This window comes from Phaseolus vulgaris, chromosome 7 (genome assembly GCF_000499845.2).
Source record: "Phaseolus vulgaris cultivar G19833 chromosome 7, P. vulgaris v2.0, whole genome shotgun sequence".
Classification (NCBI taxonomy): domain Eukaryota; kingdom Viridiplantae; phylum Streptophyta; class Magnoliopsida; order Fabales; family Fabaceae; genus Phaseolus; species Phaseolus vulgaris.
Window position 1 is genome coordinate 19,154,866 of NC_023753.2, and position 143,809 is coordinate 19,298,674.

The 143,809-nt window shown below is 42.5% G+C and overlaps 6 protein-coding genes and 1 non-coding gene across 7 annotated transcripts; 6 read left to right on the forward strand and 1 right to left on the reverse strand.

The window, feature by feature from the left end:
* Positions 1 to 25,471: 25,471 nt before the first annotated feature.
* Positions 25,472 to 25,573, reverse strand: LOC137830784 (small nucleolar RNA R71). The gene has a single exon (XR_011084265.1). It is a non-coding gene; the product is annotated as a small nucleolar RNA R71 (small nucleolar RNA).
* A 400-nt stretch (positions 25,574 to 25,973) lies between these two features.
* On the forward strand, positions 25,974 to 27,910 carry LOC137829202 (uncharacterized). The gene is made up of 2 exons (XM_068635998.1): positions 25,974 to 26,199; positions 27,669 to 27,910. The coding sequence occupies exons 1-2, from the start codon at positions 25,974 to 25,976 to the stop codon at positions 27,908 to 27,910; spliced, it is 468 nt and encodes a 155-aa protein (XP_068492099.1).
* Positions 27,911 to 31,066: 3,156 nt separating this feature from the next.
* On the forward strand, positions 31,067 to 31,771 carry LOC137829203 (uncharacterized). Its single transcript, XM_068635999.1, has one exon. It carries the CDS (start codon positions 31,067 to 31,069, stop codon positions 31,769 to 31,771), a length of 705 nt encoding a protein of 234 aa, XP_068492100.1.
* Positions 31,772 to 53,968: 22,197 nt separating this feature from the next.
* LOC137828098 (putative F-box protein PP2-B12) lies at positions 53,969 to 56,758 on the forward strand. The gene is made up of 3 exons (XM_068634521.1): positions 53,969 to 54,322; positions 54,408 to 54,526; positions 56,123 to 56,758. Exons 1-3 carry the CDS (start codon positions 54,068 to 54,070, stop codon positions 56,541 to 56,543), a joined length of 795 nt encoding a protein of 264 aa, XP_068490622.1. The 5' UTR covers positions 53,969 to 54,067; the 3' UTR covers positions 56,544 to 56,758.
* A 3,690-nt stretch (positions 56,759 to 60,448) lies between these two features.
* On the forward strand, positions 60,449 to 65,342 carry LOC137829204 (uncharacterized). The gene is made up of 4 exons (XM_068636000.1): positions 60,449 to 60,929; positions 61,355 to 64,443; positions 64,882 to 65,079; positions 65,277 to 65,342. Exons 1-4 carry the CDS (start codon positions 60,449 to 60,451, stop codon positions 65,340 to 65,342), a joined length of 3,834 nt encoding a protein of 1,277 aa, XP_068492101.1.
* Positions 65,343 to 74,054: 8,712 nt separating this feature from the next.
* On the forward strand, positions 74,055 to 111,186 carry LOC137829205 (uncharacterized). Its single transcript, XM_068636001.1, has 8 exons — positions 74,055 to 74,838; positions 83,887 to 84,405; positions 102,431 to 102,612; positions 102,737 to 103,036; positions 103,139 to 103,258; positions 103,454 to 103,578; positions 109,533 to 109,973; positions 110,529 to 111,186. Exons 1-8 carry the CDS (start codon positions 74,055 to 74,057, stop codon positions 111,184 to 111,186), a joined length of 3,129 nt encoding a protein of 1,042 aa, XP_068492102.1.
* Positions 111,187 to 132,015: 20,829 nt separating this feature from the next.
* Positions 132,016 to 133,071, forward strand: LOC137829206 (uncharacterized). The gene has a single exon (XM_068636002.1). It carries the CDS (start codon positions 132,016 to 132,018, stop codon positions 133,069 to 133,071), a length of 1,056 nt encoding a protein of 351 aa, XP_068492103.1.
* The last annotated feature ends 10,738 nt before the right edge of the window (positions 133,072 to 143,809 follow it).

A 143,809-nucleotide genomic window follows, 5' to 3' on the forward strand; every position in this document is an offset into this window, starting at 1 on the left:
CAAGCTAGTAATTGAACATTTATCACTTGCTTTAGAAGTTGAAGTTCACTGATTTTGTTTTTCATAGTTTCCTATCTAAAAACAATGTGGGTGTAGCTTGAGAATTAATCTGCTTAACATCAAGAATTTCTTTAGTGATATAAATGATTTGTATACATAAATAGTGTAAAAATAAATATGTTTATTGCTAAATAAATCGATTTATTTTCTATGTACTGTGATAAAATCTGAATCTGCGAGAAAGTTTTAAAAGCTCAATTCACACCCCCCCCCCCCTCTTGAACTTTGTCATTATTGAACCCAACAATTGGTATCAAGAGCTAGGACTTGTATTTTAATCAAGTTTGTTTACAATAATGTCTGAGTTTAAAGTGCTTTTTACTGAGGGATCGTCTATCAATAAACCCCTTATGTTATGTTTAACATGATGGGACCCCAAAGGTGGAACCCCTGAGAAACATAGCAGGACAAGAAGGAGTCTCCATAGGCTCACGAGTAAGGGTGGCCGAGGAGGGGGCGGCACCAAGGCAGGGCGTGGAGTCCTCGGGCCTCGGCACCTCAACAGTAAAGATAGACAAAGAAATGTGGTTTTTCAAGCCACACCCCCAGTAGGGAGAGGCCCATATCACAAGGGATCCATGCATGGGGTGTAGGGACGCGATAGTACGCACCACTAAAGAGCCACTAGGACATAGACGACCCAGGAGGGTCACGTCCCAAAGGGTGATCTGCATACATGACACGTGAGTAAGGCACGGAACTCCCAGGGCGGATGACTGAGAAATTGAGTGCATGAGTTGGCATCCAATCAGTCATCCAGTGCCAGTTGCACTTTGGCAGGGCAGTCTTACACACCAGATGGCCCTAAGTCTGGGTGTTGGTGTCGCTAAGACGCGCCTACATGATGTTTAAGTCACAACTAAACAGAAGGGCAATGACACTAAAACTATATAAGGTTGACAATAGACATAACCAAGGTACGTTTTGACATTTCCACATAACACTCTACGCTTTCATTAGTGCAAGTTACGCATTTCTGAGAGAGAAATAGAGTGAGAGAGAAAACACAGTGATCCTAGAGTTTGAGTTTGGTGTTCATTGCCCATAGATTGACTTGACCGTCGGAGTGCAAACGACCGCGAGGGCGCCTTTTGTTTCTTTTTTTTCAGGTGATTCAATCGGAGGAAGGGAACGTGGGAGCGAAGGGTTCTTGGAAGCGAAGCCAATAGAAACGCATGAAGACATTAGGTCAACCGGCGGGAACAACTATTAAATATGAAATTATATATTTCTTCCAATAGATGATCAATAATTATTCTTTTTGAAAAATGATTCTTACACAACTTAGAATTAATTCTTTAAAATATAAATTTGTTATTAATAAAATAAAACTCAAAACTTCATTTAATAAAAGTTTTTGAGTGCCTAAGAGGCCTAATGCAAAAAATATAGTGCATGTGACGCTCTCTGCAGCAAATGTAGATTATAGCTATTGATAATGAAATGGTTTCGTATACTCTGCAACTTCATCCAGCTCTCTCTAGTCAAATCCTACTTCTAGATAATCTTTAATGTTGGTTCAATATTTTAAAAAACCTCTATTAAAAATCAATAAAATAAGAAGTTAGCTAAAATGCTTTTTTTATCCTATCATAGATTTTCATATAGTATAACAATTATTTTGATAAGTATTACGAAGTGGACTTTAAGCCTAACTCAACCCCATAAAACCGGCTCATGAGGTTGAGGTTTGCACCCACTTATATACAAGTAAATGTCCTCACACCCCCCTCACGCCAAGAGTGACAGCTTGTGCGTGGGATAACATATTATGGGTGGTCCGATAATGACCCGATAGCGGGTGGCCCGTTAGGCCCAACAAACACTCGCTAGGATAGGATTGAAATGGCTCTGATACCATATTACGAAGTGGACTTTAAGCCTAACTCAACCCCATAAAACCGGTTCATGAGATTGAGGTTTGCACCCACTTATATACAAGTAAATGTCCTAATCTCTAGTCGATGTGTGATCTCCAACAATAAGTTATATCTAAAATCATTTATAATTGATTGATCTTTGGTTAATAATATATTATCTTAAACTCTTCGGAAAAGGAAGCAAGAAATTCAGCTCCGGAAATAAGGAAAAAATAAAAACAAGAGAAATGCTCTCCTTGCACTCTCTTTAAACCATGTCACTTTATTTGATTAAAATTTATTCAAAGAATTTCTATCTGTTTGTTAAATTTTAATCAATAAGCATATTCTCATCCCACTGATATGTCTGATTCAACACACCAAGAACATGGATATAGGACTTGCAAACATAACATAACTACCTATATGCATCCTTCTAGAAGAAAGAAAATAAAACATTTTGGTATATGAAGAAAGAAATATGCTAAATTCAATATGAAAATGAATGCAAATAAAAAATCAGTACATGAGAAAATTACCATGAAGAACTGGAGCTTGTTTCCCTTGCTTTGGTATTCATTAGCAAAGAGGTTTCATCCCATGCGACAAACCCGTGTGCAAGCATATTTGGTGAAGAAGCATAACCAATGGAAGCTGGTAGAGGCATCAAAACCAAAAGGAAAGTAACATGTTAGGAGGATGCATTAAATGTTGTGCCTTTAAAAGTAGAGAATACCACTCTCAAATGGAAACAAACCATTTTTTTGATGCTTTTTGTGGGTTATGAGCAACTTTGCACTTAGGACGGGGAGAGGCAAGTGTGCCACAATCCCATTCTTTTGAATTCTCAAGTATTTCTAAGCATGACTTCGAATCTAAAAACAGTCATTAGTTAGTCCCGAATAATACTCCAGTAGAATATAGACACGAAAAAAAAAATATAAACGTAGAGTTGAAAAACAGTCTTCAAACCTGAATAATTATTTTTTAACCTACAAAATCTTCCATTTTTTATCATTCTTTGTCAAATCTTAATAATCCACAACAAGTCAATGGCTGCATTGCAGAGCACTTCACTTGTTTTAAAGTAATGGTAAAGTTGAGAAGATTGGAAATAGAGCACAAGCACACTTAATGCAATTTCAGTCAAAATTACAGCTTACACTGAAGATGAGTACATTTTATTTCTACCCTCTCCTAATTCTTCTATACCTTAGTCCAAGCATCAAATTAATCTTCAAGTTTTCAACTTTGAAACTTCCCATCTACTACTCTTAACTGTGCAGTTTTAATGACTGGCCATGCTGTATCCATTCATTCCTTTCTTCTATAGAATTTTTTCAACCTACAGGTCTTAACATACATTTGTTCTGGATCACTCCCATAAAAATTTAGATTAACTCTAGAAAATTAATCCAACTCACAGGCTCAATAACCAACATCCAATAACTATCGTATAAATTGATTTAGTAAACGTAAAAAATTTAAAATATTGATAGGTGTGGTTATTGTTCCTGCCGGTTGATCAGATTGTTCTTCGTGTGTAGCTACGAGCTGCGTATCAAGGACTCCTTCATCTTCGTTCCAATCTTCACCATTCGCCACCGTGAATACCTGAAACAGAGAGAACAAAGGGCACCCTCGCGGCCGTTTGTACTCCAACGCTCAAGTCAGTACTGGCAGAAAACACCGTGCACCTCCGTATCAAAACACCGCAGACACCGTGTTCAGAAGGTGCGTAACTGAATTCTAATTGTATTCTCTCTCATTCTCAAGTCACTCGTGCGTACAGTGTGTAAGCGGAAAATGACTCAAAAACCTGTAAAACGTCCAAATGACTGAAACGTGTAAAAAGTACCTTAACCTACTGACAACAAGAGCTTTTATACCTTTTCAGTACTTCTGCCACGTGTCTCCTTTTGACTTAAGCGTAACTCTGTGTGGGAGGCCTTACGACGTTGTAACCCAACTTAGGGAAATCCCAGCGTATAAGTCTCCCTTCTCGAAGTGCATCTGGCATGGGGGGTGACTACCTGGGTGCTAACTCATGCGCCCCAGCTCCTAGTCACTCGCCCTGGGAGTATTTCTGCCCTCCTCTCGTACCATGCATGCAGAGTACCCCCTGGGACGTGGCCCTCTCACGGGTCGTATCTGTCCCAGTGGTTCTCTAATGGTGGCGCATATTGTCGCGTTCCCACGCCTCATGCACAGATACTCCGCGAGTTGGGTCTCTCCCTGCTGGTACTGGGGGTGTGGCTTGGAAACCACCTTTCTCTTCTATTATTACTCTTTTGGGGTACCGAGGCCCGACGCCTCCACGCCCCTACCGTGCCACCTCCTACTGTGTCGCCCCCTTCACGGCCACTCCCACCCATGGGTATCGGGGGTGGCACCACCTAGCGGTAAGCACTTCTTGGTCTGAACCCAATCAACGCCCGAGGCCGGTCAACACCGGGGCCTGGTCAACGACCGAGGCCGGGTCGACCCCCCTTCTCACCTCATTGCGCCCCTGATGGGTCCTACAAAGTGTTGACCTTGGTCAACGCCCAAGAACGGATCGGTATAGTTATTTATGCAGATAGAAGTGATATCTGGAACTCTTTTGTTTATCATAAATGATTTCAAAGTGGTGGATAGAAAGACATGGTTGCAGGTAGCTCCATTTCTTGTTTCTTCCTAAATTTTATATATCAATTAATGCTTCACACAAGTAAACAAGGAAAACAAGTATAGAATTATATAAAAATTATAAAATGTCTTATAAAAATGACCAATAATTTTTTTAATATATATCATAATAAGAAGTGAGGGAATAAAAATTAAGAAAGATTATATAAAAAAGAATTAGGTGAAGTGCAATTATTGAAGAGCTTGCAGCAGTGTGAACCACCCAATGATACTAATTGAATAGCTCGCTTCCAATTGAATATGATTTCATTAGAATGATATCACTAAAAAAAAATATTTTTAACGGGATTATATTTGGTGTTATCGACGGTTTTAACTCCCGTTAAATGTGTTACCCACGATTTGTTTTTTCTTTGAAAGATCCAATGTCGTTATTTTTAACGGTTCTAAAATCCCCGCTATTTTCGACGGTTTTGAAACTCCCGTTATTCCTGTAGGTTTTAAAACTCCCGCTATTTCAGACGGTTTGGAAATCTCCGCTATTCCCGACGGTTTGAAAACTCTCATTACTTCTATAAGGTGCATATATAAAAAAAGTAAGTAATAAATAATAAAAATGTTAAACCAAAATAGTGTTTTTCAGACCGTGTTCTTCTTTTACCACCTAACACTAATACATTAATGTCTTTCAACTTTTTTTTATTTTTACTTTTCAGGGTTTAGTAATACTATATAAATATAATTTTTTTCATAATAAAAATATAGATAATGAATTATTATTAATGTAGAAAATGTGTTTAGTATGTGTAACACGCTTTTGTATTAATACTAAATAATTAAATAAAAAATACATATTAATTACTTATTCATTAAAATCCACTTAGGGGACTAATGTTAGAAGTGTTAAACTTTTTACTCAAGTCACCACCATATTACTATTTAAGAATTTTTAGAAAAAAATCTCTATTTATTCATTTAAAAAAGCTATAATTAATTGACAAAGTTAATGATGTTATTAATTGGTCCTATTTTTTAAATAGAATGTGAAAAAACATATGTACTCAATCATCTGCATGCAAAAAAAATAGTTTAGATGTTAAAATTCACTGTAGAGCAACACTAATTAGTTATGAAAATGCAACAATCATTATATCAACTCATTAATTATCGTGAATAACGATAACAAACAATATAAATAATAAATAGATATGCTACCTATAAAACCTTGACTTTATTCTTCAACTCCACATAAAATTTATTGTTGAGTTTGTTCAAAACAGTGATACAAGGCTTTACACATGCAGGGTCATCCATATTCAAGCCCCCGAACTGAAATTTCCAGAGAATGAAGTCAGTAAATTCAAAATAACAATACATAAAAGTATCTCATCCGCAATACTTTTAGTAAAACATCTTGTAGATCATTTATGTGAGAGGGAGATGACATAACACAACTCAAAATTCAAAGTGGAACAAGTTCACACCTAATCTCAGAATAAATGTTCCATCAACTAAAACTGAACACAAAACACATACCTCCGCCAAAAGGCATGTTATCTGAATTTCAAAGAGATCCTCATCAACTCCACAACACCTCACCCGCACAAGACAACGTATGGTTGACCAAGGCAATAAACACCACCAAGACATCTTTAATACTTTTGAAAATACAGGAGATAGAATTACACACCTAGTTTAATAAATTCTTCATCCACAACCTATTTGTATTAAAAGAACAGGCATCAGAGTCAAATGGTAATTCTTTAAGTTAAATAAAAAAAATCATCTGAATTTACCTTATTAAAATGTTTGTATTGTCTGTTACCTAGGCCAAAAACTCCATGTGCAAGTTTTTGAAGCCAAGTTCCCCTCTCTCCGCTTTCCCCTAATATTAATATCCAATGAAACTTAGATTCACTTTTAAGTAAGCCATATGAATAAGGAAAATGCAAGGGTAGAGCAAGGTCTAAGATGTAGGATTTATTTAAAAGTGATGTAACTATATACCTCTGTAAACCATTTGTAGAATCTTGCAGCATTGTCGGTTGGTTTTCCATCTCCATATACGTCATGTCAAGTCAAAATGCATCATACTCACCACACATTGCCAAGATGGCTTAGCTTCCTCCTATTGTATTTTTCTATTATTTTTTCTCACTGCTGCATCAAAAGGCCTAATGTAGCTGAGGCTATAGTATTCTTAGATAGAAATTGGGAACAGAGGAGTGCAGAGATATAAATAGGTCCCGAAATCCAAATAAGTAAAAAAAATAAAATTGCAAGGATGGGTAGGTGAAATTGGAGTACCTTGTTCATTGCGAGCGATGAAGATGATGGTGTCGGTGTCATAGGCTTAATGTTATGGGGAGAAAAACGTGGTTTGTTCTCTACAAGAGGAAAACAACAAGAATAACTAGCTAAAGGAACTCTCCAACTACTTACTGTGTCGAAAAATAGGGTTGAGAAGCTAAACCTGCAAAGATAAATGATTAAGATTTAGCAACAATGTGCAAGTGATCATACGATGAACGAATCAAAGTCGTTAACTAGACCATATTTTAAAACTGTCATGCAACCTAGTTACCAGATAATAGTGACAAATTGTCTTCTAGTGGGGCCTCTTCATCATTTATACCACGTTCTAAAGTCCACACAACAACTTCCACCACCAAGAAGAACATTCTTGTGACAAACCACATCATTGGAGTGAAAGGTCTGAGAAAAGCTCAAGCACTGGATTTCAACTTCTTGTTTATGTGTAAAACGCCTGTGTAGAAAGAATGAAACAAACATTTATCAAATTACAAAGATTAAAAAAGTTAAACTCGGACTAAAAAAGTATTTACTTTCTTAAACTTTGGAGACTAAAAATATCTAAACCTTGATCTTTTTACCTTGTTGGGAACTACGGTTAATGTGATACACCTATATTGATAAGAATTGTAAATCATTTAATAGTTTGGAGTTTATATTAGTAAAGCAATGCTAATTCGGCCTAGTAATTAAGTTGAAGGCAAAACATGTTGGGTCTGGCTATTTCCCTGTTTTTGAATTTTCTTTTATATCAGTAATAATAATAATAATAATAATAATAATAATAATAATAATAATAATAATAATAATAATAATAATAATAATAATAATAATAATAATAATAATAATAATAATAATAATAATTTGGTAAATGATCAATTTCTAATAATAACAAGTTCTCTACCAACCAGTCATCGGACATCATTGACTGCTACTAACGGTGGGCCACGTAAGCTGGGTCCCACAAGCGGCATGAGCCAGTGTCTCACAAGCGGCACGAGTCAGGGTGCTGACTAGTGGTGGGATGTCGATCACCAGAGTGAGGCCGATGTGTCCTCGGCAACAGAGTGAGACTGATGTGTCCTCGACAACAGAGTGAGGCCAATGTGTCCTCGACGCCTCAAACAGCCGAATTGGATCACGAAAGGTGGGTCCCAAAAAAAACATCAGTTATCAGTAATGCCATCTAGAGTTAAGGGGAAGTCCTAGGTCACAGAGAGCCCATGCGTGTGATGTGAATAGTGCATTCAGGCGCGACACAAGTAAAGAACCATTGGAGGCGCTAAGCCCCATTAGGAATGCGTTTTCCAGGGGCAGGCTGCATGCATGGCATGTGAACAACTAGGGCACCCCCAGGACTGATGGCCCTAGAGATTAGGTGCACAAGTTGGTACCCAGGTAGTCATTTCGTTAGAGGTTGCACTCTAGTAAGGGAGCCTTACGTGCTAGATTGCCCTAAGATTGGGTAATAGCGGCGCTAAGGCATACCCTCAAAAACCCTAAATACGGGTAACGGAAACAGCGGAAACCCTAAACTATATAAAGGGAAATAAGAAAACCTACAAGGTACGCAATTCTTGAGACTAGAACTATTACACACTTTATTGTTTCTTTGCCCCAGTATTGACTTAAGCGTCGGAGTGCAAACGACCTATAGGACGCCCCTTTGTCTTTGCAGGTACAGAGTGTTTTGATCAAAGGAAAGCACGAACCAAGGCATAGAGATTCGGGTGTGTGATCATCATTGGAGGCACAAGGGCAATCGAGTCAATCGGCAAGAACATTTGGCGCCCACCGTGGGGCACGATTAAAATTTTGTCCCCTTCATCCTTGCCTCCGCCACAACACCCACCCTTGGCCTCTTGAAGACAAGGCCCTCGTCGGTGTCCTCGTCCTCGGAGTCAATCGTCACCACCCCTTTATTCTTATCACCAAGGGTTGGACTGGGTGAGTCCTGGGCAGAGACAGCAACAGTTAGAGGACCAGTGGGGGTTGAACCACCTGCACCAGTAAGTGCCGCCAGGCGCCGAGCAATGAGCTCAACCAGTCTGTTCCTCTTCTCTTCATTGAGCACCATACCTGCACCAAGACAAGGAAACATGAGGAGATAATCCTACACAATATACAACCAGCAAAAAGAAGCATAAGTAAAGTCAGGCAAGGGATAGGGATCAATACCAATGTAGTCCTTGAGGGCTGAGGCGATGTACTCATGCTTGATCAGTTGAGCAGTGTTAAACACCGCTCCCAAGCTTGCAAGAAGCTGACACTGTTCACGATCAGGGGGAGTCAGCTTCTTGAGACCCCTGGGCTTATTGAACTTCAGCTTTCCCACCTAATAAAGTGGGAACCCATCTAGCAATGTGGGGTCATGAGCGCTGCAGCACACCTTAAAGAACTTCCCTTTGAAGCCCTTGTAAGATTGTTGGAAGAGAGTTAGGAGAACTCTCCCCGCCAACCCGTTGAAGCTTACCCAAAGCTTCTTCCCTGGACTCTTTGCCTCGAAGAAGTGGAGGAAGACGTCCACTAAGGGGGTGTGCTCTGGATGGTTGCACAGAATCGCGAACGCCCTCACGAAGGCCCAACTGTTGGGGTGCAACTGGGCTGGGGCCACATTAATTTCGTTTAAGAGCACCTGCTCGAACCCCGTGAGCGGCAAGCGGAGTTTGGTCCGCTTGAAGATGGTGGCGTACAAGGAAAAGAAGGGTTCCCTAGCCTTGGTGTGATCGTCAACACATACAGGTTCGCCCTTCGCACAAGGTCGAACCAAAACATATGCGTCGCTTTCCCTCCCAAACACACGACCCTTGGGGTCAGTCTCTTCCTCTCGATGCTTCCTCACGTCCTCGCTGGAAGTAAGTTGGGAGGTCTCGGTGAGGAGGCCAGCAGAAGCCCAAGGGTAAAGGGCTTTGTAATCAACGTTGGGAGAAGGGTTGGAGGTGGTTTTGGTTCTGGCCATCATGAAGAAAGCTAAAAAGGGAGAAGAGAAAGGAAGAAAAACGAGGGTTCAAAAGAAGCTACGACGTGGCTCAATGAACTAGAGAAATAGAAACGCAACAGTTGAAGAACACAAACAATGTAAACTGCAGAAAAACCTAAAGTGCGGAAATCTTAAACAGACCCAGAGCAGTTATAGCATGTTATGAGCAGCGGAATCATGAAACAAGAGCAAGTCATGAAATAAAAATCATACCTTTAAGCAGTTAAGGGTTGAAGGTTGAAGATGGATGAAGGAGAAAATAGAGCGTTCGAGAGAAAAGCTAATGATCGAAGAAAGTTTCAGCGAAGTGATGGAACAGTGAACAAGCGTGGGGTTTTGAAAGAGTTTAACGTAAACAAGGGAGCGCAAACGACAATAAGTCCTAGTCATTGATCCAGCCACATGTGTGTAGATTAAAACAAGTACGGAGAGACGTCACTTCGGTGCACTGTTCACGTCCTTTCACCTAGCGCCACGTAGGTCGTCAAGGGCGATGACTTAGTCAAGTTAACAGCTCGAGACTAAAGGGCTTGTGTACCGACCAGTCCTCGGATCACGTAAGTTGGGTCCCACAAGCGGCATGAGTCAGTGTCCCACAAGCGGCATGAGCCAATGTGCCGATTAGTTGTCGGATGTCGATCACCAGGATATGCCGACGTGTCCTCGGCAACAGAATAAGGCTGATGTGACGTCGGACATCGGTGGTTCAGACAGCTAAATTGGGCCATGAAAGGTGGGTCCCAGGAAACACACCAGTTATCAGTAAAACGCCCAGAGGTAGGGGGGAAGCCTAAGTCACAGGGTGTCCATGTGTGAGGTGTAGATAGCGTAATTGGGCGCGACACGAGTAAAGAGTCTTAGAAGCCATGAAGGCCCATTAGGGTTAGGGTTTCCAGGGGAAGCCACATGCATGGCACGTGAATAGTTAGGGCACCCCCAGAATGGATTGTCCTAGAGATTTGGTGCACAAGTTGGTACCAGGGGGCATTCTGTTAGAGCTTGAACTCTAGCATGGGGAGCCTTACGCGCTAGATTACACTAAGATTGGGTAATAGCAGCGCAAGAGCATTCCTCCAGAAACCCTAAATGCGGGTAACAGAAATGGAAGAAACCCTATACTATATAAAGGGTAGTAAGAAAAATCACAAGGTACGCAGTTTCTGAGATTTGAACTATTACACTCACATATTGTTTCTTAACACCAGTATTGACTTGAGCGTCAAAGTGCAAACGGCCTCTAGGGCGTCCCTTTTTCTTTGCAGGTACAAAGTGTTTCGATCCAGTGAAGCGCAAACCTAGGAAGAGATAAGAGGGCGTGAAATCGTCGTTGGAGTCAACCGGCGAACGAGTCAACCGACAAGAACAATAATACTGACAAAAAATGTTCTGCATAATAATTCCAGATTTAAGAACTCACTAATTTTAACAAAAAAATTAATAGACCTCTCGTTCAAACAATCTACCGCACCCTCTGTGTGCACGAGCTTATCTGCATCGGCAATGTCGCACAAATTTCAGTGACAACCTCGCGTGATGGAGTATGCCTTTATCCGATTTGCGTTTCCTTTGGAGGAATGGCGAAGCATCAATGAAGAAAGATGAACAAGGAACTCACTTAGAGTTTTGGTTTCCTTGGAGGTGCATGCTAGGTGTGGAGAGTGAGTGGTGACTCCATCTCACTTGAAATAGGTGAAAAATGAAGACTAAGTGTCTATCCTGGGAGGTAGGAGACAATGAGTGAAATTGGCACAATTTTGGTAGCAATTCACTCTTCATTAATCTTGAGAAATTCATGAACCAAGCACCTCCTTTTATAGCAATGGAGGGCTGGAATTTGAAAAGCCAAATACAAGAAAAATGAAAGCTAAATGCAAATGGAATTTGCATTTTGAATTTGGCACCTATTTTGTACGTAGCACATGGAGCATGTGTTGGAAAGCTTTTAGCACATGTAAAACATGTGGAACATGTGCACTCTTCTCCATGGCTTAGTCATAACCGGCATTGGATAAATTAGGTGTTTAAGGAACCCTAATTTAACCTAGGTTGGTTTTTTTTAGGTGCCAAATTTCATCTAAGGAAAAATAACCAATAAAATTTCCTATTGTACTTTGACAAAAATTAAATTCTAATCTACACTAGAGTTATGGCATTTTAAACATGTACAAGAAGGTTTCCCTGCCATCAGTAGCAGTATTCCAATCTTCTTGAATCTTCTTGGCCATGGCTCTAGTGGTAGGCCCGGATCTTCTCTTTGACGGGCTTGCATTTGGGCTCGTCCTTGGGCCTTTTCCATCACTCCCTCCCTCTTGAAAAGGATTTGTCATCAAATCCAATGTTCTACTTCTTCTTCTTCATTACTTCCTGCAAAAGGCATTAGGTCTACAAAATTAAAAGTATTATGAACTCCATATTCTTCAGGTAAATCAAGAATGTATGCATTGTTGTTGATTCTTTTGAGAATTTGGAAGGGTCCATCACCCTGGGGACTAAGTTTGGACTTTCTCTTAGTTGGAAATCTATCTTTCCTAAGATGAAGCCAAACTAAATCTCCTTCTTCAAAGATTATCTCTCTCTTCCCCTTATTGCTATGTTTTACATATTTCTCTGTTTGTTGTTGTATTTGTTCTTTAATCCTCTCATGCATTTTCTTAACAAATTCAAATTTTGTTACTCCTTCCTTATGCACAAATTCTTGTGGATTAGGAAGTCGCAACAAATTTAAAGGAGTAAGAGGATTGAACCTATAAACAGCCTCAAATGGAGAAATATTAGTAGTTTAATGGACTACTCTATTGTATGCAAACTCAATATGGGGAAGATACTCATCCCAAGATCTATGGTTGCCTTTCATGATTGCCCTAAGCATAGTACCAAGAGATCGATTTACAACTTCCGTTTGACCATCTGTTTGAGGATGACAAGAAGTTGAAAAGTTCAATTTGGTTCCAAGCCTTTCCCAAATGACTTATAAATTTTGGATCTCTATCAGAAATTATGCTTCTAGGTAGCCCATGAAGTCTTACCACGTCTCTAAAGAAGAGTTTAGAGATATTATTAACATCGTCCATCTTGTGGCATGGAATAAAATGTGCCGTCTTACTAAATCGATCCACAACCACAAAAATGGAATCAAAACCTCTTACTGTCCTAGGAAGTCCTAGAATAAAATCCATGCTAATGTCTTCCCACGGAGCACTTGCAAAAGGTAAAGGAGTATATAGTCCATGAGGCATTGTTTTAGATTTAGCTTTTAAACATGATATGCATCTAAAACAATGTCTATGAACGTCTCTTCTCATATGTGGCCAAAAGAATTTTCCTTTTAAAAGCTCTAGAGTTTTGTCAACCCCAAAATGGCACATGAGATCTCCTTCATGAGATTCTTTTACAAGAAGTTTTCTATGTGTTCCTTGGGGTATGCAGATTTTTCCTTCTTTAAAAAGATACCCCTCACACACATAAAACCCTCCTTGTGCTCTATGTTCACATTTAGCAAAGATGGATGCAAAATCATGATCTTCTTTGTAAAGTTCAATTATGTTTTCAAATCCAAGAATTTGAGCTCCAAGTTTTGAAAATAGGGCATGTCTCCTTGAGAGAGCATCAACCACAATGTTTGTATCGCCCTTCTTCTATTTGATAACATAAGGGTATTGTTCAAGAAATTCCATCCATTTTGCATGACGTTTGTTCAACTTATGTTGACCTTTCAAATATTTTAAAGACTCGTGATCACTATGAATGAAAAATTCTTTAGAAACTAGATAGTGCTCCTAAGTCTTTAAGGCCCTCACAGATGCATAGAGTTCCTTATCATCGGTTGGGTAGTTGAGGGTGGCACCATGAAGTTTTTCACTGAAATAAGCAATTGGGTGTCCACCTTGCAACAACACTGCTCTTATGCCTACTCCCGATGCATCACACTCTAGCTCAAAAGTTTTTGCAAAATTTGGTAAAGCTAGAATGGGTGCAATAGTGAGTTGAGCTTTTAGCCTCTTGAAGGCTTTATCTACTTCTTGGTCCAACAATATGGAGCGTTTTTCTTCACTAACTCATTGAGTGGTGAAGCTAGACTTGAAAAGTTAGGCACAAATCTTCTATAAAAGCTTGCTAATAATCCATGAAAACTCCTAACCTCTCCTACATTTTGTGGATTGGCCATTCTTGGATGGCTTTGACTTTTTTGGGATTAACATGTACCCCATTTTTGTTAACTATAAATCCTAAAAAGACTACACTATCAACACAAAAAGTACATTTATCTCTATTAGCAAACAAACTATTGTTCCTCCGCACTAGGAGAACTTCCCTAAGGTGACTTAGGTGAGATTCTAGGCTTTGGCTATACACTAATATATCATCAAAATAAACTACTACATATTTACCTATACAATCCCTTAAGACATGATTCAATAACCTCAAAAAGGTGTTAGGTGCATTAGTGAGCCCAAAAGGCATCACTAACCACTCATATAGTCCAAATTTGGTTTTAAAAGCGGTTTTCCACTCATCACCTTCTTTAATTCTAATTTGATGATATCCACTTTTAAGATCAATTTTAGAAAATATGGTGGACCCATGCAATTCATCAAGCATGTCATCTAGTCTTGGAATTGGATGCCTATGCTTGATGGTGATGTTATTGATGGCTCTACAATCACAACACACTTTTTTTATCTTCTTTTTATACTTGTTGTTAGTTTTTGTATAAGGGTTGGGATACCCTTGAAGTATCCCCTTAATTTACTTAATTCTTTGCTGAAAAAAAAAAAATTCTCCACTTGCCATCTTTTCTGGGCACCAACAAGACAGGGTATGTAAGTGTTCCTTTACAAAGCAGGAAGCCTAAAGGTTGTTCAGGCGATCAGAATGGTACTTGAATCCATTTATGATCCCGAGTTTCCAGACACATCGCACTTCCGCTCGGGTCGAGGCCGCTACTCGGCCCTAAGACGGATCAAAGAAGAGTGGGGAACCTCTCGCTGGTTTTTGGAATTCGACATCAGGAAGTGTTTTCACACCATAGACCGACATCGACTCATCCCAATCTTTAAGGAGCTTTCGAACTGTGCTATTGCTTTCGACTTACTTTCCCTAGCTTCTTGGCCTTTTCCAACTGCCACTGAAAGCAGGCTTGACAGGCCCAAGTCTTCATTTGTAGGACTTTCTTTGTATTCCTACCATGGGAATCTCTTTATTGTGTCATATCTATAGTTTCGGATATCAAACCGAACGGTATCGTATATGAAGAAAGAGATTGTTGACGTTAGTAGTGCGTCTGGCTGCCGAAGCACCCCCCAGTCCCAGTCATTGGTTTGAAGCCAGTAATCGTGAATGGTTTTCCCCAGTTCCGCTTAATCCAAAGGACGGACTTAATTTTGTTTTTAAATTTTTCTTCTTTCTGAATGACCTTGTAGAAATGAACACTCTTCTCCCACGCCTCTTTTTCCCTAAGGGCTTTTTTTTGGTTTTTTAATTTTTTTTTTCTCTTCCTCTCTTTTTTTTCTCATTTGCACTTGGTCCTTTACCACTTGTTAAGATGATAAGGGATAAAGTAAAAACTTCTTTTCTTTGTGAGTGAAAGTAATCTCATTGGTAAGACCATTGTGCATAGTTTTCTTATCAAATTGCCAAGGTCTACCCAACAAAATATGACAAGCTTCCATGGGAACTACATCACATAAAACTTTATCTTTATAGTTTCCCACAGAAAACTCGACTTTCACTTGTGGATCTATAGTTAATTCCTCATCTTCATTGATCCACTGAAGTTTATGAGGTTTAGGGTGAGGTATTAATTGTTGATTCAACTTCAACCATCCTACCGCTACAACAGTTGCAACAAGAACCATTGTGCACAATGAGAGGCACACATTTTCGAAAATTTTACACCTTGTGTGGAAAATGTTCTCCCTTTGTGTCTCTTGGTTTATACTAGGTTGAATATTGAGGATTCTACAGATCATCATTAACTCACCCTCACATGGATATACCCCTTCACTATTTTCTTTTTCTTCTCCCCCACTAGCTTCATCACTTTGGCTGCTATTTCATCCTTCCCTCTTAAGAGTTTGGTTCTCCTATTTGGGCATTGGGCAGCTATATGACCTCTTCCAAAGCATTTAAAACATTTGGTATCTCGGCTACAGGGTTGTGGGGGTATCACATCTTTATCTATATTTTTGGGAGTTTCTTTAGGTTTTTTCTTTGTGGTTTCCTCCCTTTTATACTCTCTTTTCGGATAAGAGTTAGAATATGAACGTTCCCTATGACTTGAACTGTTCCTTAAATTTTGTTGTTCAACTTTGATACAAAGTTGAATTAAATCATTCAAGTCTCTATAGGGAAGAAGTTCAACTCTATCTCTAATCTCAAGATTGAATCCACTCAAAAACCTTGCTTTGGTGGTGGGCTCAAACTCCCTAATTGAGGCTTTCATCATATATAATTCCATTTTCTGCTTATATTCCTCTACGCTCATAGTCTTTGGAGCTTTTCCATTAACTCCCTATTATAATAGAAGGGAATATGGCGGCGTCTTAAAGCTCCCCTAAGATCATTCTAATACTCTATGGGAGGATCCTTATGAAGACACATATCTTCCTCTAGGGAAGTCCACCAATACATAACATTTCCTTGAAAGCTTAGGGTGGCTAAGGGTACCTTTCTTTCCTCACTTACTCTGTGGCAAGCAAATAATTGTTCTACCTTCATTTCCCAATCTAGATAAACTTCTACATTTTCTTTCCCATGGAAATAAGGTATATCTACCCTAACCTCCTTAGTACTTTCTTTTCTAACTCTCCTAGGGGGTGGTGGATAATATCCATTAAGTCTAAGACCTTGTTCCCCAAAAGATTCATCTCCCCTAGAGCTAGATGCATGCGAATTTTTTTTGTATTTGGTGTATTCATCCCTTTCTTTAACCATTTTCAACTCTTCTTCCATCAAAGCAAAATGAGCATCCATTTCATTGAGTTGGGTCTCATATTGTCTATATGAAAGTGATTGAAAGTCTTGTGCTAGTTGTTTCAAAAGAGATTTAATAAACTCTCTATCATTTTCACTAGAGTGAAGAGAATGAGAAGACATGGCTAAAGTTATGTGTTAAAAGCAATTTACCAAAAGAAAGATAAGTGGAGTAATGTAGGTATATTCCCAAGAAAGGGAGGTGAATCACTTGGATCACTTAAGTACCAAGCCTTTCCTAGCCAGATTCTATCCTTCAAGACTTTCACAAACCTTTCTCTAAGTAATTTCACTTAGAGCACAATCAAGAATGAAAACACAATTTTTATGCAAACAAACAATACAAAGCAATTAAACACTTTAATAAAAAAATGCTATCTTAGAAAAACTTGTAAACTAGGCATTTCCTAAGGTGAGGCTTCTTGGCACTTTGAACCTTAAAGACACACTCACCATCTAATACGCAATTAATCCACTAATTGTTCAAGGTTTTGCAAAGTACAATTCAAAGAAAATTACAAAGAAAAAATTGGATTGACAAATTTTAGAAATTCCTATTCTATGCAATCCTTCTTTTCTTTTTGGCACTCCTTCTTTGTGTAAGTGTTTAAGCTCACTTGTTGTTGTCCTCTTGCTCAACCTCTCAAGGATATTCAACTTTCAGAATTCAAATCAGAACTTACTAAATGATAAAGCTCTCACCAAAGATGTTAACTCCAAACTTAACAATGCACCTTCGAATTACTTATCTGCCAAGAAATGAGGTCAACAAAAGTTAAAGCAACAAAAATCAATTTGAAATTGGAATACAGCAAAGGGAGTTGATATATGACAACTTGAAAGAGTAATTGAACAAAAATTGACAAGCAAACAAAATAAGGTACTCAACAAAAGATAGCACACAAATTGAACCTAATGAATGGCATTAGAATTGGATTAATAAAACCAAAACAATACTACTGGAATTTTGAGGTATCAAATACGTGACTTAAAAATTTTATTCTGAGCTAGATATTTCAAATTTGAATTTAAATTTTAAACCACAAACAGCTCAAGATCTTAACTAACTTTTGGCGCTGGAATCATCCTAAAAGAGTGCATCAATTAATTATGATAAATTTTTCAAATTTGATGCCACTTCACCGTTTATTTCGCGCCAGAATTGCACACTGTTTGAATTTGATTTATCATTTTTTTCCTATTTCGAATTCTGCTTCACTTTTTTTTAACACTTCAATCTGTTTAGATCCAGAATTTAACATTTTTTCTCCAACGAATTTTAATTTCATAAACAAAAACAGCCAGCACAGAATATAGAATCCTAATCTAGAACTAAAAACAGTTTTAAGAAACTTCAAAAACACAATATAATTGATGTATAGGAACTTGTGTTGATCTAGCACACAAATATGAACTCAAATCTAAAAATTAAAATGCACCAAAGGCTAAACAAAACAGATTAGAAACTGCACTCAAAACTAAAATCAATGAACCAAAATTATCAAGAAAAGTACTACATAGAAGTGATGACAATTTAGGAGAAACATGAGTTGACAAAACATCTATGGATTCAAAAATCAAAATGACTTAATCACAATCAAATGAACCGATTAAAATTGCAAAAAATACTCAAATCTAGCAAAATTAAAACAACAACACGAAAACTCAAAGGAATCATACACAAAATTGAAATTAGAAGCTCAAGAACAATTTGAACACATTGCACCTATTGGATTTATCCAAACAGCATCTAAATCAAAATTAAAATGCAAAACAGCAATACATTCAAGGATCTTATGATGAAGAACACAGAAATATGAAAAACAACACAAAATTAAAATAAAAAGAAAAAGGCACACTTAGCTCTTGAAGAACCTAGGCTCATGATACCACTTGATGGAGTATGCCTTCATCCGATTTGCGTTTTCTTTGGAGGAATGGCGGAAGCATCAATGAAGGAAGATGAACAAGGAACTCACATAGAGTTTTGGTTTCCTTGGAGGTGCATGCTAGGTGTGGAGAGTGAGCGGTGAGGCCATCTCACAATAAGTGAAATTGCCACAATTTTGGTAGCAATTCACTCTTCATTAATCTTGAGAAATTCATGAACCAAGCACCTCCTTTTATAGCAATGGAGGGCCGGAATTTGAAAAGCCAAATACAAGTGAAATGAAAGCTAAATGCAAATGGAATTTGCATTTTGAATTTGGCGCCTATTTTGGACATAGCACATGGCGCATGTGTTGGATAGCTTTTAGCACATGTAAAACATGTGGAACATGTGCACTCTTCTCCATGGCTTAGTCATAACCGGCCTTGTTTAAATTAGGTGTTTAAGGAACCTTAATTTAACCTAGGTTGTTTTTTTTAGGTGCCAAATTTCATCTAAGGAAAAATAACAAATAAAATTTTGTATTCTACTTTGACAAAAATTAAATCCTAATCTACACTAGAGTTATGGCATTTTAAACATGTACAAGAAGGTTTCCCTGCCATCAGTAGCAGTATTCCAATCTTCTTAAATCTTCTTGGTCATGGCTCTAATGGTAGGCCCGAATCTTCTCTTTGTTGGGCTTGCATTTGGGCTCGTCTTTGGGCCTCTTCCATCATCGTGTTCTCTGGAACCTCTGTCATCTAGAACACTGCCTTCTCCTTTGAGTCCAGACCTCACCGCTTTATCGTCGTCACAAACTTTGACACGAAATCCTCTACCACAACGACGCTCGAGGCGATGCAAGCCATCGCACTAGAGATCATGTTTCGCTTCTCCTCGCGATTGATCTTCTCTCTCTTTGTGAAAAATTGCACAACAATGTTAATCGAGATATAGCATAAAGCAAAATGTGTGTTAGGAATGAATTTTCACCACAGATAAATATTAGGGTTGAACGGACAAAACGTTAATTGTTAGAGAAAATGAGAAAGAGAAAGGGAAATGCAAATGAAGGACATTATAGGTTAAAATTGGAAAACAGATAATGCTCGTTGCCACGGAAATGCGAGACAATACTCGGGCCACTGAAAATGCAAGACAATACTTGTTGCCAATGGAAAAGAAGGGGAAACAACGGTAATGAGAAAGAACCCTAAAATGAAAAGAAAAATGAGAAGAGTTATTATGATAGTTCTAAGTACAATTGACATTAGAAAAAATTTCTATACCATTTAGAATAACAAGAATCATAGTAAATTTTTATTATGTCAGTTCTACTAATAACCAATATAATAAAGTTTAATTTGTTTACAATATTATCATCGCTACACTTATTATGATGGGTGGATTAGATCTGTCATAATAAGCTGTCTTGGATTCTCAATTTTATATTAGTGAAATAAACCAATAGATACTTCGTGTAGAAAATGCATAAAATAATATACGCTTAGGTTAGTATAAGGATATATATTGTATTTAATTCATTACATCTTATTTTGTTTTGAATTTCTGAAACAAATTATAAATCTGGAAAATCATAAGCTTTCATTTTGAGGTTTTAAACGCTTAAACATTAGTATTTAACCTTGAAACAATATGTATGAAATATTTACATTGAGAAAATAAAATAGCTAGTGATATTCTTAATAAGTTCAAGAAGCCTTTCCAAAACCAAATTTGGATATATCTTATAAAGAAGGAGCGAATTTTAACTTCTAAATTGAAATAGGAAAGGGTTTAATGAGGTTGCTCATAGAATCGTCTAATATGTTCTTGAAACGTCTAATGAAGTAAAATCACACATATATATACACACACATGTATATATATAAAGGGATGTTTCACAACTTATATATGTTCATGTGGTGCTCCCAGTTTATTCATTTTTCTCCCATGAGAGACCAATTTCAGCTTACCACGGTTGTATAATTTCCAATGAATATCATTTGAGAATTCAAGTGTAATAAATAACAGATTAAATTCAGGTTTGATATTTCGACATTATTACCTACGACACCATTCCATAATTGTCTAGCCACATGGTCCTTATAACTGACCAACAAAGACTTATCCACTATCCCTCCACAATAGACTTCATCCTCAACTACATACGCTTCCTTAGCTACCACATATTATTCACCTTCATTGCTTTCCATAATGTTATTAGGATGGGTGTCCAGTTCTTCCATAAGTGTAATATATGGCTCATATTACACCGGTTAAATCATGTAATTGGTGTAATATATGACTCGTATTAAAAAAAAATTTGAAATTTTTTTCATGAAGAGTGGGTGCTCATAAACGTCACATAAGTAACCACTTACAGACACACGGGTAACCAGTCTTGCGTGTGCCAGTAAATGTGAAGGAACCTGTGGATGGGTAACCAATTATGATAGGGTGGGTATCCAGTTATGCCCTGGGTGTAATATATGACCCATATTACACCTGTTAAGCCATCCAACCGGTGTAATATTGGCCCAATGACGATGAACACTTAAACAACAAGCAAAGAAGCAGTGACGACCGCATGAGAAAGACGTTTATGGTTTGTGTTTCGCTTGTTCTATTGTTTGGTCTGTGTTGTAGAACATGGGAGCTTTGATGTTTCAACTCCATGATGAAGGTTGAAACTGTGCTGCTTTTGGTTTGGGCTTAGTCTAATGTGTTTAGAATCCTTGTAAAGATCTTTCCTAGTCCCTTGCGCAAGCTTGCTCAATCTGTTTTACAAGAGAAAAGTGTTTTTCTAAGCAAAGAGAAAAACAACCGGTTGAAACCTCGAAATAATCAGTTGTTTGACACTTAGCTTGGTTGAAGGTTTTAAAATTGTTTTGACTTGGTTAAATAATTGTCTAACCAATTCAGCCGGTTAAAATGACTTTTCAACCGTTTTATTGTGAGATTTCATAACAGCTTTTTAAAAACCTGTTAATGTGTTTTGGAAGTGAATCAAAACTGTTTTGGCTCATAAATGTTGCCTAGAACAGCTAGTTTTGAGTGCTATAAATATGGCTTTTCTTTTAAAACAAAATACAGAAGTTTGATATCAAATACAATGAGATTGAGATTGATTTTGAAAGAAGTTTTTCAAAAGTTTGCAAGATTGCTGAATAATTGTGCACTGGTTCAAGTTCTTATCATAGGAGCTTTCTGATTCCTGTAAACTCAAATGTAATTTGTTCCTTTCTTGATTCTTTTAATTGTTCTTTCATAAACTTGTAAAGTGTGTGGAAATCATGTAAAGTCAGAGGGTGTTCTGACTAAAGGTGTGTGTAGCAAAGAGGGTGACTGATTCTTGTGGTTTCAAGATCACCTCTTTAAAGTTGTGTAAATTGTAATTTGTGATTGGTTACTAGTGGAACCCAGTGGTTGTTCTGGGAACGAGATGTAGATCAAGGATTGAGTGAACCAGTATAAAATTGGCTGAGTAAATATTTCTCTCTCTCTCACTCCTTATAAACTGTTTGTTTAAATTATGCTTTTGTTGCTACTATAAACAACCGGTTAAAACAAAGTTTCCACCGATTGAAATTCTACAAACGGTTTCTTTTACATTATTTGATTGCTTTCCTTGATTGCTTAATATGTGATTTGTGTTAAACCTTCATTCTTATTCAATCTTTGCAAAAATCTTTTGACAAACAATTCACCCCCCTCCCCCCATTATTTTTAAGCCATTAATTCTAACAATTGGCATCAAGAGCTAGGTTCTTGAAAAATATTCAAGTTTTGTTTTTCTGAAAAAAATGTTTTAATGGCTGACAAATTGCCTTTTGGGGAATGTGCTTCCATAAACAGACCACCATTGTTTTGTGGTGTAAATTACCAGTTTTGGAAGGTAAGGATGAAGATCTTTATGCATTCCACAGATAAGAGTATTTGGGAAACAATTGAAAATGGTCCATTTATTCCTCATGTTAAAAGAGATGAGGTTTTAATTAATAAACCTTCATCTGAATGGACTGAGACTAAAAGCAAGAAAGCAAAATTTGATTGGATTGCTAAAAACATAATAACCTCTGCTTTGAGTTGTGATGAATTTTTCAGGGTATCACAATGTAATTCAACAAAGGAGATGTGGGACATCCTTGACGTCACACATGAAATAACAAATGATGTCAAGAAGGAAATAAAGCATGATCTCATCCAATAGTACGAGCTTTTCATAATGCAAAAAGGAGAGACCACATGTGATGTGCAAAAACGGTTCTCTCATATAGTAAATCATTTGATGAGCCTTGGGAAGTCTTTTGATAAAGAGAAGCTAAACATCAAGATCTTGAAGTGTCTTAATAGGACATGGCAGCCAAAGGTCACTACCATTTCAGATTCAAAGGACTTAACATCAATGACACTTGCTTCTTTGTTTGATAAGCTAAGGGAGCATGAGCTTGAGATGAATAGGCTGGTTGTTGATAAGTGTCTAATTTCAATAATATTTCATATTAAAATATAGGCACTTATGAAGATTTATTGCTAATTTACATATAAAATAATTCCTAATTTATGAATTATACCTTTTTATATTTTTTATGATCTTTATTTGAATAAGAGTATTTTATTCCCAAATTTGGTGTTAATTGTAGATTTCTAGGGAAGATTGGAGATTTGGATTAAAGAGGAATGATTTGAGCTAAAAAGAGAAAGATGGAAGGTCCCATAATGGAAAAGGATGTAGAGAAAGATTAAGCCTTTTTTATGTTTTCTTACAGCCGATTAGCGTGAAACAGGAAGTAACCTAACCCTAGAAAATTAGGTTAAATAGGGGGCTAGAAGCTCAACCCTAGTGTGTCATATTGAGAGGAAAACGCCATAGAGTGAATTGTAACCCAATTGGGAGAATGGAAGCTGCTAGAAATATGTGTGGCTAATTCTACCATTTGGGATTGGGAGTAATCTGCTCTAACTCTTACGTATTGAGGTGATATTTTATATATTAATATTCAATTCTTGATTGATTATTGGTATTGTTGTTTTACTTTTAACTTTCGTGACAAATTGAGAATCTTAAATCTAACCGAGAGGTATTTTTAGGGTTCAGACCTAAACATCAATACTTAGCATATTTGAGTGCTAGAGATAGACTTGAAATATTAATTGTCAGTAACATCTGATTGTGATTTCTAAGTTGTTTTTATAAGTATGGGAGAGATCGATATTTAGGAAACATTCTTAAGAATTTTATATGCGAGAGATCGATATAAATGAATTTTCTACGGGCATTAATTTCAATCAAAGAACCTAATATTAACATGCTAATCAAAATATATGAGAGTGAGAGAAATGAAACTTAATCCCTATTTTTCCAATTGAAGCAACTAATTATTTGTTTGTTTTCTTATTGATCAGTGCCAACATCATCACTTCAAACTCTCTTTATTGTTTTGTTGTTATATTTAGCGAATATTGTACTCGATAATTCACTGTTCCTTGTGGGATCGATATTCGTCCTTAGGGACAATTATTACTTCTAACAAATGCGGTGTACTTGCCTAAAAAGTCATCAAGTTTTTGACACCATTGTCGGGGAACAGGTTTGATTTGTGGATTATAATTTCCTAAATATTCTAAATATTTTAATTATTTTGATTTGTTTTGATTTTGTTTATTTTATTTTATTACAGATGTGATTTTATTTTAATTTATTGATTTGCTGATTTAGAAAAGAAAGTTGTTGTTTTATTTTTTTTATTTTTTTTCTTTACGTTATTTATTTTAATTTGTTTTTATTTTTATTTTATTTTTATTTTAATTTTGTTTAGTTTTATTATATTTATTTCAGGTTTTGTTTTGTTTTTAAGTTTAGTTAAGTAGTTTGAGTTTGCCGTAGGTTTTATTTATGTATATTAATTAGTTATTTATTATTACTAGTTTCTGTTTTATTTTTGCGTAAGTTTGCATTATCTTTAAATGATTTTAGTTAGTTATTGCAATTATAATTTTCTGTTTTTTGGTTTCTTTTTATTTTATTTTATTTTGTTTTTATTTTACTTATAGTATTTATTTGTTAGTTTAACTTAGTTATTTTCTTTTATTTTTAAGTTTTTTTTATATATATTTATTCATATTCTTTTGTTTTCTTTTATCTTGTTTTTAGTTTTTATTTTACGTAAGTTATTATTTTATTTATATTTTTGTTTTTGAATATTTTTGTTATTTTTTTCCTAACGTCATTTTAGTGTTTTATTTATTTTTTTTCAATTCTTTTTAATGTTTTATTTTATCTTCAAAGTTATTTTGAATTTATTTTTTATTTTTTATTTTTTTTAAAAAAAAGAAAAAAAATACACTACTTTTTTTCTCCGTTAATATGTTTTAGGAAGAAAGTAACATGGCAGTAGAACAAACACCACGTCCTAGGAAGACACTTGAAGATTATGTCATGTACCAAGGGCCAAGACATTTTTCTAGTATTGCAATACCAGCTACCGCCAAGGCCTTGGAAATAAAACTCGCTTTTCTCACTCTCATCATTACCCATCAATTCAAAGCAATGGATCATGAGGATCCATGTTCGCATTTGTCTACATTCTATGAATTGGTGGGAACAATGGGATTTCAATCCGGTGATCTTGAAAATGTTTATATGCGCTTGTTTTATTTTTCATTGGCAGGAAAGGTTAAGGATTGGCTCATATCACTTCCAAATCAGAGTCTCACTAGTTGGAAGGATGTAGAGGAAAAAATTTTGCAAAGATTTTTTCCAATTTCTTGCTACATCAAAGCAAAGTCAGAAATTTCTGAGTTCAGACAAGGAGCAGATAAATCATTCTGTGAGACATGGGAAAGATTTAAAATGATACTTAGAAAATGCCCAAATCATGGGTTAGAAGATATTGTCCAACTGAGCATATTACTCACTGGTCTCAGATTTGACACAAAGATTCTCCTAGATGCTACAACTGGCGGTACAATGATGGCTCTTGATGTAGAACAAGCGACAAGGATTATTGATGCATTAGCATCAACTGATTATCAAGCCCAACATGATAGAAAAAATACTCAAAAGGAAAGGTTGTTAGAAGATGCACTTTTGGCTCAAAATAAAATTCTAACACATTAGATTGAGCAACTAACCGCACAAATGGCTAAATTTCCCCAACAATTATATGTTGTTCATTCATCTCAAAGCCAGAGTCCATCAATCAAGTGTGATTTTTGTGGAGGTGATCATCCTATTGGTCACTGTTCTTATTAGAACAATTCATTTGAAGCTGAGGATCCATCCATGCCTGAAAGAATGCGTAAAGTTGAAGACGTTCTGACAAAGCTTGTGATAATGGAAGAAAATAGCATGGCAACGATCAGGAATATAGAGATCCAGATGGAAAAAGTGGCCAAACAATTTGAAGAAATACAAAGTGGTCAGTTTTCAGTTGACAGCCAAACCAACCCAAAAGAGCATTGCAATAATGTAGTAACTGTTAGAATGGATGGCTTTAAACTAGAGGGGGGTGAATTGTTTAAAGAGGGTTTTCGTAAACTTTTAAAATAAGAATGAAATTATCTCAAGAAACAATTGATAAGAAATTCAGTTTTCCAAAACAACAATCAAAAACAGCAGTACCAGAAAAACAATCGATTGTTTCACAGAAACAATCGGTTATTTATACCAGCAAACAACAAACAAAACTGAATTTAAAGAGTTAGGGATAGAGAGATTGCACACAGATGTTTATACTGGTTCACTCCAAATCCATAGCTACATCCAGTCTTCTAAAAAACCCTGAGGAAATCCACTAAGCAATCACACCTTGATCACTTACACCACAACCAAGAAAGTGACCTTGATCACCTCAAGACACACACTTTTCTTGGCCAACACACCAACACTAAGATTGTTGATCTTGATCCCCTCAAGAACACACAGCCAATCTCAGCAAACACAGAAACGAAACTTGTTTCACATAGTACAAGGATTACACTTGTTACAGAAGATAATCTGAAATCAATACAAGCAGAATCCTATTCCACACACTTTGATCAATCACAAACTCTAAGCAATCTCAGCTCTTTGAAAAACTCAAAAACTCTTTTCAAAATCTTGTAAAAGATTGTTACTCAAATCTGAATTTATTCAAAGATGTTGTTTGTTATCAAATCTTAACAAACTCTTAAATTGCATTAAAAGATTGGTCAAAGCATTTAATGACTGGAGCGTAAGCAGTTAAATCATTTAAAGCTCAGTCAAAGATAAAACAGTTTTTCTGTTATGGTCCCAAAACAAACAATCGGTTGTTTCCTCGAATCAATCGGTTGTTTTGGTTCTAACAGTTCAACCATTTTGAAAAATAGTTTTCAATCTTTTCTCAAAGCATCTAAGTATAAACAATCGGTTGTTTCGACAAAACAATCGGTTGTTTTAACTTAGTTTGAAAATATTTTACTTTCAAAAAGATTGAGAATGCCTATGCTTTAGATTTAATCAAAAGGTGGATTACTACACTCAAACTACCCCAGAACTAAACTAAAACAGCACAGCAACAACAAGCACAGTAAAGGCTTCAACATCCTTCAAAGGATTTGGATTCTTCAAAGCTTGAACACCACAAGGTTCAACAGTAACTGAAAAAGAAGATGAGACTGAGGAGATAGAGAGAGAAAAGAAAAGAAGTGAGGAAGAAAAAAGTGAAAATAAGGAGAGAGGTGTTCTTGAAAAAGATTTATCATATCCTCATCCTCCTTCAAAAAAAAGAGAAGGAAAGAAAATTCTTTGATAAATTGCTTTCTAAAAATTATTTTGCAGGAAATTTGAAGCAAGATTCAACATTTGAAAGATTTTGAAAGAATAAGAGCTATATTGAAGAAAGAAATATAGAGTTGGAGGATAAATACAATGTCATTATTAAAAAAGGCTTGCCTAAAAAATTCAAGGACCCAGGGAGTTTTAACCTTCACATGTCTATAGGTGCTTTATTTGTAGGCAATGCTTTATTGGATTTGGGAGCAAGCGTAAATATAATTCCTTTGGCAATGCTGAAGAAAATAGGTGATTTGGAGATTAAACCCACCAAGATGACTTTAAAGTTAGTTGATCAAGTAACAAAGTATCCATATGGTGTGGTTGAAGACGTTCTCGCCAAGGTGGATAAATTCACATTCCTTGTGGATTTTGTTGTGATGGACATGAAAGAAGATGAGGAGGTTCCCTTGATACTTGGATGATATGATTCTAATAACATGATAGAGATATTTCAATGACATGTTATGGATTCAACTTGAGTTGGAATATGATTAGGAACTTTTCTAGAATTGGATCAATGTTCTTTCATTCAAGAACTCACCAAATAATAAGCAACCAAGCCAAAACTCATATGGAAACCCATTTTATGTCAAATGAACCGATTATAACTACCTAGAAATCAAATGAACCGAACAAAAACATGATAGGAAGCTAATGAACTAATTGAAACAGTCTAGAAATCAAATGAACCAAACAAAAGTAAGAAAGGATGCAAACAAATCGATTACAATGACTAGAAAAGCCTAAGACATGTTTTAGAGTTTATTTGGGAATGGAAATGGATGAATTAGATGGAAAGGAGAAAGAGAACTTATGTGGTTGGAATCCCTGGAGAGGAACACGCCACTTGAAGGATGAAAAGCTTCAAGATGAGTGTAGATGCCGCTACTTGAGGTTCCAAGAGTGCTCTCAAGATAAGACTAGAATAAGAGAAGGCACAAGTCTCTCAATCACTCACTGATCCTGCCGGTTGACTCAGCGCAAGAGCGTTGCCTCGTCACGATCTTCCTCACCAGCTTGACACCACGTGCCCTTCAAGTCCGCTCCACAGATAGCTCTTTGAGAACCTGAAAAACACACAGTGGCGCCTCTGCGGCCGGTGGCGCTCCGACGCTCAAGTCAGATCACAGAATCACTAGAAAAAACAATGTGTGTAAAAACAGCGTGTAAAAAACCTCCCTCTGAATCTCACTCTGATTCTCTTTTATGCCTCCCTCTGTCCCTTCGCCTAACAGAATTCTGTTATGCCTCTCTGGCATGTGTCAGAACCCTGTTGTGCTTTTCTGTGGCAACGTACCTCCAGAATCAGTAGAACGTGAGTGTCTGTGCGTGTCTGCGATTGTCTGTACCTTCGGCGGCACGGAGTGCACCTTTGTCTGGACCGCGTCCCTCTCAGATGATGACACGTGGAGGCATGCAACTCACCACACACGTGTCATTACTTGAAGGCTCTAGCGCTTCTCACTGAGTGTCTAAGTTATCCCCTGGCGGAGTAACTTAGCGCATTCCCTTCACCTGGGTAAATCGCATACTCTCAGGAGAACGCCAGGTGTGGCTGGTCTAAGCACACTCACCAGGCATTGCTCTCTGTGCGAACGATTCCCCTTTCGCGATGTCATGCACGTAATGGGTTGAGGGAGTCACCAATCACTGACCGATTTAATAGTCCCCCTTAGGCCACTCTCATGCACGATTCTCTGAGACATGTTCATGCGAGGTCCGTGCGTAACGCTCTTGTTGGGAACCTCAGCCCCAGCTTAACTGCGTGTAACACGAGCCCCCGATGACCATGCATCTGATGATTGATCGGTGCTCTATTGCTTCTCGCGTTCTGCCCCCAGGTGTTCATCTGGGAACTGATCTGTCGATGACCGCTTGGTTACTGACCACCGATCACTCCTCTGGATGATCTGCTCCCTGATCTCTCTGTCACCCGGTCCACGTGTCACCCTACGAGTGGTCCACGTGATTGTCTTCTGCTGACGTCATCAACCACCGATGACCGACCGGATCACAAGCCCCTCAGTCTCGAGCTGTGAACTCGTTCTCAGCGAAGAGACTAAGTGGTCGCGACCTTGGTCCACGTGGCAAGTGGGCCCACGTCACGTGCTACCTCACGTGCTGCCATTTAACGTTATGACTACCTCCCTTAATCTCGCGACACGTGGGCGCATCAACGGTCAGCGTGGAGTGTCGCTAGCGCTTCCCTTCTTTTCAAATAGGCGCGCGCCTTTACTGTTTCTTCATATTCTTCAATCAACCCCCAGACTCTCTGCGAATCCCCTCTTGCGCTTCCATCTTTCTTCCAGCTTTCTATCTTCAGAACCTCCGCGATCATTCAAAGGTATGGTTTTTCTTCTTTCTTGGTCCATTTAGGTTCTTTTCATCGATTGCATTCGTTCCTTTCATCATCATGCATCCATCTTCTCTGTTTTTCCTCTTCTCGACCCAGGCTAGGGTTTTAGCACTTTTCACTCTGCTCTCTGCTTCTCCCTCTTCCTCTTTCCACCTGGACCTTTCTCTCATTTCCTTCCTCTGTTTTTCACCAGACTATTCATCATTCCCTCTCCTTCCATTCATTCTAACTTTTCGCTTTTCCCCCACTGCAGTTATCTATCAATGGCTCGCTTGAAACAGACCGCTTGAATCATCGCCTCGTCTTCTGGTGCACAGCCTTCCGCAAGTGCTCCAGCTCCACCACCACCCGTTGCAACCTCCTACCACGACAACGCTAGGGTCTATGACTGGGCTCCCCTAGCGTTGCTCGCTGAAACCTCTACCTTGCTGCCGCAAGGGCACCTAAAATCCCTCCTGAGCAGTGACCCAGATGAGCCCTCTTGCGCCATCGATCGGGAGAACGACTTCAACATCCGCGTCTGCATTCCTCCTCGAGGGATGCCCATCTGCGCGGACGATAGGGCCACCAATGGGGTGCCCTTCGTCTTCGTCTACTCTGCCATTTTCAAAAGGTTGAAGCTGCGCCTGCCCTTCACCTTTTTCGAGAAGGAGTTGATGATGGAGCTGAACGTCGCACCCTACAAACTCCATCCAAATGTCTGGGCTTTCATCTGGGCATTTGAAATTCTCTGCAACTACTTCGGGCATAACGCCTCCGTGGACGTGTTCCTCTACTTCTTCGAGGCGAAGAACCCTGGGGACAGGTCCTGGGTTAGTCTGAACGGGGTTGCTGGACGGGTGCTCTTGGGCCTGTATCAGCAATCCTTCAAAGATTGGAAAGGCAGGTTCTACATGATATCTGCCACCCCACAAAGTCCAACATTGCTCGAGGGGTACCCCCTCTACTGGGTTCCTGTGGTTGAGTTCAAGAAACCCCGGGATCTCGAGGCCATGGCCCCCTACGAGCGCGAGCTATGTGGGCTGTTCCTAGGGGCCAAGTACAACTATGCACTCCTCATCAAACATGAGTTTGATGTGTTGGCTCTGAAAAAATACATAGGTAGCTCTTCTTCTTCCACCTCTTGGGATACTTGCACATTCTCATGCATGCTTGCATACATTTTGACTTACTTGCATAACTAGGCCTTCTAAATCTTCTTTTTCCCTTCGATGTAGAGACGATGTCAGGGAAGGATAGGAGGAAAGCTTTGTTGGAGCTTGCCAAACTCCGGGGGGCCAAAGGGACTGACTCCTCTTCTTCCACCACCGATCCTATTGCAGCCTCTCCTCTCTCGGTCGCGCCAGCTGAAGGCCCCGAGCCAGGAAGGAAAAGAAGGAAGCTGGTGAAGGCCTTTCCTTCATCTGCTGCTGCTGCTGCTCCTGCTCCCTCAACCGAAGAGGAGAGCTCTGGCTCTCCTCTCATACACCGCAAGAGGACACTTCCAGCGGTTGGGGGGGCTTCATCTCTTCAGCCTGGGGAGATTGAGGTAGTGGAGATAGAGGAAGGTTCACCCTCGCCCCTCTCTATTCAACCTGCCCCAGTGCCATCATGCTCTCTCTCCCCCAAACAACTGCCATCCCCAACTCCTCGATCGCCATCTCCTCCCCCAGCAGGCCAACCACTTGGTCAATCCACTCCACCTGCTAGGGGTGATTCTGCTCGCTCGGGGGATCTCCCGGGACCTCTCGTGTCGCCACCATCACTGCCAACCTCCGCTGCTACCGCTGAAGGTGGTGGGACCAGCTCTCGACCAAGCGGCTCTGGAACAAGTAATGAGAACTTCAACCGAGTCATTGCACCTGGCGAAGCAGATTGTGCTTTCCTTGGAATTTTCCACCCAGCACCGCAAGCAAATAGCCCTGGAGAAGAGGGTAAAGGAGCTTGAGCATGACAAGGAGTCACTGCAAAGTGACTTCGAAGCTGCCCAAGGGTCCGTAGATCTGATGAGGGGCATGGTGGAAAAAGCCAGGGGAGAGTACCTAGCGCAGGTCCAGGAGACCATCAAGACTGAGATCTTGATGGGGCAAGCCGTCAATTCTCTGGACTGCGAGGTGGTGCAACTGCAGGCCGAGACCTCCTCCCTTCGCCAACTGAATTCACAACTAGTGGGGGAGCTCGAGTCCACCAGGGAAGCGGCCGCTACTGGGGAGAAGAAACTTGAGGAGGTGGTGGGCAAACTGTCTGAAGCAAAGGGCCAATTGGAAAAAGCTGCCTCTTCCCTTGCTGCCTCTTCCCTTGCTGCCCTTACCACCGAGAAAAATGCTGCGGAGGCCTCAAAGAAAAAATTAGAGGCTGAAAACGCCGATCTTATGAATGTGGGTGCTGACGCCCTTACTGACGGATTCGAGCTGGCGCTCGAGCAGATCCGATGCGTTCTCCCAGATTTGGACCTCTCGCAGTTCAGCATTTATCACGAAGTGGTAGATGGAAAACTCACCCCTCCTCCTTGAGCTCTTTCTCTCTTTTTTCTTTGTAATTTCACACTTCTGCATAATTTGTTGTACTTGAACTTGTATAAACTTTGTCGCTTAATATATGCTAGTTTCAGTCGCATATCTCTTTCTCTGCATTTTCTTAAGCTTTGTCTTTCCCTTTGCACACGACTAAATGTTAACCAGCTTAGGCCTAGCGCGATCTGCCTCCTTTCATCTTGGCCTCTACTTTGATCGCGACTAACAACTCCCTTAGCTTCGTCCTTAACAGCCCTTGTGCACTGCTTTGTACTGGATGACTGACAAGGCGTAGCCTGTCTGCTAGCTTGTTGCGTAGGAATTTGTTTGGAAAAGTTTCCTCCGACAAGGCAAGACTGATCAGTCATCGTTCTTCAAGCAACGTACCCACCCAACAACTCATCAGTCATCGTTCTTTTTACTTCACTTTGCTTGCCTGTTGCTCTAGCACTAAGTGCATAGAGGGCATCGATCATCAGAGGTGATACCTTGTTTGGCGAAACTTGCTCAACTGCGTGAACTCAGCAATACTTGAACTTGACCCTCCATGCACTGCTTTTAACTCGAGCAAGTTGTTTAACCTTAAAAAACTTGGCAAACTGTTAACTCAAAGTAAACTTGAGCAACCACCAATTCTTCGGCGATGACGTTCAACAAAACTTGTGAACTTAAGGCAACAACCCTAACATAAAATCATTTACTAGGCAGCAGGTTTTTACTCAAACTAGTATTAAAATACAGTTTACCTTATCTGCCAAGTGAAATCCTCTCTACTTCTGTCATCGCCTGGAACTCTTCTGATCTGGTACTCGCCGCACAACCCTTTTACTGTCTCATTTTTCACGCCATAGGGCTCTAGCAATGTTACCTTTCTTCTTTCCCTTGACCTGATCATCGTTCCCTCATCTGGGGATAGAGGCGCCTTTCGAATCCTTCTCTACCTCCCTGAGTTTCAGAACAATGATCTGGTCTTACTGGGTCAATCGTTACTGTTTCACTTACAGGGGGAAAGGCATTTTCCTTCCCTTCCCACCATTTAAGGTCACAAACAGCCCTGACCTTTCAGCTCATTTTGCCTGAACTCGCTCAACGGCGAGAAGGACTTTATCTGGTGCCTCTACTTTGCCCAGGGTTTACATCTCCTCTTCCCTGGATGCACTGAGGACTTTTAATCTTGCCTCTGTCTGCTGGTGCAGAGAGGTCTTTTCATCTGATCTCGCCTGCACTCGCTCAAAGTCGAGGAGGACTTTATCTGGTGCCTCTACTTTTCCCAGGGGTTACATCTCCTCTTCCCTGGACGTACTGAGGACTTTTAATCTTGCCTCTATCTGCTGGTGCAGAGAGGTCTTTTAATCATTGTTGGTGCCTCCGATCGCTGAGAGACGATGAGGACTTTAAAACCTTAATTGTGCCGCCGATCGCCGAAAAGCGATGGGGACTTTAAAACTTTAAACTGGAAGCATGCAATACAATTTTACTGTTGCCCTAGATCACATACGAGTAATAAGGCCTTTTTCCTAAAACTTTCGAAGCCATAAGCATGCAAACATAGAAGCTTTAAACTTTGGAAAAATCTTCTTTATTGGGTGGCCTCATTAAAAACCCTCCTCAGGGAAAAAAGAGTGCCCCCTTGATATTGTTTTAACAAAAACTATTCGAATCTCATCCTATTCATCTTTACTTACAAGGTTTTAACTGTAATACGACTTGAGATGTGTTGCGTTCCAGGTGCGGGGAATCACCCATCCTTCTAATGTCTCCAAGCGGTAGGCGCCGTTCCCGAGCGCCTCGGTTATTCTGAACGGTCCCGTCCACTTGGGCGATAACTTGTTCTGCATCTCATACTGATGGGCCTTCCTCATCACCAGATCGCCGCTTCTAAACTGCCTTGACGTCACCTTAGAGTTGTACCTTCGCTCAACTCTTCTCTTTACCGCTTCGGCTTTCACTCTCGCCTCCTCCCTGACCTCATCCAGCAAATCCAGATTCATTCTTCTTTCTTCGTTCGAGTCTTCCACCACGAAGTTCTGGAATCTCAGCGAGCTTTCCTGGATTTCGACTGGAATCATCGCATCACATCCATAAACCAAACTAAAGGGGGTCTCGTGGGTTCTTGACTGCTCAGTTGTATGGTATGCCCAAACTATGCGGGGTACCTCTTCAGCCCACGATCCCTTAGCTTTCTCCAATCTTCTCTTTAAACCTCTCAACAGCACCCGATTGGCAGACTCCACTTGGCCATTCGTCTGTGGGTATTCGACAGATGCAAACACCTGTTGTATCCCCACCTCTTCGCACAGCTTTTTTGAGAGGTGACTTGCAAACTGCGTCCCGTTGTCTGACACCAAGCGTTTAGGCACATCAAACCGGCACACTATGTTCTTCCATACAAAGCTCTCGATCTTGTGTGCGGTGATCTGGGCCACTGGCTCCGCTTCGATCCACTTGGTGAAGTATTCGATCGCCACCACCAAGTACTTCATCTGCTTGATCGCCAGTGGGAAGGGTCCCAGAATGTCAATTCCCCAAGTATGGAACGGCCAGGGGCTGTAAATCGACTTCAGCTCTTCTTGGGGTGCCTTGTGCCAATCAGCGTGCTGTTGGCATTGCTTGCAACGCTGGGCGTATCTCTTGCAATCTTCTCTCATCGTGGGCCAGTAATAGCCTGCACGGATAGTCCTTGTCGCTAGCGATCGACCTCCAATGTGGCTCCCGCAAATTCCCTCGTGGAGCTCAGCCATAATCCTCGTGCACTTCTCTCCATGTATGCATACAAGAAGGGGGTGTGTGAATCCAAACCTGTACAACTCGCCGTCAACAAGGGTAAACTTGCTGGAGCTCTTCTTTATCTTCCTGGCCTCAATTGAGTCAACTGGAAGCACACCATCCGCTAAATAACGTTGGTAAGGCGTTATCCACGTGTCTGGCTCGTGGACAACGCAAACCTGCATCGATCTTGCCCCTTCTTCTGCTGGGCGCGCTCTGACCCTCGGCGCCCTCAGAGTTTCCTGCTTTAGGGATCTATGACTTCTCCCCGGTCTTCCTATTGATCTGCAGACATGGAGAACTTGGTGGTCTGCCACGAATGCTCGAGGCGCTTTCAAAGTTTCTTGAATGACAGTCCTCTGCCTACCCCCATTGCCCGAACTGGTGAGCTTGGCTAGCAAGTCAGCTCGGGCATTCTGTTCTCTTGGCAGGTGCACCACTTCAAATGAAGCGAAAGATCTTCTCAGCTCCTGCACGTACTCCAAGTAGGCTGCCATCTGCGGGTCCTTGGCTTGGAACTCGCCAGTGACTTATCCCGTGACCAACAGCGAGTCGCTCTTGGCCATCAGCACTCTCGCCCCCATTTCCTTAGCCAGCAAGATTCCAACGATCAAAGCCTCATACTCTGCCTGGTTGTTGCTTGCTTTGAAAGCGAACCTCAATGATTGCTCTATCAACACTCCGTTGGGCCCCTCCAAGATGACCCCAGCCCCACTGCCCAGCTGGTTGGACGATCCATCAACAGAGAGTACCCAGCGAAAGTCACCCCGGCGTTCTGTGCCACCTCGGAGGACAACTCGACCACGAAATCAGCGAAGACTTGCCCTTTGATCGATCCCCGGGGTTCATACTTGATGTCGAACTCGGAAAGCTCGACCGCCCACTTCACCATCCTTCCAGCCACATCGGGCTTCTTCAGAACCTTCTGGATCGGCAGATCAGTCATCACCAGTACCGTGAAGCTCTGGAAGTAATGGCGCAATCTCCTCGCCGAGAATACAACCGCTAATGCTGCCTTTTCTAGGGCCTGGTACCTTACCTCCGGGGCTTACAGCACCTTGCTAACGAAATATATAGGCCTTTGGGTCTGGTCCTGATCCTGCACTAGCACTGCGCTGATCGCCCTCTCAGTTATGGCAAAGTACAGCCTGAGGGGTGTTATGTCTTAGGGCTTGCACAAAAGTGGAGGGCTCGCCAAATATTCCTTGAGCTTTACGAAGGCCTCCTCACACTCCTTTGTCCAAACAAATCTGTTGTTTCTCTTCAAACATTGGAAGTATGGGTGACCCTTCTCTCCGCTTGCCGATACGAATCGAGACAGGGCGGCCATCCGCCCCGTGAGTTGCTGTACCTCCTTCACATTGGCGGGGCTCCTCATTGCCAAAATGGCGGCGCACTTCTCGGGGTTAGCCTCAATTCCCCTCTCTGACAGAAGAAACCCCAGAAATTTCTCTGCTTCTACACCAAAAACGCACTTTTCAGGATTCAGTTTTAGCTTGTACCTAGCTATCGTGGTGAACAACTCTTCCAAGTCTGCGACGTGCTTGTCTTTCTCCAGGGACGTCACGACCATGTCGTCGACATATGCCTGCACATTCCTTCCGAGCATGGGCGCGAGCACCTTGTCCATCAGCCTTTGGTACGTGGCTCCTGCATTCTTCAACCCGAAGGGCATCACCCTGTAGCAATAACATGACCTTTCCGTCATGAAGGCGGTCTTCTCTTCGTCCATGGGGTGCATTTTGATTTGGTTGTACCCCGAGAAGGCATCCAGAAAACTGAGCAGCTTGCACCCTGATGCGCTGTCTACTAGGGCGTCAATGCTAGGTAAGGGGTAAGAGTCCTTCGGGCAGGCCTTGTTCAAGTCTGTAAAATCAACGCACATCCGCCACTTTCCGCTGCTCTTCTTGACCAGGACGACATTAGCGAGCCATTCTGGATATTGGATTTCCCTGATGTGGCCCGCTGCCAGTAGTTGCCGAGTTTCTTCTTTGATCGCCTGTCTCTTCTCCTCATTGAATTTTCTTCTTCTTTGACGGGTGGGCCTGACTTGGGGGTCCATCGCCAAACGATGGCACAAGAAATCGGGGTCGATTCCTGGCATATCTGAAGCAGCCCACGCAAAAGCATCCATGTGTCTACTTATTACCTCAGCGATCTGGTCTTGCGTCTTGCTATCCAAGGTTCTTCCCAACTTAAACACTTTACCGTTGATCTCCTTCTCGAGCCACTCCTCTACTGGCTAGGGTTTCTTCTCGCTGGCGATCAGCGCCCTCGCGATACCGGTTTCTCTAGCGATCTCCGAGCAGTTTCTCTCGGATCTCGCCTTCATATCCTCCATCGGCACATTGCCCTCGGCGACCACTTCCAACGTCGCATCCGAAGCTCGTCGGGGTTCCGGTTCCACGCCAAGGGGAGGCGTGGTGGTTACGTGGCACACAGACCTCTTGTTCTTGAGGCTGTTTTCGTAACACTTCTTTGCCTCCTTCTGGTCGGAGCAAATAGTGATGATCATACCCTCCATAGACGGCAGCTTGACCTTCATGTGCCTTGTCGAAGGCACAACTCCTGTTCTGTTGAGTGTTGGCCTCCCCAGCAGTATGTTGTATGCTGATGGGGCGTTTACAACAAGGTACCTGCCCTTCTCCGTTCGTGAGGCCAAGCCGTCGGTGAAGGTTGTCCTCAGCTCGATATACCCCCTCACCTCCACTTGGTCGCCGGCAAAACCGTACAAGCAGCCCCCATATGGTCTTAGCTGATCAGGGGACAGCTGTAACTTCTCAAAGGTTGGCCAAAACATCACGTCTGCTGAGCTTCCTTGGTCGACCAGCACCTGGTGGACGGTCGTTCCCGCCGTGACCAGCGAGATCACAATAGGGTCGTTGTCATGAGGCACCACGTCCCTGCGGTCCTCCTTGGTGAACGTGATGTCCACGTCGGGCGAAGACTTCAACTGACATTATCGACCTCGCATACCTCTTTCGTTGCGACGCTGTGCACCCCCCGCCGGAGAATCCGCCAGCTATGGTGTGGATCTCGTCGTGGATAGGCACCTCGTGCTGTTGCCCTCCGCTGCTCGCCGGTTGAGACCCTGATGCCTGGTCCGCTTGCTTCTCTAGCAAGTAATCCTTCAGGAAACCACATTTGACCAGCTCGGCGAGCTGGTGCCCCAGGGCCAAACACGAATTGATAGAGTGACCAAAGCTTTTGTGGAACTCGCACCATGCGTCTGGCTTTGGCCCGAAAATCTTCTCCGTCGTTTTCTCAGGCACTTTGAGCCTGGCAGCTATGTTTGGGATGGCGATCAAATCAGCCAGACCCATCACAAACTCATACCTCGGGGGGCGATTACCCTCCCTGGGGCGATTACTCTCCCTGGGGCGCCCTGGCCCCTTGCTCTTATTTTTCTTAGGGTCGTAAGGGTGACGCGTCCTGTGATCCCTCTTTCCCACCGCCGCCTCCATTACCCTCTGGGGTTGTACCCTCGTTTGGGTGCGCGGTTTAGCTGGGGCCACATTTCCTCTCTTCTTTGTGACCTCGCTCTCAGCGGTGATATGAGCCACAGCACGTCGCCGGATTTCGGCGAACGTGGCGGGGTGGTTCCTGATGAGCGACTCACTAAAGGGCCCAGGCAATACACCCTTTTTGAAGGCGTGCACGAACATTTCCTCGTCCTTTCCTGGCAAACAGACTATCCGAGCCCCGAATCTGTTCAGGAAATCCTTCAAGGACTCCCCTTGGTACTGCCTTATATCTAACAAGTCGTAAGACACCAGAGGTGGCGCCTTGTTCACTATGTACTGCTCAACAAACATCTTGGAAAATTGTTGGAACGTGGTAATATGGCCAGTGGGTATACTGACGAACCAGTCCAACGCCGTTCCGCTCAAGGTGCTCATGAACACCTTACAATATACCGTGTCTGAGCCTCCTGAGAGCATCATCTGAGTATGAAACGCCGTGAGATGGGCTTCAGGGTCCTCTACCCCAGTGAAAGATGCTTTCACTGCCACAGTGCTAGCCGGGATTACTGAGTCCATGATCTCCTGGGAAAATGGCATAGGGAAACTGCGTGGTGGGGATGGGGGTGCGGATCTGTCCCCTGTCGCACGCTCCTCCCGCTCCTGAAGGGCTTTGCGCAGCTCTTCGTTGATCCTGTTGAGCTCTTCGTTCCTTGCTTGCGAGGCCACCAGCGCCTCGTGCATCCTTTCCTGCTCAGAACGCGATGCAGCCACGTTCTCCTGCAGCGTCCTCATCATGTCCATCACTTGCGTCATGGACACAGCATCTTCGTCGGTTGATGGCGCAATTGAACTGGAACGCGTTGTCCTCATCCTTCCTCAGCAAACTCAGCAGCTCAAAGAACTCCAAACAAACGGTGAAAACCCCAGGAGTCGACTGAGACAGCGAGCAGCTGAACAGAAAACACTCGAAGCACCACCAACACAAACTATGGTTGGGAATCACGTTTTATACGTGCCCCACGGTGGGCGCCAAATGATCCTGCCGGTTGACTCAGCGCAAGAGCGTTGCCTCGTCACGATCTTCCTCACCAGCTTGACACCACGTGCCCTTCAAGTCCGCTCCACAGATAGCTGTCTGAGAACCTGAAAAACACACAGTGGCGCCTCTGCGGCCGGTGGCGCTCCGACGCTCAAGTCAGATCACAGAATCACTAGAAAAAAAAAATGTGTGTAAAAATAGCGTGTAAAAAACCTCCCTCTGAATCTCACTCTGATTCTCTTTTATGCCTCCCTCTGTCCCTGCGCCTAACAGAATTCTGTTATGCCTCTTTGGCATGTGTCAGAACCCTGTTGTGCTTTTCTGTGGCAACGTACCTCCAGAATCAGTAGAACGTGAGTGTCTGCGCGTGTCTGCGATTGTTTGTACCTTCGGCGGCACGGAGTGCACCTTTGTCTGGACCGCGTCCCTCTCAGATGATGACACGTGGAGGCATGCAACTCACCACACACGTGTCATTACTTGAAGGCTCTAGCGCTTCTCACTGAGTGTCTAAGTTATCCCCTGGCGGAGTAACTTAGCGCATTCCCTTCACCTGGGTAAATCGCATACTCTCAGGAGAACGCCAGGTGTGGCTGGTCTAAGCACACTCACTAGGCATTGCTCTCTGTGCGAACGATTCCCCTTTCGCGATGTCATGCACGTAATGGGTTGAGGGAGTCACCAATCACTGACCGGTTTACTAGTCCCCCTTAGGCCACTCTCATGCACGATTCTCTGAGACATGTTCATGCGAGGTCCGTGCGTAATGCTCTTGCTGGGAACCTCAGCCCCAGCTTAACTGCGTGTAACACGAGCCCCCGACGACCATGCATCTGATGACTGATCGGTACTCTATTGCTTCTCGCGTTCTGACCCCAGGTGTTCATCTGGGAACTGATCTGTCGATGACCGCTTGGTTACTGACCAGCGATCAACCCTCTGGATGATCTGCTCCCTGATCTCTCTGTCACCCGGTCCACGTGTCACTCTACGAGTGGTCCACGTGATTGTCTTCTGCTGACGTCATCAACCACCGATGACCGACCGGATCACTCACCAATTTGGGAGAATTTCTGTACTCAAAATATCAAATCTGCATTAGAAAGACTCAAGCCCTCCTTTTATAGGAGAAGGACCGGTCAAGAGTTTACAAGAAGCTTACAAAGGAAGTTATTCAAGGTTGCCTTGCAACTCTTCCACTTCTAGCGCCTAAAGTGGAGAATGAAGGGATACCTTTCTAGACTATTCCTAAAGCTAATATCTAAAGATGCTTTAACAAGAGGTATCTTTAGGTTTCCCTCTTAGCACCTACCTAAACACTATTCTATATTATTTACAAATTTATACAAAAGACACTATAAAGAGAGATATTAATTGAAGCTCATTCTTGAAAGCTTGTACTCTTCTTTTGGTTGTAGGCTTAGTCCTCTCTTTATTTTAATTCTTCTTTAATTTTTGAGAAGACTAGAAGGAAGAACTTCAAATGTTTGGGTGAATGACCTCTTCCTCCATTAGTAAAATCCTCTCTTATTTGATCTCTATCATTGGAAGACCCTTTATGAAGACTGCTAGAATCATAGTTGATGTTGACAAAGGAGAACTTCAAGTTAGAACTCAAGATGAGGAGGTAACTTTAAATCTTTTTTATGGTCTTCAAAATTTTAATGCATGGGAAGAATGTGTACAGAAGGATGGATCAAAGAGATATTCCACCTTGAAATAAACAAGGGTCAAGCTAGATGACGTTAAACGAGCGCTTACTGGGAGGCAACCCAGTCCACATTTTAGTTCTATGTTGTTACCTTTGTTGATTTTATTTTTCCAAAAAAAAAATAATAAAAAAAAATTCATGTATGCCTCCTAATCATTCTGCAGGTTATGTATTTTGACCTGGGACATGTTCTATTATTCAAGGGGCAGATCTAGCAAATGAAGCAAGACTATAGATAAATATTTTAACAAAAAGTTGGATGATTTCTTAAGAAGAGAGGATTGAAAAAAAATATGGTTTTATCTTTCTAATTCTCTTTTATTTTTAGTTATTTGAATTTTATTTTCTGTTTAGTTTTTATTTTATTTATTTTATTTTTTGGTTATTTGTTTTCTGTTTATTTGCTTATTTGTTTAGTTGTTTTTATTGTTTATTTGGAATAAATTTCCTGTTTTGTTAGTTTGTTAGTTTTAAGTCTTGAATTATCTTTCTTGAATAAATTTCAGTTTTAATTTATTTGTTTTCTAGTTTATTTTTCTCAAATAAAAAAAGAACTAGAATTATTAATTTTGAATTGTGGAAAAAAAATTTGTTTTTAAATGTTAAATAGTGAGATGAATTAGACACATGTTAGAAAAGAAAATATGATTGAATCCCTATTGAAATTGTAATACATGAAAATTTAACAATGATTGATTAAGATAGAGAATGACAAAACAAAAAGGAACGAGACCAATTAAATCAAGTGAGTGTGTGAACCTTAAACAGTTTTGAGAGTTTTACTAATGAATTGACAATTGTGGTTGCTTAATTTTTATTTTTGTTACATCATAAAAGAGCATGAAGATGATTGAGGCAATTGTTGTGTTAACTAGGAGCCGTGGCCAAATAGCCAACATTTATCTTATTAGAATCCTTTTTTATATATCCCCTTTGGGCCAAATTTTTTTTTATTAATATTGCACCTTAACCTTTAATGATATATTTTCCTACCCTTTATCATGTTTAAGGAAGGAGAACATAGATGCAATACATATAGAAAAGGGAATGGTTGGTTCTGATTGTGAAAGCTCAAAAAGTTGAAAATAGGAAGAATCTTTTCCTATTATTGAAAGAAAAAAAAAACGAAAAAAAAGAAAGAGAACCAAAAGAAGAAAAAGAAAGAGAAAAGAAAAAAAAAATCATCATGAAAATCATCAAAAGTTAGAAAGAAAATAGGAAAAAGGACATCGAAAGAAAGTGGTGATTAGATAACATATATGTTCTCTATAATTGAATTGTAGGTATGTTCTTCTTCTTTAAGATGTGCATTTTGTTATCTAAGAAAAACCAATATTTTTTGGAAGCCCAGCCTCATTACAACCCTGGAAAAGACCTTAAGATTCATGTTTCTAATATGTTAGTGATTTGAAGATGAAATGAAAAGCAACTGCGATTTGTTATGATTCAGTGAAAATAGAGAGAAACACTTACCCGTGAGCATATGAGAAGATATTCCTTGATGAACTGTCATTTATTTGTTTTGATTTGATCTTGGAAGTTGATTCTTTTTGTATTTTTCTATATTTGAATTTGGAAGCATCATAAATTTCTAATTTGATTTGTTGTTTAGTGGATTAAGTTGTTTGATATTTAAATTCAAACATATTCATTTACTTTGCTTGAGGACAAGCAAGATTCTAAGTTGGGGAGAGTGATAAGTGCCTAATTTCAGTAATATTTCATATTAAAATATAGGCATTTATGAGGATTTATTGCTAATTTACATATAAAATAATCCCTAATTTATGAATTATACCTTTTTATATTTTTTATGATCTTTATTTGAATAAGAGTATTTTATTCTCAAATTTGGTGTTAATTGTAGAGTTCCTGGGAAGATTGGAGATTTGGAATAAAGAGAAATTATTTGAGCTAAAAAGAGAAAGTTGGAAGGTCCCATAATGGAAAAAGATGCAGAGAAAGATTTGGCCTTTTTTATGTTTTATTACAGCCCATTAGCGTGAAACAGGAAGTAACCTAACCTTAGAAAATTAGGTTAAATAGGGGGCTAGAGGCTCAACCCTAGTGTGCCAGATTGAGAGGAAAACACCATAGAGTGAATTGTAACCCAATTGGGAGAATGGAAGGTGCTAGAAATATGCGTGGCTAATTCTACCCTTTGGAATTGGGAGTAATCTGCTCAAACTCTTATGTATTGAGGTGATATTTTATATATTAATATTCAGCTTTTGATTGATTATTGGTATTGTTGTTTTACTTTTAACTTTCCGTGACAAATTGAGAATCTTAAATTTGACCGAGAGGTATTTTTAGGGTTCGGACCTAAACATCAATACTTAGCATATTTCAGTGCTAGAGATAGACTTGAAATATTAACTGTCATTAACATCTGATTGTGATTTCTAAGTTGTTTTTATAAGTATGGGAGAGATCGATATTTAGGAAACATTCTTAAGAATTTTATATGCGAGAGATCGATATAAATGAATTTTCTACGGGCATTAATTTTAATCAAATAACTTAATATTAACATGCTAATCAAAATACATGAGAGTGAGAGAGATGAAACTTAATCCCTATTTTTCCAATTGAAGAAACTAATTCTTTGTTTGTTTTCTTATTGATCAGTGCCAACATGATCACTTCAAACTCTTTTTATTTATATTTAGCGAATATTGTACTCGATAATTCACTGTTCCTTGTGGGATCGATATTCATCCTTAGGGACAATTATTACTTCTGACAAACGCGGTGCACTTGCTGTAAAAAGTCTTCAGTTGTCCAAGAGAGTGAGGACAAACACAACAAGGGCATTGCACTAAAGCTGGCAATCATAAAAAGCAACAAGACTCAAGTGATAGTGATGAAGATACCATGAGTCTACTGTCAAGAAAGTTTAGCAAATTCTTGAAAAATAATAAAAGCCAAGCTTCAAAGAGGTACAACTCTAAAAAGCCAAATGATTTTAATCTTAACAAATACACTTGTTATGGCTATGGTGAGTAGGGTCATATTAAAGCTGAGTGTCCCAATAATGAAAGCAAGGATAAAATAGATTTCAAAAGTGAAAGAAGGGGAAAAGCCAAGAAGGCATATATTGCATGGGGTTCATGATGTGATTCCACTAGCCATATAGAGAATGATTCTTGACATTCTTAGGAATCACCTTGAGCTGGACATTATTTAGGCACTTTTCTTAGAGTTGGATCAATGTTCTAAGACAAGAACTCACCAAAAACTAATACCAAATCCCAAACTCATTTGGATGTTCCACATATTGTCAAATTGAACCAAAAGAGATGGAGGAAAGGCAAAAACACTAATTAACAAAACAAAACAGTAAGGTACCGAATAAAAATGTTGGAATTGAAGAAGAAAAGATGAAGAACAGCCAAGAACACAAATGAACCATAGCTACACATTAACAAGCTGAAATTGCCGAACCAAAACAATTAGGAAACAAGCTAAGACAAGGAAATTAACAAGAGAAGAAAGGAAGGAGAAGAGAATGCTCATGAAGATGGAAGAAAGGTTGGATGATCACGCCACTAGAAGTATGGATGCTCCTAGATGAGTGTGCAAGCCGCCACTTGAGGAAACCATGATCCTTCAAGATAAGACTAGAGAAGAAGGCTCAAAAGCTCTCCAATGCTCACTCCAATTTTGATTATAGTTTCTTTAGATCAATTCAAATCTAAAGAAATGAGGCTTTTATTAATGAAGGGAGAGGTCATTCACCTACACATTTGAAGTTCTTCCTTCTAGTCTTTTCAAAATTAAAAGAAGACATAAAATAAAGAGAGGATCAAGCCTAAAGCCAAAGAAATCAACAAGCCTTCAAAGAATGGGCTTCAAATAAATATCTTTCTTTATAGTTTCTTTTATAAAATGTAGAATGTTTAAATATATAGTTTTTAGGAAGGTGCTTAGAGGGAAACTTTAGATACCTCTTTTGTAAAAGCATCTTTAGGCATTAGTTTAGAATTTTCTAGAAGGTGGACTCTTCATGCTTAACTTTAGGTGCTAGAAGTGAGTAGCATGCAAGGGACTTTTGGTTAGCTTGTTTTGTAAGCTTCATGACCAGCCCTTGCTCTTATAAAAGGAGGGCTTAGGTCCTTCATAATGCAGATTTGGAATTTGTAGTAAAGAAACTCTCCCAATTTGGTGATTGAGTGAGTGAGATTTGATTTCTCCTCTTCCTAGTCTCATCTTGAGAGCCTTGGTTCCTTCAAGTGGCGGCAATTCACACTTATCTTGGAGCAATCACACTTCAAGTGGCGTGTTCATCAACCAAGTTCTTCATCCACATAAGTTTCCTCTCTTCTCCATTTAGTTCTTCCATTTCCATGTCCATATGAACTCTAAAACAAGTGTAGTTTCTTTCATTCGGTTCATTTACTTTCTTGTTCAATTTAATCGGTTCAATTGGCAATAAATGGGTCTTCCATGTGAGTTTGGTGTTTGGTGCAAGTTTTGGTGAGTTCTTGAAACATAGAACATTGATCCATTTCTATTAAAAGTGCCTATTCATTCTCCAACTCAAGTTGATTCCATAAAATGTCAAAGAATCATCTATATCTTGCTATTGGAATCATATCAGTTGATAATGAAGTTGTTCAACATGGGAGCTTTGATGTGTCAAATCCACATGAAGCCTGAAGTTGTGCTTCTTTTTGGTTTGGGTTTAGATTAGGTTGTTTAATATCTTTGTTAAGATCAATTCTTAATCCTACACAAAGCTTGATCAAACTGTTTTAAAGAAACTAAGTGTTTTTCCAAGCAAAGGGAAAACAACTAATTGATTCATCGAGATAATCGGTTGTTTGTCACTTAGTTGGCTTATGGTTTTGAAACTGCTTTTTGAATTAGTTATGCAACTGCTTGACTCATTCAACTGGTTAAATCGTGGTTTCAACCGGTTAAATGTGTGTTTTCATAACAGATTTTTTAAAACTTGTTTTAACTGATTCAACTGATTAAATCGGCCTTAAACGGCTACATTTCAAGTACTATAAATATAGTCCTTCTTTCAAATAAAAAAAGTACAAAACATACAACAAGTATTACAGATTTGAGATTAAAGAAAGATATTTGTTTTTTGGACGGGTTTTTTCAAAGTGCAAGATTGTTGTTCAAGCTTTGTTGTGGTAACAAGTTTTGATCATAAAAGTTTCCCGTATTATGCAAATCCATGTGTTTTCTATCCTTGTCTAGATACTTGTAATAGTACTTCCTTTATCTGTTGTGTGTGTTTGAAATCCTGTAAAGACAGAGGTTGTTCTGTCTTGAGTTGTGGGTTGCAAGGTTACCTTTTTGTGTGTGTGTTTGTAATCTGGTTTTGATTACTAGTGGAACTCAAAGGTTCTCCTGAGAACTGGATGTAGCTCAAGTGTGAGTGAACCAGTATAAACCTATTGTGTAAATCTCTCTTTCTCTCAATCTCTCTATAATTGTTTGTTAATTTCATTTATGTTGCTGGTATAAACAACCGATTAAAACGAGGTTTAACCGGTTAAAATTCTGGTAACTGTTTTTGTTGGATTGTTTGATTGCTTTCCTTAAGTGCTTATCTAGATTGTTTGATAAAAATTCATTCTAAATCAAGTCTTTACGAAAATCTTTCATAAAACAATTCACTCCCCTTCTTGTTTAAGCCATCAATTCTTACAAAGGTATCCTCCTCTAACTCTTTTGAACATGAAGAAGCAAATCTGTACTTGAAAGCATCTGTATCTAGCAGCATGAGTTCATCTTCTTCAATCAAAGGTAGCAATTATTACCAATGACTTGAAGCTTTCAATGAAACTCATGAAGAAGCTAATCGATTGGCTCTTTCTCACAACCAGTTGAAAGGTTTGAACAACTGGCTTGAAAATAGAGTCAAGACACTGGAAGAAGAGTTGGAAAAATCTAAAGATGATTTTTGAAAACCTTGATTTGATTTACAAGAACTCTACTTGCAGTTGTGACTCAAAGTTTTGTGAAAATTGTGAAAATCTTGAAAGAAAGATTCATTATCTTTTGAAAACTATGGATAAGCTTACAAATGGAAAATCCAACTTTGAAGATGTTCTTACATCTCAAAATTGTGTCTTCGGAAAAACTGTTTTAGGTTTTTATCCACAAAGCAAGGGAAATGGAATTTCAAAACCTTTTTCATCAATGCCAGAAAAACAACCGATTAAAAGAGCGATTCAACCGGTTGTTACATGTTTTTACTATGTGAAGAGAGGTCATTCACTTAGATTATGCAAGTTTCTCAAATCTCTTGTTCCTAAAGGAATCTTTAAATGGATTCCAAGAATTTTTTATGGTTCCAAGGATAAATCTATTACAAAAGGTCCTAAGTTCTTTAAGGGGTCAAATCTTGTGTTTAACAAGTTTTGTTTTGCAGATTTTTTACTCCACGTGAAGGGTCAGTAAGATCAGGATCTCATGAAAGCTTATTTGCAGGACAATGCCTTGTTTTGATACGATGTACTGCTTTCATATGTGTACCTTTAAAATCTAAAGAATAACTTTTTGTTCTTCTTATTGTTGAACAATTGATTCTAAATCCAATTATGAATTTTCATTATGTTTGTACTTGGATTATGTTTGGCTTGTATTCCTTTTGTTATTATACAAATCTATGTGATTTAAGACCTGTATGTTTGTATATAGCATGGCTGTTAAAAGAATCTGGTTTTCTCAAAAAATTTCATCAGTGCAGAAATTCAACTGATTGTTTCTTAGAAACAACCAATTGTTTTCACTCTGTCAGCACTGGTCAAAACTTTTTTGATTCAAAGAGCTTTAATTTGTTTCTCTGTTCAAACTCAGTGATATTTGTGGTCAACAATGTCTTAATTACATCTTTAAATATAAAATGTCTTTGTAATAACTGCTTTTTAAGAATACGATTCCTCTAAATCTTGGAAATTAAAACTGCTTTTAAAGTTTGGTCAAATCAACATGTGTTTTTCTGTACTTTTTGTTATGAGTGACAAAAACTGCTTTATGGTTATGATTTGATTCTCTTTTCTATTTTGAAAACAACCCACTAAATGCCAACTTCGACCAAAGGTTGTGGCTATATATGTGAAGCTATTAGTTGTTGTTCTCACATAGAACAATATGTTTTTCTTCATTTTTCTCTCTGCTCTAAGTCTTTTTCTGCAATGTGCTTATTCCTCTCTGATCTGAGCTATGACTGCAACTCCTCCATCCTCTAAAAGAATGAAAACAAGAGTTGTAAGGAGTAGTGGAAAGCTGGGAGGCTGGTTCTCAAGAGAATCAGAACTCATTGACAAGTACCTACATGAAATAAGTAGGAAGATTGTTAGCACACCCAAGCTTGTCTCTTTCACATGGATGAAGCAACAAAACTTGACTGCTGTGAGAAGCCTTCTCAAGGAGCAAAGGCTGAAAATATTTCTTGAGCTTTCTGGAAACATCTATCCAAACTTGGTAAAGGTATTTTATACTAACCTTCAATTCAATGGTGACACTCTTAACTCTCATGTGAAGGGGGTAGACATTGTCATCACCAATGATGTGTGGGCTGCCATAAATGGGCTGAAGTTTTCTAGACTAAGGATTAACAAGGGAAACCTAAGGGTGATAAAAGAGTTCAACAAGATGCAATTCTACAAGAATTGTCTTAAGAACCCACTCTCAAAGGTAAGAATCTTTTCTGTTGGAGGGCTGAAACTTGATGAAAGGCTCATTGTCTTCAATTTCTCATGGATCATCACATCAAGGGGAAGCAATCACTCCACTCTCTCTGAGGAAGACTTGTTGTTGATCTACTGCATCATGAACAAAGTGAAGCTCAACTGGATTCACATCATCAAGGATCATATGCAAAAGGCCATAAGGTTAAGTAACTTCCATTATCCCTATGCAATTTTAATCTCTAAATTTCTACACTATTTTGAAGTGGATATTGAAGAAGAACTGGATGAACTTATCAAGCCTTCAAGTGAGATTAACAGTGGATCCCTAAGAAAGATAGGATTTACTAAGATTGGTGGAAGATGGGTTAGCAAAGATGGTGACTAAGCTGGCCCTAGTGGAACCAATGATGCTGATGAACCTGAAGCTGCAGCAACACAAGAGGAACCTGCTGCTAAGACTCAGGAGGTTGGTCATACCGATGGTTACATGGAAGAAAGGATGACTTCAATGTCTCCTTTTGAAAGGCTAATGATAAATCGCATGGACACCTTTGCTGAAAATAAGAGAAATCTCTATGATTTATGTGAGTCAAGGTTCAACCATATGGATTCAAGGCTTTCAACCTTGGATGAGCAAATAGAACAGGTTCATAATCAACTTCTGGAACTACAGTTTGAGAAGGATAACAATACTTCATTTTAAATTGCTGGTTTAAGTTTCTGAACAATTTCTCTTTTCATTTTATGCTATTTTTTATCCTTCCTTTTGTCTATTTGTGAAGACAAATAGGGGGAGAAGTCTTTGGGATATGTAATGTTCTAATATCTACACTTATTTATGCTTTTGAACATTACTATAACTGGTTTATGTTTAAAATTTGAAACTCAATTGAAACTGTGATACAAAATTTCAACCGTTTATTCCGGTGAAATAACCGATTTTTTATCTGTGTTGCACCTTTGTATGTTTGACTGGTTTCTCACATTGATTTGGTTGATGTTCCTCTTTGGAAATCACCTAGTGGGAACTGGTTTGTGGTGTCTGTTTGATTGGAATAGATTATCATGTATGTCTATGTTCGCTTATGAATGCAGGTTATATAGATTCTAAACAAGAAAATTCCAAAAACCATCCCAAGGATTTGTCTCCATCAAATAGGGGGAGATTGTAGAACATGGGAGCTTTGATGTTTCAAATCCATGATGAAGGTTGAAGTTGTGCTGATTTTGGTTTGGGCTTAGTCTAGGGTGTTTAGAATCCTTGTAAAGATCTTTCGTAGTCCCTTGCACAAGCTTGCTCAATCTGTTTTAAAAGAAAAAAGTGTTTTTCTAAGCAAAGAGAAAAACAACCGGTTGAAACCTCGAAATAATCGGTTTTTTGTCACTTGGCTTGTTTGAAGGTTTTAAAACTATTTTTTACTTGGTTAAATAACTGTCTAACCAATTCAACCGGTTAAAACTACTTTTCAACCGGTTGAATGTGACATTTCATAACAGCTTTTTAAAAACCTGTTAATTTGTTTGGGAAGCGAATCAAAACTGTTTTAACTCATAAATGCTGCTTAGAACGACTAGTTTTGAGTGCTAGAAATATGACTTTTCTTTTAAAACAAAATACATAAGTTTGATATCAAATACAATGAGATTGAGATTGATTTTGAAAGAAGTTTTTCAAAAGTTTGCCAGATTGTTGAATAGTTGTGCACTGGTTCAAGGTTTGATCATAAGAGCTTTCTGATTCCTGTAAACTCAGGTGTAATCTGTTCCTTTCATGATTCTTGTAATTGTTATTTCATAAACTTGTAAAGTGTGTGGAAATCCTGTAAAGTGAGAGGGTGTTCTGACTAAAGGTGTGTGTAACAAAGAGGGTGAATGGTTCTTGTGGTTTCAAGATCACCTCTTTGAAGTTATGTAAATTGTAATATGTGATTGGTGACTAGTGGAACCCAATGGTTGTTTTGAGAACTGGATGTAGCTCAATGATTGAGTGAACCAATATAAAATTGGCTGAGTAAATCTTTCTTTCTCTCTCTCACTCCTTATAAACTGTTTGTTTTAATTATGATTTTGTTGCTGTTATAAACAACCGGTTAAAACGAAGTTTCAACCGATTGAAAGTTTGCAAACAAATTCTTTTACATTGTTTGATTGCTTTCCTTGATTGCTTAATCTGTGATTTGTGTTAAAGCTTCATTCTTATTCAATCTTTGCGAAAATCTTTTGTCAAACAATTCACCCCTCCCCTCTTGTTTAAGCCATAATTCGGTACTAGTCAGACCTCAGACATCGGCACCTGTGGAGTCGGTTCGGTGAACTGACCGTGATGGCAGGCCACGTAAGCAAGGCCCCGGGGATCATAAATGTTAAAGTTTACACCAAGAAAGACTTAATTCACAGGATGGTCCATGCACGTGGTTGTGTATAGTACATTCGGGTCTAGCACAAGTAAATATTCCCTAAAGAAGCCTATTCCCACGAGCGCTAGGGTTTTCAGGGAAAGCTGCATGCATGGCACTTGAAGAATTAGGGCACCTACAGAACGGATGGATCCCGCAAAATTGGTACATGAGTTGGTACCTTGGTGGCCATACCGTTAGGTTTTGCACTCTAGAAGAGGAAAGCCCTGTGCGGCGGTTGCGCTACGATTGCGTAACTACGCAACATGATGTCCTCCTAGTAACCCTAATTTCACTAGAGGAAAGGTTCTAGTGGGACATGGAAGTTAACCTAAAAATAGCCTATAAAAGGGAGTTGAGATCCTTGGTAAAAGGTACGTCGTTTCTAAGACTGAAATTGTTTTACTTACTCATTGTTTTCTAGCCCAGTACTGTCTTGACCGTCGGAGTGCAATCAACAAGTAGGGCCTCCTCTGTTTCAACGGAGCCACTCTCCATCACCTGGAAGAGAGCACAGAAACCACTAGAAATAGGAGGATTCACCGCCTGCTTTTGGAGTCAACGGTGACTAAGTCAACTGATGAGAACAAATTCTAACACGTGCTTCTCGCGGCTTCTTTCTCCCTCCCTCTGACGAGGTCGTTACTTCTTTCTTCCTTTCGTTCGAAACTCTCCCGCTTTCGCACCCGCACTCAAACACTAAACTCTTACACTCTTACACTCTTACAAAACCCTCAATGTCACATCACTCCCATAAGAATTAAAAAAAACTTATTGTCACATCCACCCTTTGCGACGTCTGGAACGTAAGTTTGTGTTAGTGGAAAAAAAAATTAAGGTTCACACTTTTCATTCGAAAGTGAAGAAATTTGAAAAAATCTATATTTAATCAATTAACCTTTTATAATATAATTTATTTTTATTAATAATTATATTTTGTAAATAAAATTAAAACAAACATTAAAATAATAAATAAATATTAATATTTTATTTTAATAATATATTGAAATAAATTATTTTATTTGATATGAAAATGTAAATTAATTAATTTTATTATTCTTTATCATTTTAAAATAAAAAAATTTATATATTAAAATTTATAATAATTTTATATTTTATTTGAAATTTATTTTAATTATTTACATTTTAAAAAAGTATTTTTTACATTAAATTATTTTCTAAATATATTAATATATAGTTAAATTTTTTCTTTGACATGAATCAAATCTACTACATATTTTTCACTTACTTTCTTATCACTTTTTCTCTGTTCAAACAATCTTATTTTTTATTTTATTTTTCTCCTCTTTTCTTTCATTTTCACACCCACACTTCCATCCAAAACAAAGCGTTAGAAAACAATAATGGTGGTTGACGTTGTCTACATTTTTTATTTGATCAGCACGTTGTCTACATAATATCTGTTAATGAATTGAAAAACATATTGACTTTATTTTGGAACTCCTTTTTAATGAAATAATAAAAGTCATTTAAGTCATTCCGTTGAAAACAAAATTAAGAAACACCTACTCAACTTTAAAGTATACAAAATTTAAATTTAAGTACTGAATATAATAAAAAAAAATCATTAAAACTTCAACTAATATTTTTAATTTATTACTTAAAGAAGGATGGAAAGATAGATGAAGGACAAAATTGTTCCTTAGACGATAAGGAACTGATCGAAACCGGTAAAAGAAAAAAGAAACATAATGAATGCTAAGTATGACGTGGAGTGAATACGGTCACCACGCGTAGATTTAGATATTTGTATGGAAAATGAAGTTTTGACACATTTCTATATCCCTGTAACAACCGTGTATATGTACGAAAATTGAATAACTAAAAATATAAGAATATTATGTAATAACCGTGTATGTACGAACATTAATTATTAAATATAAAAATAATAAAGTAAGAAATCTTGATTATCTTACATTTAACATTTTTTTTACATGTTTAACAACCAAAATTCTGTTACTATAATAATTTCTTATATTATTTAATACAAATCAATTTATTTTTATATTATATTTAATGATTGTACTGATACCGACAATAACACGTCTAGACTCGGTCATGGGGTTGACCGAGTCCATACCGCCTATATCTATAAGGTCGATATCATGAATTCATTTATGCTCAAGTAAGATCAATAAGACTAACCTATAATTTAAGAGTTAGGTAATGCAATCCTAATCACGATTCAACTCTTTAATCTGGCCTGAGAAGGTAAGATCCATGATAGCAATATAAATAACACAGATTTCTAGAAACCAGGTAGGTACGTCACTATTTATAATACTTTGACAGTTAAATGAAGAATATTTTGTTAACTTAAGCGTCAGAGTGTCTTTTGCAGATACTTTCATTCGGTGTGGTGTTTGTAAGAAGGCTGCGAGTGGATGAGGTTGAAGAGCAACACGATTGAAGGAAAATACGCATCCTCTCAATAGTTCTCCAAGCGACCCGAGAACAATGATGATACTTCAAAAACTTTTATTTAAAAAGATTAATTTTAAAATTAAATTATCAAATCAGAATTGTAAATTGTTTTTTTTAATGTATAATTGTTAAAATATATTCTTTTTAAACATGCAAATAGACTTGTAGAATGAAAGTGATAAAAAATAAGAATTTCAAATAAATTGAATATAAATATAGGTGAGTGTGGTGTGAGAAGTGCGAACAGAAATGGAGTTTGAGGGTTTACCAGAAGGCTGTATTGCTGACATTCTCTCTCGCACCACACCCATCGATGCGTGCCGGCTCTCTATGGTTTCCAAGCTTTTCCATTCCGCTGCAGATTCCGACGCTGTGTGGGAACGTTTTCTTCCTTCCGATTACCATTCCATCATTTCCCAATGTTTGCTTCCCAACTATCCCTCCAAGAAGGCCCTTTACCTCGCCCTATCAGATCACCCTGTCATCCTTGACGAGGGTAAGAAGGTAAATCCCCTGCATCTTTCGCATCTCTTCAAACCTTCTCTCTTCCTTTGGTATGTCAGTTAACTGTCCAACCTCTGGAATGCAGAGCTTTCAATTGGAGAAAAAGAGTGGGAAGAAGTGTTACATGCTTGCTGCCAGAGCTCTCACCATCATTTGGGGAGGCACTGACCAGTATTGGAAGTGGTTAACGCACCCCGATTCCAGGTCAACTCTTTCGCTTTTTGATTCTAGTTGTTCTTAGATCGTAGTTAGTGTATCTGCATTTTTATGAATATTGTATCTATGCTGATCTTCAACTTTTGAGTGCTTGGACTCAAAACGACAATGTTTTGATTGGGGAAATTGAATTTTTGTCTCTAATGAGATCACCGCACCGCAACGAGTATCATCTTACCTATAAGCTTATATAGAGAATAAAGAGGGTGGGGGAAATTAATCATCTCTACTACAGCGGTGAGAGAAGTTGGTTTACCACCTTCAATTTGTAGTGTTACATAATTAGTTGTGATCTCCTCAGAATCAAGGGATTTTGGGAGCCTTCATTATTTTCGTAGTTACCAGTAAGTGGAGTAATAACAGAGATGATAGTCACTATACATGTATTAATTAATATGAAAAATTGCTGAAAGAAAAAATTGCTGAAAGAAAGGTAAGTTCTGGACAATTTGTGATGCTACCCACTGTGTAATCCACCACTTTGGACCGTCTCACTTTAACTTTAGTAGCACCTGGTCTCGTTTGGAGCTGTTTAACTCATTGTTGGTATGAGTAAAACAAAAACATGAGTTTTTTTGTGATACTATTTCCCTCGTCAGATAAGAATTGTTCCTGTAACCTTAATGGACTAAAATTTGAAATTCAATAACTGTGAAGGTGTTCAACTGTGTGTGATAATTCGTTTCAAATATGGTTGATTATTATCAGACTTGGCAATTTCTAGACCCGAAATCGGTTATAAATACTCACTTAGATGCAGATGCAGTTCATCATTGTGTGCTCAGATATTTTATAGGTACTTCTGGTTAGGATCTCCTATTTTCTGCCACTTGGTGCTTACACTTGCAGGTCTAAGCAGTTGCTGAATAGTCCACACGTGTGGACACCTGCAGAACCTACAAAGTTTATTGTGTTTTGTCTTGACTTTCAAGTCTTTAAGTCTCTTGGGTAAACAGGGATCCTAATCCTAGGCAAGCTAGTCAGTTAGTTTCTCTTCATTTTCTTAGGAATTGGCTTGTCTCTTGGAAAACAAAGAAGCAATCTAATGTCAGCTGTCATCAATTCATCTGCATAGGCTAATTATAAGTCCTTGGCAGCTGTGGAAAGTAAATTAAGTTGGTTATTTTATTTCCAGCATAATTTATTCATTTCTTCAACTCTATCCCTTAGTTATTGTAATAATAAGAGCTATCCAAATGCTTCTAATTCTAAATCCTCTGATAAGATGATAATAGGCATTACCTGACATTTTGAGGGAAATGTATGGTCTCATATTGGTTCATGTTTGTAGCCACCATCAGTTTGCTAACTTAGCATATGTATGGATAAAAGTTCGGAAAGTGCTTTTGGGAATTCTAATGCTCATTCCTGAATTCCCATACAAAAATGAAGAAGGAAGATTTAGTGTTTTTTAAGGTCACAGTAATGTATCTACACCTGTATAATTATGAATCAATGAATAACATTTGTAAGTTTCTTGTTTCAATGGCTACTATACTGATTATGGATGCTTTCTTTTGTTCTGACACTTGATTGTCGCTAATTATTCCTATCCTTATAATTTCTTCGTAAACTTTTGAACAGGTTCCTGGAAGTTGCTAAACTCAGAGCCGTGTGTTGGCTTGAAATTCGTGGGGTGTTAAAAACTCTTACCTTGTCCCCGGATACTCAGTATGCTGCTTATTTTGTTTTCAAGATGATCAATGCCCGTGGTTTTGAAAACATCTGTGTGGAGTTATCAGTTAATTTCGATGGTGACCATGGTAGTAGCAAAAATGTGTGTTTGGATCCAATCGAAGGATCACCAAACGAGAGAGGAGTTGCAGCAGGGTTGCAGCGTCCCATTGTAAGAAGTGATGGATGGTTGGAGATTGAGATGGGAGAATTATCCAATATTGGCTTAGAAGATGAAGTGCAGATGAGTGTGATGGAGGTAAAGAATGGTCAATGGAAGTCTGGCCTCTTTGTTGAAGGAATAGAGGTTAGGCCAAAGTATGAGAATTAAGCAACCGGAATTTACTGTGTAATCTAAACCGGAACTATATAATATATGCATAGGTCTTGCTTCGGGGATGGCAGAATGCTGCTTGCATATTTTAAGCATCAACCTTTGAACTATGATGTATTTTCGTACCAAACATGTACTTCCAACTTAAATAATTCAGTTCCTCTTACCTGAACAAAAAAAAATAAAAAATAATATTATACATGTTCCTATAATGCATCAACTTATTCATGCGGAGTTTTCTCATTTATCATATCATTTGTTGCTTCATGTCCACATACAACACAAAGGATAAACACATTCAAAAATTTCGTAATACACAATAATAACAAGATTTACAAACACATATTAACCAACATAACCAACAAGATTTAAAAATTTATTTAAAATATAGACTCTGATAAAAATTAATTTTGAAGTATAATTAAATAAATATGTATAATAAAGTATTAGTAAACCAAATTTGAACAAGTTAACAACTTCAATTTTACAGTTTGAATAATATATAAAATTAAATTTTAAATAACTTTTTAATGGTTAATATTTCTTTCATCAATAACTTTATTATGATTTATTTTATCCTTTTAAATATATCCAAATAAAATTCACTAATCATTATAGCTAAATGAAAGTTGGATACTATGATATTTATATGCATCCCATCAAGAAATATAGGTAATTAAACTACATGTCACGAGTATATTTTTTTGTTATTCCTAGTTAATTACACCTAAAAAGTTATAGTTATTATTTGTCACATCACATTCACACCTCTTTTAATCAATAATAATATATACTTAGGATCACTAGAATACACATGCATGTTGAATTTATATATTCGAAATTATTTATTTATCACATTATTGTTGTGATGGAAGAGGCCCAACACTAATCCTTTGAGAGGTCACCAAAATGTCACTTTGAGGTAACCACTAGAGTCATGATCAAAGAGGGATCAAGAGGACACCTTTTACATATAATAAACTCTAGTGTGGAATAGCTTTTTAATTCTTGTCAAAGTAAGCATAGGAATTTTCTTTTGTAAAATTGTTTAACTTGTAATTAGGGTGAATTTTGGCTCCTAAAAACCAACCTAAGTTAGATTAGGGTTTCTAGAAACTCCTAATCTAACTAAGGCCGGTCACTTTAGGCCTAAAAGCATCACATGAGACACACCTTGTCACGCTTGCCATGTGTGCTTCCATTAGGCGCCAATTTGCATTTCATTAGGTTTGAATTTCCTTCTAATTTGGCTATTCATTTTCAGTCCTCCTTGGCTATAAAAGGAGGAGCCTACCTCATGTTTTCACAAGATTAATTCATTAGTGAAATGCTGCCAAATTTGAGCCATTCTCACTCTTTGCCTAAACCTCTTGGGAATTAGGCTTTTAATCTTCCGAAATTGCACCTCCAAGAAGAGTAGGCCACACCTCTCTCAAATCATACTTCTCATGAACCTCCAAGGCTAACATCACTCCTAGGAGAGCCTTGTTCCACCATCAATCCCTGGAGCTTCCGCATTCATCAACAAAAACCGCAAGAAAGGAGACACAAATCCATCATTTGGTATCATGAGCTATGGTTCTTCAAGAGCTAAGTGTGCCTTCTTCTTTTCATTTTAATTTCTCTGTTTGATTCTGGATTCCTTGTTGTTCATCACTTCCATATTGTCTTGCTGTTTTTTAATTTTCGTTTTGAATTGGTGTGCTGTTTGGAAATTCCAACCAGTGCATCTTGTTCAATTGTTCTTGAGCAATCCTTGTGCAATTTTGTTTAGGATTCCATAAAGTTTGTGTTATTGTTTTGTTTTTGGTTTATTTGAGTCTTTATTGCAATTTTAATTGGTTTATATTGTGTTCATTTGAGTCATTTTGATTTTTGAATCCAATTGTGTTTTGTCAAGTCATGTTTCTCCTAATTTGTCATCAAATCCATGTAGTGTTGATTTTGTTGATAATTTTGGTTTCTTGATTTGATTTGAGTCCAGATTTATAATTCTGTGTTTGTTGATCCTTTGGTGCATTTTTATTTTTAGTTTGAGTTCATATTTGTATGTTAGATCCATACAAATTCATATACATCTACTCCATTGTGTTTTTGAAGTTTCTTATTCTGTTTTTAAATTCCCGAATTAGGACTACTCTGTTTTTCAAATTCTGTACTGGCTGTTTTTTGTTATTAATTTTAAATACATTGGAGAAAAATTCTGAAAATCTGGATTAATACAGTTTGATGTGTTAGAAAATCAAGAAAAAAAGAATCAGATGAAAAGACAAAATAGAGAAAAAATGATAAATAAAACAAAAAAAGAGTGCATCCTGGCGCCAAAATATACGGTAGTTGGACAGTGATTTTGAAAAATTTATGTACTGTCCCGTCCCCGGGCGTTGACCAAAGGTCAGGGTCAACGCATGGTGGGATCCCTCAAGGGACCCGAGGACAAGAAGTCAACAGGTTGGCCGCTCGAGTCATTGCCTCGCTGAGGCATCGCCCAAGAAAGGCGTTGCCAAAGAGAGGCGTCGCCCAAGAGGGGCCTCGCCTAAAGAGAAACATCGCCGAGCAAAGACATCGCCCGATAGGCCTCGAGCCTCGACCATATAGAACAACAGTAAGGAGAAGAGAAAGGTGGCTTCAAGGCCATAAGTCTACCACCAGAAGGGGATATCCTGACTCGTGAAGTACCCCTGCCACCATAGGGAGACCCTGGAACAGATACGGCCCATGAGAGGGCCATAACTAGGGGAGAACCACGTGCATGGTACGAGGGAAAGGTGGACCCACCCCCAGGGCAAGCAGCTAATGATTGGGGCGCATGAGTTGATCCCCAGAAAGTCAACCCACGTGCCAAAAGCACTTCGCAAGAAAGAGGGCTCACACGAGGGAATAACCCTAAGTTGGGTTGCGGCGCTGTGGGACCCTCTGCACAGAATAAACGGTCAAGTCAGAAGGACACGTGGCAAGGCACACGTGCTCATTAAAGGTTTCAGTGAAAGTTTTCCAAGGTACGCGTTAATTCAGTTAAGATTCGAATGTTCCAAGGAATGTTTTTATACGCTTTCAATGCGCTTTGATGCGCTTAAAAGATGAGAAGGGTATAAAAAGGGACCTTGGGAGCATTTGAAAGGGGATCAGATTTTTAACCTAATACACACAGATACACAGAGAAAACCCTAGTTGTCTTCGCGGCGCACTCACAGTGGGCACAAGGCAATTAGGGCGACACAATTCTAGTGACACAGTTTTAGTGATTCAGAACAGTTTTTTCGACCACCTCTCAAGGGTGTGTCCCCTTTGATGTTTCTCGCAAGCTGACTTGATCGTCGGAGTGCAAACGGCCGCGAGGGCGCCCCTTTGTTCACTTCTTTCAGGTACTCATAGACGGAGCAAGACGAAGGTGCCCTAGCTCGCAAGGACAAGCCACGCGCAAAGACGATCCTGGTCAACCGGTGGGAACATTTGGCGCCCACATAGGGAATTCACAACACCGTTCTCACGGGCGATCTTAGAGACAGTAATCTCCAACACATTCACAAGGCCCAAAGTAAGCTTCACAGGGATGGAAGATCCCGAGGCGCACCTCACGGCATTCCACACACAAATGATGTTGGTCGGCGGCTCTGATGCCGTAAAATGAAAGCTCTTTATGAGCACTTTGACTGGGATGGCCCTGGATTGGTTCATCAGCCTCCCAAAGGGTCACATGACGTCCTTCGCACAACTCTCACGACTATTTCGAGAGCAGTATTTGGCCAACAGGGCCCCAGCCCCAGTCTCGTACGACCTTTTCGATGTGAAACAATTCCAAGGGGAGACCCTGAAGGAATACATAAGTCGCTTCGGAGCACAGGTCGTAAAGGTAGGTACCACAGAAGAGCCCATGATCGTGTACGCATTCAGGAAAGGGGATGTGCCCTGAATCTTTTAGCAAGTCGCTCAACCGTAGTCGCCCCAGAACTTTTGCTGAAGTGAGGCGTCGAGCGGTAGAGCATATTGCCTCGGAGGGCGAGGCGTATGAGAAGTGCACGATTGCTGCACCCGCGGGACCAAGGCCGCAGATACGCACACAGTCTGCTAGGGTCCATGAAGCTGCCACAGAGAGAAGGAGCTCGGACAGGAAACGCACTTACGAGACAAGGAGAGCCCCTCCCAAGGGTCGAGCCGAAGGGAGGAGAGAGGGGAGTAGGCCACTAAGGCACAACTTTGTGGTGGAACTCAAAGACCTCATCGTTGTGCCCAACATAGCTGACAGGTTGAGGCCACCAGTGAAGTCTGACAAAATTCTGGGGCCTCACAAGGAATCATGGTGCGAATTTCACGAGGCGTTTGGGCACCATATCAACAACTGCTTGACACTGGGCTATCAGTTGGACGAGCTTGTGAAGAATGGTTTCTTGAAAGATTATCTCGCGAGGTCCACCACGACCACAGTCCCGGCGATGCCAGAGGAAGGTCAAGCACATGAAGTCCCAACTCACGGAGAAGTGCACACCATCTCTGGCGGTTTTTCTGGAGGAGGGCCCACTGCTCTCAATGGAAGAAATATGTGAGGTCAGTGAATACAATTGCAGAAGAATTTCCAGACGACCCATGGGAGTCAGATCCAGTTTTCACAAGGGCCGACCTACGGGACGTGGTCCCACACGACAATGACCCAGTGGTCATTTCAGTACTCACGGCAGGAAGGAGGGTGCATAGGGTGCTCGTCGACCAGGGGAGTTCCGCAGATGTAATGTTTTGATCCACTTTCAACAAACTACAGTTGTCCCCCGACCTTTTGAAACCCTATACTGGATGTTTGTACGGGTTTGCAGATAATCCAGTAGAGGTACGAGGCTACTTGGAGCTGAGGACAACGTTCACTGATGGAGCATCATCATGCACCGAGAACATTCGGTACTTAGTGGTCAACGCCAACTCAGCCTACAACATTTTGCTAGGCAGACCGGCTTTGAACAGATTGAGGGCGGTGTCCTCCACGCGCCACATGAAGATGAAGTTACCAGATCTTAGTGGTAAGGTGATTGTGGTCAAGTCGGATCAGGAAGAAGCCCGTAAGTGCTATGAAAATAGTCTGAAGACAAAGAGGGGCGTGGTCATGGTGATTGAACAATCATTCATTCCAAATTCGCAAAGGGAGTTAGAACCGTTGGAAGAGGCGACGCCCGCGAATCCCACGCCGGTCGAAGCTACCTCAGGGGCGACGCCTATAGGAGAAGCGCCTACAGGAGGAAGAAACGGCGATGCCTCGACAAGGGAAGGAGTACACGGAGAGGCCTCGCCCACAGAAGGAGAGCCAGAGGAGGCGATGCTTGATGCACCCGTTTGGGGGACGCCTATGGAAGAGGACTCCACGAACGAGCCTCTTACAGAGAATATACAAAATGAGCGACCCCGACCAGAAGATAACACAGTAGAAAGACAAATAGGGGGTAAGGTGTTCAAATTAGGACGCTTGTTGAGCCGAGAAGAACAAGAAGAGGTAGCTGCAGTAATCTCACGCTACCTCAATGCTTTTGCGTGGACTGCGGCGGATATGCCAGGGATAGACCCAGATTTTTTGTGCCACCATCTCACCATGGATGCAAAGGTTCGCCCTGGGAGACAGGGAAGGAGGAAGTTCAACGAAGAGCGATGCCTCGTCGTGAAGGAGGAAACACAAAAGTTGCTCAGCGCTGGGCACATCAGGGAAATACAATACCTTGAGTGGCTAGCCAATGTGGTTCTGGTAAAAAAGGCAAACGGGAAATGGAGGATGTGCGTTGACTTCACAGATCTGAACAAGTTGTGCCTAAAGGATTCGTATCCGCTGCCTAACATCGACGCATTAGTGGACAGCGCCTCGGGCTGCAAGATGCTGAGTTTCTTGGATGCGTTCTCGGGCTACAATCAGATCAAGATGCATCCCAGGGACGAGAACAAAATGACGTTCATGACGGAGACATGCAGCTACTGCTATAAGGTGATGCCGTTCGGTTTGAAAAATGCAGGCGCCACCTACCAGAGGCTGATGGACAAGGTCCTCGCACCTATGCTGGGAAGAAACGTACAGGCCTATGTGGACGACATGGTGGTAAATTTGCACGAGAGAAGGCGGCACGCAGCTGATCTAGAAGAGTTGTTCACTACCATATCAAAGTACCACCTCAAGTTAAACCCAGAAAAGTGCGCCTTCGGCGTGGAGGCAGGAAAGTTCTTAGGGTTCATACTCACAGAGAGGGGGATTGAGGCAAACCCTGACAAGTGTGCAGCCATCATCGCCATGAGGAGCCCAACCTCAGTAAAAGAAGTACAACAATTGACAGGGCGAATGGCAGCGTTATCGAGATTCGTATCAGCTGGAGGGGAGAAGGGCCACCCTTACTTCCAATGCCTCAAAAGGAATAGTCGTTTCGCGTGGACAGACGAGTGTGAAGCATCGTTTCTTAAGTTGAAAGAGTACTTGGCGACGCCACCTGTGCTCTGCAAGCCACAAGTAGGCGTCCCCCTCCGCTTGTACTTTGCGGTGACTGAGTGGGCCATTAGCTCTGTGTTGGTCCAGGAACAAAACCAGGTACAGAAACCCATTTACTTCGTGAGCAAGGCCTTGCAAGGCCCAGAATTGAGATACCAATCACTAGAGAAGGCAGCGCTAGCAGTAGTATTCTTGGCACGAAGGCTCCGCCATTATTTCCATAGTTTCACAGTGGTGGTAATGACAAATCTCCCCATCCAGAAGGTGCTCCAAAAGCCAGATGTAGTGGGGAGGATGGTTCGCTGGGCGGTTGAGTTGTCAGAGTTCGATATCCAATACGAGCCCAGGGGGTCCATCAAAGGGCAAGTCTATGCCGACTTCGTGGCAGAACTCTCACTAGGAGGAGACTCTCAAGAAGTGGAAGTAGGGGCACAGTGGACGCTCTCGGTGGATGGCTCTTCCAACCAACAAGGGAGTGGGGCTGGAATTATCTTAGAAGGGCCCAATGGAGTATTGATCGAGCAGGCTTTACGCTTCGCTTTTAAGGCTAGCAACAACCAGGCGGAGTACGAAGCATTAATTGTTGGGATGCTCTTGGCTAAAGAAATGGGTGCTCAGAGCCTCTTGGCAAAGAGTGACTCACAATTAGTCACAGGGCAAGTAACGGGAGAATATCAAGCGAAGGATCCACAGATGGTCGCGTACTTAAGGTATGTTGAGATGTTGAAGAGAGCCTTCACTGCGTTTGAGATGGTGCACTTCCCCAGGGAGCAGAATGCCAGAGCTGACCTGCTTGCCAAGCTGGCCAGCTCAGGCAAGGGGGAAAGACAGAGGATTGTCATCCAAGAGACCCTCAAAACGACGCGAATGTTTGTTGCAGACAACAGGGTAGACATTCTTCATGTCAATACAGCAAGAGGAAACCCACGTAACCATCGATCCCTGAGTCAAGACACGGCGAGGGAACCCTGCATCTGTACTTACGCAGCCTCGCCAGATGGAGAAAGGGGCGTGCAGGTATGCACTTTGGAGGAGGGCGACACTTGGATGACCCCGTACAGGCGATACCTAGCGGATGGAATCCTCCCAGTGGAGCCAGAGGTGGGCAAGAAGATCAAGAGGAATGCCGCCAGGTACACCTTAGTGGATGGGATATTGTTCAGGCATGGGTTTACGCACCCTATCTTGACGTGCGTAAGCGGTGACGAGTGCACTAGGATAATGGCCGAGCTTCACGAAGGTATTTGTGGGAGTCACGTGGGAGGAAGGTCCTTGGCGTCCAAGGTGATACGTGCAGGGTTTTTCTGGCCACCAGTAAGAGAGGATTGCGTGGGATACGCCCAGCGCTACAAGCAGTGTCAGATGCACGCTGATTGGCACAATGCGCCGCTAGAGGAACTGAGATCCATATACAGCCCATGGCCTTTCCATACTTGGGGGATTGACATCGTAGGTCCATTCCCATTGGCGATAAGACAGATGAAGTACTTGATCGTTGCCATCGAATACTTCACCAAGTGGATAGAGGCCGAACCAGTAGCACAGATCACTGCGCACAAGGTACAACACTTTGTTTGGAAGAACATCGTGTGTCGTTTCGGGGTACCAAGGGGTCTTATTTCAGACAACGACACCCAGTTCGCAAGCCAACAATTAGGGAAGCTATGCACGGAAGTAGGAATCAAACAGGTGTTTGTGTTAGTCGAACACCTTCAGACGAATGGGCAGGTCGAGTCAGCAAACAGAGTTTTGTTGAGAGGTTTGAAGCGCAGGTTAGAGAAGGCTAAAGGGGCGTGGGCTGAAGAGGTGCCAAGGATCGTATGGGCTTACCACACCACGCCTCAATCCTCCACCATGGAGACACCTTTCAGCTTAGTGTATGGATAGGACACCATGATCCCGGTGGAAATCCACGAGAGCTCGCCCCGCTTCCTAGGCTTCATAGCAGAAAAATCCAACGAGGAAAGGAGGGTGAACTTGGACCTAATAGATGAAGCCAGAGAAGAGGCGAAAATCAAGGCAGAAGCAGTGAAGAGAAGAGTGGAGCGGCAATATAGCTCCAAGGTGAAGCTGCGACAATTCCAGGTTAGTGATTTGGTCATGAGGAAGGCTCACCCTTACGAGCTCGAAAATAAATTGTCTCCCAAGTGGACCGGACCGTTCAGAGTGACCAAAGCCAAATGGAATGGTTCGTATAAACTAGAGACTTTAGAAGGGGGGCCCATCCCACGTAGTTGGAATGCAGCAAATTTAAAATTTTATTTTAGTTGATGTTGTTTCAGTGGAAGTTTGTAAACGGGACACTCTTTTTCCCTCCCGGGGGTTTTTTAACGAGGTCACCCAAATAAAGAAAGGAAAAGTTAAAATATTTTTGCTCTAGTTTTTCTCTCATTCGAATGTAAGATCAAAGGTTAAAGAAACAAAGACAAAGACAACGCGTCGCCAAAATGAGGCGTCGCCAGAACCAGTCGTCGCCAGGATAAGGTGTTACTAGAACAGGGCGTCGCTAGCATAAGGCGTCGCCACCAGATAATCAAGCAGAAGCCAAGCTCAGAGCAAGATAACAAGTATGTCTAGTATAAATTAAAATCCTGGAGCCTAGTTCTTGATCAGGGGTTAAGGGATTCCTTCGGGACACCCCCTCCTCAAGTATGAAAAACTAGCCCCGGTGCCAGATGTCAGTATAAGTTAAAATCCGGGAGCCTAGTCCCTGATCAGGGGTTAAGGGATTCCTTCGGGACACCCCCTCCTCAGGTATGAACAGCTGGCCCCGATGTCGGATGTTAGACATAAGTTATAAACCCGGACGCTTAGTCCTTGAGTAGGGGTTAAGGGATTCCTTCGGGACGCCCCCTCCTCAGGTATGAATAGCTGGCCCCGGTATCAGGCGATAGATACAAGCTAAAATTCGGGAGCCTAGTCCTTGATCAGGGGTTTAGGGATTCCTTCGGGACACCCCCTCCTCAGGTATGAACAGTTGGCCCCGATGTCAGATGTTAGACATAAGTTACAAACCCGGGCGCTTAGTCCTTGAGTAGGGGTTAAGGGATTCCTTCGGGATGCCCCCTCCTCAGGTATGAATAGCTGGCCCCGGTATCAGGCGATAGATACAAGCTAAAATCTAGGTGCCTAGTCCTTGATCAGGGGTTAAGGGATTCGTTCGGGACGCCTCCTCCTCAAGTAGGAACAGCTAGCCCCAGCGTCTAATGTTTAGAACGTTACACCTTGGTGTTTTTAGACACTCCATGGACGATACGGTACTATTGTTTAGACCTCCCCATGGGCGTGGGCACCAGAGCGCGACTTTTGTCCCAAAGTATTTAGACACGCTGAGGACACCCAGAGCAGGTCTCTCCTCGAGCGTAGACACCCAACACAGGTAGAATAAGTCCTCCGCGCCTTCGAGCGATGTCGAGACCACAGAAGAACAGATAAGCCCTCCTCGCCCTTGAGCGATGTCGAGGCCAAAAAGAAGAGACTCCCCTTTTTATCCTAAAGCGATGAGAAAATCAGTACTGCCTTCGGCTACGATTGCTTCGGGCCCAGGAAAGGTAAGTGAGAAGCAGGTTGAAGATTTCACAAGTTCAGAGGGAAAAAGAAATTCGGAGATTGAGAAGAAGAAGCGTAGAAGCGTGGACCATCAAGGGTGTGCCTCACGCCTTAAAGAAGAAAGAATAAGAGGGAGAGACACGCACTACCTAAAGGGTAAAGGCGAAACAACCAAGAAATACGTTGAAGGCAAGTACCAGTCGGGTCTTTGATATAGAAAAGGAAGCAGAAACAGATGAAAGTGCAAGAGAAGTTAGGAGCGGACAAGAATGTGAAGATAAAGTCTAAATAGGCCTTAAAGTAAAGCGAAGGTTATAATTACAAGTCAAGGTTCATGACGATTGCAAGTTAAACAAAAGGTAACCATGTACACATCAGATGTTTTTGTTGAAACAAGGAGAAGGTTGTTCCTCGGAGGCCTCCAAAGGCACAAGCTTGCCATTGACCACTTCATTGAAGGGGCTGCACCCAGAGACATCGATGCCGGGGTTTGCACAGGTAGCTTGAACAAGGGCCTCTGCGAACCCATCGACAAAACCGGTGGCAGCCTCCCCTGTCAGCTTCTCCTCTGAGACTTTGAAGTTGGCAGCTTGAGCGGTCATCTCCTGGTCCTTGGAGGCCAGGGCAGAGGTCAACTCTTGGACTTTGGCTTGGAGGGATGCATTCTCATCATATTTGTTCACAAGAGCGACCTCCATCTTCCCCAGCTTCAGCTTCCGGTCCACACATTGGTCCTCGAGTTTCTTCTGATACGCCTTAGAGGTTTCTGCAGCCATCTCAAGATCAGCAATCTTTGTGTGAAGGGGGACCACTTCATTGAGGAGCCCTGCCTGGGCTTGAGCCACTTCGTGCAGTCGTTTGTTGGCCTCCTCCCTCGCCTTTTGCGCCACCCCCAGTGACTCTTTATATGCACCCTCTTGACGCCCCCAATGGGCAGCCAGCCTCTCCTTCTCCTCTTTTAACCTCTCCTTATCCTCTTTTAGGGAAGCAACTTCCTTCTTCAGTGCTTGAAAGGCAGAATTTTGAGCGGTTTTGGCCCTGGATTGTTTGTGCCAGGTGTAGGCGCAGGACATGAAGATAGGGATGGCAAAGTGGGGCAGCCCGCTAGTAAAAAATGTGGGGCGGGCTAACCTTTTCAACCCGCTAACCCGCATTAGCTCGCGCAGGCCAACAGCGGGGCGGGCTGACCCGATAACCCGCAAGAAAAAAAATTGTCATTGTTTTAATGTGTGCAGATGACGAGGAAGATTATAATTATGAAAAAATGGATGAAAGTTCTTCTAAGGCGGCATCCAATGTTATTGAAATGGAAGAATGTCAATAATGTTTATGTTTAATGTTTTTGAATTAATGTTTATGTTTATTGTACGGACCAGGTACTCGGGAGTGATGACGTGGCAGCAAGTGATAATATAGGCGTGTTGAGCGAGACACCTGGCTGACAGAAGGGAAGTACATCGGGAAGTCTGTGTAGTCGCCAAGTGATGGCTTGGCGTTCTCCAATCTTTAGTATGTGTAACCGGCGGTCGCCAGGCTTACGTCATAGCCGCCGTATGTGAGTTATGGGAGACCAGGTGGTTAGAGATCGCCGAAGGGGGGACATCACCGAAAGATCAGGAAGGCTTGCTTAAGGCTTTCAAGAGGTACAAGCACGGAGGATGAGGTTGTCAGACGATCATTCCCTAGCCAGAGGTCGAGGCAAGGGAACAGTTTCCCAGAACATGCATGATGTGCAAGTAATGCAGATCGTGATAGCGGCAGGCGAGACCACAGAGAAGGTGTGCATGGTGACACCCCGTGCTCGCTACTTAGAAGAGATCGCGCTCCAAGGCAGCCATGAACCGAGTTACTCCTTGCATGGGTAACTTAGTCGAACAGCCTGAAGAGTAGAAGTGACGCTCAAGTAGAGGACGCTCCAGATGGTGACACGTGTACAACTGGATGCGAGCCACGTGTCCAGAGGTGTAACCGTCAGGAGAGAGAAAATGCACAGGTATATAAGGAATTCTAACGAACTTCTGAGGTACGCGCGTTTAGACACTTCTTTACGCTTTTGAGAACACTTGAGTACGCTAAGAGAACATTTGCACGGTTCCTTGAGTTTTAGCTTTTCTCTCTTAGTATTTGGTGATTCCGTCACTGACTTGAGCGTCGGAGCGCGATCGGCCGCAGCGACGCCACTCTGTTTCTTTCAGGTTCTTGCGAGGAATTGAGGCTTGAAGGACAGAAGCTAACGTGGTGCGAAGCTGATCGAGCGAAGATACCTTTGACGTGGCAAGACTCTTGCACTCGAGTCAACCGGCAGGATCATTTATGTTTAATGTTTTGGAATTAAGTATTTTTAATGTTTTGGAAGTGGAAGAATAGTGATATTTTATATTTATCTTAATGTTTAATTTTTTTTATGTTTGACTATGTTTGAAAAGGAAGAAAAAAAATTTAGGTTTGATAGTAACAAATATATAGTTTAATTTGACAATTTTTTAGAACAAAATGTAAAAAAAAAAATATTTAATTTAAGAAAAAAGAACGCGGGCTGGCCCGCAAACCCGCGGGCTAGCTCTTATGCGGGGCGGGTCGAGAATTTTAGCCCGCAATAATTTTGCGGGGCGGGCCAACCTGTCCCGCATTTTTGCGAGCCAAGCGCGGGCAGATCAATGCGGGGCGGGCTGGCCCGCTTTGCCACCTCTACATGAAGAGGCCCATGTAATAATACAGGCTCTCCCTCTGAGGCTCTTCAGTTTGGCTACTAGAAGATCCCATGCTCAGAAATCCCCTTAATGAGTCTTGCATGGGAAGAGGAAGTTCTGGGGCAGGTGGAAGAACGCCTACGGGTTTGGCTTCGAGCCCTCGCTCTTGATGCACTGATTGAGGAGGGGAAGTGGCGCTCGGTGGATCCTCCCTTAAGGACTCAGCCCCATGAGAGGAGGAAGCGGCGGAGGTAACCGTCCAAGGGGCATGCTGGGTTCTCTGTCGCTTGAAGACTTGCCCCTCAGCGGAGTCCTCATCGTCAGAAACGATCTCCACCACCCTCTTACCCTTGTCAAGGGGGGCTGCGGAGACACCCGCCTCGACCAGCGCGAGGGGCACGGCTGCGATAGAAGGTGGCGAACTTGGAAGGGGATGGGGAGAAGCTTGGGTTGGTGGAGTTGTTGGTGTTGTTGTGGGTTGAGGTTGGGGGTTAGGAGGAGATGGAGGTGCGGAAGAGGTTGAGGGCGGAGACGCCAAGACCTCATCCTTGGACTTTAGCACCTGGACCAGTCGCAATTGTCGTTGTCTATCCATCTTAGAATCTACACCGATAAGACAAATATAGCAGAGGTTAGGCACAGGCTAAAGTTAAAATACAAAGAAGCAGACCAATCATGCATCAAACAAGAATCCGACAAAAACAAAGGCCACAAAGTTATAAGGAAAGACATTCCTACTTATATATCTTGCTAGAGCGTTGGCATTAAACTCTAGATTTATCAGGGTGGCTGTTTCGAAGCCCCCCACGCTGGTCAAGATCTGACAGGCCTCTCGATCGTTCGAGGGCAGTTCGTCCAACGATTTAGACTTCATGATCTTAACCTCTTTCACCCAGTATAGGGGAAAGCCGTCGAGAGCAGAGGGGTCGTAATCAGAACAACAAACCTTAAAGAATCTACCCTTCCACCCCTTGAAGGATTGTTGGAAAAGGGATAGGAGAACCCTTCCAAGGATATTGCTAAGGCTCACCCATCTCTTCCCTTGCTTCTTCACCTCAAAGAAGTGCAGAAAAATATCAACAGAGGGCGTGCATCCAAAGAACCCGCACAAGACACCGAAGGCCTTGACGAAGGCCCAGCCGTTAGGGTGCAATTGGGTCGGGGCGATATTAATCTCCGTCAACAACTCCCTCTCAAATCGGGAGAACGGCAGGCGCATCCCAATACGCTTGAAGACGACTTGGTAGAAGTAGAAGAAGGGGACCCCGTTATTGGCCCGATCGTCCCCTTATACGGGCTCCCCTAGAGTGCAAGGGAACACCGCAATGTCGTCATCATGCATTTTCCCGAAGGCACGATGGTCATAAGTAATTGGCTCCCCTATGTGGTCCCTCACAGCTTTAGTGGACACTAGGCTCGAGCACTCGTCAAAGAGTTCGCCCGAAGCCCACGCATAGAGATCCTTATGGTTAATTCTGGAAGAAGGAGGGTGAGCAGACATGTTGGCACGAACTGTCACTGAAAGAACCAAAAGATCAAGGAAGACGAACTGTCAATGAAAGAACCAAAAGATCAAGGAAGACGAACTGTCAATGAAAGAACCAAAAGATCAAAGAAGATGAACTGTCAGTAAAGGAACTAAAAGATCAAAGAAGAAATGTTCAGCAGTAGTACAAAAGGGAAGAGTTGACGAGGAAAGAACGCAGGGAGAACTCTTGGAAGAAAGACGAACAGTACAGGGAAGATATGAAAAGATAGAAACAATGAGTTCAAGTGCGGGATTTCAAGACTCAAGCGTTACAGTTGAAGCACCAAAGGACTCAAAAAAGAGCACCGTGCGATTGGGCCACGTGTCACGAGATTAAGGCACGACCTGAAGAGTCACTTTTCTTGCTCAGAGAATATCACATCGTCAAAATCCTCGAGGGTGCGTTGCGCCGGCGATGCAGGAAGTGTCATGTCAACCGATCAGGAAGTGACGCGTCATCAAAAGACCCTAAGGACAATGGGGGCGAGGCCTTAGCCTTAGTCTTTTCGCTGAAACCAGTGTCAACTCAAGACTGGGGGGCTTGTGTACCATCCCGTCCCCGGGCGTTGACCAAAGGTCATGGTCAACGCATGGTGGGATCCCTCAAGGGACCCGAGGACAAGAAGTCAACAGGTTGGCCGCTCGAGTCATTGCCTCGCTGAGGCATCACCCATGAAAGGCGTCGCCAAAGAGAGGCGTCGCCCAAGAGGGGCCTCGCCTAAAGAGAAACATCGCCGAGCAAAGACATCGCCCCATAGGCCTCGAGCCTCGACCATACAGAACAACAGTAAAGAGAAGAGAAAGGTGGCTTCAAGGCCATAAGTCTAGCACCAGAAGGGGATATCCTGACTCGTGAAGTACCCCTGCCACCACTGGGAGACCCTGGAACAGATACGGCCCATGAGAAGGCCATAACTAGGGGAGAACCACGTGCATGGTACGAGGGAAAGGTGGACCCACCCCCAGGGCAAGCAGCTAATGATTGGGGCGCATGAGTTGATCCCCAGAAAGTCAACCCACGTGCCAAAAGCACTTCGCAGGAAAGAGGGCTTACACGAGGGAATAACCCTAAGTTGGGTTGCGGCGCCGTGGGACCCTCTGCACAGAATAAACGGTCAAGTCAGAAGGGCACGTGGCAAGGCACACATGCTCATTAAAGGTTTCAGTGAAAGTTTGCCAAGGTACGCGTTAATTCAGTTAAGATTCGAATGTTCCAAGGAATGTTTTTATACGCTTTCAATGCGCTTTGATGCGCTTAATAGATGAGAAGGGTATAAAAAGGGACCTTGGGAGCATTTGAAAGGGGATCAGATTTTTAACCTAATACACACAGATACACAGTGGGCACAAGGCAATTAGGGCGACACAATTCTAGTGACACAGTTTTAGTGATTCAGTACAGTTTTTTCGACCACCTCTCAAGGGTGTGTCCCCTTTGATGTTTCTCGCTAGCTGACTTGATCGTCGGAGTGCAAACGGCCGCGAGGGCGCCCCTATGTTCACTTCTTTCAGGTACTCACAGACGGAGCAAGACGAAGGTGCCCTAGCTCGCAGGGACAAGCTACGCGCAAAGACGATCCCGGTCAACCGGCGGGAACAATTTATCACAATTAATTGGTGCATGTTTTTGGTGTGATTGCAGCGCCAAAAGTTTGCTAAGACATTGAATCGTTTGTGGTTAAATTTTCAAAAGAAAATTCAAAAATAGCCAGCTCAGCATAAATATTTTAAGTCACGCTTTCTGAACCTAAATTTTTCAGTAGGGCTGTTTTGGTTTTTTTTCAAATCAATTCTATTGCCTTTCTTTAGGTTCCTTTTGTGTGTCATCCTTTATTGAGTGCCTATTTTTATTTGTTTGTCCAATTTAATTTAAAACTCTTTCTAAGTTGTGTCATATAATTCAAATCCATTTGTTGTGGTCCTGTTTTAAAAAATTTAATTTGTTTCTTGCTTTTTATTTCTTGACCTCTAAATTGTTGGTGGATAAAATTCAATTGGTGTTTGATAAGTGGAATTGACTTTGTGGTGAGTCTATCTCTACTTAGAAGGTACTGTTTTGGATATTTTTATTGTCTAATCATAAAAGGTTAAGGCAAGCAGCAGCAACCAATACAATTACAAATACAAACACATACACTTTGGAGATCATAACAAAGAAGAGCAATTACAAGCCAAGGAGTGCATAGTATAGAAATCTGAATTTTAATTTGTGTAATTCAATTTCTTTGTATTTCTTTGAGTTGTAATTACATTCAACCTTTTTTTAATTAGTGGATTAATCACGTGTAGACGGTGTGTGTGTCTTCAAAGGCTCAAAGTGTCTAGAAGCCTCACCTTAGGATTCGCCTAGTTTAAAGCTTTGTAGATTAGCAATCTTTAATTGTGCTTAGCTAGCTTGCTTTACGTTAATTACTTATATAGCATTGCTTATTTGTTTTGTTTGTTAATTGATTTGCATTTTTTTCCTTTGCATAAAATTTGACTTTTCATTCCTCATTGTGATCTAAGTAATTTACTTAGAAAAAGAATTGTGTGAAGTTTTTGAGGGATAGGTTTTGGCAAGGAAAGACTTGGTACTTAAGAAGTCCTAGTGACTCACCTCTCTTTCCTGGAAAGCTACCTTCACTACTTTCCTTTTCTTTCTTGAAGTAAAATACTTTTAAACACAAATCTTTAGTCATGTCAACTCACTCTTCTAAATCTAATGAAAGTGATATAAAGTCAATCAAATCTCTTATAAAACAATTAGCCAAGGACTTTCAATCATTCTCATATAGAAAATTGGAGCATGAGGCCCAAATCAAGGAGTTGAGAATGACTAACGAAAAGGATGAAAACTCTAAAAAAAAAAAAAACGTTCTCATGCATCTAGTTCTCAAAACCATGATTCTCTTGGGGAGGAAAGCCTTAGGATAAATGAGTATTATCAACAACCCCCTAGGAGAACTAGAAGAGATAGAAGAGAACAAGAGAGCCCAAGAGAGGTTAGGGTAGACCTACCCCATTTCCATGGAAAAGAAAACGTAGAAGTCTATCTAGATTGGGAAATGAAGGTAGAACAATTATTTGCTTGCCATAGAGTGAGTGAAGAAAGAAAAGTACCCCTAGCCACTCTTAGTTTCAAAGGGAACGCTATGTATTGGTGGGCAACTTTAGAAAGAGATAGTCGTCTTCATAGGGAGCCTCCCATAGAGTATTGGAATGACCTTCGGGAAGCGTTAAGGCGCCGCCATATTCCCTCCTACTATAATAGGGAGTTGATGGATAAGCTCCAAAGACTCCAATAAAGAACAATGAGTGTAGAGGAATATAGGCAAAAGATGGAGCTTTACATGATGAGAGCCTCCATTAGGGAGAATGAGTCCACCACCATAGCTAGATTCTTAAGTGGGCTAAATCTTGAGATAAGAGATAGGGTTGAACTTCTACCTTATCAAGACTTGAATGACTTGGTTCAACTTTGTATCAAAGTTGAACAACAAAATTTAAGGAAAACTTCAAGTCATAAGGAAGGTTCATACTCTAACTCTTATCCAAAAAGAGAAATTAAAAGGGAGGAGAGTACATCTAAGGAAACACCAAAAGAGACTCCCAAAAATATAAGTAAAGATATGCTCACTCCACCCATTCGTACTAGGGATGTTAAATGTTTTAAATGCTTTGGAAGAGGACATGTGCAAGCACAATGTCCAAACCAAAGAACCTTGTTTTTGAAAGGAATAGATGAATATACTAGTTGTGACGAAGAACCTAGTGAGAAAGAAAAAGGGGGAGATGAAGAAAGAGTGTATCCTTTAGAGGGGGAATTATTGATGATTAGAAGAACCCTCAACAACCAAACTAGTGTGACCATGGAAACACAAAGAGAGAACATCTTTCACACAAGATGCAAAGTTTTAGAAAACATATGTTCTCTCATTGTGGATAGTAGTTCATGTTGCAATTGTTGTAGCACTAGATTGGTTGAAAAGTTAAACCTACAAGTAGTCCCTCATCTTAAACCTTACAAGCTTCAATGGATAAATGAAGATGGGGAACTAATTGTAGATAAACAAGTGAAAGTCGAGTTTTCTATAGGTTACTACCAAGACAATGTTTTATGTGATGTAGTACCTATGGAAGCTTGCCACATCTTATTGGGTAGACCATGGCAATTTGATAAGAAAACCTTGCACAATGGTCTAACCAACGAGATTTCCTTCACCCACAACAAAAAGAAGTTTGTACTTAATCCTTTACCACATTCCCAAGTGGTAAGAGATCAAATACAAATGAAACAAAAGAGGGATGAAGAGAAAAGAAAAATCAAAATAGAAAAAGAGAGAAACCTTAAGGAACAAAAGGCGTGGGAGAAGAGTGTTCCTTCCCACAAGGTCATTCAACAAGGCAATCCATCTAAAAATACCTTTGAAAATATGCTTCTTGTTGAACAACCTAGCCTTATCTTTTGTAAAGGAACACTTGCAAGCCTAGTGAAAAATGAATCCTTAAAGAAGGATTGCCTAGACAAAAAGGTAGTAAATTATTTTGAAAATGTACTAAGATATCACCAACAAGTGAAGGCCAAGTTATCTATAGGCATCTACAAAGATAAAATTTTATGTGAGGTAGTGCCTAAAGAAACTTGTTATGTCTTATTGAGACAACCATTGCAAAATGTTAAAATTTCCATGATCAATGGTTGTACCAACGAGACTACCTTCACAAATAAAAGAGAAATTCTTCATGAAGGAGAACTCATGGGCCAATTTAAAGTTGATAAAATTCTAGAGCTTTTAAAAAGAAAATTCTTTTGGTCACCCATGAGAAACGATGTTCAAAGACATTACCCTAGATGCATTTCTTGTTTTAAAATTGAAATTAAGGCAATGTCTAATGAACTCTATACTCCTACACCTTTTGCAAATGTTCCATGGGAAGATATAAGCCTAGATTTTATATTAGAGCTTCCTAGGACAACAAAAGGTTTTGATTCCATTTTTATGAATAGGGACAAGCTCTTCTCTAGAGAAGTGATAAGACTTCATGGTTTATCTCCAAGCATAGTATTGGATAGAGCTCCAAAATTTGAAAACCATGTTTTGAGGATTCTTTTGGAAAAACTTGGAACTAAGTTGTATTCTTATTATCTTCAAACGAATGGTCAAAATGAAATTGAAAACATAGCTCTTCCTACTATGCCTAGAGTAATCATGAAAGGCAAACACAATTCTAAAGATGAGTATTCATACAAAAGAGTAGTTCACAAAACTACTTATATTTCTACATTTGAGGTTGTATGTGGGTTTAATCCTCTTTTCCTTTTGGATTTGTTACCATTTCCTAATCCACAAGGATTTGTGCCTAAGAAAAAGTAAGAAAAACTGAATATGTTAAAATGCATAAGAGGATTAAAGAACACATACAACAACCAAAAGAGAAATATTGTAAAAAGTTGCCAAAAACAATAGAAAAACAAAGAGAATGGCAACTTCATAAAGTTGATTTTTATACAACTGCTTCAACTAACTCATTTACTTTGTTTGATAATTCCCCTAGATGGACGTTTGATCCGGGAGGACGAGCCTAGTTGTCAAAGCAAGAGGCTACTATCTGAGATCGACCCTGTGGATCTGAGGATAGATTTTCTAAAAAAGGAGGAGATGATGGACACCATCCAGCCATACACATCCATCTACTTTTGACAAGGACGAAGCCTTGGATTTGAGGACAAATCCTTTTCAAGGGGGAGGGGATGGAAGAAGCCCCAACACCAATCTTTTGAGAGGCCACCAAAATGTCATTTTGAGGCAGCCACTAGAGTCATGGTCAAAAAGGGGTCAAGAGGACACATTTTACATGTCATAAAGTCTAGTGTGGAATAGCTTTTTAATTCTTGTCAAAGTAAGCATAGGAATTTTCTTTTGTAAAATTGTTTAACTTGTAATTAGGGTGAATTTTGGCTCCTAAAAACCAACCTAAGTTATATTAGGGTTTCTAGAAACTCTGATGGAGATCAAGCTCAAGTGGACATGGAGGCCAATCAACAAGATCAAGAAGAGGTAGAGGCGCAAATGGAGGACGCCCATGGAGGTCAAAGCCCACCTCAAAGGCTTACAAGAAGCATGTTCAAAGCTTTAGGAGCTAGGGGACAATTATTTTCTCTTTTTGTAATTTCTTTGGTTGAAGGTGCTTAGAGGGAAACATTAGAAACCTCTATTGTTATAGCATCTTTTAGTCTTTAGTTAGGAGCTTTAGGAGGGGGGGGGGTGTTAGTAGATAGGTGTAGGAGTAAATAAGGAGGTGCCAAAGTGAGAGAAGGGATCACACCTTCCTCATGTCTTGTTTTAGGCGCCGGTTGTAGCTTCTTTTATGAGGGAATTTTGAATTCTCTTAGTTTTATTTTCAGCACCTTTAGGCTATAAATATAGGTGCTGCCCTTGTACATTTCATATTTGAATTTTAATTAGAGAAACTATACTCAATTTTTGAGAGAGCATTGGAGAGCTTTGTGCCTTCTTCACTAGTCTTATATTGATGGTTCCATGGTTACCTCAAGTGGCGGCTTGCACACTTATCTTGGAGTCTCCATCCTCCTAGTGGCGTGATCATCCAACCATACATCCATCTTCATGAGCTTTCTCCTCTCCTTCCTTCCTTCTCTTTCAATTGTTCTTGTTTTAGCTTGATTCCTTGAAATTCTGTTCGGTGTTCTTGCTGTTTTGTGGATTTTGGTTCGGTCTTTTTATATTTCTGTCCATTCATCTTGTTCCTTTGCTTTTCTAGCTCATATGTTCGGTTCATTTGAATTCTTAAGTAATATGTTCGGTGCATTTGCCTTTTCTTCCACTTTAATTGGTTCAATTTGACAATATGTGGAACTTCCATATGAGTTTGGATTTGGTGCTAGTTTTGGTGAGTTCTTGACTTAGAACATTGATCCAATTCTAAGAAAGAGTGCCTAACTATTGTCCAACTCAAGTTGATTCCTAAGAATGTCAAGAATCATTCTCTTCTTTGCTATTGGAATCACATCATGTGGTATCATGAGTTTAGGTGTGTTCTTGTTTAATTTTTGAGTTGTGTAGCACTTTATTTCAAGAGCTCTTTTAATTTCTTGCAATTTATGGTTCTGTTTTTAGGCTTATTTGAGTTTGCTTGCTGTTTTAATTCTTTTTCCTATCATATGTTTGAGTATTTTCCTTTTTGAATCCATACAAGTTTTGTCTTAGTCTTGTTTTTCCATAATTGTCATCACTTCTAGTAGTACTTTTGTTCATTTTATTGTTTCTTGCTTTAGTGTCATATAATTTTCTGAATTTGATATTGATCCTTTGTGCATTTTCTATTTTAGAATTGAGTTCATACTTGTATTCTAGACCTATACAAGTTCCTATACATCATTTTCTATTATGTCTTTGCTAGTTCATAATTCTGTTTTTCATTCCTATTAGGATTCCTCTGTTTCTGAAAACGTGCTTACTGTTTTTCCTTATTGCAATTGATTTACTCACTGTAAAATTCTAAAATTCTGGATTTGTGATATTCAAAGTGTTAGAAAAAATTAGACAAAAGAATTACTCAAAAATTCAAAGTACACAAAAAATGATAAATAAAATAAAAAAAGTGTACAATTCTGCCGAAAAGAATACGGTAATCTGGCAGCGATTTTGAAAAATTTATCTCAATTAATTGGCTTACTGTTTTTAAGTGATTCCAGTGCCATTATTGAGTTAACATCTTGAAGTTTCTGTGGTTTAAATTTCATAATCCAGTTCGCTCTATATCATTCCAGTTAAATCAGTGAACATCAAGCACAATTTCCATAAAAAAATATTTTCCAGTAGCTAATTTTTGTTTTCTTTATCTACTCTAGTGCTTTTCTTTAAGTATTCTTTTGTGTGCCTACTTTCTCATTGAGTTCCTTATTTTTCTTGCTTGTCTTTTGTTCATTAATCTTTGAGTTTGTCAAACATCTAGTATTCCTTTTGTTCTAGCCTTTCTTTGCTTATACTTTTTCTTGTTTGTCTTTATTGCTTCATTGGTTTTGTGGTGGTTGGCTTTGAGATTGGTGTGCTTGCTTTGACATCTTTCATTTGAGGATTCCAAGGCCTCAAGATCAGATTGGTGCAAGAACATTATTTCTTTGAGAGTGACCTAAAGTTTTCTGCCTAATTTCACTTCGGCATTTTGCTGGAAACACTCACTGTTTTTGCTAATTTTTTGTTTCTTGACTTGTTTACTGTTTTTGTGTGTTTGCTGTTTTTGAATTACAAATGGCTGGCTTTTCAAGTGATGCATCCTACAAGCAGAATTCTCCTTCCAAAGCTTCAATCCTTGGTGAATTACATGAAGCACAAAGAACTATTAGACGCTTGGAAGAGAAAATGCAAGAGATGGAGGTCCAACAAGCTAGGCCATCTCCTTCTATCCATGATGGGCATCATTCTCATAGACCATCTTCAAGAGCCTCTTCAAATGATTTTGGCCGTGAAGAAGAGCATAGGAGAAGGAGGAATCCACCATAATTTCATGGACAAAGACCTCATCATCAAGGGGAAAGACACCACTACGACAATGGCTTCTATCAAGATGCAAAGTCTAGGCTTCCTTCGGTCAAGCTTCCTTGTTTTAATGGCTCTAGTGATCCTAATGTATATTTAGATTGGGAGGCTAAGTGTGAACAAATTTTTGAGATCCATGAGATCCAAGATGAGCATAAGCTTAAGCTAGCCACCCTAGAGTTTAGTGATTATGCCATGAAATGGTGGCATGGAATTGTAAAGGACATTATCTATCACAAGGGTCCTCCCGTGGACTCTTGGAACTCTTTAAAGGATCACATGCGCGCTAGATTTGTACCCCCACATTTTAGGAAAGACCTCATGTTGAGACTCCAACGGTTTCAACAAGGCACGCTAAATGTGGATGAATATTATAAGGAGCTAGAGACGCTTGTGCTTAAAATTGAATTAGAAGAAAGTGAGGAAGCTATGATTGCTAGGTTTGTGAGTGGACTTAGGAAGGATATTCAAGACATTGTTGAGTTACAAGAGTATTCATCATTGGGTTCTTTAGTTCATCTTGCAATGAAGGTGGAAGCCTAACTTGCTAAGAAAAATTCTTTCAAAAATGCTCCCAATGATGGTTACTACAACAAGTCTTGGAGAAACAAAAAGTCTTTTTCTAAATTTCCTTCCAAAGAGTCTTCTTTCAAACCCAAGGAAACTAAGCCATCTACCTCTAGGCCTAAATCACCCACTAGAACGTCTAATACTAAATGTTTTAAATGCATGGGTTATGGTCATATAGCTGCTAATTGCCCTTCCAAACGAAGTATGTACATGCATGAAGGCATTGTAGTGAGTGAGCATGATTCGGATTCTCCTAAGCATTCTAGTGCATCTAGTGAGGAAGAGAGTGAATGTCCACTTGAAGGGGATTTGTTAGTTGTGAAAAGACTTCTTGGACAAGTTTCACAACCTTTTGATGAAAGTCAAAGGGAAAATATTTTCCATACAAGATGTCTTATTCAAAACAACATTTGCTCTTTGATAGTGGATGGGGGTAGTTGTGCAAATGTGGCTAGTACAAGAGTAGTAGATAAGCTTGGATTGCCTACTATCTCTCATACAAAGCCCTACAAATTACAATGGCTTAGTGAAGTAGGAGAAATAGTTGTCAATAAACAAGTCCTCATCCATTTCTCCATTGGAAAATACAAAGATGAGGTATTATGTGATGTTGTGCCCATGGAAGCCACTCATGTTCTTTTGGGAAGGCCTTGGCAATTTGATAGAAAAGTTTTACATGATGGCTTTACCAACAAACTTTCTTTTGAATTCCATGGTCACAAGGTTACTTTAAAATCTCTCTCTCCAAGAGAAGTCCATGAGGACCAAGTTATCATGAAGAAAAAGAGGGAGAGTGAAAAAGATAAAAAAGATAAGAGTTCTAAGCCTACACTCCTTGTGTCTAGGCGTGGCATTGAAAGGGAAATAATGGCTCATCATCCTCTTTTCTTAGCCATCCCTAGAACTCTTAGAGTAGAATCACTTATTGATAGTCCTCATTGCTTGGAAAATTTGGTAGAAGAGTTTCAAGATGTGTTTCAAGATCCTCCAAATGGACTTCCACCTTTGAGAGGGATTGAGCACCAAATTGATTTGATACTGGGCTCTTCTTTACCAAACCGTCCAGCATATAGGACCAATCCAAGTGAAACCAAGGAAATTCGCCAACAAGTTGAGGCTTTGATTGAGAAAGGGTGGGTGCAAGATAGCATGAGTCCTTGTGCTATGCCTATCATCTTAGTGCCAAAAAAGGATGGCACATGGCGAATGTGTTCGGATTGTAGGGCCATCAATAACATAACGATTAAGTATAGGCATCCTGATCCTGCCGGCAACTCGAACGTGGAGGAATCGCTTCGTAGCACTCTCTGCCCCGCCTACGCGATTGCGTCTTCTGCAGAATCACCCTCAGAACCTTCTCTTGCTTCTCCAAACGTGACCTGCAAAACACACAGACGGCGCCTCTAGCGGCCGTTTGCACTCCGACGATCAAGTTAGTCCATAGAACCACCAAAGATGAGAAAACTAGTAGTAGTGTGTGAAAAACTCTTGCTCTCTGTTTTTCGTATCCCCCACTTCTCTCCCTGATTCCTTCTTTTATCTCTCTCTCTGTTTCTGGGCATAACAGAATTCTGTTATGCTTTTCTGGCATGTGTCAGAACCCTGTTATGCTTTTCAGAGACAGTGTACCTGCAGAATCAGAGAGTGTGGGTGTCTGTGCGTGTCCGCGCGTCTCTGCGCTTGTCTGTACCTGTCTGTACCTTTAGTGGTACGGAGTGCCTCTTTGTCTGGACCGCACCCCTCTCAGATGATGACACGTGGAGGCATGCGACTCGAATCTAACCACACACGTGTCACTTACTGGAAGGGCTCTAGCGCTTCTCTTTGTGTGCTAAGTTACTCCCTTGCGGAGTAGCTTAGCATATTTCTTTCATCTGGGTAAATTGCATACTCTCAGGAGAACGCCAGGTGTGGCTGGTCTAGGCACACTCACCAAACGTTGCTCTCTGCGTAGGCGACTTACCCTTCACGATGCCACGCGCGTAATGGGTTGAGGGAATCACCAATCACTGGCTGGTTTACTAGTTCCCTCAGGCCACTCTCGTGCATGATTCCCTGAGGTGTGCTCATGCGAGATCCACGCGTAACGCTCTCGCTGGGGACCTCAGTCCCAGTTTAACTGCGTGTAACACGAGACCCCGATGACAATACACCCGATGACTGATCAGTGTTTATTTGCTTCTCGCGTTCTGCCCTCAAGCGTTAGTTCTGAGAACTGGTCTGTTGGTGGCCACTTGGCTACTGACCACCGATCACCATTCTGGATGATCTGTCCCCCGACCTCTCTGCTGCCTGATCTGTCGGTGGTCACTTGGTTACTGACCACCGATCACCGCTCTTGGCGATCGTCTCCCTGACCTCTCTGCCACCTGGTCCACGTGTCACCCTGCGAGTGGTCCACGTGGTTCTCTGCTACTGACGTCATCGACTACCGATGACCGATCGGATCACAAGCCCCCCAGTCTCGAGTCGAGAACTCGTTCTCAGCGAAGAGACTAAGTGGTCGTGCCCTCAGTCCACGTGGCAAGTGGGGCCGCCTCACGTGCCACCTCACGTGCTGCTTCTTTAACGTTTGGACTTCCTCTCTTAATCTCGCGACACGTGGCCCCATCGACGGCCAACGTTGTGCGTCGCTAGCGCTTCTCTTATTCAAATTGGCGCGCTCTTTCACTATTCCTTCATCTTCTTCAATCGACTCTCAGACCTTCTGCGAGCTCTTTCTCTGCGCACCCAACTTTCTTCAAGTTATCTACCTCCAAACCTCTCGCGATCATTCAAAGGTATGGTTTTTCTTCTTCCTGGGCTTATTTGGGTCATCTTTACCGATTGCATTTGTCTTTCTCGTTGTCATGCATTCATCTTCTCTATTTTCCCTCTCTCGACCCGCGCTAGGGTTTCTTCGCGTTCTCGCTCTGACTTCTGCTTCTTCTTCCTCTTTTCACCTGGGCATCCCTCTCTCCTTCGCCCTCTCTGTTTTCACTGAAACATTCATCATTCCCTCTTCTTCCATTCATTCTGACTTTCGTTTTTCCTCCATTTGCAGCTATCTCGCGATGGCTCGCTTGAAACAAACTGCGCGTATAGTTGCCTCATCCTCTGGTGCACAGCCTTCCGCGAGTGCGCCAGCTCCACCACCGCCTGTTGCTACCTCCTTCCATGACAACGCCAGGGTCTACGAATGGGCCTCCCTGGCGTTGCTCGCTGAAACCTCCACTCTACTGCCCCAGGGCCACCTCACGTCCTTGCTGAGCCACAATCCTGATGAGCCTTCCTGCGCCATCGACAGGGAGAATGACTTCAATATCCAAATCCGCATTCCTCCTCGAGGAATGCCCATCTGCGCGGACGATAGGGCCACTAATGGGGTGCCCTTCGTCTTCATCTACTCCGCTATCTTCAAGAGGTTGAAGCTGTGCCTCCCTTTCACCTTCTTCAAAAAGGAGCTGATGATGGAGTTAAACGTCGCGCCTTGCCAACTCCATCCAAATGCCTGGGCCTTCATCCGGGCATTTCAGATCCTCTGCAGTTATTTCGGGCACAACGCCTCCGTGGACGTGTTCCTCTACTTCTTCGAAGCGAAGAACCCTGGGGACAGGTCCTGGGTTAGCCTGAACGGGGTTGCTGGGCGGGTGCTCCTGGGCCTGTACCAGCAATCCTTCAAAGACTGGAAGGGCAGATTCTACATGATATCTGCTACCCCTCAAAGTCCAAATCTGCTCGAGGGGTACCCCTTTTACTGGGTTCCTGGAGTTGAATTCAAGAAATCCAGGGACCTCGAAGCTATGGCCCCCTACGAGCGCGAGCTGTGTGGGCTGCTCCTGGGGGCCAAGTACAGTTCTGCTCGGCTCATCAAAGATGAGTTCGATGTGGTGGCCCTGAAAAAGTATATAGGTAGCTCTTCTTCCACCTCTTAGGATACTTGTCTCTTCTCATGCATGCTTTTATGTGTTTTTTTTTTTTGACTTACTTGCATAACTTGGCCAATTAACCCTTCCTTTTCTCGTCTATGCAGACTCAATATCGGGGAAAGACAGGAGGCTGGCCTTGCTAGAGCTTGCCAAGCGTCGGGGAACCAAGGGCACTGGCTCCTCCTCTTCTACAACTGAGCCCATTGCAGCCCCTCCACTCTCGGTCGCGCCAGCTGAAGGCCCCGAGCAAGGAAAGAAAAGGAAGAGGCTGGTGAAGGCTTCCACTTCACTTGCTGCTGCTGCCACTGCTGCCTCAACTGAAGAGGAGAGCTCTGGCTCTCCTCTTGTACACCGTCAGAGGAAAAAGCCAGCAGTTGAGGGGGCTTCGTCTCTCCAGCCTGGAGAGATCGAGGTGGTGGAAGTAGAGGAAGGGTCTCCCCCACCTCCCTGTGCTCAACCTGCCTCAGAGCCCACCTGCCTCCCTTCTCCATGCCAGCAGTTGCCTCCAACTTCTCAACTGCCATCTTCCCCCCCAGCAGGCCAATCACCTGGTCCATCTGCTCATCCTGTTGGGGGTGCACCACCACCACTGCTGCCAATCTCTACCGCCACTGCTAAAGGTGGTGGGTCCAGCTCGCGCCCAAGCGCTTCTGGGGCCAGCCACGAGAACTTCAGCAGGGTCATCACCCTGGTTCGACAGCTCATAAGCAACCGGGAGCTCGTCGAATGGAATGGTGATGAGGTGGACATGCACCTAGCCAAGCAGGTAGTGCTCTCTCTGGAATTTTCCACCCAGCATCGCAAGCAACTTGCCCTGGAGAAGAGGGTGAAGGATCTTGAGCACGACAGGGAGTCACTGCGAAGTGACTTCGAAGCTGCCCAAGAATCTGTAGAGCTGATGCGGGGCATGGTGGAGAAAGCTAGGAGGGAGTACCTAGCGCAGGTCCAAGAGACCATCAAGACGGAGATCTTGATGGGGCAAACTGTTAGCTCTTTGGACTGCGCGATGGTGGAGCTACGGGCCGAGACCTCCTCCCTACGCCAACTGAATTCTCAATTAGTGGGGGAGCTCGAGTCCACCAAAGAAGCAGCTGCTGCTGGGGAGAAGAGACTTGAGGAGGTGGTGGGCAAACTGTCTGAAGCTGCCTCCTCCCTTGCTGCCGTTACCACTGAGAGAGATGCTGCGGAGGCCTCAAAGCAAAAACTGGAGGCGGAGAAGGCTGATTTGATGAACGTGGGTGCTGATGCCCTTACTGATGGATTCGAGCTAGCACTCGAGCAAATCAGATGCGTTCTCCCAGACCTGGACCTCTTGCAGTTCAGTATCTATCATGAAGTGGTGGATGGAAAGCTCATCCCTCCTGCCCCTTAAACTTTTCTCCTTCTTGTAAATTTTCACTTCTGTACCACTTTCCTTAGAACTCACAATTTGTATAAAACTTGGTTATGAAGATAAACTCTCAATTTGTATGAGCTTCTTCTCTTGTATTTTTTCTTGAGTTTCGCCTTTCTTTACGCAAGCGACTAACTGTTAGCTAGCTTAGGTTCAGCGCGATCTGGAGCTTTGTCTTTCACTTTGCGCACGACTAAGTGTTAACCAGCTTAGGCTTAGCGCGATCTGCTTCTCTTGTTCTTTCGCTTCGCACACGACTAAGTGTTAACTAGCTTAGGCCCAGCACGATCTGCTTCTCTTGTTCTTGGCCTCTGCTTGATCACGATTGGCTATTCCCTTAGCTTGGTGTTTGACAGTCCTCGTGCGCTGCTTTACACCACTAACCAATCACTGACGACTCATCAGTGATCGTTCTTCGATCTTCACCTAGCTTCTCTATCGCTCTAGCGCTAAGTGCATAGAGAACCTTGACATCGATCGCTCGAGGTGATGCCTTGTTTTGGGGAAATAAAAGTGTTTCTCGCTAACCCCTCTTACTTTCCCCAAGGTGATCACCCTTCGGGGCGTTGAGTCGTTCATTCCCTGCCTCACTCCTGGGGTGAGAAGGGTTTCGCACTAAGAGCTTTACTGGGCCAATATTGGTGCATGCCAAGCGGGTAAGGACATTTTGTCAAAACCTTTCCTTTCCCTCCCTTGGTCTTACTAGCACCCCTGGCTTTTCAAACTTTTAACTGCTTGCGCTCACACCTGGGGTGAGGAAGACTTAGATCGGTGCCAGTACTTGTGCCTAGGGCAAGTAGGGCCTAACCAATCACCTGCACTTGCACCTGGGGCAAGGAGGACTTTAACTTTAATACTTGAGCACACTTGATATGCTGGAAATTTTTCTTTAATTGGGTGGCCTCGTTAAAAACCCTCCTTAGGGAAAAGAGTGCCCCCTTGTCTGTTCAACTGTTTCCACCACATACAAAGCATGTATCTTTTAGCGCGAGAACGCCATTACTGTACAACTTTAACTGAAATAAAATTTTAAATGGGTGGCGTTCCACGTTCTGGGGATTGCTCCTCCCTCCAAAGTCTCTAGGCGATAGGCTCCGTTCTCCAATGTCTCCACCACTCTGTACGGGCCTGTCCACTTCGGGGACAACTTGTTCTGCATGTCATTCTGATGCGCCTTTCTCATCACCAGATCACCTTCCTGGAAGCGCCTGGGCCTCACTTTAGAGTTGTGCCTCCGCTCTACTCTTCTCTTCACGACTTCAGCACTGACTCTGGCCTCTTCTCGCTCTTTGTCGAGCAGGTCCAGATTCACCTTACGCTCTTCATTGGACTCTTCAGCAACGAAGTTCAAGAATCTGGGGGAGCTCTCCTGTATCTCCACAGGAATCATGGCGTCTGTCCCATAGACAAGGCTGAAGGGTGTCTCATGGGTGCTGGACTGTGGGGTGGTGTGATAAGACCATACAATTCTGGGGACCTCCTCTGCCCAGCCTCCTTTGGCCTTGTCTAGTCTTCGCTTCAGCCCCCTGAGCAGTACTCGATTTGCTGACTCCACCTGCCCATTGGTTTGTGGGTGTTCCACTGAAGCGAAAACCTGTTGTATCTTTAACTCTTCACACATCTTTCTCTGCTGATGACTTGTGAACTGGGTGCCATTGTCGGAGACCAGCCTCTTGGGTATTCCGAAGCGGCAGACAATGTTCTTCCAGACGAAGTGCTCGACTTTCTGTGCGGTGATGTGTGCGACTGGCTCTGCCTCCACCCACTTGGTGAAATACTCGATGGCCACGATGAGGAACTTCATCTGCCTTATCGCCAGGGGAAAGGGTCCTAGGATGTCAATCCCCAATGTATGGAATGGCCACGTGCTATGGATGGACCTCAACTCCTCAGGGGGTGCCTTGTGCCAGTCTGCATGCAGTTGACACTGTTTGCAACGCTGAGCAAACCTTATGCAGTCTTCCTTCAGCTTTGGCCAGCAGTACCCCGCGCGGAGTACTCTACTTGCCAAAGCGCGGAGTACTCTACTTGCCAGTCTTAAAAGCGGCTACAATCAAATCCGTATCAAACCGGGTGATGAATGGAAGACGGCTTTTAAGACCAACTTTGGTTTATATGAGTGGTTAGTTATGCCTTTTGGTTTAACTAATGCACCAAGTACCTTCATGCGCCTCATGCATCATGTTCTTAGACCTTTCATTGGTAAGTTTGTTGTGGTTTACTTTGATGACATTCTCATTTATAGCTTATCTTTGAATGACCATAGGTTGCATGTTAAGCAAGTTTTGGAAACCCTTAGGAAGGAACATTTGTATGCTAACCTTGCTAAATGTATGTTTGCTCTTGATCATATAGAATTCCTAGGGTTTGTTATAAGTTGTAAAGGGGTCCATGTGGACAAAACAAAGGTGGTGGCCATTCAAAATTGGCCTACACCGAAATCTTTGAATGAGGTCCAAAGTTTTCATGGGCTTGCTTCTTTCTATAGAAGATTTGTCCCAAACTTTGGTACCATTGCCGCACCAATCAATGACATAGTGAAAAAGGATGTGGTCTTTCAATGGGGAGAAGCACAACAAAAAGCTTTTGAAACTTTGAAAGAAAAATTGATTAATGCTCCCATCTTGGCCCTTCCTAATTTCACTAAGACATTTGAGATTGAGTGTGATGCTTCAAGCATAGGTATTGGGGCTGTTCTCCTTCAAGAGGGCCACCCCATAGCCTACTTTAGTGAGAAATTGAAGGGAAGTCATCTCAATTATTCCACCTATGATAAAGAATTATATGCACTTGTTAGGGCTTTGTTTACTTGGCAACACTACCTTTTTCCCAAAGAGTTTGTGACACATAGTGATCATGAATCTCTTAAATATTTGAAAAGCCAAAACAAGCTTAACAAGAGGCATGCTAAGTGGGTGGAATTCATTGAGCAATTTCCTTATGTGATCAAACACAAGCAAGGCAAAGTAAATATTGTGGCGGATGCTCTTTCTAGAAGATACACTTTGCTAAATCTTTTAAGCTCTCAATATCTTGGTTTTGATCACATTAAGGAATTCTATCATGGTGACCTTGATTTTTCTCTCATCTATCAAGAGTGTCTTAAGGGAGGACACAAAGATATTTTTATACAAGATGGCTCTCTTTTTAAAGGAAAACGTCTTTGTGTTCCTCAATGCTCTATTAGATTATCTCTTGTTAGAGAAGCTCATGAGGGGGGTTTAATGGGACATTTTGGGATAGCTAAAACTTTGGATGTGTTGCATGAACATTTCATTTGGCCTCATATGCATAAACATGTTCATAGTTTGTGTGATAAATGCATAGCTTGCCACAAAGCTAAGTCTAAGATGCATTCCCATGGTCTATAGACTCCTCTTCCTATCCCTTCAATGCCTTGGGTAGATATATCTATGGATTTCATCTTAGGCTTACCCAAGACATCAAAGGGAAAGGACTCCATTTTTGTGGTAGTGGATCGTTTTTCAAAGATGACTCACTTTGTTCCTTGCCACAAAGTGGATGATGCATGCCACATTGCAAACCTCTTCTTCCAAGAAGTGGTTCGCTTGCATGGGATTCCTAGATCTATAGTGTCCGATAGAGATCCCAAGTTCTTGAGTCACTTTTGCAAGACCTTGTGGGGCAAGCTTGGGACTAAGCTTTTATTTTCTACCACTTGCCACCCACAAACTGATGGTCAAACCGAAGTGGTGAATCGAACTTTGGGACAACTATTGAGGTGTTTTATTTCGGGGAATCCTAGAGTGTGGGAGAATTTACTACCCCATGTTGAGTTTACATATAATCGTGTAGTAAATTATACCACCTCACATTCTCCTTTTGAGGTTGTATATGGGTTTAACCCCCTAACACCTCTTGATCTTCTTCCTATTCCCCTTCTTGGAGATGTCTTGTGCAAAGATGGGGATGAAAAGGCTTCTTTTGTGAAAACTTTGCATAAAGACATCAAGAAGAGAATTGAGAAGAAGGTTGGCAAGTATGCTGAACTTGCCAATAAAAGGAGAAAAGCAATGTTGTTTGATGAGGGCGATTGGGTTTGGCTTCACTTGAGGAAGGATCGTTTTCCTACTCAAAGGAAGTCCAAACTAATGCCTCGAGGGGATGGACCTTTCCAAATCCTCAAGAGGATTAATGACAATGCTTATGAGTTAGATATGCCTGATACATTCTTAGGTAGTCATACTTTTAATGTCAGCGATCTAACTCCTTTTTCTGTAGGTCTCCAGAATTCGTGGTCGAATTCTCTCCAACTCGGGGAGTATGATGGAGATCAAGCTCAAGTGGACATGGAGGCCAATCAACAAGATCAAGAAGAGGTAGAGGCGCAAATGGAGGACAAAGCCCACCTCAAAGGCTTACAAGAAGCATGTTCAAAGCTTTAGGAGCTAGGGGACAATTATTTTCTCTTTTTGTAATTTCTTTGGTTGAAGGTGCTTAGAGGGAAACATTAGAAACCTCTATTGTTATAGCATCTTTTAGTCTTTAGTTAGGAGCTTTAGGAGGGGGGTGTGTTAGTAGATAGGTGTAGGAGTAAATAAGGAGGTGCCAAAGTGAGAGAAGGGATCACACCTTCCTCATGTCTTGTTTTAGGTGCCGGTTGTAGCTTCTTTTATGAGGGAATTTTGAATTCTCTTAGTTTTATTTTCAGCACCTTTAGGCTATAAATATAGGTGCTGCCCTTGTACATTTCATATTTGAATTTTAATTAGAGAAACTATACTCAATTTTTGAGAGAGCATTGGAGAGCTTTGTGCCTTCTTCACTAGTCTTATCTTGATGGTTCCATGGTTACCTCAAGTGGCGGCTTGCACACTTATCTTGGAGTCTCCATCCTCCTAGTGGCGTGATCATCCAACCATACATCCATCTTCATGAGCTTTCTCCTCTCCTTCCTTCCTTCTCTTTCAATTGTTCTTGTTTTAGCTTGATTCCTTGAAATTCTGTTCGGTGTTCTTGCTGTTTTGTGGGTTTTGGTTCGGTCTTTTTATATTTCTGTCCATTCATCTTGTTCCTTTGCTTTTCTAGCTCTTATGTTCGGTTCATTTGAATTCTTAAGTAATATGTTCGGTGCATTTTCCTTTTCTTCCACTTTAATTGGTTCAATTTGACAATATGTGGAACTTTCATATGAGTTTGGATTTGGTGCTAGTTTTGGTGAGTTCTTGACTTAGAACATTGATCCAATTCTAAGAAAAAGTGCCTAACTATTTTCCAACTCAAGTTGATTCCTAAGGATGTCAAGAATCATTCTCTTCTTTGCTATTGGAATCACATCAAACTCTTAATCTAACTAAGGCCGGTCACTTTAGGCCTAAAAGAATCACATGAGACACACCTTGTCACGCTTGCCATGTGTGCTTCCATTAGGCGCCAATTTGCATTTCATTAGGTTTGAATTTCCTTCTAATTTAGCTATTCATTTCCGGTCCTCCTTGGCTATAAAAGGAGGAGCCTACCTCATGTTTTCACAAGATTAATTCATTAGTGAAATGCTGCCAAATTTGAGCCATTCTCACTCTTTGCCTAAACCTCTTAGGAATTAGGCTTTTAATCTTCCGAAATTGCACCTCCAAGAAGAGTAGGCCTCACCTCTCTCAAATCATACTTCTCATGCACCTCCAAGGCTAACATCACTCTTAGGAGAGCCTTGTTCCACCATCAATCCATGGAACTTTCGCATTCATCAACAAAAATCGCAAGAAAGGAGACACAAATCCATCATGTTGTCTTTGATACTAGCAAGAGACATGGAACATTATCCCCTCATCTATTAAGGTAAATTCCTATAACTTATAAGAGAGTTTGTTTTTTCATAGTACAAACTAAGTCATAAAAACATCTCTCGACTTTGATCACTCTTTGTCATAGTTTATGTGATTGTAGTAAATAGTAGAGTCACATTACATAGCGTTATCTCTTTGGTAAACATTTTATTCACCATACATCCTCAACCACACATCACAACAATTTTATACTTCACACGCACGCATACACGTGTGCACGTAATACAAGTGTGAGGACGAATGACTACGAGTTTACTTTGGTGGATCTAAACAAGATGGGTTATACAAAAAAATCATTTATTCTGATACATCAACCAACACAAATATTTTATGTTAATGATCCATCTGAAGGGAAAAAATCATGCATGCACATAACTCACGATGATGACTCTCTAGATATGCATGAGATGTTGTCTTTCTCATCGATAACACTTTTTTAGGAGTGATCAAAACATAAATTCCTAATAGGTGTGTGTATTACTAGTTTTCATACTTTTATTATTGTGAAATAACTTAGTAAGATTGTTACTTTTTAGGATTATATGACAAACTCTAGATTTGGAAGGAGAAAGAGCAAACCTCTGATTGCTCCGGACCTTGAAGAAGTTCTTCTTGAGTCCCTTGTAGGATTGCTGGAAGAGAGTTAGGAGCACCCTCCCAGCAACACCGTTGAAGCTAACCCACAACTTCTTCCCAGGGTTTTTGGCTTCGAAGAAGTAGAGGAAAATGTCCACTGGCGGCGTATGGCCGAGACTGTGGCAAAGAATGACAAAGGCCCTCACGAACGCCCAACTGTTGGGATGCAGTTGGGCGGGGGCGACGTTCACTTCGGTCAGGAGCGCGCGCTCGAAGGGAGTGAAAGGTATCCGAAGTCGGAGCCTTCGAAAGGTGGTGGAGTAAACGAAGCAGAAGGGGCCCTCGGGGTTTGAGGATTTGTCAGCACACACCGGCTCACCTTCACGACAAGCCACAATCCTCACAAACTTATCATGGTCTTTGCCAAAGACGTGCGACTTGTTGCAGGTTTTTTTTTCCTGTAATTGGCTATGCTCGCAAGGGAGGTAAAGGTAGACGTCTCCTCTAGAAGATCCTCCGGTGCCTAGCGATACAGGGACCTATAAAGTGAGGCGTAAGGAGGGGGAATTGGCGAAGAAGATGGAACAGGGGATGGTGACGAGACTGAACTAGAGCCATAAGGAAGAGTTGGGGTGGCTTCCTGATGGGTCATCTTAGATAAGAAATCTAAAAAGAAAAAGAAAAATAGAAACTTTAGAGGAAGAGGTGGCGTAACTTGACGAAACTAGAGAAAACCAGAAAAATAGAGACTCGAGACATGAACAAAAGAATTGAATGTGTGGAGAAATGCAGGAATCATAAACAGTCCCAGGCAATTATAAGCATGTTACAAGCAACGAAATCATAAATAGCGAAGTAATCGATGAGTAAAAATCATACCTTTGAATATGGAGGTTCGAGGGTTTTGAGTTTTCGAAGAAAGAGAAGAGAGCGTTTTCCGTAGAAATGCTAAGAGAAAGGTTTGCGTAAGTGAAGTAATGAAACAGTGGGGAAAGCGTAAGAGTTAAAGGGTTTGAATAGTGCACGAAGAAGTTCGAGTGCCAACAAGTCCCAGCCGTTGATCTTGACACGTGTATGCTGATGGTGAGATGTCACTTCGGTGTACTGTTCATGCCCGTTACCTAATGCCACGTAGGTCGCCCAGCGCGATCACTAAGTCTCTTCGCTAAAAAAAGTTACATCTCGAGACTGGGGGACTTGTGCACTAGTGCAAAATGAAGAAAAAGAGCGCTCTTTATTTAGTGCGGCTTTGCGCTTAAACGCATTCGTAAAAAATGCAGTGGCATTTTTTAAATTAATTTGATTTACAAATGTGGCTAAACATAAAAACCGCATTTGTAAATCAAACGCTTTGATTTACAAATGAGGTTGTGTGTATAGCCGCATTTGTAAATCAAACGCTTTGATTTACAAATGCGACTGTTTGTATAGCCGCATTTGTGAATCAAAACGTTTTGATTTACAAATGCGGCTTTCGTATAGCCGCATTTGTATATCAAAACGCTTGATTTACAAATGCGGTTTTTATGTTTAGCCGCATTTGTAAATGCTTTTTACCCTTAATTTTTTTACGTGCATCACCACTTTCGTAGTTTCTTTCTGTTCTTGCTTTTTGTTTGCGCTGTTCATCCTTTTCGTTTGCCTCTCGTTTGCGTTGGCGTAAGAAGTTCATCTCTTTCGTTATAAGTTTGTAAGTTTTTGAATCGCTTTCTTCCTCTCAATCTTCACAAATGTCTATTTTTTAATGGCTTTCGTTTCCTTGCATTGGTGGTCGAAGGTATTGTTCCATTGGCTCTCCGTCGCTGCTCTGCCACCACTTCCGCTGCTGCCGCTGTTGCTCTTGCTCCCCTACCACTCTTCACCACCAACTTTGGTTCACGCACAAGGTTGGTGTATGCTGTTTTAAATTTTAATTTTTTTTGCATTTTTTTGAATTTTTTTTTATGTATTATAATTTGTATATTTTAAATTTTATATTATTTAGTATTTATTATATTTTGAATTTGTATGTTTTTTATGTATTATAATTTGTATTTTTTAAAATTTATATTATTTAGTATTAGTACTTATTATATTTTGAATTTGTTCTTTTTTATGTATTATGTAATTTATATTAAAATTTATATTATTTAGTAGTTAGTTGTTACTTTATATGTTATATTTGGCAATAATACGTTCTGGTATTGAGTATGAGGGTGTTCGACTGATGTGAATGCAATAATAAGAATACATGATTCTTTGACATTCTTAGGAGCAACTTGAGTTGGTCATGAAATGGCACTTTACTTAGAATTGGATCAATGTTCTAGTTCAAGAACTCACCAAGACTTTGCACCAAACCAAAGCTCATATGGAAGTCCATATATTGTCAAATGGAATCAACAACAAGGAAAGAAGAACAACAATTAAAAACCCAACAGAAATTGAAGGGTAAAGCTACTGCACCGAACATAAAATGAATACAAAGCTGGAAAACACAAATGTAAACGATGGAAATGAAAGGAAACATTAAGAACTAAGAAACTACCGAATGGAATTGAAAGGAATGAAAGAAAGAAGACTTATGGAGTGAAGCTTGCTGGATTTGAGACTTGGAGAAGCAATCACGCCACTTGGAGCCTTGTTCCAAGATAAGTGAAGGAATGCCGCCACTTGAAGCTCACCATTGGCACACAAGATAAGGCAAAGGAAGAAGAAGACAATCAAGACTCACAATTTCACTCTAAATTTGAGTATAGTCTCTCTACTTCTCATTTCCAAAATCTGAATTATACAAAGGCAAGCACCTTATTTATAGCCTAAGAGGTGCTGAAAAATAGGTGGCAAAATTCAAATGAAGGTCATTTGAAATTCCCACAAAAAACAAGTCACATGGGAGGTGTGACCTTCTTCTACTATGACACCTCCTAAAACTACACCTACACCCCCTACTAAGTCACATGGACAATGTGACTCTCTCTAATACATTCACACCTATTTATATAATATCCACACCTCCTACCAGAGTCATTCAAATGATGCTCTTTTATTTAATGCTTGGCCTTGCCCCTCATGGTTTGGACTTGGGCTTCTTGGGCTTGGGCCTTATTGGGCTTGAGCTTTGGGCTTGGGCCTTATCTTTTGCAAAGACTAATAAGAAGAACTTTAAATGCTTTGGCCCTTGTCCATTTCTTCTATTGATAACATCTTTTTGATTCTCATCATACTCCCCAAGTTGGAGAGAATTCGTCCACAAATTCAGTACTCCTGCATAAAACAAAGTTAGTTTGCAATTAGATAAGAGAATACAAGAAGAAATAGGCAAACATGACTTAGTACGTTGAAATGGTGGGAGTTCAGAAAAAAGATGTCCTATACATAGCCCATGTTGGAAAAGATTGTTTAGAAATGATATTATTTGGAAAACTAGAAGGTATGAAAAAATCATCCTTAACATTCTTCATCCAATATGGTGTATAAGTAGGAACCTTGGGTAATGAACAAGACAAAGAAGAAGGATACCTTGTAGGCGTAACACGAGTCTACAAAATCGAATTAGTTGAGAAGGTATTATGATTCGGTTTATCATGTACTTCATTTGTTTTTTCATTTTCTCTTTTAGTTTCTTTGGGATTGGTCCTATATGCAGGGTTATTTGGTAAAGAAACCCCGGGCATGAAGTCTATTTGGTGTTCAATCCCTTTTAGAGGTGGTAAGCCTTTAGGAGGATCTTGAAACATATCTTCATATTCTTTTACCAAATTGTACAAACATGTGGGACTATCCTTAGCCGAATCACATTCAATAGTCATAGGAATAGCTAAAAAAAATAGGCTTTTGAGTAACTATTACCTTTTTAACTTGTTGTGTGGACATGAGAAGGCTTGTCTTGGAATTTTTTATATCATTTTCTTTCTCTCTCTTTTCTCTCATTTTAACTTGGTCCTCATGAACTTCCTTTGGAAAGAGAGACTTAAGAATGACTTTGTGCCCATGGAAGTTAAAAGAAATTTTGTTGGTAAAGCCATCATGAAAAACTTTTCTATCAAATTGCCATGGCCTACCTAAAAGTATATGCGTAGCTTCCATTGGAACAACATCACACAAGACCTCATCTTTATATTTACCAATGGAGAATGTAATGAGGACTTGCTTGTTCACCACTAACTCACCCACCTCACTCAACCATTGTAACTTGTAGGGCTTGGCATGAGAGATGGTAGGCAATCCAAGTTTGTCTACCACTCTTGTGCTTGCCACATTAGCACAACTCCCCCCATCCCCAATTAAAGAGCATACCCTATCATTAACAAGACACCTTGAATGAAAAATATTTTCTCTTTGAGTTTCATCAAAAGGTTTCAAAACTTGTCCAAGCATGCGTCTTATTACTAATAGGTCACCCTCATGTGGGCTTTCACTCTCACTCTCACTTGGGGATCTAGAAGGTTAGGAATGTCTAGAAGATTCAGACTCATGCTCACTACCATCTACCCCATCATGCATATACATAGCTCGTTTAGAAGGGCAATTAGAAGCAATATGTCCATAGCTTAAGCATTTAAAACACTTCTTACTAGACGATTTAGGTGGTGATTTAGGCCTAGAATTGGAAGTGGAAGGCTTAGACTCTCTAGGTTTGAAAGTAGAGTCCTTAGAAGGGATATTTGAAAAAGAATTATTTTTATTTTTCCAAGAAGAGTGGTAGTAGTTATCCTTAGAAGAATTTTTGAAAACATTTTTCCTTGCAAGTTGATTTTCAATTTTACTAGCAAGGTGCACCACATTTCCAAAGAAGAATATTCTTGTAACTCTACCATGTCTTGAATATCCCTTCGAAGGCCACTCACAAACCTAACTATCTTAGCTTCATCACTCTCATCCATATTAATTCGAATTAAAAGTGTGTCTAGTTGTTTAAAGTAATCATCCACACTTAGCGTGCCTTGATGAAACCGTTGGAGTTTCAACATTAGGTCTTTCCTAAAGTGTGGGGGTACGAATCTAGTGCGTAAACATGCTTTCAAATCGTTCCAAGAGACCACGGGCGGCCTCTTGTGTAGGTCAATGTCCATGAGATATTGATGCCACCATTGCATGGCATAGTCTAAAAATTCTAAAGAAGCTAATCTAACCCTATGCTCATCTCTAACCCCATTTACAACAAAAATTTGCTCAACCTTAGCCTACCATCCTAAGTATACATTGGGATCACTTTCACCACTAAAACTAGGAAGTTTTACATGAGGAGAACAAGGGCCAGCCACATGTTGGCGCCTCTCTTCATGGTGATGCTGCCTTGGCCGTGCATTGTCTTCATAATAACCATGAGAAGAATGGGAATGCCTTGAAGAATGCCGAAGAGGAGGATGAGGTCTTCTCTCCCGATTTTGATGGATTTCTTCACGGCTTAACTCCAAACTTTGGAGCCTTGCCTCCATTTGTCTTATCACATCAAGATAGTGAGCATTTGATTGCTTGGCATTCTTTAAGTCTTCAAAAAGGGCTGCCTTTTGAGGTGAGCAAGGTTTGGAGGATTCTCCACTAGAAAAATGAGCCATGATCAAAAAAATACAAAAAACAGAAACAAAACAGTGAAAGAAACTTGTTAGACAAATAAAGTGAGATATAGGTTGCTGGAAAAAAAAAATGCCCAAGAAAGTACTCAAGCCACTCCAAGAAAGTATTCTGTCCTCAACCAAGCCTTTCTTGTGGAATGGAGGAGCTTCAAATGAAACAATGTCACAGCAAACCAACTTACTTAAGAACAAGTCTCCACAAAACTTTTAGAAGAATAAAAAGACAAGCAAGAAAAGGTATAAACAAGAAAAACTAAACCAAAAACAGAAAGCAATGTATGACAAACTGGAAAAGAATATGAATGAAAGACAAGCAAGAAAATAAAGAACTCAATGAATAAAGAAGGCACACCAAAAGAGTCCTAAAGAAAAGTGCTAGAGTAGATTGAAGAAAACAGAAAACAGCTACTGGAAAAAAAAATTTAAATGCAAACTGTGCTATGTTTACAGATTTAACTGGAATGATTGAAAGCGAACTGGAATGTGAAAAATTACCCACAGAAACTTCAATGTCTTAACTCAATAATGGCACTGGAATGACGTAAAAACAGTAAGCCAATTGAGAGAAATAAATGTTTCAAAATTGCTGCCCAATTACCGTATTCTTAATGAAAGGAAACATTAAGAACTAAGAAACTACCGAATGGAATTGAAAGGAATGAAAGAAAGAAGACTTATGGAGTGAAGCTTGCTGGATTTGAGACTTGGAGAAGCAATCACGCCACTTGGAGCCTTGTTCCAAGATAAGTGAAGGAATGCCGCCACTTGAAGCTCACCATTGGCACACTAGATAAGGCAAAGGAAGAAGAAGACAATCAAGACTCACAATTTCTCTCTAAATTTGAGTATAGTCTCTCTACTTCTCATTTCCAAAATCTGAATTTTACAAAGCCAAGCACCTTATTTATAGCCTAAGAGGTGCTGAAAAATAGGTGGGAAAATTCAAATGAAACTCATTTGAAATTCCCACCAAAAACAAGTCACATGGGAGGTGTGACCTTCTTCTACTATGATACCTCCTAAAACTACACCTACACCCCCTACTAAGTCACATGGACAATGTGACTCTCTCTAATACATTCACACCTATTTATTTAATATCCACACCTCCTACAAGAGTCATTCAAATGATGCTCTTTTATTTAATGCTTGGCCTTGCCCCTCATGGTTTGAACTTGGGCTTCTTGGGCTTGGGCCTTATTGGGCTTGGGCTTTGGGCTTGGGCCTTATCTTTTGCAAAGACTAATAAGAAGAACTTTAAATGCTTTGGCCCTTGTCCATTTCTTCTATTGATAACATCTTTTTGATTCTCATCATCGACCCTCGGCAAATGCGTGAGATAGAACACTGATATAAAAATCCTAACCATTCCAGAATATATAATGGATCGAAATTGGATGAATTATGTTCGTATAAGTGAGGAGTACGAAAGAGAAGTAGAAGAATTTATACAATTTGCACAACGTAACGCGATTAATAGTGGTCATGATGGAGCAAAGATCAGGTGTCTGTGCGTTAATTGTTTGAATGGAAGGATACTGGATGCTAATATAATGAGGGAGCGCCTGCTATGTGATGGGTTTCTTCGATCTTATACAACTTGGATATGACATGGTGAATTATTAAATTTACCACGTGTTTCCGTAATTAATTGTCCACCATGGATGAAGCAGTACACGATGATGTAGATGATGATCGATTGGAAGACATGATTCGTGATGTAGGAGCTGAGTCTTTTGCAAAAACGCATGGATATGGAAGTATGTCAAGCGATGCAGAGACTCCATTGTATCATGGATCAACTAACTTCACACGGTTGTCGGCGGTGTTATGATTGATGAATTTGAAGGCAATAAATGGATGAACTGATAAAAGCTTCACGAAATTGGTTCAGTTGTTGAAGGATATGTTTCCAGAGAGAAATACTCTACCTAATCGTAATTATGAGGCCAAAAAGATTCTTCGTCCAATGGGTATGGAGTATAAAAAGATACATGTATGTCCTAATGATTGTATATTATACCGGAAAGATTTTGAATTGTTGAAAAGTTGTCCGAGGTGTGGGTTATCACGTTATAAGTTGAAACAAAAAGATGATGATACTATTGAAGATATAGAAAAGCATGGACCCCGATGAAGGTTATGTGGTATCTTCCCATCATTCCAAGGATGAAGCGTTTGTTTGCAAACCCAAACGATGTTATGAATCTTAGATGGCATGTAGATGAGAGGAAATGTGATGGCATGTACCGACATCCAACTGATTCTATTCAGTGGAAGAAATTTGATGATGAGTTTCCAGAGTTTGGTAAAGAATCAAGAAATATTCGACTTGGTTTAGCTACAGACGGAATGAATCTGTTTGGTAATATGAGTACAAATCATAGTTCATGGTTTGTTTTACTAGTTATTTACAACTTACCTCCGGGATTGTGCATGAAGCGAAAATAGTTGTCTATGATGTTATCCGGTTCGAAACAGCCATGGAATGATATTGATGTTTATCTAAGTCCTCTAATTGAAGATTTGAAGTTAATGTGGGACCAAGGTGTTGAAGTATTTGACGGATTTGCTAATGAAACTTTCAAGCTTCATGCCATGTTATTTTACACCATCAATGACTTTTCAACATATGGTAACTTATCAGGTTATAGTGTTGAGGGTCATAAAGCATGTCCAATATGCGAAGAAGACACTGCTTCTCAACAATTGAAACATGGAAGGAAAATAGTATATCTTCAGCATCGGAGGTTTCTTAGAAGTCATCATCCTTACCGGAGGTTGAAAAAAGCCTTTAATGGACACCAAGAGGCTAGTGGTCCACCAAGTCCATTAACCGGTGTTGAGGTTTACGAAAAGGTAAATAACATAGACCACACCTTCGGTAAGTACAAAAAAAAGTCATCTGTGACAAACATTTGGAAGAAGAAATAAATCTTCTTTGATCTTTCGTACTGGTCGAGGTTAGAAGTCAGACATTGTATAAATGTAATGCATGTTGAGAAGAATGTGTGTGATAGCTTAATTGGTACACTTCTTAACATTAACGGGAAGACGAAGGATGGTCTAAATGCTCATTTAGATTTGATTGAGATGAACATATGCGGCGAGTTGACACCCATAGAAATGGGTAAGCGTACATATTTGCCCCCAGCCTGTTACACAATGTCAGAAGATGAAAAAATTAGTTTTTGTCAATGTCTAAAGGGTGTGAAAGTGCCACAAGGACATTCATCAAATGTGAAGAGCCTAGTGTCAATGCAAGATTTGAAGTTAATTGGGTTGAAGTCTCATGATTGCCACATCTTGATGCAACAGTTGTTGCTGGTAGCTATCCATGGGATCTTACCAAAAAATGTTAGACATACCATAACCCGTTTGTGCTCATTCTTCTCTTCCATCTGTTGTAAAGTCATTGATCCATCAAAACTAGATGAACTTCAAAATGAAATTGTTGTTATCTTGTTGGAGATGTTTTTTCCTCCATCTTTTTTTGACATCATGGTTCATTTAGTGGTGCATTTGGTAAGAGAGGTTAGATTGTGTGGACCAGTGTACTTAAGATGCATGTATCCTGTTGAGCGGTATATGAAAATTTTGAAAGGTTATGTGAAAAATCATTATCGTCCAGAGGCTTCAATGATTGACAGGTACATAGCTGAAGAAAGTATTGAATTTTGTTCAGAGTACATGACAAAAGAAAATCCAATAGATCTTCCAGCTAATTCATGGCACCGCAGGCGTTCTACAAGTAAATGTTTACGTGGTGTGAATATTGTAAGCAAATCTCGATCAGAAGTCTTGCAAGCACATTTGTACATATTGAATAACACAGATGAAGTTATACCTTACATAGAAGCTCATAAAGCCATTATGACGGCAAATAACCCAAGACAAGTAGAGAAATAGGTCTTGATGGAACATAATAGAACTTTCATGCCTTGGTTTAAAGATGAGGTGTTCAAGGATTCAACAGCATCAGAGACCTTGACCTGGTTGGCTACTGGATTGAAGTTTGATGTCATCTCATGTACAACGTACAAAGTGAATAATTGTATATTTTACACGAAGTCCATGGATGAAAAGAGTACAGTTCAAAATTCTGGTGTTACTCTTGAAGTCGAGTTAATGCAGTTTTCGACTTTGAAAGATACATGTCCAGTACTTGGATCAATGGCATACTATGGGTTTATAGAAGAGATATGGGAGGTTGACTACACTAAGTTTTCTGTTCCAGTTTTCAAGTGTAAATGGGTTGACTATAAAAGTGGGGTTAAAATTGATGAATCAGGATTCACACTAGTGGACTTTCGAAAGATAGGGTATCGAGATGAGCCATTTATAATGGTTCAACAAGCATCTCAAGTTTTCTACGTGAAAGATCCTACGTCAGAACATTGGTATGTCGTTTTACATGGGAAAAAAAGAAGGGGAGGCCATAAATGATTTTGAAAATGGTGACCCCTTTTCATTCACACCAATGATAATTAATAAATATGACGATGTACTTGATGATGTACATGCAACCCATAAAGACCACAATGAAGGAATTTACATATGAACATTCAACCCACATGCAACCCGTAAATAAGCATTTAAAATTTTATGTATTATTTTTATATTATTTTAATTCGATGCAAATTGACTAATGTTTGTTACCTAATTTTTTTAATAGAGACATGGATGACAATCAGACCCCACTCAGACCTCGATCAAGACGAGGCAACAGAGGACCTACTAGATTGAAGCATCTCGCATTGAGACGTGCTGTTGGTGAGAAGACACGTGTTGACATTGACATCAACACTGGAGTGGCTTTTGGTCCTAAAGCAGATGAGTTTATGAGCTATCTTGGAGTTGTTCTCATGAGAGGCTCTCCATTTTGATTAATTCATGGGGTGAGGTGTCAGAGGTCGATCGGAACATGATTTGGAGGATGTTCTGGTAAGCTTTACATTTTGATATAATGCTTTTTAATATTCATTGATTAATTTTAATTTGGTGATGTTATTTTCCAGGCAAACTTTGAAATTCATGATGTGGAACCGCTTTAATCAAAGATTATATCCAATATCGGACTTAAATTTCGTACCTTTAAGTCAAGATTGACTTCAAGATACGTTTTTGGCGACCTTAAAGACGAAAATCCATGTTTAAAGTACAAACATATTGATGAAGAGACATGGCGTGTTTTTAAAGAAAGTCGTCAAAATTAGGCTTGGATGGTAAGTGAAGTAATTTAACTTTTTTTATTTATATAACTTTAATAAGTTTATCTTATTTACTTCACTTTGTTTATTTCAATTATGACAAGATCGTCGGAAGAAAGCTCAAGAGATAGCTTTGAAAAATGTTACCCCACACGTACTTTCTCATTCGGAGTATCAAAAACTTGAGCAAGCACTGATGGTGGAAAAGGAGCAATCTAAACAGGGGACATCGTCTGAGAATGTGGAAACAGGGGTCACTTCTCCTCCATCACCACCTTTTCGCCATGTAAGGCCCGAATTAAAAAGTCGGGTGCACCAAGTTCTGAGCAATCCGGGGTTATCATCGAAAAAATTGTAAGTTATTTTCATTTATTTTAAAGCATTAATTATATGATTTTTGTCTCTTGCAGGATTCCTTGGAATCTGACGGTGAATTTGTTGTTGAAGGTCGTCATGATATCCTGGTTGAAGCAATTGGACGACCCGAGCACTGTGGTCGTGTTCGTGCAACTGGACAAGGGGTTGGGATTAAACTATATTTTGGAGTTTCAGAACGACAATCATCCTCCTCCTCCAAAGAGAGCGAAACTCAAATGAAGACTAAGATAAATGAAGAATTAATGGAGGAGATGAGAAAGGAGACTGATCTGATGTGGCTAGAGATGAGAAAGAAGAATGATCGAATGCGACAAGAGTTTCTATCGCAACAAGTTTGTGCTGAGCCGATTTAACTCCTTGTTAGTCCCACTCCCAAGAGCACAAAGGGGAGTTATGCGACTCCTACAACATCAGGGGATCATATCATTGGGCAGACGAGGGAATTTGAGCTACTGGTAGCGGGCGGCAAGCTTCGTCGGGTGGTGGCCCTTGGAAAAGTCTATGAAGAGGTCACCACCTTACATAATGTTCCTCTCTCCCCTGATGTGGCGAAGGTAACAGTTGAAAAAGTACGATTACGTGATGCTCGTGTTCCACTACCTTCAGATGAGGTAACCACTATGGCCGATGCATTTCAGACATTTGATTTATGCCCGAACCTCATGTAATAATTTCATTTCATTATATTAATTTTTTATTTATATTTATATATTACATTTAATTTAATACAAATGTTCTTTATCTTGTAGAAACCTTTTCGGAAACCAAGTCCGGAGAAGAAGCGTGAGGTTCCAGTTGACGATCTTATAAGTTCCTTAGGTCTAATTGCTAGTCATATTGGTAATCAACCTTTTGAAGTTCCGTGGGATGAAACGTTTTTTCAAATAAACACTGAACTGCCACTGATGATGTACAACACAAATTTATTAGAATTTGTATATGGGAATCAGGAGCTCAATATAAATATAATTCAATTTTTTATGATGTAAGTATCTTTACCTAATTTTCAATTTACTTTATGTTAAATTATTATTGATGTACCGTCCCGTCCCCGAACGTGGACCAAAGTCAAAGTCAGAGTCAAAAGTCAACGAATAGTGGGGGCCCTCAAGGGACCCAAGGAAGAAAGTCAACGAGTTGACCGTTTGGGGCGTCGCCAAGATAAGACATCGACGGTGTTACCCCCCTGATGCTCATGGGTAGGGAAGGACCATGGAGGGGAGGCGGGGGGGGGGGGGGGAGACGACACAGGAGGCCTCGGGCCTCGACAACTCAAAACAATAACAAAGAGAAGAGAAAGGTGGCTTCAAGGCCACAGTTCTAGTACTAGTGGGGAGTACCCTGACTCGTGAAGTACCCACGCCACCTCAGGGAGACCCCTGGGGTAGATATGACCCATGAGAGGGCCAAACCCAGGGGCAAGCTAGGTGCATGGTGCGAGAGTAAAGAAGATACACTACCAGGGCGAATGACACCCCCTGCGCCAGAGGCACTTCGAGGAAAAAGGACTCACACAATGGAATAACCCTAAGTTGGGTTACGGCGCTGTGAGGCCCTCTGCGTAGAGCAGCGATTAAGTCAGAAGAACACGTGGCAATAAGCACTGAAAACATCAAGGTTTTCCTAAAAGTTCGCTAAGGTACGAGTTAATTCAGTTAAGTTTCAAACGTTTCAAGGCATGTTTTTATACGCTTTCAATGCGCTTTAACGCACTCTAAATGCGGGAGGTGTTTAAAAAGGGCCTTGGGACGTTTGAAACGGGATTCGAGTTTTAACCTAATTCTCACAGTTTACACAGAGCCAAAAAACCCTAGTTGTTTCGCTGCGCACCCATTGTACGCACAGACAATTAGGGCAAGACAGTATTAGTTACTCAGTATTTTCGACCACCTTCAGAGCATCCAGTCACGGTGTTCCGACACGGAGGTGTGTCACTTTTGATGTTTCTCGCTAGCTGACTTGATCGTCGGAGTGCAAACGGCCGCGAGGCGCCCCTTTTTTCACTTCTTTTCAGGTACTCACAGACGGAGAAGAACGAAGGTGCCCTATGATGAGAATCAAATAAAGGAGGCTTTTATTAATGGAGGAAGAGGACATCCACCCTCACATTTGAAGTTCTTCCTTCTAGTCTTCTCAAATTAAAAGAAGACATAAAATAAAGATGAGGCCCAAGCCCAAAGCCCAAAGCCCAAGCCCAAGCCCAAGAAGGCCAAAGCCCAAAGAGCCCAAGTCCATCCCATGAGGGGCAAGGCCAAGCTTTGAAATACTCTTGTATAGTTTTAGGAGGTGTGGTTATTAAATAAAGGAGTGTGAAAATGTAAAATAAAGTCACATTATCCATGTGACTTAGGAGAGTGGTGTAGGTGTAGTTTTTGGGAGGTGTCATAGTAGAAAAAGGTCACACCTCCCATGTGACTTGTTTTTCGTGAGAATTTCAAATGAGTTTATTTGAAATTTCCCACCTATTTTTCAGCACCTTAGGCTATAAATAGAGGTGCTTCCTTTGTAAAATTCAGATTGGAATTAATCTAAGAAAACTCTACTCAAATTTTGAGTGACCTTTGGAGAGCTTTGAGCCTTCTTCTCTAGTCTTATCTTGATGGATCATTGGAGTCCTCAAGTGGCGGCATCACTCTCATCTAGGAGCATTCCACACTTCTAGTGGCGAGATCATCCAACATTCTTCCATCTTCATGAGCACTCTCTTCTCCTTCCTTTCTTCTCTTTCTATTGTTTTTGTTAGCTTGTGTTCTTGAGTTTTGGTTTGGTGTTCTTGCTGTTTTTTATGAGTTTTGGTTCGGCAGTTTTATATTTCAGTCCATTCATCTTGTTCCTTTGCTTTTCTTACTCTTTTGTTCGGTTCAATTTGACTAAAATTGGTTCATCCAAATGAGTTTGGGATTTGGTACTAGTTTTTGGTGAATTCTTGTCTGAGAACAATGATCCAACTCTAAGAAAAGTGCCTCTATAATGTCCAACTCAAGGTGATTCCTAAGAAGGTCAAGAACCTTTCTCTATATGGCTATTGGAATCACATCATGTGGTATCATGAGTCTTAGGTTCTTCTTGTTTAATTGTTGAGTTGTGTGCACTTTAATTTCAAGAGCTCTTTATTTTTCTTGCAATTTAAGTTTCTGTTTTAGGAATTAATTGAGTTTTCTTGCTGTTTTTCTTTTATACCAAGTGTTTGTCAAAAGGTTTATGGCACTCATTCTTCTTATGAGTATGGTTGCTCTTTTGGAATGGCATTATCCTTCCTAGAGTTTACCTTAAGCTTCCTTTCACTTGTTAAAATTTGTGATGTGTCTTTTAATTTTGTAATCATGTCAAGTTTTGTCTTAGTCATGTTATTCCATAATTGTCATTACTTCTAGTAGTACTTTTCTTGTTTTGATTGTTTCTTGCTTTAGTGTCTATAATTTTCTGAATTGATATTGATCCTTTGTGCATTTTCTTTTTAGAATTGAGTTCATACTTGTATTCTAGACCTATACAAGTTCCAATACATCATTTTCTATCATGTCTTTGCTAGTTCATCATCCTGTTTTTTATTCCTATTAGGATTCCTCTGTTTCTGAAAAAGTGCTTACTGTTTTTCCTTATTGCAATTGATTTACTCACTGGAAAATTCTGAATTTCTGGATTTGTGATATTCAAAGTGTTAGAAAAGAATAGAAAAAAGAATCATTCAAAAATTCAAAGTACACAAAAAATGATAAATAAAATAAAAAAAGTGTACAATTCTGCCGAAAAGAATACGGTAATCTGGCAGCGATTTTAAAAAATTTATCTCAATTAATTGGCTTACTTTTTTTAATTGATTCCAGTGCCATTATTGAGTTAACATCTTGAAGTTACTGTGGTTTAAATTTCATAATCCAGTTCGCTCTACATCATTCCAGTTAAATCAGTGAATATCAAGCACAGTTTGCATTAAAAAAAAAATTTCCAGTAGCTAAATTTTTGTTTTCTTCATCTACTCTAGTGCTTTTCCTTAAGTATTCTTTTGTGTGCCTACTTTTCTCATTGAGTTCTTTATTTTCTTGATTGTCTTTCATTCTTACTCTTTGAGTTTGTCTTACATATAGTTTTCCTTTTGCAATTACCTTTCCTTGCTTATACCTTTTCTTGTTTGTCTTTATTGTTTTATTGGTTTTGTGGTGGTTGCTCTTGAGATTGGTGTGCTTGCTTTGACATATTTCATTTGAGGATTCCAAGGCCTCAAGATTGGTGCAAGAACATTATTTCTTTGAAAGTGATCTCTTTTTTCAGCCTCATTTCACTTCGGCAGTTTTATTGCCAAAGATCACTGTTTTTTGCTAATTTTTAACTTGTTTGCTATTTTTGTGTGTTTGCTGTTTTTTAATTACAAATGGCTGGCTATTCAAGTGGTGCATCTTACAAACAGCATTCTCCTTCCAAAGCTTCAGTCCTTGGTGAAGAAGAACATAGAAGAAGGAGGCATCACCATCATTCTCATGAAGAGAGCTATAACCGTGACCAAAGATATCACCAAGTGTTCAACATTGCTTGTAAAAAAGTCCCTAGTTTTAATGGTGATAGTGATCCTAATGTGTATTTAGATTGGGAGACTAAGGTTTACAATTATTTTCATGTGTATAGGGTCCAAGATGACGATAAACTTAGGATAGTTTCTTCATCCTTTTTGGGCTATGCCAAAGAATGGTGGCATAAAATTGTAATGGACATTATATATCGCAAGAAACCTCCCGTGGTTTCTTGGAATGCTTTGAAAGAGTGTATGCGCGCGAGGTTTGTTCCTCCTTCTAGGAAGGAACACTTGTTGAAGTTCCAAAGGCTTCCTCAAGGACATATGATGGTAGAAGAATACATTAAAGATTTTGAAACAACTTTGACTAAAATGAATATGCATGCTAATGAAGAGTCAAAGCTAAAATGGTTTGTACGTGGTTTGAGAAGAGATATTAGAGAAATTGTAGAATTAAATGAGTACTCTTCTTTAAAGAAAGTGTTTCGCCAAGCCATCAAGGAAGAATCCTATCTTTTGAAAACAACTTTAAAAAATACTCATGATTATAATTTCTACAACTCTTCTAGGAAGGATGCCAACAAAATGTCTACTCAAAATTGTCCTTCCAATTTTTCCAAACAAACCATGTTTCCAAAGAAAGTTTCTACTACAAATCCTTCTAATCCTAAGTCACCTACCCAACCTTCAAATATCAAATGTTTTAAACGTTTAGGTTTTGGGCACATAACTCTTCATTGTCCACAAAAGCAAATCTTAATGATAAAAAAAGGTAAAACAAGACCTACCTCACCCACCTACCACAAGTAAAAAAGAAAAAGACAAAGAAGGCCAAGTTGACATGGATCTAATCCTTTCACCTCCAAGGTGTTTTCCTTCCTTATCTTTTTCCTTACCCAAGGTTCCTATTTCACCACCATCTTGGTTAAAAACTGTTAGGGATAATTTGTTCATACCTCCTAATGGTTGTCACCATTTAAGAGGTCTTTTTCCAAAACATCACATCATTCCCAAACAAATTTTTCCAACTTGGTCGATTAATAGAACCTCCTTTTCAGAAATCCCATTATTTACAAATGCTAAGTCATGTTTACATTTTTCTTCCACTTTTAATTGTAAAACTAAACTGACTTTGTTATATGCAGGGATTCAGAATTCGTGGACGAATTCTCTCCAACTCGAGGAGTATGATGAGAATGAAATAAAGGAGGCTTTTATTAATGGAGGAAGAGGACATCCACCCTCACATTTGAAGTTCTTCCTTCTAGTCTTCTCAAAATTAAAAGAAGACATAAAATAAAGATGAGGCCCAAGCCCAAAGCCCAAGCCCAAGCCCAAGAAGGCCAAAGCCCAAAGAGCCCAAGTCCATCCCATGAGGGGCAAGGCCAAGCTTTGAAATACTCTTGTATAGTTTTAAGAGGTGTGGTTATTAAATAAAGGAGTGTGAAAATGTAAAATAAAGTCACATTACCCATGTGACTTAGGAGAGTGGTGTAGGTGTAGTGTTTGGGAGGTGTCATAGTAGAAAAAGGTCACACCTCCCATGTGACTTGTTTTTGGTGGGAATTTCAAATGAGTTTATTTGAAATTTCCCACCTATTTTTTAGCACCTTAGGCTATAAATAGAGGTGCTTCCTTTGTAAAATTCATATTGGAATTAATCTAAGAAAACTCTACTCAAATTTTGAGTGAACTTTGGAGAGCTTTGAGCCTTCTTCTCTAGTCTTATCTTGATGGATCATTGGAGTCCTCAAGTGGCGGCATCACTCTCATCTAGGAGCATTCCACACTTCTAGTGGCGAGATCATCCAACATTCTTCCATCTTCATGAGCACTCTCTTCTCCTTCCTTTCTTCTCTTTCTATTGTTTTTGTTAGCTTGTGTTCTTGAGTTTTGGTTTGGTGTTCTTGCTGTTTTTTATGAGTTTTGGTTCGACAGTTTTATATTTCAGTCCATTCATCTTGTTCCTTTGCTTTTCTTACTCTTTTGTTCGGTTCAATTTGACTAAAATTGGTTCATCCAAATGAGTTTGGGATTTGGTACTAGTTTTTGGTGAGTTCTTGTCTTAGAATAATGATCCAACTATAAGAAAAGTGCCTCTATAATGTCCAACTCAAGGTGATTCCTAAGAAGGTCAAGAACCTTTCTCTATATGGCTATTGGAATCACATCACCCTAGCTCGCGAGCACAAGCCACGCATGAAGACGACCCTGGTCAACCGGCGGGAACATTTGGCGCCCACCGTGGGGCCGATATAAAACATCAGTCCCATCATACAGTTTTTCAGTTCCAGTTGCAGTTTCGAACCCAATTCCAGTTCTCAAGTCGCACGATTCTCAGGAAGGCTTCTAGAAACCACGAAAATGAGACCCGCACGCGCTAGGACTGAAGACATGACCATGCAGCAACTCATGGGTATGATGCAGGGATTGCAAGAAGCAATGGCGGCATCAAAAGCGGAGCAAGAGCGCATGCAGGCGGATCACACAGCATCTCAGGTGAGAAACGATGAGCTCCACCGCACCAACGAGGAATTACGCCGCGGATGGCGTGACGTAGACGAGTCTGAGACTGCCACCCCACCAAGAGAATTCTCAACGCCATTCTCACAGGCGATCCTAGAGACAGCGATCTCCAACACATTCACGGGTCCCAAAGTAACCTTCACAAGGATGGAGGACCCTAAGGCGCACCTCACTGCGTTTCACAACCCGCAGGGTCCACGAGGCCGTAACATATACGCGCACAACCCGCCAGGGTCCACGAGGCCGTAACAGGGAGGAAGGACCAAGACAGAAAGCGCCCCTACGAGGCAAGGAGGACCCAGCCCAGGGGACGAGTAGAGGGAAAGAGAGAAGGAAATAGGCCCCTGAGGCCCAACTTCGTGGTGGAGCTTAAAGACCTCGTTGTTGTGCCTAATATAGTTGATAGGCTGAGACCACCGGTGAAGACTGACAAGGTGCTAGGGCCTCACAAGGAGTCGTGGTGCGAGTTTCACGAGGCGTTCGGGCACCATATTAACAACTGCCTAGCGCTGGGCTATCAGTTGGATGAGCTTGTGAAGACTGGTTTCCTAAAAGATTATCTCGTTGGGTCCACTACAACCACAACCAAGGCGACACCAGAGGAAGGTCAAGCGCATGAAATGCCAACTCACGGGGAAGTGCACACCATTTCTGGCGGTTTTTCTAGAGGAGGACCCACTGCCTCTCAACGTAAGATATATGTGAGGTCAGTGATGGAGCGGCGTCGCGCACCGAGGGCATCCGGTACTTGGTGGTTAACGCCAACTCAGCCTATAACATTTTGTTAGGCAGACTTGCCCTGACAGATTAAGGGCAGTGTCCTCCACGCGCCACATGAAGATGAAGCTACCAGATCTTAGTGGCAAAGTAATCGTAATGAAGACAGATCAGGAAGAGGCCCGAAAGTGCTATGAAAATAGCCTGAAGACAAAGAGAGGCGTGGTCATGGTGATTGAACGACCACTTGTTTCAGATTCGCGAATGGAGTTAGAACCATTGGAAGAGGCGACGCTCACGGAGCCCACGCCTGTCGAGACCATACCTGCGGGGGCGACGCCTATAGAAGATGCACACACAGAAGGAAGATACGGTGACGCCCCGCCCATGGAAGAAGAGTCAGAGGAGGCGATGCCCGTGGAGTCCACTCCTGTTGAGGTTATGCCCATAGGGGCGACGCCTATGAAGGATGTGTGCACAGAAGAAAATGGCAGTGATTCCTCGCCGATGGAAGAAGTATACTCAGAGGCCTCGCCCATGGAAGAAGTGTCAAAAGAGGTGATGCCCGATGCATCCGATAGGGCGACGCCTATAGAAGAGGACCAAATGAATGAGTCTCGTGCAGAGAACGTGCAGAATGAGCAACCTCAACCAGTAGACAACGTAGTCAAAAGGCCGATAGGGGGTAAAGTGTTCAAATTAGGACGCTTCTTAAGCCAGGAAGAATAAGAAGAAGTAGCTGCAGTGATCTCGCGCCACCTAGATGCATTCGCGTGGACTGCGGTGGACATGCCAGGCATCGACCCAGACTTTTTGTACCACCATCTTACCATGGACGCCAAGGTTCGCCCTGTGCAACAGAGAAGGAGGAAGTTCAACGAAGAACGATGCCTCGTCGTGAAGGAAGAGACGTAGAAGCTGCTAAGTGCCGGGCACATCAGGGAGATACAATACCCTGAGTGGTTGGCCAACGTATTTCTAGTGAAGAAGGCGAATGGGAAGTGGAGGATGTGCGTTGACTTCACAGATTTAAACAAGGCGTGCCCAACATTGACGCATTGGTGGATAGCGCTTCGGGCTGTAAGATGCTGAGTTTCTTGGACGCATTCTCAGGTTACAATCAGATCAAGATGCATCCAAGGGACGAGAGTAAAACAACATTCATGACGGAGACATGCAGTTATTGTTATAAGGTGATGCCATTTGGGCTAAAGAATGCAGGCGCCACCTACCATAGGCTAATGGACAAGGTCCTTGCACCCATGTTGGGAAGGAACGTGTAGGCCTATGTAGATGACATGGTGGTAACTTCACACGAAAGAGGGCGGCACACAGCGGATCTGGAAGAGGTGTTTGCTACCATATCAAAGTATCGCCTCAAATTAAACCCAGAAAAGTGCATTTTTGGCGTGGAGGCAGGGAAGTTCTTGGGGTTGATGCTCACCGAGAGGGGGATAGAGGCGAACCCCGATAAGTGTGCAGCTATCATCGCCATGAGAAGCCAAACATCAGTTAAAGAAGTTCAGCAATTGACTGGGAGGATGGCAGCTTTGTCAAAATTTGTGTCTGCTGGAGGGGAGAAGGGCCACCCCTACTTCCAATGCCTCAATAGGAATAGCCGTTTTGCATGGACAGATGAGTGTGAAGCAGCGTTCCTCAAGTTGAAGGAGTACTTGGCGACGCCACCTGTGCTTTGCAAGCCACAAGTAGGCGTCCCCCTCCGATTATACTTTGCGATAACAGAGTGGGCCATTAGCTCTGTGTTGGTCCAGGAGCAAGACCAAGCGCAAAAGCCCATTTACTTCGTGAGCAAGGCCTTGCAAGGTCCAGAATTGAGGTACCAATCACTGGAGAAGGCGGCACTAGCAGTGGTGTTCTCAGCCAGAAGGCTCCGCCACTATTTCCACAGTTTCACAGTGGTAGTGATGACGAACCTCCCCATCCAGAAAGTACTTCAGAAGCCAGATGTAGCAGGGAGGATGGTTCGCTGGGCGGTGGAGCTGTTGGAGTTTGATATCCAGTATGAACCCAGGGGATCCATCAAGGGGCAAGTCTATGCTAATTTCGTGGCGGAGCTCTCACCAGGAGGAGACCCTCAAGAGGTAGAGTTGGGGTCAAAGTGGATGCTCTCAATGGATGGGTCCTCCAACCAATAGGGGAGTGGCGCTGGGATAATCTTGGAGGGGCCTAATGGAGTGTTGATCGAGCAAGCTTTACGCTTCGCCTTCAAAGCAAGCAATAACCAAGCGGAGTATGAGGCGTTGATTGTTGGGATGCTTTTGGCTAAAGAAATGGGAGCTCAAAGCCTCTTGGCAAAGAGTGACTTACAATTGGTCACAGGGCAAGTAACAGGGGAGTACCAGGCAAAGGATCCACAGATGGCCGCATACTTGAGGTATGTCGAGGTGTTGAAGGGAGCCTTCGCCGCATTTGAGTTGGTGCATGTCTCTAGGGAGCAAAATGCCAGAGCTGACCGCTTGCCAAGCTGGCCAGCTCAGGCAAGGGGGGAAGGCAAAGGACTGTAATCCAAGAGACCCTCAAAACGCCGTGAAAGTTTGTTGTGGACAACAGGGTGGATGTCCTTCACGTTAGTACAACAAGAGGAAAGCCAAGGAGCCATCGCTCGTTGAGTCAAGATACGGCGAGGGCACCCTGTATCAGTACCTACGCAACCTCGCCGGAAGAAGAGAAGGGTGTACAGGTATGCGCCTTGGAGGAAGGCGACACCTGGATGACCCGTTACAGGCGATACCTTGCGGATGGGATCCTCCCAGCGGAACCAGAAGAAGGCAAGAAAGTTAAGAGGAACGCCGCAAGGTACACCTTAATGGATGGGATATTATTCAAACATGGGTTTACGCACCCTATCTTGACGTGCGTAAGTGGCGACGAGTGCAGCAGGATAATGGCTGAACTCCACGAAGGTATTTGTGGGAGCCACGTTGATGGAAGAGGGCCAAGCACAACCTCATATAAAAAGACAAGAGCCAAGACGTGAGCATTCAAAGCCAAACCAAGAGCGTCTAGGCCAAAGGAAGGAGCGTCTAGGCCAAAGTGAAGAGCGTCTAGCACAAGGTGGAGAGCGTCTAAAGGGAGAGCGTCTAGAAGGAAGGGTAGACCGTTTAGGACCTATTACTAGGTCCATGACCAAGCTACGGATGTGAGACTTGGGCCAAGCTATGGATGGGAGAAGAAGCAACTTGTATATGCTGCATGAAGGCCCATTAAGGATAGCTTAGTATTAGTTGTGGTGCAAATAGCATAAACTTGATTCCATGAGACTTGACCTAGATATGCTAAAGATTTGGTCACTTTCTAGAAGGATTCTCCACATGGCCATGTACTCCATGTGATGTAAATTTGCATTTCATTTTGATTAGCATTAGGGTTGAATTATGGTCCTCCTTAGCCTATAAAAGGAGGAGCCTACACCTTGTATTTTCAATATTAAATTGAGTAATGTCATGCTGCCCATTTTGTGCCATACTTTGCTCCTTGCCTACCTTCTAGGTTTTAATCTTCCTTTCACCACCTACAAAGGGGCTGGCCGAACCTCCCCATTTCCACACTCTTCATGCACCTTCAAGGTCACCACACCTCTTAGGAGGACCTTGTTCATCTCTTCCATTAAGCTTCCGCACCATCTTCAACCAACATCCAAGAAGAGCTCATAGGAAATCCATCATTTGGTATCATGAGCTATGGTTCTTCAAAGATGAGTATCTCTTTGTCATTTTCTTTTTGAGTTCTTCTTAAATCCGTGTTGTTCTTCATCTTCCATATTTGTCTTGCTGTTTTTTAATTTTTTTATTTGAATTGGTGTGCTGTTATGAAATTCCAATCGGTGCATCTTGTTCAATTGTTCTTGAGCAATCTTTGGGCAATTTTTGGTAGGATTCCATATAGTTTTTGTTGCTGTTTTATTTTTAGGTATTTGAGTCCGTATTGCAATTTTAATTGGTTCATTTGAGTCATGTTCTTCCAAAATGTCATCAAATCATAGTAGTACTTTGTTTGGCTAATTTGTTTCTTGTTTTTGGTATAAATGCTTGATCTGAATCTGCTGTGTTTTTTATCCTATGGTGTTTTTTATTTTTAGCTTGAGTTCATATTTGTGTTTAGATCTACACAAATTCCTTTTCACCAATTCCATTGTGTTTTTCTTTTGGTATATCTTGCTGTTTTTTTCCAGATTTACAGAATCCCCTGTTTTGCATAACTCTGGCCTCTGGATTTTGCAAGATTGAGGTGTTAGAGAAAGGACAAAAAAAGAATCAGTTCAAAAAAACAAATAGAAAAAAAATGATAAATATTATAAAAACAGTGTGCAATCCTGACGCTACAACTGGCGTAACTGAGCACTGATTTTAGAAAATTTATTAAAAACAAATGGTGCATGTGTTTGGAGTGAAACCAACGCCAGAATTTTTTTAAGATCTTGATTTGTTTGCATATAAATTTTCAGAAGCAAATATTAAAAGGCCAGCTCAGCATAAATCAGTGAAAATCACGCTCTCTGGACCACAACAATTATTTCAGTGGTGCTGTTTTTGATTTTGAAATCAAATCTAGTACTATTCTATAGGTTCCATTTTGTGTGCCATCCTTTCTTTTAGTACCTTTTTATTTGCTTGTCTATTTTCATTGGAACTCTTTCTAGTTGTCACATTTAATTCCTTTTGTGTGGTACTGCTTTTCAAATTAATTTGTTTCTTGCTTTAATTCTTTGACCTCTAAGCTTGGTGGTGGATTAATTATCAATTGGTACTTGATTGAGTGGGATTTGACTTGAGGGGAGTCTAGTTTGCTTAATAGGTGCTGGATTAAAGAATTAATCACCTAATTCCAAGAGGAACAAAGGCAAAGGGCAGAAACAAACACCTTCTAAATACACCACATACATTGGAAGGCCCAACCAAGAAGAGACAACAAAAAGAAGTGCAAATAGAAAAATCAACAAAAGGGAGTTCATCTAATTTCTTTCTACTTAACTCTTGTTAATTACTTGTTTAATTACGCAATTAGACGATGAGTGTGTCTTCAAGGGCTCCAAGTGTCCAAGAAGCCTCACCTAGGGCTGACTAGTTTAGAACTTTCTAGCTTAGCAATTGTTAATTGTTTTGTTAATTGCTTTTGTTTAGTCTTGTTTAAAGCTTTGATTATTTGTTTTGTTTGTTAAATAGTTTGCATTGTTTTCTTGCATTCAAAATTTGATTTCTACATCCTCATTGTGTTTCAAGTGATTTACCTAAAGAAAGATTTGTGTGAAGGTCTTGAGGGATAGTTTTTGGCTAAGGCAAAGACTTGGTATTTAAGTAGTCCATTGTGACTCACCTTTCTTACCTGGAAAACTACCTTCATTAGCTTCTGATATCAGTTGCATGGAACATAGACACTTTAGAACTCTTAAAAACAACATTATAGGAAAAGGATAACAACAATTAAAGGATCAAAGAGTGCTTGAATAAAGGAAAAACAAAATCAGAATCACAAAAAACCACAAGCTGAAAAACAGAATGGTTGCAAAGAAGCTTAAGGAGTCATCAATGGAGACTAAGCCTTCCAAAATGATGATCCAAACTCATTATGAGTGCTATTTCCTTGTACACAACCTTAGAACAAGATACAAAACGTAATTGAAAACAGAAACACCAAGAACCGAACAGAAATTGAAGAATAAGCTAAGAAACACAAATTCAAACGGTGAAAAGGATGAAGAACACTAAAACATTAGAAACTACCGATTGAAATTGCAAGAGATGAAAGAATGAACACTTATTGAATGAAGCTTGCTGGATTTGAGAATTTGGAACTGCATTCACGCCACTTGGAGTCTTGTTCCAAGATAAGTGAAAGGTTGCCGCCACTTGAAGCTCACCATTGGCACACAAGATAAGGCAAAGGAAGAAGAAGACAACAAGACTCACAATTTCTCTCTAAACTTGAGTATAGTTTCTCTACTTCTAATTTTCAATTCTGAATTTTACAAAGGCAAGAACCTTATTTATAGCCTAGGAGGTGCTGAAAAATAGGTGGGAAAATTCAAATGAAACTCATTTAAAATTCCCACAAAAAACAAGTCACATGAGAGGTGCGACCTTTTTCTACTATGACACCTCCTAAAAACTACACCTACACCCCCCTACCAAGTCACATGGGCAATGTGACTCTCTCTAATACATTCACACCTATTTATTTAATATCCACACCTCCTACAAGAGTCATTCAAATGATGCTCTTTTATTTAATGCTTGGCCTTGCCCCTCATGGTTTGGACTTGGGCTTCTTGGGCTTGGGTCTTCTTGGGCTTGGGCTTTGGGCTTGGGCCTCATCTTTTGCAAAGACTAATAAGAAGAACTTTAAATGCTTTGGCCCTTGTCCATTTCTTCTATTGAAGCCATCTTTTTGATTCTCATCAGCTTCCCTCCTCTTTCTTAAAAGTAAAACATTTCTAAACACAAAGCTTTAGTCATGTCTTCTCACTCCTCTAAATCTCTTAAAAGTGAGGTGAAATCCTTGAAATCTCTTTTGAAACAACTTTCCAAGGATATGCAATCAATTTCATCTAAACAATTGGAGAATGAGGCTAAAACTAATGAATTGACTAAAGCAAAGGATGAGAAGTCTCACATTTTAAAAAAATTACCTTCTCATGCATCTATCTCTAAAGATCATGATTCTTTTGGGGAGGGAAACCTTAGAATAATTGATTATTATCAAGCACCCCCTAGAAGACATAGAAGAGATAGAAAAGAACAAGAAAACCCAAGAGAGGTTAGGGTCGACCAACCCCATTTCCATAGAAAAGAAAGTATAGAAGCTTGCCTAGATTGGGAAATGAGGGTAGAAAAATTGTTTGCTTCCCATAAAGAAAGGAAAGAAAAATACAAAAGAAAAGAGAGGAAGTCGAAAGGGAAGCTAAAGAAAAAGAAAAAGAAAAAGAAAAAGAAAAGCATGAGAAGACCCTTGAGAAACAAAAGGCGTGGGAAAAGAGTGTTCCTTCCCACAAGGTCATTCAACAAGACGAAAGATTTAAAAATACCTTTGAAAATATGTGTCTTGTTGAACAACCTCAAAGCCTTACCTTTTGTAAAGGAACACTTGCAAGCATAGAAAAAAAAAAGAAGAATCCTGAAAAGAGGCTTGCATAGATTATTTTACATATTGTACCGCCCTGGTGGTCGGGTGCGATGACGTGGCAACCTGCTACAGTGTAGGCGTGTTGACAAGGCGCCAGGTTGGCAGATGGGAAGGAAGTCGGGAAGCGCGTGTGGTCGCCGATTGTTAAGTTGGCGTGTTCCGATTTCCAGCTTACCAGAATAGGCGATCGCCAGGTTGAAGATGAAGTCGCCAGATGTAGACTCAGGCGACCAGGCAATCGGAGATCGCCAGAATAAGCACATCGCCGAAAGACGAAGGAGAAGCAGATTATGAAGGCGGCCAGCGAGACCACAGGGAAGGTGTATGAAGGCCCTAACTCGCCAGTTTCAGTAGAGATCGCACTCCTAGGTTAGCTATGCACTGGGCAGTACCATGCATAGGTAACTTAGCCAAAATGAGAGTAGAAGTAGCGCCAAGTCAGGGAGCCTCCAGATGATGGCACGTGTACGGTTGGATACGAGCCACGTGTTCAAGTCTGTAACTGCCAGGAGAGAGAAAATCACCAGGTATATAAGAGTTCTTAACAGATTTCCTAAGGTACGCGCGTTCAGTTCATACACTTTACGCTTGCGAGTGACAGAGCTGTTTGTGAGAGAGAGTTTGCACGGTTCCAGTTCTTAGTATTTGGTGATACCGTCACTGACTTGAGCGTCGGAGTGCGATCGGCCGCAGCGGCGCCGTGTCGTTTCTTTGCAGGTTCTTGAGATAGATCCAGAGGAGGAACGGAAGTGAGAAACGGCGCGCACGTCGATCCTTTGACAACGCATTCTCCCGCGCTCCGGTCAACAGGCAGGATCATCAGGCGCCCACCGTGGGGCCGTGTAAAACGTGTTCCCATCCACAGCGTGAGTTCGTGGAAGTTTTTGAGGTTTTCTGCGCGGTTGTGTGCTGGTGCAACCGTCGTTGGCAGTTTCTCTGAGTTTCGTTCGGTGAGTTTGTGTTTTGTGCCGTTTGTTTGTCTTTCAATCGGTGGAGTGAGGTCTTTTGTTGCTTGCGCGCAATCTGTCTGGTGGAGGTTCGAGTTCTTTGGTGGTTTTCTGCGAAGGTTTGCGGTGTTCTTGGGTTCTTGCGCAGTTTCTTGAGTTTTCCCCGGTTGGTCGCTGATTCGTTCGTAGTTGAGGTGTCATTTGCTGAATTCTCGTGGTTCGCTGAAGTTAATGAGAAAGATGAGAAGCAATCGTTCCAGTCCCGTGGCTCCCGTCGCAGCTGAAGGCGACGCCGCCATGACCATGGCGCAGATGGCAGAAATGATGCGCTCGTTGCAGGCGACTGTAGAAGCCTCGCGCGTCGAGCAGGCAAGGATTCATGAAGACCTGGTCGCCTCTCGCGCCAGGAACGAGGAGCTCAGCAAGGTAGCTGAGGAGCTGCGTCGAGCTCTTCAGGAGCAGCAGGGTCGTTCTTCAGCTGAAGAGGTGGCACCGTCGACGCCACCTCGTGTTTTCCCAATGCCTTTCATTCAGGCGATTACCGACACGCCAATTCCCACGAGCGTGGTTCCGGTTAAAGCTGTTTTTACTGGCGTGGAGGACCCAGAGGCTCATCTGACCACGTTCCACACGCAGATGATGCTGTCGGGAGGGTCGGACGCCGTCTACTGTAAGATGTTCGTGAGCACGCTCCAGGGAACGGCGATGGAGTGGTTTGTGAGCCTGCCTAATGGCCACATAACTAATTTTCAACAATTCTCGAAAATCTTCGTCGAGCAGTATATTGTGAATAAGGCACCGCCCAGGGTGTCCTATGATCTGTTTGATATAAGGCAGTACCACGGGGAGTCCCTCAGAGACTACCTCAATCGCTTCGGAGCGCAGATGGTCAGATCGCCGGCCAAGGATGAAGAAATGCTGGTCTATGCCTTCAAGAAGGGCGTGCGGCCAGGGCCATTCTGCGAGGCCTTGATCAGGGCTCACCCAGCGACGTTTGCTGAAGTCAGGCGACTCGCGGTGGCCCATATCGCCGACGAGAGTGAAGTCGCCGAGAAGAGAGGCAGCGTGGCTCCCGCCAGGCCCCGCGCCCAGACCAGGATCCAGCCACAGAGGGTGCTGGAAACGGCAGCGGCGGCCAGAAAAGATCAAAGGACTCGCTATCCTTACGATAGGAGAAATAAGGGAAGAAGCCAAGCGCGCCAACCGCCAGCACGCCAACAACCAGCACGCCGAGAGTACAATCGCCCGCCTAAGCACAAATTCGTCATGGGACTAGCGGACCTGATCGCTATCCCTAACATATCTGCTAGGTTGAAGGCGCCCGAGAAGGTGGGCGACAAGGTGCTGGGGTCAAAGCCGGACGTTTGGTGCGAGTTTCACCAGTGCTTTGGCCACAACCTGGACTCGTGTTTGTCTTTAGGATACCAGCTCGACGATCTGGTTAAGAGCGGGTTCCTAAACGACTATCTGCTGGATAGAAGGACCGGAGGAGCGTCGAGTTCCCAGCCGGCAGGTGGAGAAGCCCAGCAGCACGAGATGCCTATCCATGGGGAGATCCACACCATCGCAGGGGGTTTCTCAGGTGGTGGATGCACCGCATCGCAGAGGAAAAAGTACGCGCGATCGGTGATGTCAGTGGACATGTTTGAAGATCACTCGCCGGAAGTGGACATTACGTTCACCAAGCAGGATCTTCGGGACGTTGTGCCTCATGACAACGATCCCATTGTTATTTCGTTGATAACAGCAGGGAGGAAGGTCCACCGAGTTCTGGTGGACCAAGGAAGCTCGGCAGACGTAATGTTCTGGCCGACTTTCACGCAGCTGGAATTGCCCCTTGACCAGCTAAGGCCCTATGGAGGGTGCTTGTATGGGTTCGCTGGCGACCAGGTGGAGGTCAGGGGGTACATTGAGCTGAGAACCACGTTTACCGATGAGGCTGGGTCGAGGACGGAGAAGATCAAGTACCTCATCGTAAACGCCCCTTCAGCATATAACATCCTGTTGGGAAGGCCCACTCTTAACAGGATAGGCGCAATTCCATCGACTCGGCACATGAAGGTGAAGCTGCCGTCCATGGAAGGGGTGGTGATCACGATAAAGTCTGATAAGAAAGAAGCGAAAAAGTGCTATGAAAATAGCCTAAAAAATAAAAGATCAGTGAGCTATGTAACGACCACCCCGCCTCCCGGTGTGAAGCCCAGACCGCCGGTAATAGAGGAGGCCGCCGGAAGGGATGTAGAGATGGTGGAGGCTGAGCTGGGGGAGAGGAATGCCGGCCTGGAGGAAGAAGAGGCGCAGAATCGCCCTGAGGAAGCAAGGGAGCTGGGGATCGCCAAGGCGGTGATCGCCAAGGCGGTGATCGCCAAGGCGGTGATCGCCAGAGAATCCAGGCCCAAACCCGTCGAGCAGTGGCTCGAGAAGGAGATCGGGGGAAAAGTTTTCAAGCTCGGAAGATCTCTGGAGGTCGATCTCTAGGACCAGATCGCCAAGGTGATTGAGCGGCATCTGGACGCGTTTGCTTGGTCCGCTTCGGACATGCCCGGGATCGATCCCGACTTTTTGTGCCATCATCTGGCGATGGACAACATGGTGAGACCGGTGCGACAAAGGAGAAGGAAATTTAACGAAGAGAGGAGGCAGGCAATCAAGGACGAGACCCAGAAACTCCTCGCTGCAGGCCACATCAGGGAAGTCCAGTACCCTGAGTGGTTGGCGAATGTCGTGCTGGTAAAGAAGAGTAACGGGAAATGGCGCATGTGCGTCGATTTCACCGATCTGAACAAAGCTTGCCCAAAGGATTCGTATCCTTTACCAAGCATTGATGCCCTGGTCGATAGTGCTGCAGGGTGCAAGCTGCTGAGTTTCCTGGACGCCTTCTCGGGCTATAATCAGATCAAGATGCATCCCATGGATGAAGAAAAAATAGCCTTCATGACGGAGAGGTCGAGCAACTGCTATAAGGTGATGCCGTTTGGGCTGAAGAACGCGGGGGCCACGTACCAGAGGTTGATGGATCGAGTACTTGCACCGATGCTGGGAAGGAACGTGCAAGCCAACGTCGATGACATGGTCGTGACCTCGCAGGAGAAGAGCAAGCACGTAGCAGACTTGGAAGAATTGTTCACGACGATCGCCAAATTTAAGTTGAAGCTCAACCCGGAGAAATGCATTTTCGGCGTGGAGGCTGGAAAGTTCTTGGGTTTTCTTTTGACTGAAAGGGGAATAGAGGCCAACCCGGACAAGTGTGCCGCCATCTTGGCGATGAGGAGCCCGGCTACAGTGAAAGAAGTCCAGCAGCTGACGGGTCGGATGGCGGCCCTATCTCGCTTCGTGTCAGCAAGCGGAGAAAAGGGACATCCCTATTTCCAATGCCTGCGGCGCAATAACAAGTTCGCTTGGACGAAAGAGTGCGAGGAAGCTTTCGTCAAGCTGAAGGAATATCTGGCGAGCCCGCCGGTTCTGTGCAAACCACTGGCGGGAATCCCTCTCAGGTTGTATTTCGCTGTGACTGAGAGGGCGGTGAGTGCGGTGCTCGCCCAGGACCAGGATCAGGCTCAGAAGCCTATTTATTTCGTGAGTAAAGTGTTGCAGGGCCCAGAAACGAGATATCAGGCCCTTGAGAAGGCCGCGCTGGCTGTGGTGTTTTCGGCGAGGAGGTTGCGCCACTACTTCCACAGTTTCACAATACTGGTGATGACTGACCTGCCCATCCAGAAGGTCTTGAAGAAACCTGACGTTGCGGGAAGAATGGTGAAGTGGGCAGTGGAGTTGTCAGAGTTTGACATTAAATATGAGCCTCGAGGCCCGATCAAGGGGCAAATCTTTGCAGATTTTGTAGTCGAGCTCTCATCCGAGGCAACGCGGGTTGAAGGTGACGACTTCCGTTGGGTACTCTCGGTGGATGGATCGTCGAACCAGCAGGGTAGCGGTGCTGGAGTCATATTGGAAGGACCCAACGGCGTGCTGATCGAACAATCGTTGAGATTCGCCTTCAAAGCCAGCAATAACCAAGCAGAGTATGAGGCGCTGATCGCCGGGATTCTGCTGGCCAAGGAGATGGGAGCTAGGGTGCTGATGGCTAAGAGTGACTCGCTGCTGGTCACAGGGCAAGTAACAGGCGAGTTCCAGGCTAAAGATCCACAAATGGCGGCTTACTTGGCGTATGTGCAGGAATTGAAGAGTTCCTTTGCCTTTTTTGAAGTAGTGCATGTGCCCCGAGAGCAGAATGCCCGAGCTGACTTGCTTGCTAAGCTCGCCAGTTCAGGCAAGGGGGGTAGGCAGAGGACGGTGATCCAAGAAACTCTGAAGACGCCGAGGGCATTTGTAGCAGATCACCTGGTCCTTCAGATAAGCAAGTCGACGGTGAGGGCAGCGAGAAGCCATAAGTCTTTGACGCAAGAAACTCTGAGATCGCCAAGAATTAGAGCATGTCAAGGAGAGAAGGTGGACGTGATGCAGGTCTGCGCCACCCATGAGCCAGACACTTGGATAACACAGTACAAGCGGTGCTTGGCAGATGGTCTCCTCCCGCTGGATCCAGCAGAAGCTAGGACGGTAAAGAAAAATTCCAGCAAGTATACATTGATTGATGGCGATCTGTACAGATTTGGGTTCACTCACCCACTCCTGGAGTGCATACACGGCGAGAAGTGCACGAGAATTATGGCAGAGCTCCACGAAGGAATATGTGGAAGTCACGTCGGGGGTCGAGCTCTGGCCGCAAGGACTCTCCGTGCAGGCTACTATTGGCCATCCATGAGAGAAGATTACAAGAAGTATGCCCAACGCTGCGAACAATGCCAGCAGCACGCCGATTGGCACAAGGCACCTCCCGAGGAGTTGAAGTCGATCTATAGCCCTTGGCCGTTTCATACTTGGGGAATCGACATCCTGGGACCTTTTCCACTGGCGATCAGGCAGATGAAGTACTTGGTGGTGGCGATCGAGTATTTCACCAAGTGGATTGAAGCGGAACCAGTGGCCCAGATCACCGCGCACAAGATCGAAGGTTTTGTATGGAAAAACATCGTGTGCCGGTTCGGAGTGCCTAAGCGCCTGGTGTCAGATAATGGGACGCAGTTTGCAAGCCACCTGTTGAAGAAGCTTTGTGAAGGGGTGGGAATTCAGCAAGTGTTTGCATCCGTCGAGCACCCTCAAACAAATGGCCAGGTGGAATCAGCTAATCGGGTGTTGCTGAGAGGGTTGAAGAGAAGGCTCGAGAAAGCCAAGGGAGGTTGGGCTGAGGAGGTACCCCGTATAGTTTGGGCGTACCACACCACCGAGCAGTCAGGAACCCACGAGACCCCGTTTAGTTTGGTCTACGGGTGTGACGCCATGATTCCAGTGGAGATCCAGGAGAGCTCGCCGAGATTCCAGAACTTTGTAGAGGAAGACTCGAATGAAGAGAGAAGGCTGAACCTGGATCTGCTGGATGAAGTCAGGGAGGAGGCAAGGCTGAAGGCTGAGGCGGTGAAGAGAAGGGTCGAGCGAAGGTACAATTCTAAGGTGATGCCAAGGCAGTTTAGAGAAGGCGATCTGGTGATGAGGAAGGCCCACCAGTACGAGATGGAGAATAAACTATCACCCAAGTGGACTGGACCGTTCAGAATAACCGAGGCACTCGGAAACGGAGCCTACCGCTTAGAGACGCTGGAAGGAGGGGCGATCCCTCGTACCTGGAACGCCACACACCTGAAGTTGTACTATAGTTAAGAGCTTTGTAAGTAAAGACAAACACAAATGTTATATTGCAATGTCTCTGTTAAAACAGTTTCAAGGGGGCACTCTTTTTTCCCTAAGGAGGGTTTTTAATGAGGCCACCCAATAAAAGAAGAGTTTTCGAAGTATAAGGTGTTTCCAGATTGCATGTGTGCTATTTTCGAAAGTTTTGAAAAAAGACCTTGTCATTTGTACATGATTTGAGGCAAGAAAAGATGTATCGCGTGCTTTCTAAAAATTTTAAAGTCCTCATCGTCTTTCGGCGATTGGAGGCACCAGTTAAGTTTTAAAGTCCTCATCGTCTTTCGGCGATTGGAGGCACCAGTTAAGTTTTAAAGTCCTCATCGTCTTTCGGCGATTGGAGGCACCAGTTAAGTTTTAAAGTCCTCATCGTCTTTCGGCGATTGGAGGCACCAGTTAAGTTTTTAAGTCCTCATCGTCTTTCGGCGATCGGAGGCACCAGATGGAAGACCTCAACGCCCCCGCGCGTTTTGAGGCAAGTTGAAAAGACCTCCTCGCCGTTGAGCGAGTGCAGGCGAGAAAGAGAAAAAGTCCTCCGTGTTTCTGGGAGCGAGAAGATGTAACTCCTGGGGCAATGTCGAGGCAAGGTAAAGACCTCCTCGCCGTTGAGCGAGTGCAGGCGAGAGAAGAGAAAAAGTCCTCCGTGTTTCTGGGAGCGAGAAGATGTAACTCCTGGGGCAATGTTGAGGCAAGGTAAAGACCTCCTCGCCGTTGAGCGAGTGCAGGCGAGAAAGAAAAGGCCATTAGTGCATCCAGGGGGGAGGGGATGTACACCCTGGGCAAGTTGAGGCGCCAGACAAAGTCCTTCTCGCCGTCGAGCGAGTTAAGGCCGTTTAGAGTCCTTCTCGCCGATGAGCGAGTTCAGGCGAGTTAAAAGACCTTCCCACTTGTGTGCGGGTATAGGCAAGATAAAATCCTTCTCGTCTTGAACGAGTTCAGGTATGGCGAAGAGGGTGGAAGAAGTTTGAAAGGTGGCTAAGGTGGGTTCGAAGAGAACGCCTAGCCAGCCCGTCTTTAAGCTCTGAAGTTCAGGGGGGTAAAGGAAGATCCCAAAGGGCATTTCTGCCCCAGATAAAGAAATGACTGCCAAAGCCTGAGGCTAAGAAACGCTGGTGTCACCAAGAGGTCTTGGTGATCGCGAAAATTTCAAACACGGCGAGAAGGTTGAAAGGCCTGTTTGGTAAAGCAGGCCGAGTGGGACGTTGTTTGAACCAATGATTAAGTTACAGTTCGTTGCTTGGAAGCTTTTCTTATAATCAGGTTAGTGCTTCAAGAGTACACGTTGTTTAAAGCGATTATTGCTTAAGTTTGAATTGGCTCGAGGCAGTTACGCCAAAGATTGTGTTTGCATAATCGCTAAGTTAAACTCGGCAAAGGTAAACATACAAAGGGATTGAAAGTGCTCAAAAGGAAGTCAGAAAGAAGAATATCAAAGTTTCGCTATTTGAAATGAGTAGCTGTTCAAAACACATATGCAAGAGTTTTTACAAGGTAAATACAAGTAAATTTATAAAGAAGCAGATGGGGTGGAATTGGTTGAGCCTTCGGCGGGGACGACCTTCCCATCTACTACTTCGTTCTTTAACGACACCATGCTGAGGTCAAGATCAGGGAATAGGCATGCGAATTGTTCCCGAGCGGCATCGAACCCAGCAACCAGAATCTGAGCAGAGCTTAGCTTGAGTTCTTCAATTTGCCTTTGATATTCTTCAATCTGTTGCTTAAGCTCCTTGTTCTGCTGCTCCAGCTCTTCGACTTGTTTTCGCAGTTGTTTGTTAGTCTCTTGAGCGTGGAGAAGGTCGTCAGTAACCTTCTTGGATTCAGTTTGAGCTTGGGCCAGCTCGGCAGCCATCTTCCCCTTCTCCTTGTTTGCCTCGGCGAGATCAGCCATGGCGTCGTCTCTCGCTTTCTCTACTTGCCCAAGTAGCTTTTCGCGGTCGATTGACCTTTGCTCCAGTTTTTGTACCTTATCGGCGTTAGCTTGAATTTGAGCCTCCAGGTCGCTCGCCTTGGTGCGCAGAGGCACGATTCTGCTTTCAAGTTCAACTTTTTCTTGGTTAAGTTCATGGACTTTGCGGCGAAGGTCAGCAGCTTCCTTGCGCGCAAGCCTAAGCTCGGTACTTAGAGCATCCTCTACTCGGGAATGTTCCATTTCCGCGAGCGTTAGGCTGAAGGCCACCTTCTCCACCTCAACCTTCATTGTGCTGTTCTCGGTCTTGAGGTTGTAGATATCATCCTGTAGCCGCCTGGTGGAGCTCTCCACAGCTCTCGTTATGATCGATGGGATATCCTCTGCAATGGTTTTGAGTTTAGCAGTCAGGGGTTCCCACATCCTCGTGACCTCGAGGGAAAGGTTTGCGGCTTGGAGAGGCGCCAGGGGGGCTTGTTGAGGGTTCTCGTCGCCACCTTCCTTAGCGATATTTTCGGTGGTTGCTTCTTGGCGTGGCGACGCAATCGGGGACTCGGTGATTAGGATTGGAGAGGTATGAGCGACCTCATCCCCGATTGGAACGATTCCTGCAGCTGAAGTGTTGGAAGGAGGGCCCCCTCCTGCTGATATGTGTGGTGTAGAGGCGCTCGGAGGGTCCTCCAAGAAGTTTGGCTCTGGGGCCTCGGTTGCAGGTGGCGCAGTGGCCAATGGAACTGCTTGGACTGGTGGTGAAGGGACTCGTGGTGGTGGCGATGAGGGAGGAGGGGCAGGTGTTGATGGTGGTGTTGAAGCTGGAAGAGGGGGTGGGGCAGGTGGGGAAGGTGGTGCCACCCTTTTCCTCTTTGTAACGAGGCCATCCTCAGTGACCTCGTCGTCCTCTTCCTCATCCTCTTGGACAACTTGGGGGGCTTTTCGTTTTGGCCTCTTAAGGACCAGTTTCTTTCGTTGGGTAGGCTCCTTCGGCGGTGATCGCCCATGAATGATGGCCTTCTCGACCGCCGAGTTGGGCACCGTCTGGGAACCGGTCGCCAACCCGTGGTTGCGGGCGAGCGCCTTCAAGTCAGCGAGCATGTTCTTACCCAACATGGTATCTGCATGAAACGAAAATGCATGAGTTAGCTCAAAGGGGAAAAAGATTAGCGTAGAAGGCAATGAAACAGCAAAAACAGGCATATGCAGAAAAGATAAAACCAAAGTCTTGTGTGTGTCGCACAAGACGCCCAGAAACAATATCAGAAGCAGTGTCAAGACAAGAGTGTAGCGTCCTAACCTATTTGGAATTCCAACTGGTCCTCAAAGAACTCGAAGGAAATCAGGGTGGGGGTCAAGAATGTTATGTGGGCATCTGCCACCCTCTTCCAGAATAGGCAGAGGTCTCGATCCAAAGCTCCCATGCTATCAGGACTTCTAGGCCTCCTGAAGCAGCTCTTGGACTCTTTTTTCCCCTTGTCCACCCAGTACAAGGGGAAACCGTCGAGAAGGGAAGTGTCTTTGTCATTTGCGCGAACCTGGATGAACTTCCCCTTCCAATCCTTGTACGACTGCTGGAAGATGGTGAAAATGGATCTCCCAGCAATGGCATTCAGGCTGACCCACAGGCGATCTCCTGGGTGCTTGGCCTCGAACAAGAATAAAAACACGTCCACTGACGCGGGCAACCCCAGGTGGGCGCATGTTATCTCGAAGGCTCGAACAAACGCCCAGCTGTTGGGGTGAAGCTGGGCGGCAGCGATGTTGAGCTCGGTTAAGAGCTCCCTCTCAAATCGGGTAAGAGGGAACCTGAGTTTAACCTTCTTGAAGAAGGTGGTGTAGACGAAGCAGAAGGGCCCATCGGCACTCACTTTATCATCGGCGCACACTGGCAGAGCGGCGGGGCAAGGCAGCACCATCATTCTCTCATCGTGCTCCTTGTGAAACGATTGGTGGACCTCGTCCCCATTGGTCAGTCGCAGAATCGCTCCCGCGGTGTTCACCGACGAGGTCTCCTTTAAGAGGGTTGGGTTAGCCCATGGGTATAAAGCCTTGAAGTCTGGCAGAGGGATGGGGGCTCCTCCAGCGTTTGGTGGAGTCGCCTGGGCCAGAGCGGTTTGGGAAGACGCAAGCCTCACAGCCTGCGAAGAGGGAGCACCACGAACTTGCACTGAGTCGTGTGCTTGTGAAGGAGGGTTTCGCGCTGATGGAGGGGGGTTCGGGGTGATCTTGGTGCGAGTCATGATGGCAACTGCAAAGGAAGAAGAAAGGAAGAACAATCAGGAGGGTTACAAAGGCTGACTCGATCATAGAAGGAAAGTGAAAGACGAACGAATGTGAGTTCGTTGCGACGATCGACAAAGCCCTAAGTTACGCAGAAGGAGAAATGGAAAAACAGCCCACAGCGTATGCACCAGACAGTTACAGGATGATGCAAATCGGTGAAAATGCAAGGAAACCCACCAGATGAAGGAAAGTAGCTACCTTTCGATGATCAGGAGAGCGTTGAAGGGAGGTGGTGATCTGGAGCGTCGAGGAACGTCGAGAGTTTTCGCAGAAGGAAATAAGAGCGTATGCAAGTGTGAAGAAAGTGATGGAACAGTAGGAGCGTAAGGGGTTTAAGGGTTTTCGAAATAAGTTTGGAAGCGCTAACGGCAGATGAAGAGAGCCGTTGATGAAGCCACGTGTCGAACGATGCGCGAAGGGTTTGGTGGAGCGCCAGAGCAGCAGAAAGTACTATCGCTTGGAATTCCGCGTCCATGCCACGCAGACCGGTGTTAACGAAGGCTCTTTCAGTCTTTTCGCCAGACAAGTCTTCGCTTAAGACTGGGGGGCTTGTGTACCGCCCTGGTGGTCGGGTGCGATGACGTGGCACCCTGCTACAGTGTAGGCGTGTTGACAAGGCGCCAGGTTGGCAGATGGGAAGGAAGTCGGGAAGCGCGTGTGGTCGCCGATTGTTAAGTTGGCGTGTTCCGATTTCCAGCTTACCAGAATAGGCGATCGCCAGGTTGAAGATGAAGTCGCCAGATGTAGACTCAGGCGACCAGGCAATCGGAGATCGCCAGAATAAGCACATCGCCGAAAGACGAAGGAGAAGCAGATTATGAAGGCGGCCGGCGAGACCACAGGGAAGGTGTATGAAGGCCCTAACTCGCCAGTTTCAGTAGAGATCGCACTCCTAGGTTAGCTATGCACTGGGCAGTACCATGCATAGGTAACTTAGCCAAAATGAGAGTAGAAGCAGCGCCAAGTCAGGGAGCCTCCAGATGATGGCACGTGTACGGTTGGATACGAGCCACGTGTTCAAGTCTGTAACTGCCAGGAGAGAGAAAATCACCAGGTATATAAGAGTTCTTAACAGATTTCCTAAGGTACGCGCGTTCAGTTCATACACTTTACGCTTGCGAGTGACAGAGCTGTTTGTGAGAGAGAGTTTGCACGGTTCCAGTTCTTAGTATTTGGTGATACCGTCACTGACTTGAGCGTCGGAGTGCGATCGGCCGCAGCGGCGCCGTGTCGTTTCTTTGCAGGTTCTTGAGATAGATCCAGAGGAGGAACGGAAGTGAGAAACGACGCGCACGTCGATCCTTTGACGAGGCATTCTCCCGCGCTCCGGTCAACAGGCAGGATCACATATATACCGAGATATCCCCAAGTGAAGGTCAAGTTATCTATAGGTAACTACCAAACCAATTTTTTATGTGAGGTAGTGCCTAAAGAAACTTGTCATGTCTTATTGAGACAACCATTGCCAAGTGTACAAATTCTCATAAACAATGGTTGTAACAACGAAACTATCTTTACACATGAGAGAGAAAGTCTTCATGAAGGAGAACTCATGGGCCAAATTAGAGTTGATAAAACTTTAGCGCTTTTAAAAGGAAAACTTTTGTCACCTATGAGAGAAGAGGTTCAAAGACATTACCTTGGGTACAATTCTTGTTTTCAAACTACACCTAAGGCAATGTCTCAAGAACTCTATACTCCTTCACCTTTTGTAAATGATCCTTGGGAAGACACAAACTTCATATTAGAGCTTCCTAGGACAACAAAAGGTTTTGATTCGATTTTCATGGATAAACTCTTCTCTAGAGAAGTGCTACATCTTCATGGTTTATGTACCGTCCCGTCCCCGGGCGTTGACTAAAGTCAAAGTCAAAGATACGGTGGGACCCATTGAGGGGCCCAAGGAAGGAGGATGAGGCGTCGCCAAGAGGAAGAGGCGTCGCCAAGAAGAAGAGGCGTCGCCAGAACGAGGCGTCGCCAGTACAAGACGTTGATGGCGTCGCCAGTATAAGACGCTAATGGCATCGCCCCTCGATACCCACGGGTAGAGAAGACTGTGGAGGGGGCGAAATCGCCAGAAGTCAAGTTAGAGGGGAGAGAAAGATGGCTTCAAGGCCATAGTTCCAATACCAGTGGGGAGTACACCAACTCGTGAAGCCCACGCCACCTCAGGGTGCTCCCTGGGATAGATACGACCCAAGAGAGGGTCATGCCCAGGGACGAACCAGGGGCGTGGTACGAGAGGAAGGTAGATACACTCCCAGGGTAAGTGACTGAAACCTGGGGAGCATGAGTTGGCACCCAGAATGTCACCCCCTGCGCCAGCGGCACTTCGAGAAGGAGGGAACTCACGCGACAGAATGTTCCTAAGATTGGGATACAGCGCCACGAGGTCCCTCCACGTGTGACAGTAATCAAGTCAGAGAAAAGATCATGAGTCAGATGTAGTAAATGAGTGTTTCCTCATCAGGTATGTTTTATTTCAGTTAACGCTTTAGAAACACTTTAAATGCCTCCATTAAAGGTTTTAAGGAAACGTGTTAAATACGCCTTAAAGCGCCTTAAATGCACTTTAAGACGTGTTTAATGCAGGGTGGCATTGAAAGGGTTTTCGAACGTTCGAAGCGGGGATCGGACATTTTGGAAAATTTTCCCCAGAACATACGCTAGTTGTTTGCTCGAGCCCGGAGGCTACGCACAAGGGACTAGGGAAGGATTATTTGCCAGAACCAGAAACAGTACACAAAATACAGTTCATTTCCACCTTCAGAGTGCCTTTCACGGTGCTTCGATACGAAGGTGTAGAGTTTTGGTGTTTCTCGTTGGCTGACTTGAGGGTCGGAGTGCAAACGGCCGCTAGGGCGCCCATTTGCTCACTTCTTTGCAGGTTCTCGCAGATTACCGGAAAGGGTGTCCATAGCAGACGGGCAAGGTCGCATAGAAAGACGTACCCGGGTTAACCGGCAGGAACATTTGGCCCCCACCGTGGGGCCGATTTAAAACATCAGTCCCATCATAAGTTTCAGTTCGATGGTTCCAGAGAGTTTATCAGACCTACCATAACAACAGGAGAAATTCAAAAGAAAACGTTGAAGAATGAGGGCCACGAGACAAGGTTCTGCACGCACTACGAGTGAGGAAATGACCATGCAATAGGTCATGGACATGATGCAAGGGCTGCAGGAGGAAATGGCGGAATCAAGGGCGGAGCAAGAACGTATGTAGGCAGATCTCGCGGCCTCCCATGTGAGAAACGAAGAGCTTCATCGTATGAATGAGGAGTTGCGCCGTGGTTTGGGCAATAACCAAGGGCAACGTCACCTAGATGAGACTGAACGTCTCACCCCACCAAGGGAGTTTTCCACACCATTCTCACAGGAGATTCTGGAAGCAGTGATCCCCAACACGTTCGTAGAGCCTAAGGTGATCTTCACCGGGATGGAGGATCCTGAAGCACATCTCACTGCATTCCACACGCAGATGGTGCTAGTAGGCGGCTCTGATGCCGTGAGGTGCAAGCTTTTTATGAGCACCTTGACGGGAATGGCTATGGATTGGTTCATCAGCCTTCCAGACCGCCATATCACCTCCTTCCCACAGCTTTCGCGGTTATTTAGGGAGCAATACCTAGCGAACAGGGCCCCACCGCCCGTTTCGTATGATCTGTTCGACGTAAAGCAGTACCAGGGTGAGACTCTGAAGGAGTACATCAACCGTTTCGGGGCCCAAGTAGTAAAGGTTGGTACTACGGAAGAGCCCATGATCGTGTACGCGTTCAGAAAAGGCGTGTGTCCTTGCCCCTTTTGCGAATCCATCATTCGCAACCGCCCCAGGTCCTTCGCTGAAATAAGGCATCGCGCGGTGGAGCATATTGCCTCTGAGGGAGAGGTGTGTGAGAAGCGCACGAGCGTCGCACCCTCACGCCCGAGAGCACAGACGCGGGCTCAACCCGTCAGGGTCAACGAGACCACGACGGGAAGGAAGAAGCAAGAGGGGAGGCGCCCCTATGAGGCAAGAAAACCCCAACCCAGGGGTCAAGCGGGAGGAAATCGTCCGGCCAGGGAAAGGGCCAGACCGGCGAGGTACGACTTTGTGGTGGAGTTGAAGGACCTAATCGCCGTGCCTAATATAGCTGAGAGGTTGAGGCGGCCGACGAGGACTGACAAGGTGCTAGGGCCTCGCAAGGACTCTTGGTGTGAGTTCCACAAAGCTTTCGGTCATCACATCAACAACTGCCTGTTGGGGTACCAGTTGGACGAGTTAGTAAAAAGCGGGTTCTTAAAGGATTATCTCGCTGAACCCACCACGATTGTGACCCTGCCAGAACCAGCGGAGGAGCAAGTGCATGAGATGCCGGTCCATGGCGAAGTCCACACCATTTCTGGTGGTTTTTCGGGAGGGGGACCCACACCATCTCAACGCAGGAAATATGCGAGGGGAGTAAATTCGATTGATGAAAGAATCTCAGGTGACCCGTGGGAGTCAGACCTCGTGTTCACGAGGGCAGACCTACGAGACGTCGTCCCCCACGACAATGACCCCGTGGTCATTTCGGTTGTCACGGTTGGAAGAAAGGTGCACAGGGTCCTAGTCGACTAGGGGAGTTCCGCAGATGTTATGTTCTGGTCGACATTCAACAAGCTTCGATTGTCTCCCGACCTTTTGAGGCCCTACACCAGTTGCTTGTACGGGTTTGCAGACAACCAGGTGGAAGTACGTGGCTACTTGGAGTTAAGGACGACATTCACAGATGGAGCGTCCTCACGTACTGAAAGCATCCGGTACTTGGTTGTAAACGCCAATTCAGCCTACAACATCCTATTGGGCAGACCGGCGTTGAACAGGCTAAGAGCAGTGGCCTCCACGCGCCACATGAAGATGAAGCTGCCAGACCTCACTGGCAAGGTGATCGTCATCAAATAAGATCAAGAAGAAGCGTGAAAATGTTATGAAAATAGTTTGAAAACAAAGAGGGGCGTGTTCATGGTGTTCGAGCGTCCGCCGAGTTTAGACACAGCGATGGAGGTAGAACCCTTGAACGAGGCGACGCCTAAAGCAGACGCGCGCACAGAGGAGAGGCATGACGACGCTTCGCCTATAGAAGAGGCGACGCCGGGAGACCACTACCGGGCAACGCCCCCTAAGGAAGATAGCAGGGACCGGGCGGCGGCTAGCGTGGTGGAAAGACAGATTGGCGGTAAAATGTTCAAGTTGGGGCTTTTGTTAAGCCAAGAAGAACAGGACGAAGTGGCGGAGGTGATTTCACCTCACTTAGATGCTTTCGCATGGTCCGCCTCAGACATGCCAAGCATCGACACTGACTTTTTATGCCACCACATTAGCATGGACGCCTCGGTCCGCCCCGTGTGACAGAGGAGGAGAAAGTTTAACGAAGAAAGGCGGCTCGTGGTAAGCGAAGAGACGCAGAAGTTGTTGAGCGCCGGACACATCCGGGAAATCAAATACCCCGAGTGGTTGGCCAACGTTGTTCTGGTGAAGAAAGCAAACTGGAAGTGGAGGATGTGCATGGACTTCACGGATTTGAACAAGGCGTGCCCCAAGGACTCATATCCACTACCCAGCATTGACGCCCTGGTGGATAGTGCCTCGGGTTACGAGATGCTGAGCTTTTTGGACGCTTTTTCGAGGTACAATCAGATCAAGATGCACCCGAGGGACGAGGGGAAAACAACGTTCATGACAGAGACATGTAGCTACTTCTACAAAGTGATGCCATTTGGGTTAAAGAATGCGGGCGCTACCTATCAGAGGTTAATGGAAAAGGTCCTGGCGCCCATGTTGGGGAGGAACGTGCAAGCCTATGTAGACGACATGGTGGTAACGTCGCGCGATAGGAGGCGACATACAACAGACCTGGAAGAGTTGTTTGCCACCATCTCAAAATATTGCCTCAAGCTAAACCCTGAGAAGTGTGTCTTTGGGGTTGAGGTAGGAAAGTTTTTAGGTTTCATGCTTACGGAAAGAGGAATTGAGGCAAACCCTGATAAGTGCGCAACCATCATCGCTATGAGAAGCCCGACATCAGTGAAGGAAGTGCAAGAACTGACAAGGCGAATGACGGCATTATCAAGGTTCGTTTCTGCAGGAGGAGAAAAAGGACACCCCTATTTCCAGTGCCTTAAAAGAAATAGTCGCTTTGCGTGGACCAACGAGTGTGAAGCAGCTTTCATCAAGTTGAAAGAGTACTTGGCGACACCACCCGTCCTTTGCAAACCAGTGGTAGGTGTGCCCCTCCGTCTATACTTTGCGCTAACAGAGCGGGCCATCAATTCTGTGCTAGTCCAGGAGCAGGACCAAGTACAGAAGCCCATCTATTTCGTGAATAAGGCCTTACAAGGCCCAGAGACGAGGTATCAGTCGCTGGAAAAGGCAGCATTGGCTGTGGTATTCTCGGCCAGGAGGCTCCGCCACCACTTTCACACTTTTACAGTAGTGGTGATGACGAACCTCCCCATCCAGAAGGTACTGCAGAAACCTGATGTTGTTGGAAGGATGGTTTGCTGGGCGGTGGAGCTGTCAGAGTTTGACATCCAGTACGAGCCCAGAGGATCTATCAAAGGACAGGTATATGCGAATTTTGTTGTAGAGCTCTCACCCGGAGGCGACCAAGAGGTGGAGTCAGGATCGCAGTGGTCGCTCTCAGTCGATGGCTCCTCCAATCAGCAAGGAAGTGGAGCAGGAATAGTCTTGGAGGGACCCAATGGTGTTCTGATCGAGCAAGCTTTGCGTTTCGCTTTTAAAGCGAGCAATAACCAGGCTGAGTACGAGGCACTGATCATGGGGATGCTCCTGGCCAAGGAGATGGGTGCGCAGAACCTTCTGGTGAAGAGTGATTCACAGCTGATCACAGGGCAAGTCTCGGGAGAATTTCAAGCCAAGGACCCACAAATGGCGGTGTATTTAAGGTACGTCCAGTTGCTGAAGGGAGCATTTAGCGCTCTTGAGCTAGTACATGTCCAGAGAGAGCAAAATGTCAGAGCTGACCTGCTTGCCAAGCTGGCCAGCTCAGGCAAGGGGGGCAGACAGAGGACAGTAATCTAAGAGACGCTCAAAGCTCCGCGAAAATTCGTGGAAGATAACAGGGTGGATGCCCTCCATGTTTGTACAGCGAGAGGGAGACCAAGGAGTCATCGTTCTTTGACTCAAGATACAATGAAGACACCTCGCATCAGCACATAAGCGGACGCACCCGAGGGAGGAAAACATACGCAGATATATGACTTAGCCGAGGGAGACACTTGGATGACACCATACAGACGATACCTGGCGGATGGGGTTCTCCCAGTAGAACCAGAAGAAGGCAAGAAGATTAAAAGGAACGCTGCAAGATATACCCTGGTAGACGGGATATTATTCAGACACGGGTTCACCCACCCCATCCTAACGTGCGTAAGCGGCGACGAGTGCACCAGGATAATGGTTGAACTCCACGAAGGTATCTGCGGGAGGCACGTAGGAGGAAGATTTTTAGCTTCCAAAGTGAAAGAGGATTGCGTGCGGCACACTCAGCGCTGCAAGCAGTGTCAGAGGCACGCTGATTGGCACAAGGCGACGCCAGAGGAGTTGAGATCCATATACAGCCCATGGCCTTTTCATACGTGGGGAATCGACATCCTAGGCCCGTTCCCACTAGCGATAAGACAGATGAAGTATCTGATCGTCGCCATTGAATACTTCACCAAATGCATAGAGGCGGAGCCCGTGGCCCAAATTACTGCGCACAAAGTGTAGCACTTTGTCTGGAAGAACATCGTATGTCGCTTCGGTGTGCCCAGGCGATTGGTGTCCGACAATGGCACCCAGTTTGCAAGCCAACAGCTGAGAAACCTGTGCGCAGAGGTAGGCATCAAGCAGGTGTTCGCATCAGTCGAACACCCCCAGACGAATGGACAAGTAGAGTCAGCGAATAGAGTTTTGCTGAGAGGACTGAAGAGAAGGTTAGAAAAAGCTAAAGGGGCGTGGGCAGAGGAAGTGCCAAGGATTGTATGGGCGTACCACACTACACCCCAATCTACCACCATGGAAACGCCTTTCAGCCTAGTATATGGGTCAGATGCGATGATCCCAGTCGAGATCCACGAAAGCTCTCCACGTTACCAGAATTTTGTGGCTGAAGACTCCAACGAAGAAAGGCGAGTGAACCTAGACTTACTAGACGAAGCCAGGGAGGAAGCAAGAATAAAGGCCGAGGTAGTAAAAAGAAGAGTGGAGCGACAGTATAGCTCCAAGGTGAAGCCCCAGCAATTCCAGGTTGGTGACTTAGTCATGAGGAAGGCTCACCCATATGAGCTAGAGAATAAGTTATCTCCCAAATGGACCGGACCCTTCAGAGTCATCAAAACCATGGGGAATGGTTCGTACGATCTAGAGACTTTGGAGGGAGGTCCCATTCCACGCAGCTGGAATGCGGCCAATTTAAAATTTTATTTCAGTTAAATTATGAGTAACGAAATACGAATTGTAAAGGGGACACTCTTTTTCCCTCTCGGGGGTTTTTTAATGAGGTCACCCAAGTAAAAGAGAAGTTCAAGAAAACTTTGTCTCAGTTTTTCTCCCCCTACTCAAAGTATAAAGACCAAAGGTTAAAGAGATAAAAGACAAAGACCCAAGGCAGCGTCAGGTGTCGCCAAGATGAGGCGTCGCCAAGATGAGGAATCGCCACGAGGGGGGGCGTTGCCAAATGTAGGCGTCGCCTAAGCAAGGCGCAGACATCAGAACACGTGCGTTCGCCTAAAGGTCAAGATGACAGGTATGTCCAACACAAGGTAAAACCCGGGTGTTTTAGTCCTTGAGCAGGGGTTAAGGGATTCCTTTGGGACGCCCCCTCCTCAAGTATGAATAACTAGCCCCGGTATAAGATGGGAAGCACTTCGACTTGGTGTTTTTTAGACAGCCGAGGACGATACGGCGCTGCTGTAATAGGCCTCTCCTCAGGCGTGGGCACCAAGCACCGAAGAGATAAGGGACCAGTTGCCTTGGTGTTTGAGACGCTCCATGGACGATACGACGCTGTTATACAGGCCTGATGGATATCCAATAGGAGAGGATTTTCTTAATGAAGGAAAAGGATTTTCACCTACACATTTGAAGTTCTTCCTTCTAGTCTTCTCACAAATTAAAAGAATTCAAAGAGAAGATCAAGCCTGAAGATAAAGAAGTCTACAAACTCTCAAATAATAGGCTTCATTTTGAATATCTCTCTTTAGTAGAAAATATATAGAATAGTCTTTGGGAAGGTGCTTAGAGGGAAACATAAGAAACCTCTTTTGTAAAAGCATCTTTAGTTTTTAGTTTAGAAATAGTAGAAGCTTAGGGGGGTGTGAACTTAGTAAGGGATGCTAGGGGGAGTGTAGATATGAGTTAGGAGGTGCCAAACTAGGAAGGAAAGTCACACTTCCTTCATGCACAAGTTGGCGCCGAAAGTTGCATGTCATTAGGGGCACATTTGCATTTGATTAGCTTTGCATTTCAGCACCTTATAGGCTATAAATAAAGGTGCTTGGCTTGTACAAATCACATTTGGAAATTGTAGTAAGAAAACTCTACTCAATTTGAGAGAGAAATTGGAAGAGCTTTGGTGCCTTCATCAAGTCTTATCTTGGGTGTCTATGGTGAACCTCAAGTGGCGGCAACTCACTAATCTTGGAGTATCCACACTCTAAGTGGTGTGATCACTCACCTCTCCTTCCATCTCCATAAGTTTTCTATTCTCAAGCTTTGTTTCTTCTTCACGTTCATGTTCTAGTTTACTTGTTATTTAAATTTTGTTCGGTACCTTGCTGTAGTTGCAATTTCTGTTCGGTAATTTCCCTTCATTGGCTGTATTCAATTGTGTTTTCTTCCATTCTTGTTGTTTGATTCAATTTGACAATACATGGACTTCCATGTGAGCTTTGGTTCGGTGCAAAGTCTTGGTGAGTTCTTGAATTAGAACATTGATCCAATTCTAATTAAAGTGCCAATTCATGACCAACTCAAGTTGTTCCTAAGAATGTCAAAGAATCATGTATTCTTGCTATTGCATTCACATCATGTGGTATCTAGAATTTAGGTTTTGTGTTGCTTAATTTTTGAGTTGTGTTGCACTTTATTTTCAAGAGCTCTTTATTTCAAGTTGTTTACCATTCTGTTTTAGGCTTTATTTTAAGTTTCCTTGCTGTTTTTCTTTTGTTACACCAAGTGTTTGTGAAAAGTGATGTGATTCCACTAGCTACATAGAACAAGATTCTTGACATTCTTAGGAATCACCTTGAGCTGGAAAATATAGAGGCACTTTTCTTAGAGTTGGATCATTGTTCTAAGACAAGAACTCACCAAAAACTAGTACCAAATCCCAAACTCATTTGGATGAACCAAATATTGTCAAATTGAATCAACAAAGAGAATGAAAGCTGGAATGACCGAACAGAATTAAACAACTAAACATAAGAACCGAACAGAATTAAAAACAAAACAGAACATAGTGCTGGAAAATAGAAAAACCGAAACTGAAAAACTCAAGAACATAAAGCAACATGAACAATTGAAGAAAAAGAAAGGAAGGAGAAGAGAATGCTCATGAAGATGGAAGGAGGATGGATGATCTCGCCACTAGAAGTGTGGAATGCTCCTAGATGAGAGTGATGCCGCCACTTGAGGACTCCATTGATCCATCAAGATAAGACTAGAGAAGAAGGCTCCAAAAGCTCTCCAAAGGTCACTCAAAATTTGAGTAGAGTTTTCTTAGATTAATTCCAATCTGAATTTTACAAAAGAGAGCACCTCTATTTATAGCCTAAGGTGCTGAAAATGAAAGCTAAAACAATTCAAAATTCCCTCCCAAATCATTCTAGAACCGGCGCCTATTCTATGCATGAGGAAGGTGTGACCCTTTCCTTCACTTTGGCACCTCGTATTCTACTTCTACACCTATCTACTAATACACCCCCCCAAAGCTCCTAACTAAAGCCTACAAGATGCTAAAACAAAAGAGGTTTCTAATGTTTCCCTCTAAGCACCTTCAACTAAAGAAATTAGAAAAAGAGAAAATAAATGTCCTCTAGCTCCCAAAGCTTTGAACATGCTTCTTGTAATCCTTTGAGGTGGACTTTGACCTCCATGGGCGTCCTCCATTTGTGCCTCCACCTCTTCTTGAGCTTGATGATTGGCCTCCATGTCCTCTTGAGATTATGGCACTCATTGTTCATATGAGTTTGGCTGCTCTTTTGGAATGGCATTCTCCTTCCTTGAGCTGACCTTAAGCTTCCTTTCACTTGTTGTTATATCTTGTGGTATGTCTTTTAATTTTTTAATCATGTCAAGTTTTGTCTTAGTCATGTTATTCCATAATTGTCATCACTTCTTGTAGTACTTTTCTTGCTTTGATTGTTTCTTGCTTTGGTTTACTTTCTGTTTCTGAGTTTATTGCTTGATCCTTTGTGCATTTTCATTTTTAGATTTGAGTTCATGCTTGTATTCTAGACCTATACAAGTTCCTATACACAATTTCCATTATGTCTTTGCTAGTTCATCATACTATTTTTCATTCCTGAATGGGTTACTCTGTTTTCTTACAAACGTCCTACTGTTTTCAATTTACTGCAATTAATTGGCTCACTGGAAATTTTTGAAAATTTGGATTTACATTATTCCAAGTGTTACAAAAGCATAGCAAAAATAAGTACTCAAAAATTCCAAGTACACAAAAAATGATAAATAAAATACGAAAAGTGTACAATTCTGCCGAAATAAATACGGTAATTGGGTAGCGATTTTGAAAAATTTATTTCTCTCAATTGGCTTACTTTTTTTAACTCATTCCAGTGCCATTATTGAGTTGAGACATTGAAGTTTCTGTGGTTAATTTTTCACATTCCAGTTCGCTTTCAATCATTCCAGTTAAATCTGTAAACATAGCACAGTTTGCATAAAAAAAAATATTTTCCAGTAGCTTGTTTTTTGTTTCTTAAATCTACTCTAGTACTTTTCACTAGGACTCTTTTGGTGTGTGTTCCGTCCGGTTGACCTGGGACGTCTTCGTGCGCGACCTCAACCGTCAGCTAGGGACTCCTTCCCACTGGTTACCTGTGTAATCCTGTAAAGAAGGACAAAAGGGCGCCCTAGCGGCCATTTGCACTCCGACGCTCAAGTCAGCCAGCAAGAAACACCAAAAACTATGCACCTTCGTATCGGAGCACCACGTATGGCACTCTGAAGGTGGTAAAAGGAAACTGTGTTTAGTGTGTATTTCTTCTTCTAGCAAAAATCCTTCCCTAGTCCCTTGTGCGTAACATCAAGGCTCGAGCAAGCAACTAGAGAGTTTCTGGGAAATTTGCCAAAAGTTCGAACCCTGTTTCCAACATTCTCCGTGCTATTTAAACTGCCCCAGCATTTAAAGCGCCTTAAAGCGCTTTTAATCACAAAACGTAACGCACTTAATTAACGCGTCTAATTAGAAAACGTAGCGCATTTAAGAAGTTGAAACGCTTGGGAGCCTTTATAGTACCTGAAACGCTCGAAACAGAAACTGTATTGAATGACTTTAATTACCTGGTACCTGACTAAAGGGTGTTTCTATTCTGACCTGGCTGTCGTACACGTGGAGGGCCTCACAACGCCATGACCCCATCTGGGGACGCTTCTGCCCATCGGGGGACGTTTCTACGTGTGAGTCCTCCTGCTTGGGAGTGCTACTGCGCAAGGGGTGACTTTTTGGGGTGCCAACTCATGCCCCAATCATCTAGTCACTCACTTTGAGAGCGTATTTGCCTTCCTCTCGTACCCTGCACCTGGCTACCCTGGGCGTGACCCTCCCCTTGAGTCGTATCTGTCCCAAAGGCGTCTTTGGGGCGGCAGGGGTACTTCACGAGTCAGGTTGCCCTACACTGGTGCTGTCACTATGGCCTTGAAGCCACCTTTTCCTTCTCTTTATCACTATTCCCTGGTTATCAGGGGTCTGAGGCCTTCCCACGGCGTCGCCCCCTCCATGGTCTTTCCTACCCATGGGTGTCGGGGAGTGGCGCTGTGGTCACCTTGCTTTTGAGTCATTCCACCTTGGCGACACCCTGCTAGGCGACGCCCTGCTAGGAGACGCCTTAGCTTGGCGATGCCCTGCTAGGCGACGCCTTATCTTGGCGATGCTTCCTCTTGGCGACGCTTCCTCTTGGCGCCGCCTGTGCTTGGCGTCACCCCACCTGGGCGACGCCTTACGTTGACTTTGACCTTGACGCTGACTTTGACTTTGACTTCTTCAACGCCCGGGTACGGGACGGTACAGTGTGCTTTCTTTCTTCATTGAGTTCTTTATTTTCTTGCTTGTCTTTCATTCATTACTGATCCTGCCTGTTGACCGGAACGCTGGAAACTGCCTCGTCAAAGAATCGATGTGCGCACCGCTTCAAGCCTCCGTTCCTCTTCGAGATTCACCTCAAGAACCTGCAAAGAAACAGAGCGGCGCCGGTGCGGCCGATCACACTCCACGCTCAAGTCAGTGACCGAATCACCAAATACTAAGAGAACAAGAACCGTGCAAATCCTCTCTCACAGTAAGCTCTATAACTCGCAAGCGTAAAGAATGTATTCTGAACGTGCGTACCTCAGAAAGTTCGTTGAGAACTCTTATATACCTGGTTACTTTCTCTCTCCTGGCAGTTACAGACTTGGACACGTGGCTCGCATCCAACCGTACACGTGCCATCATCTGGAGCCTCCTTGACTTGGGCGCTGCTTCTGACTCTCTTTTTGGCTAAGTTATTTATGCATGGTGCTGCCCAGTACATAGCTAACTTGGGAGTGCGATCTCTACTGGAACTGGCGAGTTAGGATGTCCTCATACACCTTCCCTGTGGTCTCACCGGCGCCTTCATAATCTGCACCACCTTCATCTCTGGCGATGTGCTTGCTCTGGCGATCTCCAATCACTAGGTCGCCTGAGTCTACATCTGGCGACTTCATCTTTAACCCGGTGATCGCCGATTCTGGTATGCTGGAGATCGGAACACGCCAACTTAACAATTGGCGACTTCACGAGCCCCCCGACTTCCTTCCCTTCTGCCAACCTGGCGCCTTGTCAACACGCCTATACTGTAGCTTGATGCCACGTCATCACTTCCGACTACCAGGGCGGTACACAAGCCCCCCAGTCTTAAGCGAAGACTTGTCCAGCGAAAAGACTGAAAGAGCCACGTCAACACCGATCTATGTGGCACTGACCCAAAATTCCAAGCGGTTGTACCTTCTGCTGTTCTGACGCTCCACCAAACCCCTCGTCCATCGCTCGACACGTGGCTTCATCAACGGTTACCTTCAGTTACCGTTTGCGCTTCCCAAACCCATTTCGAAAAAACCCTTAAACCCATTTTCACTTCACACTGTTCCATCACTTTTCTTCGTATCTTCAAACGCTCTCACCTTCTCCTGCAAAAACTCTCTCAGCGCTCTTCAACATTCCAAATCATCATCAACCTTCATCGTCTTCCTGATCATCAAAAGGTACCTACTTTCCTTTTGCTGCTGGTTTTTCTTGCATTTTAACCGATTCGCATCATCCTGTAACTGCCTGGTGCATACGCTGTGGGTTGCTTTTTCCATTTCTCCTTCTACGTAACTTAGGGCTTCGTCAATCATCGCAACGAACCTACGTTCGTTCGTTTTTCACCTTCCTTCCATGATCGAGTCAGCCTCAGTAACCCCTGATCATTTTTCCTTTTCTTCTTCCTTTGCAGCTGCAACAATGACTCGCACAAAGATCACCCCGAATCCTCCTCCTTCATCACGAAACCCCCCTTCACAAGCACACGACCCACCACGAGTTCGTGGCGCTTCATCCTCCCAGGCTGAGAGGCCTGCGTCTTCCCGCCCTAACCTGGCCCAGGCGACTCCACCTATCGCCGGCGGAGCCCCCGTCCCCTTGCCGGACTTCAAAACCCTGTATCCCTGGGCCAACTCGACCCTGTTGAAGGAAACGTCTTCCGTGAACACTGCTGGGGCAGTTTTGCGACTGACTAAGGGGGATGAGCCCAACCAAACGTTTCATAAGGAGCACGATGAGAAAATGATAGTGCTGCCTTGCTCCCCCGTTCTGCCCGTTTGTGCTGATGACAAGGTGAGTGCTGACGGGCCCTTCTGCTTCGTCTACACAACACTATTCAAGAAGGTGTGATGTGATTCCAATAGCCACATAGAACAAGATTCTTGACACTTTGAGGAATCACCTTGAGCTGGAAAATGTAGAGGCACTTTCTTAGAAGTTGGATCATAGTTCTAAGATCAAGAACTCACCAAAACAAGTACCAAATCCCAAACTCATTTGGATGAACCAAATATTGTCAAATTGAAT

Excerpts from the sequence above, each read along its gene's own strand:
- LOC137829202 (XM_068635998.1), top strand. The coding sequence starts at position 25,974 with ATGCCTGAAAGAATGCGTAAAGTTGAAGACGTTCTGACAAAGCTTGTG. Across the intron at positions 26,200-27,668 it reads TGGCTTTAAACTAGAGGGGG|GCAATGCTTTATTGGATTTG; the intron begins GTGAATTGTTTA and ends CTTTATTTGTAG.
- LOC137829203 (XM_068635999.1), top strand. The coding sequence starts at position 31,067 with ATGTCAGGGAAGGATAGGAGGAAAGCTTTGTTGGAGCTTGCCAAACTC.
- LOC137828098 (XM_068634521.1), top strand. The coding sequence starts at position 54,068 with ATGGAGTTTGAGGGTTTACCAGAAGGCTGTATTGCTGACATTCTCTCT. Across the intron at positions 54,323-54,407 it reads TCCTTGACGAGGGTAAGAAG|AGCTTTCAATTGGAGAAAAA; the intron begins GTAAATCCCCTG and ends TCTGGAATGCAG. Across the intron at positions 54,527-56,122 it reads TTAACGCACCCCGATTCCAG|GTTCCTGGAAGTTGCTAAAC; the intron begins GTCAACTCTTTC and ends ACTTTTGAACAG.
- LOC137829204 (XM_068636000.1), top strand. The coding sequence starts at position 60,449 with ATGTGCCCTGAATCTTTTAGCAAGTCGCTCAACCGTAGTCGCCCCAGA. Across the intron at positions 64,444-64,881 it reads ATACTTGGGGGATTGACATC|GACACCATGATCCCGGTGGA; the intron begins GTAGGTCCATTC and ends GTGTATGGATAG. Across the intron at positions 65,080-65,276 it reads TGAAGCTGCGACAATTCCAG|TGGAAGTTTGTAAACGGGAC; the intron begins GTTAGTGATTTG and ends ATGTTGTTTCAG.
- LOC137829205 (XM_068636001.1), top strand. The coding sequence starts at position 74,055 with ATGAGTGTAGAGGAATATAGGCAAAAGATGGAGCTTTACATGATGAGA. Across the intron at positions 84,406-102,430 it reads TACCGCCACTGCTAAAGGTG|ATCGTCGGAAGAAAGCTCAA; the intron begins GTGGGTCCAGCT and ends AATTATGACAAG. Across the intron at positions 103,259-103,453 it reads TCTCCCCTGATGTGGCGAAG|AAACCTTTTCGGAAACCAAG; the intron begins GTAACAGTTGAA and ends TTTATCTTGTAG.
- LOC137829206 (XM_068636002.1), top strand. The coding sequence starts at position 132,016 with ATGGCTATGGATTGGTTCATCAGCCTTCCAGACCGCCATATCACCTCC.